The 124,335-nt window shown below is 47.2% G+C and overlaps 9 protein-coding genes, 2 long non-coding RNA genes and 1 pseudogene across 21 annotated transcripts; 3 read left to right on the top strand and 9 right to left on the bottom strand.

Annotated features, from left to right (window-relative positions):
* Positions 1–11,216: 11,216 nt before the first annotated feature.
* LOC120694050 (probable serine/threonine-protein kinase PBL24) lies at positions 11,217–19,596 on the bottom strand. Its single transcript, XM_039977228.1, has 3 exons — positions 18,372–19,596; positions 12,091–12,162; positions 11,217–11,494 (listed from the first exon to the last, which is right to left on the bottom strand). The coding sequence occupies exons 1-3, from the start codon at positions 19,558–19,560 to the stop codon at positions 11,217–11,219; spliced, it is 1,539 nt and encodes a 512-aa protein (XP_039833162.1). The 5' UTR covers positions 19,561–19,596.
* Positions 14,571–17,954, top strand: LOC120694044. 9 transcript variants are annotated; one of them, XR_005683311.1, is made up of 6 exons: positions 14,599–15,231; positions 15,486–15,665; positions 15,895–15,952; positions 16,835–16,944; positions 17,238–17,362; positions 17,456–17,954. It is a non-coding gene; the product is annotated as an uncharacterized LOC120694044 (long non-coding RNA). The 9 variants fall into 9 exon arrangements; XR_005683312.1 differs by having other exon boundaries at positions 14,571–15,647; XR_005683309.1 differs by having other exon boundaries at positions 14,571–15,665.
* Positions 19,597–45,288: 25,692 nt separating the features above from the next.
* On the bottom strand, positions 45,289–46,736 carry LOC120694040. Its single transcript, XR_005683303.1, has 3 exons — positions 46,626–46,736; positions 45,869–46,225; positions 45,289–45,473 (listed from the first exon to the last, which is right to left on the bottom strand). It is a non-coding gene; the product is annotated as an uncharacterized LOC120694040 (long non-coding RNA).
* A 1,512-nt stretch (positions 46,737–48,248) lies between these two features.
* LOC120694047 lies at positions 48,249–52,031 on the bottom strand. 3 transcript variants are annotated; one of them, XR_005683314.1, is made up of 3 exons: positions 50,988–51,028; positions 48,645–50,882; positions 48,249–48,562 (listed from the first exon to the last, which is right to left on the bottom strand). XR_005683314.1 is itself a non-coding variant. In XM_039977224.1 (3 exons), the coding sequence occupies exons 1-3, from the start codon at positions 51,751–51,753 to the stop codon at positions 50,047–50,049; spliced, it is 1,440 nt and encodes a 479-aa protein (XP_039833158.1). In that variant the 5' UTR covers positions 51,754–52,031; the 3' UTR covers positions 49,591–50,046. The 3 variants fall into 3 exon arrangements, 2 of the variants coding, with proteins under 2 accessions (XP_039833158.1, XP_039833159.1); XM_039977224.1 differs by lacking the exons at positions 48,249–48,562; positions 50,988–51,028 and adding an exon at positions 51,067–52,031 and having other exon boundaries at positions 49,591–50,499; positions 50,583–50,882; XM_039977225.1 differs by lacking the exons at positions 48,249–48,562; positions 50,988–51,028 and adding an exon at positions 51,067–52,025 and having other exon boundaries at positions 49,591–50,499.
* Positions 52,032–60,508: 8,477 nt separating this feature from the next.
* On the bottom strand, positions 60,509–62,466 carry LOC120694049. The gene is made up of 5 exons (XM_039977227.1): positions 62,171–62,466; positions 61,882–62,049; positions 61,614–61,803; positions 61,207–61,471; positions 60,509–61,121 (listed from the first exon to the last, which is right to left on the bottom strand). The coding sequence occupies exons 1-5, from the start codon at positions 62,213–62,215 to the stop codon at positions 60,509–60,511; spliced, it is 1,281 nt and encodes a 426-aa protein (XP_039833161.1). The 5' UTR covers positions 62,216–62,466.
* Positions 62,467–66,298: 3,832 nt separating this feature from the next.
* On the bottom strand, positions 66,299–69,849 carry LOC120694048 (fatty acid desaturase DES3-like). The gene is made up of 6 exons (XM_039977226.1): positions 69,305–69,849; positions 69,087–69,176; positions 68,451–68,517; positions 67,744–67,836; positions 67,243–67,650; positions 66,299–67,146 (listed from the first exon to the last, which is right to left on the bottom strand). The coding sequence occupies exons 1-6, from the start codon at positions 69,673–69,675 to the stop codon at positions 66,955–66,957; spliced, it is 1,221 nt and encodes a 406-aa protein (XP_039833160.1). The 5' UTR covers positions 69,676–69,849; the 3' UTR covers positions 66,299–66,954.
* A 13,513-nt stretch (positions 69,850–83,362) lies between these two features.
* LOC120694046 (protein trichome birefringence-like 28) lies at positions 83,363–87,534 on the top strand. The gene is made up of 4 exons (XM_039977222.1): positions 83,363–83,820; positions 83,998–84,369; positions 84,494–84,649; positions 86,769–87,534. Exons 1-4 carry the CDS (start codon positions 83,363–83,365, stop codon positions 87,175–87,177), a joined length of 1,395 nt encoding a protein of 464 aa, XP_039833156.1. The 3' UTR covers positions 87,178–87,534.
* A 5,188-nt stretch (positions 87,535–92,722) lies between these two features.
* Positions 92,723–103,446, top strand: LOC120694041 (clathrin heavy chain 1-like). Its single transcript, XM_039977219.1, has 29 exons — positions 92,723–92,864; positions 92,949–93,153; positions 93,880–93,968; positions 94,075–94,281; positions 94,491–94,589; positions 94,681–94,789; positions 94,976–95,055; positions 95,143–95,370; positions 95,452–95,517; positions 96,980–97,096; positions 97,510–97,707; positions 97,828–97,944; positions 98,046–98,105; positions 98,197–98,283; positions 98,394–98,477; positions 98,573–98,707; positions 98,785–98,847; positions 98,927–99,031; positions 99,132–99,244; positions 99,327–99,579; positions 99,670–99,806; positions 99,910–100,188; positions 100,289–101,291; positions 101,386–101,871; positions 101,970–102,140; positions 102,221–102,406; positions 102,530–102,652; positions 102,734–102,844; positions 102,936–103,446. The coding sequence occupies exons 1-29, from the start codon at positions 92,820–92,822 to the stop codon at positions 103,110–103,112; spliced, it is 5,133 nt and encodes a 1,710-aa protein (XP_039833153.1). The 5' UTR covers positions 92,723–92,819; the 3' UTR covers positions 103,113–103,446.
* A 790-nt stretch (positions 103,447–104,236) lies between these two features.
* On the bottom strand, positions 104,237–106,669 carry LOC120694043 (mRNA turnover protein 4 homolog). The gene is made up of 8 exons (XM_039977221.1): positions 106,519–106,669; positions 106,046–106,214; positions 105,737–105,827; positions 105,588–105,646; positions 105,433–105,493; positions 105,108–105,198; positions 104,952–105,028; positions 104,237–104,608 (listed from the first exon to the last, which is right to left on the bottom strand). The coding sequence occupies exons 1-8, from the start codon at positions 106,544–106,546 to the stop codon at positions 104,486–104,488; spliced, it is 699 nt and encodes a 232-aa protein (XP_039833155.1). The 5' UTR covers positions 106,547–106,669; the 3' UTR covers positions 104,237–104,485.
* Positions 106,670–107,133: 464 nt separating this feature from the next.
* Positions 107,134–108,916, bottom strand: LOC120694042 (probable phytol kinase 2, chloroplastic). Its single transcript, XM_039977220.1, has 5 exons — positions 108,642–108,916; positions 108,281–108,348; positions 107,947–108,197; positions 107,696–107,810; positions 107,134–107,606 (listed from the first exon to the last, which is right to left on the bottom strand). Exons 1-5 carry the CDS (start codon positions 108,756–108,758, stop codon positions 107,432–107,434), a joined length of 726 nt encoding a protein of 241 aa, XP_039833154.1. The 5' UTR covers positions 108,759–108,916; the 3' UTR covers positions 107,134–107,431.
* A 7,574-nt stretch (positions 108,917–116,490) lies between these two features.
* LOC120694039 (putative Myb family transcription factor At1g14600) lies at positions 116,491–118,396 on the bottom strand. Its single transcript, XM_039977218.1, has 5 exons — positions 117,810–118,396; positions 117,642–117,718; positions 117,445–117,481; positions 117,220–117,328; positions 116,491–117,105 (listed from the first exon to the last, which is right to left on the bottom strand). The coding sequence occupies exons 1-5, from the start codon at positions 118,114–118,116 to the stop codon at positions 116,700–116,702; spliced, it is 936 nt and encodes a 311-aa protein (XP_039833152.1). The 5' UTR covers positions 118,117–118,396; the 3' UTR covers positions 116,491–116,699.
* A 3,714-nt stretch (positions 118,397–122,110) lies between these two features.
* On the bottom strand, positions 122,111–124,327 carry LOC120694051 (annotated as a pseudogene).
* Between the last annotated feature and the right edge of the window lie 8 nt (positions 124,328–124,335).

Below are 124,335 nucleotides of genomic sequence, written 5' to 3'. Positions count from 1 at the left end.
TCGTCTTCGTATACCATAATTGGTAATTGTTTGGGTGAGAACGATAGAACGTGCATGCATCTTGCATATTCAAGTTGGTTGGTCGCTTTGTGGTTAATAATTGTGCAACCTTAAGACTGTAACGTTATAGCTAGCCGAGTTACCAACCTGTTGTTCAACCCAATCAGATGCGGTTTCAACTGAAGCAAACCATTTTGTTCTCTTGGTGAACCATATCGCGAAGGAACGATTCATGCTGTGTGTTCATATTAATTATGCACATTCTTTACTTGCATGGATTAGTCCCGATAGCGGAATGGCTAACCAAGGGATGGTGCTTTTGCAGATGGGCATAACAGCACTGCTAACCGTGGAAATGGGGGTCAAGGAGCACAGCCACCACCGTCTCCCTCCTTGACTCAGGCTATTGCGACTCTTATCGCCGATCGCAATGAGCAGACCGAATTGTTGAGGCAACTAGTGCAAAGCAATGCCGGCAGAGGTCGACAAGCACCACCAGCAGAAACTGACTACGTCGGTTTTCTTGCCACCCAACCTCCTCTGTTCCACAAGGCCGAAGATCCCCTTGAGGCAGATGCTTGGATTCGCACCATGGAGGACAAGTTTGGCATTCTTAATTGCACAGAAGTGGACAAGACTGCCTTTGCAGCGCAACAGCTGAGAGGCCCGGCAAAGATATGGTGGGTGGTCATTTAGCTATGCAACCAACAGAGAGACAGATTCCCTGGTCAGAATTTAGAGAGATTTTTAGGGCATATTATATTCCAGAAGGTTTCATAAAAGTGAAAGTGGAGGAGTTTCTAAATCTGAAACAAGAGAACAAATCGGTGATGGAGTATGCCACCATTTTCAATCATCTTGCACAATATGCTGCACATCACGTTGATACCGATGAAAAGAAGCAAGATTGTTTCAAGAAAGGGTTAAACACCGAGTTACTCATGCGTTTAGCAGTGAGAACATTTACCAGCTACAGTGACTTGGTCAGCAAAGCTATCCTCCAAGAAGATGCGATGCTGAAGCATGAAAAGGCGAAAAAGAGGAAGAAATCACTTATTGGGTCTCCTGGGAATATGGTGCAACGCCTACGCATGGGATCCACTAGCTTTTCCCAAACTCAATATCAACTACAACAGGGGATGCCTGAACATGTGGCTCCTTCACAGTTGGAGCAAAAGAAACCAGTATTGCAGCATGTTTTTCGCTCCCACTCTGATCCATGCAAGCATCACCTAGCCGAGGGTTGCCATCACTCGGGAAATATCTGTTACACTCCACCCAAGCCGAGAAAAGGCCCTAGCAATACAAATAAGAAAATAAGGCACCGTATATTAAGGATGGTTGTGTGAGTTACACCACTTGTGAGGACGTGCCAGAAGGGGAACACGTGATGGCAGATATATTTTCCCTCAATGATCATCCAATTAGGGTTCTATTCGACTCTGGTGCTTCGCATACATTTCTTAGCAAGGCTTGTGCAGATAGACACGGATTGAAAATTGAGTGCATGAATACTTCATATAAAATTCAATCCCCAGGTGGTCAAATAATCACAAACCAAATGGCAAGAATGGTACCAAACAACTTGGCTGGGAGAATCTTTCCGACCAATTTTATCATTCTCCCACATCAAGGGATTGATATCATATTGGGTATGAATTGGATGAAGGCGCATGGAGTTGTGTTGGATACTCAGGCGCATGCTGTTCATATCAATTCAAGTGCACATGGTTCTACGGGTGTTACTTTTGACCAAGTACAAGACACACAATCCGGCCATAAATAAATTGGAGGGTAAAAGCTTGGAGAACATACCTATAGTGTGCGATTATTCAGATGTCCTTCTAGAGGATTTACCTGGACTGCCACCTGATCGGGATGTTGAGTTTGTTATTGAACTCCAACTGGGTACATCACCTATCTCTAGAAGGCCATATCGGATGCCACCAAATGAATTGGCAGAACTGAAGGTACAATTGCAAGATCTACTAAATAAGGGTTTCATTCGTCCAAGCTCATCACCGTGGGGATGCCCAGCTTTATTTGTAAAAAAGAAAGACCAAACTTTGAGGTTATGTGTTGATTACCGGCCTCTAAATGCAGTTACCATCAAGAATAAATACCCATTGCCTCGCATTGACATTCTCTTTGATCAGTTAGCAGGAGCTAAGGTATTTTCTAAGATAGATCTTCGATCCGGTTATCACCAAATAAAGATCAGACCTCAAGACATTCCAAAGACTGCTTTCTCCACTCGCTATGGTTTATTCGAGTACCTAGTCATGTCTTTGGATTGACTAATGCTCCAGCTTATTTAATGTATCTTATGAATTCGGTTTTCATGCCTGAGTTGGACAAGTTTATTGTGGTATTCATTGATGACATCCTGATATACTCCAAGAATGAAGAAGAGCATGCCAAGCACCTTCATATTGTTCTTCAACGTCTACGAGAGCACAAGCTGTATGCAAAATTCAGCAAATGTGAATTTTGGCTTAAAGAAGTTCCTTTCTTAGGCCATGTCATATCTGCAGAGGGTATTTCAGTTGATCCAGGAAAAGTTCAAGATGTTAGATTGGGAGGCTCCAATATCAGTTAAGGAAATCTGCAGCATTCTAGGATTAGCTGGGTATTATCGTCGATTCATCCCAGAGTTCTCAAAAATTGCTAAGCCTATGACCGAGCTACTCAAGAAAGGTGTCAAGTTTCATTGGAATGACAAATGTGAAGAGGCTTTCCCATACTCTGAAAAAGCTTTTAACTTCTGCACCTATCCTGGCTCAACCCGATACGTCAAAACCATTTGACATATACTGTGATGCATCTGGTACTGGTATTGGTTGTGTCTTGATGCAGGAGAACCGAGTGATTGCATATGCGTCTAGGTCACTCAAACGCCACGAGGAAAACTACCCAACTCATGATTTGGAATTAGCTGTTGTAGTTCATGCTCTGAAGATATGGCGACATTATCTCTTGGGTAGTCCTTGTCGCATCTACACTGACCACAAGAGCCTAAAGTATCTTTTTACTCAACCTAATTTGAACATGCGCCAAAGGCGATGGTTGGAACTAATCAAGGATTATGAACTTGAAGTGCATTATCATCCTGGTAAAGCAAATGTAGTTGCAGATGCGCTAAGTCGCAAAGCTCATTGTCATTGCATCTCAGCTATACCATTAAGCGAGTCTCTTTGCTTTGAAATGGAAAAGCTGAACTTGAGCATTGTACCGCATGGCACACTGGCCCATCTAGAACTCACTCCTACTCTTCGTGATCTAAGCATCACCGCACAAAAGAAAGATAAAGGAATAAAGGAAATTCAGAGGAGATTATCAGAAGGAGATTCGAAAGTAAGTTGTTTCCACCAAGATAGTGAGAATGTGTTATGGTTTAAGAACCGATTAGTGGTGCCTAAGGATTTTGAGCTCAGAAAGCAAATTCTAGATGAAGCTACTTGGGAGCAAGAGGAATTTCTTAAAGCCAAGTATCCTGATTTCCTAAGCTCTATCAAGGTACTTTACACTTGAACCTTCTTGTCTTATATTTTCCGTTATGCTTGAATCTCGGGACGAGATTCCTTTAAGGGGGGAAGGCTGTAACACCTCAGTGTTAAATCGCGATGCTAATCATGTGCTTAAACCACTAATTATGGACTTAAGCTCATCGTTGGCGTTAATCGAGTTCGTGTGGTAAAACATTGTTTAGCCTCGTTCGATCTTGTTTTTCTCCTTAATCCAAGCTTCGAATCAATTTTCGCCCAAAAGCAAAGTTGTAGACCTTCTATCCCTCTACAACTTTTATTTTGGCCAAATTTCATGTTCCCATATGAAGTTTGGAGTTTTGGGTGGTCAAACTTTGCTTAAAATCATTTCAAACGAATTCAATTCGGTTACTGGGCTCGCCAGTGAAGCCGTACGCGCGCCCAAACCGCGGACCCCGCGTCGTCGCCGGTGACGCCACGCGTCGGCCGTCGGCGAACCTCGCCTGCCGTGCTCGCGCATCGTCCTTATCTCCACGAAAGCCGTGTCCATTTTCTCCTCCTCCCTTCTCCTTCGTCCTCGAGCCGTGCCGAGCAGAGCTGTGAGACCGCCGTCACCGTCCACGCCGGCATCCTCGCCGCTCCGCTTCGATTGCTCGCACCCAAGCCGTTTAAACCTCGCCTTCCACCTCCACCACCCCTCTCTGAGTCCGATTTCGCCGTTCCTCGGCCGGAATCACGCCCGCAGCACCGCCGGCCGCCATGCCGTCGCCGGAGCTCAGCCCCTTCCGTCAACTTCTCTCTCGGCCCTCCTTAGCATCGATTCGAGTGACACGGTGAGGTTCCTTGCCTTCTCCTCCTCCTTCCCGACCTTTTCCCCCCCGGAAACCGCGCCACCGCCGACGGCTCACCGTCGCGCCGCCGCGCGCGCGCCGCTGCGGGGCCGCCCTGCGTGGCGCCACGGGCCGTAGCCGCGCAACCCCGGGGCCGGTAGGACGCCATGGCCGCGAGCCAGCGCCGCAGCACCGCCGGCTAGCCCCGCCGGCGGGGAACGCCGTGCGCCGCCCCGCCTCGCCATAGCGCCGCCGGAAGCCTTTGCGCCGCCCCGCGTGCCCCTGTGCCCTGCCCCGCGCGCGCTCCGCTCCGCACGAGCCGCTCTGGCAGCGGTCCAGCCAGGCCGCATCGCCGGCCGGCCGCCGCCGCCTGCAGCGCCGCCGCACCGCCGCGCCAAGGCCGCGCGCCGGCCCTGGCGTGCGCGAGCAGCAAAGCAGGGAGAGCCCCCACCTCTCTCTCTTTATTTCACTGGCGGGTGGGGCCCGCGGTCAGGGAGAGGGGGAAAGTTAGGGTAGGTTTTGTTTTATTTATTATCTTTTGGCTGAAAACTTCAAGATTGTGTAGAAAATTGTAGAAAAACGAGAAAAATGCAAAATAAATTTTGTTAGGTTTGTAAAAATCAGGATCTTCAGAAGAAAAATACTTGTGCTTGGGAAATGTCACTTTTTCCCCTGCTAAAAATTCAGTTTGTGTTTAACCTAGATTATTTAATACCGGTTGTTCTATTGCTCTGAAAATTATGAAATTTATTCAGTAAATTACTTTTTGTAGTGTAGTTCACTGAAAAATTTCCATGGGTAAAAGCTTTATGTGTGTTGCAAATCCATTTATGCTCGATTTATTGTTGCTAGTAGCAAAGTAAATGTTTTCTTTTCTCAATAATAGTTTATAAATTTTTCTTGCATGTGTTTTCAATGTATTTTCATGCTAGTAAAGTTTTGTGATTTACTCATGTCGGTAAGTTGAGTTCCTGCGCGTGTTTCGCTCCTAGCCGCATTTTTTGTGTGCTGTCAAATAATCTTTCTTTCGGTGTGTTGTCATTTCATCTTGAGCACTTGTATCATTTCATTGCACCATTTTAAGTCTTGCATGGCATCTTTCCTTACGTGTAGACGTCGCGAGTGAAGCTGTCTACGAGTTGATCACTGAGCCGACCCAGGAGCCGCAAGCAGGAGAACCGCAGCCAGGAGAAGTCGTTGATCAAGCTCCCGAAGAAGTCACTAACCCTGCTGACTTGCAAGGCAAGCCCCGGTGCATAACCCTTATTTTTAATTACTTCATGTTCTATTAAAGTATTGTGCATTTACGTTCAAGGAATTGATTGGAACCATAGATGCATAATCTTGGCTACCCAGTGTCTCTACTAGTTCAGGTATCGCTAGTACTGCTATGCTTAAGTAAATTCGGTAGAAGTCGAGTGATTCCTGTCACTCGCGAGATATAGGTCTTGTTACTTATGAAAAAGTTGCTGGAGCATGAATCTTTGAGAAAAAGAAAGGAAAAATGGAGACCGGGCGGAGATGGATTGGTTATGGATATGGAAGTTATGGAAAGTAGGCCTCCGCCTGTGTCGATTGAGGATTGTACCGTTGTTGGCACTACTGATCGAGGATTGAACAATACTAACCGCATGCCGGGAGTAGGAGGTAGTCAAAACCGGTAAGCTCAATACCATATGTGCACCGGTAGGCGGACTTGATACTGTCTTCACCAGTGGAGCTAGTATACAAACTCATGGCTGACCCTTCGTTGGTATCGGTGGGGCTAGCAGTCCCGGGTCGCAGGGCAGTTCGCCTATTCGGTGTGCATATGTGAAGGGTTGGTGTGTATAGCCCGACGGGGCATATACGTGCCGTGCTGGTTAGGTCCACCTTGCAAGGTTAAATCGAATTGATTCGCCGTGACTCGCGGATATGAGAACCTTGATCTCTCTGTCACATCGTAGTAAAGAAGTGGAATAAGTTTGAACTGAGAAGGTTGGCTGTGGTAATCTGAAAAGATAATGTGATCAACCATGCATGCTCTAGATGTTGGTGCAAACCTAGTTGGTACCTGATAAATTTAAATTGAGCTAAAATACTGAAAGTAAGGATTCACTGTTAGTAGCTTTTTAGCAAAATAACTCCAGAGCCAAACAGCTTTGCATGTCTAGATAATGGGCTAAGTATACCCATAGTCGGGTAAGTCTTGCTGAGTATTAGAATACTCAGGCTTGTTGTTGCCATATATTTTAGCAGGTTACGTTCCGGAGGACTCCGAAGAGATCTGCGCCTCGTGGATCGGTCAACCACTTCCTCCGGGTTGGTCGGTCGAGTGGGTTCCGTCTTCTTCGTGAAGTTCGGGCAGGTGAGCCTCACATCAGTGGGCAAGGTGTGAAGCTCGTCTTTGTCTGCGACGTTGTTTATCGTACTGTATTTTGAAGCTTGTTTTAAACTCTAAATTGTTTTCTGCTATGTTGAACTCTGAAGTTTGATTTGTAAAGCTGACTTGTAAACGCTTGTTGTAGTTTAAGTTGGTGCTTCTGTTAAACTCATGTTGTAATTGGCTTTGATCGCTTTTGTTGCCGGTAATCATCTGTGCTCGTCTTTTGGCGAGAGTTCCTGTGTAATCGATCCTGGTTACAGCAGGCGGTCTGAGTGTACCAATTGAGTGCAGTAATTCTGGAATGAGTTTAAATGTTAATTATTGCACTTGATTGGTATTATTTGGGCTGTCCTGTGACACCAGGTGTTGGAAAATATCTCAAAGAGGAAGTGTCTTTCCTGCAGGGTGAGTACGGTCGCGAGATGGCGAGCGAAGCAGCGCCCGGGAACTTTCGGAGCGGTTGCGCTCTGTGGAGGCTGCGCGTGCTTCTGATACTGAGGAGTATCGTCGCAACCTTGTGGCCGTGGAGGCCCAGCTTGAGGGAGAACGGGCCCGTCGTGTCCGTGCAGAGGCCGACCTGACACGGTAGGAGGCGAGTTGCCAGGCGATGGAGAAGGCATTGGATGGTAATTTCCTTCGCCCCCCTTCCTTTTGGTTATATTCGCAGTACACCCTCATGGTGCTGTGATGCTTTCTTTCAGAGATGACTTCCCGGCACCAAGATCTGCGCCGTGAGTTTGATCGGCACCAGGACCTGCGGCGTGAATTCGACTAGCTGCAGTCTTCGGCCCAGGAGGTTTGCTCCTGCATCCGTGGCTCCCTGCCGTCGAGTCCTTTGCTGGATGAATTACGGCGGGTTCCTAGGGAACTGCTCACATTGACGGCCATAGCAGCTTACCACGGGGCTTCGACCGCATTGAGCGCCGTGGTGTTGCATCATCCGGAGCTGGATCTGGCGGGCCTTGAGGATGATCTCTCCGGCGGAAAGCCGTTTGAGGACGCTCTTGTAGTGGCCAGGAGACTAGAGCCCATCGCCGAGAGGGTGACGCAAGGTCTGACCTTCGAAGAGGTGAGGTCCATCCGGTGTGCGGAGCGGGAGCTGGAGGTTAGCGGCGGGAGTACTGGTGTTGTGGTAGACGCGTCGTCAATCGGCGATTCTACCGTTCCTTCCTCTAGTGTGGATCCACCGTTGGAAAAATGAGTGATGTATTAGTTTTTGTTTTCGTGCAGAATTGTTGGTGAGGAAAAAACATATTGCGCTTGGTGTTTAAAGTATAGCTCTATGTTTTTTTTAGAATAAGGTTCTGCTGACTGCTTTTCTGCTTGCTCGTGAATGTTTTTGGTCCTCTGCATTCCTTTCTTTTGGAACTGCGTGTAGACCGTAGGCTGCGACGTATAGCAGGAGCTGGCCCAGAGGCATCATTCGCTAGGCGCCGTAGATCGTTGCACGGATCTAATCGATTGGATAGTTCAGAAAAAAACATTTGAGTAGGATGAAAAAAAGCATGTGATGGCAGAACAAGTTATGTGTTGTGTGACGGGAAAAAAAGACGCGTCCGTGCTGCACGGTTTGCCCCAGTGAGGCCCCCGAGCACCTTGGCCTGAAAGTGTTCAGGGCAAGGGGTTGTAGAGGTGGGAAGCAACGAGAAGTAAGATGGTCGAAGACCATGGTCTGGCCCCCGAGCGCACCGAGCCAAATGTGTATGGGTCGGGGTGCTCCAACAAAATTAGGTGTGCTGTGAGCATGTAAGAAAAAGGTAATGACAGGTGTCTGGCCCCCCGAGTGATTCCGGGCAGTGAATGGTCGGATAGGGGGTCTGAGTGAGTGCACTGTGTTGTGCGGGGAGAAAAAATCGACAGGTGTCGGGCCCCCGAGTGCTCCGAGCCGGAAGTGGCCGGATCGGGGCACTTGGACTGAGCTGCTAGTGCTGCTTACAGGAAGAAGCGACGTAACTGTTCTATGTTCCAAGAATTGTTCAGAATGTTATCGTCGGAGTCTTTTAGCTTGTAGCTGCCTGGTCGTATCACCTCTACGATGTTGTAGGGTCCTTCCCATGGTGGTGAGAGCTTGTGCTTGTCCTTCATTGACATGACCCGTCGTAGCACCAGATCTTCAACCAGCAGCGTCCTCTCCCGTATGCGCCTCTCGTGGTACCTGCGTAGAGTTTGTTGGTAGCGACCCGATCGAAGGAGCGTAGTTAGCCTTGCTTCTTCCAAAACTTCCATCGTGTCCCTCTGAGCTTCGGTTGCCGTTGATGGGTCAAAGGCTTTGACTCTCGGCGCACCGTAGTCCAGGTCGGAGGGCAGCACGGCTTCGGAGCCATATGTTAGGAAGAAAAGCGTCAGCCCTGTGGATCGGTTGGGTGTGGTTCTCAAGCTCCAGAGCACTGCCAGCAATTCTTCCACCCAACGACCCGTGAACTTTTTGAGAATGTAAAAAATGCACGGTTTGAGCCCTTAGAGGATTAGGCCGTTAGCTCTTTCTACTTGCCCGTTCATGCGCGGGTGTCCGACCGATGCCCAATCGATTCGGATCCCGTATCCTTTCGCGAACTCTTAGAAGTAGTGACCTGTGAAATTTGTCCCGTTGTCAGTGATCATGGAGTTGGGCACTCCGAATCTGTACACAATGTCCAAGAAGAACTTGACTGCCTCCTTGGAGTCGATCATGGTTATCAGTTTTGCCTCTATCCATTTTGTGAACTTGTCAATTGCGACAAGTAGGTGGGTGAACCCTCCTGGTGCCTTTTTGAGTGGCCCGACCATGTCTAGGCCCCATACGGCGAACGGCCATGTTATGGGGATGGTCTAGAGTGCCTGGGCTGGTAGGTGGGCTTGCTTGGCGTAGAACTGGCAGCCTTTGCAAGCGCGGACAATGTCTTCTGCGTTGCGCAGGGCCGTTGGCCAGTAAAATCCCTGTTAGAAAGCCTTTCCGACCAAGGAGCGTGGAGCAGCGTGGTGTCCACAGATCCCAGCGTGTATCTCGAGAAGGAGCTCCTTGCCCTGGGTGATGGTGATGCACTTCATGAGAATGCCAGTCTCTGAGGGGCTGCGCTTGTAGAGGTCGCTGTTGATTACGGCGAACGTCTTGGCCCGTCGGGCGATGCGACGGGCTGCGTTGCGGTCCTCGGGGAGGACTTCGTGTAGGAGGTAAGCCAATAGGTCGGCTCTCCAGTCTGTGTTATCTGTCTGGCTCGGGTCGGCTTGTCCCGTAGCGAGACAGGTTGGGCCCCCGGGTGATTGGTCGGGGGCTGGGTCGGAGGAAGCGTGCTCTGCTTTCTGCGCATGCTCTGCTTCCTCTGTTTTTGCCTTGTCAGCGACCGGCTGCCTCTCACGCGCCGACGGCGCGTTCAGGTCGTTGACGAAGACACCGTCAGGTGCCGGCTTGCGCTCAGCAGCCATTTTTGCGAGAGCGTCCGCGTCAGGGTTCTGTTTCCGCGGGATGTGGTGGAGCTCTAGACCCCGGAATCGCCCTTCCAGCTTGCGGACTTCCTGGCAGTATGCGTCCATGAGTGGGTTCTCGCTGTTGGAGTTTTTCATGACCTGGTCGATTATCAGCTTGGAGTCGCCATAGACATACAGGCGGGTTGCCCCGATGTCGATGGCTATACGGAGGCCGCTGATGAGTGCTTCGTATTCTGCAATGTTGTTGGATGCAGGGAAATGTAGGCAGACTGCGTACTAGAATTTGCCTCCCTCTGGGGAGATCAGGACGATCCCGGCCCCCGCGCCGGGTCCCATGACCGACCCATCGAAGTAGAGAGTCTAGTACTCGTGAGAGATTTCTGGGGTCGGAGCTTGGGCTTCCGTCAACTCGGCGATGAAATCGGCCAGAGCCTGGGATTTTATCGCCGTGCGTGGCACGTACTTGACGTTGTAGCCCATGAGCTCGACTGCCCATTTAGAAATCCGTCCCACTGCGTCGCGATTGCGGACAACTTCTTCGAGTGGGAATGAGGTGACGACCGATACCTCATGCTCGGTGAAGTAGTGTTGGAGCTTCTTGGCAGCCATGATGACGGCATACAGAAGCTTTTGTGTCTGAGGGTACCTTGACTTGGTATCTGTCAGTACCTCACTGACAAAATACACGGGTCGTTGGACCTTCAAGGCGTGTCCTTGCTCTTCCCTTTCGACTACCAGCGCGGCGCTGACCATGTGGTTGGTAGCTGCCAGGTAAAGCAAAAGGGGTTCGCAAGGTTCCGGTGCCACGAGCACCGGTGGAGAAGACAAGAGAGCCTTGAGGCGGTCGAGGGCCGCCTGAGCCTCCTCTGTCCAGACAAAGGTGTCGGATTTCTTGAGGAGTTTGTATAGAGGCAGGCCTCGTTCTCCCAACCGAGCGATGAATTGGCTGAGCGCCGCCAAGCACCCCGTCAACCTCTGGACGCCCTTGACGCCGCGGATGGGTCCCATGCTAGTGATGGCCATAATTTTGTCGCAGTTGGCTTTGATGCCACGCTCAGACACCATGTATCCGAGTAGTTTGCCCTTAGGCATGCCAAACGTGCATTTCTCGGGATTCAACTTGATGTTGAATCATTTGAGATTTATGAACGTGGCGCTCAGGGTGGCGACCAGGTCGTCCACGCGTGGTGTTTTGACGACGATGCCGTCGACGTAGACCGCGACCGTTGCCCGAGGCGGGTCTGATCGGTCTGGGTCGATTGGCGGGTTGATCTGGTCGGAGAAGCAGGATTGCATGCATCGCTGGTATGTTGCTCCCGCATTTTTAAGACCGAAAGGCATCGATACGTAGTAGTATGAGCCGAACGGCGTGATGAAGGATGTCGCGAGCTGGTCAGATTCCTTCATCGCTATTTGGTCATAGCCCGAGTAAGCGTCTAGAAAGGATAAGATCTCGCACCCGAAGGTGGAGTCGATTATCTGATCTATTCTAGGCAAAGGGAAAGGGTCTTTGGGGCAAGCCTTGTTCAGGCTGGTGTAGTCAACACACATCCTCCATTGACCAGTTTTCTTTCTTACAAGGACTGGATTAGATAGCCAGTCGGAGTGGTAGACTTCTTTTATGAAGTCGGCAGCTGATAGCTTAGCTAACTCCTCTCCTATGGCCCTGCACCTCTCGTCGTCGAAGCGGCGCAGTCATTGCTGGACGGGCTTGGATCCCGGCAAAATACGCAGTCGTTGCTGGGCACGAGGCGGTGCCCTGTCGGCGGTGAAACGAGGGGCTCTCCGCCTGCTGGATGGCGGCGAGTTCCACCAAGTTCCTCACCTGGCGGTGAAGGTCCCTTTGGGCCGGGTCCTCCGGCTCTGGCAGCATCTGCAGGAGGATCACAGTCGCTGTAATGTTCTGGCCCGCACGGAACTCCTGCGGGAGCTGCATGCGCGCGTCGTTGATGATGTCGCGGTTGACCGCACGTGCGCATCGACGCGTGGAACTTGTGGGGTTCACCCCCTTTGACCCAGAGGGGGCCCGTGGAAGCTGTTCCACGGGCGGAGGTGCCTGTTAGCGAGGAAGGAGATCTTCGCCGTGGGCCTGCGCGTTGATGAGTGCGTGCTCGCACTGGTCCGGTGGGGTATGTGTCTGTTCGGACGGCACCACCCCTTGTGGCAGATCGCCGTCGGCCATGGCACACATGCGCGGCGGCGCAGATGTTCCCTCCAGGCGGTTGTCTCCTGTGCTAGAGGAATCGCTCAGGGGATCCTCGTAGCATAGGAGGTCGTGGACAGAGTCTGGGTAGCTCTCCGTCATGCCAACGAACCACGACGTGGGCTGGAAAGCCTGGGCAGCCTTGCGCGTCTCCCAAACGTAAACGCTCGCGGCATTGCGAAGGCCGAACGGGAGCCGCTCTGAGAACGAGCGGGGCGTCGGAAGAGGAAGCCCGCCCGCGAGCTGCCGAGAGACGTTGGCCAGAGACAAGAGGACCAAGTTGACGTCCTCGACAGTGGGGTTGGAGGCCATCATGAGCGCGATGCGGCGGAGCACCGCACGGGTTGGCTGCGATGGCCTGTGCTTCTTGGTGCGCCAGCGAAATGAACGCCGACGCCTCAGATTGCGAGGCTTGGAAGGAGGAGCCGGCTCCTCGGTGTCCGGCGGAGCGGCTTCCTCCTCATGGAGGTGTAGTGCACCGAGCCGGTCGGTGACGAACTCCAGGCTTCCAAACTGGAAGGTCTGGGAGGGCGGAAACGGTGGAGGTACCCGCAATCCATCGCGGGGTATTGCGGGGAACTCCAGTGAGCCGAAGCGGATCGTCTCGCCGTTGCCGGCCGCCGGAGCGGCGAATGGAGTGATCGAAACCATCCGATCGCCGAAGCAGTGAACGCACAAAGCGCTCCCCACGGACGGCGCCAAAATTGTCGCTGCGGGAAATGGGCGACTACAAAATTACTCGATTGCTTGAATGTTGTGCGCTTGATCGGATATGGTCTAGCACACAAAGACTTGAGGATTTAGACTGATTCATGCCTGAAATGTCCTACATCCAGTATGGAGGGTGGTGTTCTTGCTCTATTGCTCTCGAGCCCAGGTGCTCAAAGTTTAGAGGAGAGTTTACAAGCTAGTCTTGTAGTGTCGAACCCGTGGGAGTCCAACCCTTTCCTACGTGGGGGGCCTTCCCTTTTAAAGCCCAAGGTGGGGCCCCCATTTACAGTTATCTAGCGTTGTGCCTTTGCACCGCCGGGGCGCAAATCGTCCTTGTCAGTCGTCGGGGTCCACTCAGTCGGTCAGGAGTGGATGAGCTTGATCCTTGCAATCTTCTGGCGCAAGGGATGATCCTGGCGATTTCCTTGAGAGGTGTGTCCCCCTGGCGCTGTCCCATCTTGGCTCAGTCGGAGCGGCGCGGCCACCCGGTCGATCACTCGGGGGTCTCCTTCGGTCCTGTCCGCCAGAGCCTGGGTTTCTTACCTACGGGGCTATCTTACGTAGCTCTGCCACCAAACGGCGCGCCTGGTGAGGGGCGTCTTACCGAGGCCTGGCTGGAGGCGTCCGGTCACGGTCGCTGGCGTAATGGAGTGGTGTGCAGAGGCAACCATCATTACGGCGAGGGGAGGCAGCGTCTGTGGACGCCCCCTCCCGTTGTGTCTCGGGGCCCGCATGAGCGGCGCTATCCCCTTGTCAGGGAGGCCTGCTGGCTTGGCCCTTGGCGCAAGATAAGGAGAACTGGCGCCTTGGGTTTTGTGAGAAGGCCGCCTTGGCCGGCACTCCTGTCAGGGAGCGCGGCGTCCTTGGAGCGCATGTCTCGGGTCACCAGCCTGGCCTTGACTTAGGGCGCTAGGTCGGGGGACCGCCATGTGTCCGGGAGGTCGGGCTCCCGGACCCGTTCGCTTAGCAGCGAAGGCAGCTCCCTGCGCGGCCTAATGGGATGTCCTGTCCTTGGCCCAATGAGTCTGCTGGGCTTGGTTTTATACAAGTGGGGCTCGTCAAGGACTCCTAGTTTATTCCCCCGTCAACAAGTGAAGCTGTTTTGACAAACTCCTCTCTCATCCCATGAAACTCCCTCTTCTCTCTTCTTGCCATACCAGTAAAATTGATGATGTGACATAGATTTTAATGCCATGAAACTCTCTCTTCTTACCATATCAGCAAAATTGATGATGTGACATAGATTTTAATGCCATGAAACTCTTCATAAAATTCCCATTAAAATTGACCTGTCTCGACTTGGTTCACTTTATCACGTTGTTGTCATATTAGAACGCCTCAGCGTCATTTGGCCAATTAATTATAGGGCCAAAAAAACCAAAAGAAGTGAATACTCTCTTGATTATTTATAGGGAAAAAAGAAAACAAAACAGAAGCTTTGATGAGGATTTGAAGAGCCAAGCATTTTTCTTTGCTTTTTCTTTGTAGTAATCCCTAGCTTAGCTAGCTAGCGTGTGTATATATCTATCTCTACTACTAAAAAAGGCTAAGGGTCAAATTTTTTTTCGTTCGTCATCCCACCCCTTTCGTACGTCGCCCCCTCCCCTTCGTATCGCCCCCTCCCCGATTCTGAAGACCGGAAATCTCGGCCCCTTCCTCCACCTGCCGATCGTCCAGCCTCCGACTCCCTGCCCCCGCTCGCACGCAACCCCGCCGCGCCGCCTGCCCCCTCCGCCACCTCACTCCTCCGCCCACGCGTGCCCGCCTCCATCCCTCGCCGCCGCGCCACTCCCGCGCCGCTGCCTCCCCCGCCGCCGCGCTACTTGTGCACCCCCTCGCTCCCCACAACTGCGCAACTCCTCCGCCCTCGCTCCCCAGTCTCCTCCACCCCTATCGGTTGTGAGATCCGCTCCTATTGAAACCTAGGCGAGGGCCGGCGGATCCAGCAGTGGCCTCCTCTCCGACTCCTCCGCCGGCGCTCCCCCTTTTCTCCACCGCAAGCCGACGGTCACCGCAGCCGGCGTGCAGCGGCGCCTGGTGATCGGATCGGCCCGCTCCCGTTCCGGTGCGACGACGGACGCACGACGCCGCTCCCGGCGTGCAGCGGCGCCTGGTGAAGGAAGGGGTGTATGCGAGTGTGACGCCGCTGCAGGACAGAGCCAGGACAGGGGCCAGCACCTCCACATCGTCTACCCTGCCGCCCTCTCTTTGCACCTTGGAAATCTTCCATAGGTTCGTTCTCTTATGTCGTGCCAAGAGATTTTGAGGCTGGTTAGTTCAATCGATGTGATTCAATTCGTGCGTAGATGGGTTCAATTCGTGTGCAGATGAGTTGAGAGATCAGAGTAGATGCGTTCAATTCAATTCGTCGCATAGACCTGAAACTCTGAACCCTGATGGCCTGTTGTTAAGATAAGCAGTAGATGAGTTGCTATACCATCATTGATATCTCTTGGTTGTTGCTAACAAATTGTGACATCTTTTAGTTTATCATCAGGCCGCCACACTGTTGCGTACCACGGGGCGCCACCGTACCGTGCAGTTCCCATTGTCGTCAGTCGTCCCCGGCCTCACGTCGCCTTGCCGCCCCCGTCGCCCTACGAAGACCGTGGTAGCATCGTGATTGGCGGCGCTGTGCGCCTTCACAGGTCTCCTGCCTCCGTGTTGTACGGCCACCGTCACCCCCGTGTTCTTCAGCGACATTCTCTTTTAGCCACGCCCCATATATTGCATTCTCTTACAGCAGGCGCTTGGTTATTTATTTGATTATTCTTTTAGTGAGAGAGACATCATCCATCAACATAGATAGGAGGCATACTCCATTTATGTTTATTCTAAGAAAAATGATCTACTATGGTTCCTTACGTTTTTGCTAACCTCATTTCATATACTCAGGAACTCCTACGTTGGCAACATTTCCCTTTTCCATGACATGGAAGAGAAGCTCCGGCAGGTTGATTCATCTAATCGCTATCAGCCAGTAGTTTATTTCAGTAATAAATCTTACAATGATATGGCGTCAAGGTCTGAAATGGCGTCAAGGCCTTTCAGAAGAAGAGGATAGTGTAAACCATCATTCAATAACTGCTTATTAACATTCTTAATTGAGATAAATTAATATCACTCTCTAAGGACTGAAATAGAATTGATACGTTTGTTTCTACTGTTTAAGTATTCTTTAGAGATAGTTGTTGAAATTAGTGATGCGAAATTGCGAATATTGCTTTCTTATTTTGACATCATGACCCAAAATTCTCAAGTTTCAGAAAACAAAGTATGCTGACAGTTAGTACGCATCATACTTTGGAGACCATTTATTCTTATGCACTTTGTTAGTTCTGTTACAGCTTGAAGCACTAGGCATGAGATTGTTACACAGTTCTTGTCCTGGGATACTCATTCCTGTAATCCATGGATGATGTCATTGCACGGCCACAATGTTTTTTTATGTCAAACCATCAGACAGACGCAGATCCAGCAATTATCGCCTTGCTACTTGAAAAAAGCAATCCCAGGATTAGTGAAGACATAGTAAGGCTCTTTTTAGTATAAACTGTTGAGCTAATGAACTACATGACCCAGTCAAATCAGTTTAAATTTTCACCTGATTTAGGTTTATGTTGCAGGCGATATGGTTGTTACTGATCCGCTTTGCAAGACATTTAGCATAGGATGTTTTTTTATCTTCTCCCAGAAACTTTGTGATATGTGATAATGTTGTTTTCTGCTTGCTTTTCACTTCCATTAATTTTTCACTTAAGCATTTTTTTAACAACCTCATGCCTGGTGCTTCAAGTTGTAACAGAACTAACAAAGTGCATTTTTTCCCCATCAGGAACCTGATTTGCGTGTACTCAAAAAAGAATATGAATGATTGCTCTAAGCTAATTGAGATGGAGGAAATCGAACACTAGAACCTCTCAAGGAAATGGCCTTGCTTTTACGGTATCTTCCCTTTCAATAACATGTTAGTTTTAATCCTTTTTCCTATGAATATTAGCTATTAAGTCTCTCTGGCTCATGTGTTTAACCATATAACTTGACATAGTGAAATAAATTTATCTATCAAGTGTAAAGAACTATACACTTGTGCGCAAATTTACAAATGATATTTTTGTGACCAACAAACTTGTCATCCAATGCTTCTTCGGTGGGTATTACTTATTATGCTCAAATTGTTTATTCTTTTTTTAAATGATTGTATAGTTAATACTTTGTCTGCCACTTGCAAAAACAAGGGCAAGCGCCATTCGATTCATCCTCAGTGAATACCATGAGGAGGCTTCTGGAATATGCTGGCCTTCGTGGGCACATATATCCATTATCATTGCTGTGCTATGAGGTTATGCCTCCACTTCAGCAGGTAATATTACTTAATTAGTGCTCATCATACTAGCTTAGATAACTTTTTCTGTGGTACCTCTTTGAAATTTCCTTTTCTCTTCTGATTGAATAGGCCGCGAAAGAGATTGGTGAGCAAAGGCTGATATCCTTCCATGGAGTAGACTTATCAGTAACTAAAGAAATAAAGTATGGGGATATTACTGCTCATACCAAGAATGCTGATGAGGTTTGATGTGGTGGTCGTTGGTTGTGCCCACCAGCCAGGGTTTGAAACCTGGTATTTGCACCCAAAAAAAAAAAACTCGCTGTGCTCACTGGCTTGGACTGCTGTGTCGCCGGCCCAGGTTACGGTTGCTGGCCCAAGTTCGATTTGGCCCTTGTGAGCATGGCCAGGGTTCGGAGTTGTTTTCTCGACTGGAGTCATACGGTTCCTTCTTAATTGCAATGCCGTGGGGGTGGTTCCGGTCGAGTTATTTTATGTATGTATGTACACTATTTGTTAAGCAATCACTTAACATGGAAATGACTCTTATTATGGCAAGGGTATGAATAATTTCTTAACATGTATGTACACTATTTTTTTGCATCTACTCACACGGAAATTTTCTAAAGATTTTATGGAATAAGGTAATATCTGAAACTTGGTCATATGTCCAATGACATTATTCAATTGATCATCCTGGGAGATTTTTGGCGATCCTCTTTAGTTTTCTATTCATGCTTGCATTGTCACCTGATAATTGGGTAACTATGTGAATTATAAAAGTGTGCATTTATATCACTTAGATTGATTAAATCGAACATGCTAGGCTCTTTTGAATAATATGATTGATTGGAGTTGCTATTTGTTTTTGCCCGTTGTAACGCACGGGCACGAATCTAGTATATATGTAATTTCTTTTCTTACCGCGCGCGGCGCGCCCAATTCTTACATCTGGCATGCATGCACGATCGAATCGAAGATGCATGAATAAGCATGCATTAGCATGATGGAGGGTCAGAAGGTCGAAGAGAAGGATGATGATGATCAGTGGTAGTGGAGGCGGCGAGGAAGGAGAGTGTGATGGCGACGTCGGTCATGACGGGGCGCAGGGCGTGGTTTTCCTGCAAGCACATGGCCGCGACCCCCACCGCGTGCTTGAGCTCCGACGGCGGAGGCCCCTGCATGGCCATCACCAGGCGGGGGTCCACCAGCTCCTGAAACCTGCTGGGGTCGGCGAACATGGTGACCGCCCATCCCACGAGGCTCTGCTCGCCGTCCGGGCGGGTGGCATCGATGGCCCGGCGGCCGGTGATGAGCTCCAGCAGCAGCACGCCGAAGCTGTAGACGTCGGACTTGGCGCTGAGCTTGCCGGTGCGGAGGTACTCGGGGGCGCAGTAGCCGTAGGTGCCCATGACTCTAGAGTCTCTGGTGCTGCTGCCTGAGGATGACGATGCTGCCATCGGGAGCAGCCTTGCGAGGCCGAAGTCGGAGAGCTTTGGGGTGTAGTCGTGGGCGAGGAGGATGTTGGAGGACTTGAGGTCGCGGTAGATGACGGCCCTGTCGTGCAGGTACTCGAGCCCCCTGGCGGCGCCGTGCGCGACCCGCATCCTGGTGCGCCATGGCAGCATTGGCATGGACAGCCGCAGCAGGTGGTCCTCGAGGGATCCCAGGGCCATGTGCTCGTACACGAGCAGGCGCTGGTCGCCCTCGGCGCAATAGCCCAGCAGGCGCACCAGGTTGGGGTGGTGCAGCATGCTCAGCATCACCACCTCCACCACGAACTCGCTGTTGCCCTGCCCCCCGTTCCGGTCCAGCTGCTTCACCGCCACCACCCGCTGATCCTGCTCCCCCGGCATCGTCAGCCGGCCCTTGTACACGCGCCCGAACCCGCCCTCGCCGATCAACCTGTCCTGCCGGAAGTTGCCTGCGGCTTCGGCTAGTTCGCGGAACGAGAACGCCTGGGCCGCCGACACCACGGTCACGCCATGATCATCATCTACTTGATGATCAGGAGGCGACAATGGCAGCGGGGGGCAGTCGTCGTCCTCGTCGCGGTGCTTATTATTATTGGCGGTGGCGTCGACGACCGAGGAGGCGCATCGGATGATCCGGGCGGTGAAGCTGCTGCTCCTGTTCCTCCAGGTGGTGGAGGAGGAGGTCCTCCGCCCGCCGCTTCCGGCGTTCTCCTTCCTGTGGACCACGTCGTGGGGGAAGCGACGAAGCCAGCTCAACATTATTATTATTTTGTATCTTTGCTGGTCGGCAATAGAATTCGATGATCAATGCAATGGCCTGCTGCCTGATCGGATCGGGTTCTTGCTGTCTGATAGAATTAGTAACAAAGGAAGAAGACGGCGGCCGGCAATCTGCTATGCCGACCGTGGAATCGGCCGGAGAAGCAACCAAGGTGAGGAAGGATCGACTATCGATGGAGAGAGAGAGAGAGACGGCCGGCCCCACAGGCCCCAGCTGGGACGAGCGAGATAGAGGAGGCTTTGCTTTTTCAGGGAAGCTAAGGAAGGAGTTGTGAAGGGCAGGCATGCATGCCCACATGCCCTGGATGGGAATGGGATGGAGTTGTTTGCCTAGCTTGCTTTGCTTAATATAAACTGTCCATCGATCCAATCCACCCACGGTTTTGCATGCATGGTTTGGGTTGGCAGACAATGAAGTCATGCTGCAGGAAGCAACGATGATGCAGGAGTATTTATTTATGTGCTTGTAACACCAACCAAATTGCATTGCATTGCTCTCCAACGAATATGACGACGATCGAGTTTAAGACTTGGAATTAGGTTGGTCCATTATCATCTCTGGAACGGTGGCGGACTTAAACATGCACATTGGCCCCAGCCCGATTGCAATTAAAGCTCTTTTTTATTTAGTAGGCCGGCAAGACCGATAGGAATGAAATGGGCCTCATCATATCAGAAAATGTGCTCAAAATGCAAAACGGAAAGACAATGCAAGACCCGGAAATGCATGTCAAAGAGAAAGAAACAGACCGATCAGACCGCTTGAGCATACCGGTCAGACCGGTCTCTCCCGGCTATTGCCAATTTTGGTCTTCAACAAATGCCCCCCTGTTCTTTGGCAAAACTTGTGTGCCAAAAAACACTCCTCTAGACCAAAATTGACTAAGGGCGATGATTACTAATACATCGGCCATTTTTTGTGCTAAGGGCGATAAAAAATTATTGGCCATGACTTGCTTTATTTCAAGTTGATGATGAAATAATTTGCTTCGGCCTCCAAATTTTTTTTATGACTACTAGCTTTGTTGGTTTGACCTCTACTTGTTGCTCCATCGATTCTTGCTTGCGCATGCGTTGCAGCCTTCTCTTCTCGGTGTGAGATAAGCCTGAGGGACACCACCTCGGCTGTAAATATTTTGAATCTTGTTTCATGTTCTTCTCACCCTCCTTGCTGCAAACAAAATCCTTTCTGACCAAATTATTGCTAGCAATAATCGGTCTTTGTGTCGTACCATAATTTAGATATATAAGAGGATATTAAATAAAATAAGGCTGCATATGCATCCTACTATGATCCAAAGGCGTATAATAACCAATGTACGGCCATAACTATGGAGCAATCAGTCCTGAATATGGCATAGCAGCACAATTACCTTGAGATGGATGAGGATTCAATTGCTCGCAAGATCTTGATAATGACTTCTCATCCTTAGCTTCGCCTGGGTGTCTCCTTCATTCTTATATTTAGCCAAGAGCTCCTTGAAGCTCGGCCTTGTTTTGTTTATTGCTATGGAGGGATTTTCAGATCCACTGGACACATCGGTCTGACCGGTCTGGGTACCGGTCAGACCGTTTCTGGAACCGGTCAGACCGGTCGACTTGCTGTCAGCCTTTTTCTTCTTGCCTTACCCCCCAGCCGAACTTGATTTTTGTTCAGCCATATCATTTGAAATGTGTTCAACATCAGGGGCAATCTGATCAATATGCGACTACTAAACTACTCGATTGCTTGAAGGTTGTGTGCTTGATCGGATATGGTCTAGCACGCAAATACTCGAGGATTTAGACTGGTTCGGTCCTGAAATGCCCTACGTCCAGTATGGGGGATGGTGTTCTTGCTCTATTGCTCTCGAGTCCGGGTGCTCAAAGTTTAGAGGGGAGCTTACAAGCTAGTATCGTAGTGTCGAACCCGAGAGAGTCCAACCTCTTCCTACGTGGGGGGGCCTTCCCTTTTATAGCTCAAGGTGGGACCCCCTTTTATAGTTCTTCTAGCGCTGTGTTTTTGTGCTATCGGGGCACAAAATCTATCCTGTCAGTCGTCGGGGCCCACTCAGTCGGTTGAGAGTGGATGAGCTTGATCTTGGCAATCTTCTGTTTCAAGGAATGATCTTGGCGATCTCCTTGAGCGGTGTGTCCCCCTGGCGCTTGTCCCATCTGGCTCAGTTGGAGCGGCGCGACCCCCTGGTCAGTCGGTCGGGAGTCTCCATTGATCTTGTCTGCCGGAGCTTGGGTTCCTTGCCTGCGGGGCTATCTTACGTAGCTCTGCCACCAAACGGCGCGCCTGGTGAGGGGCGTCTTACCGAGGCCTGACCGGGGGCGTCCGGTCACGGTCGCTGGCGTAATGGAGTGGTGCGCAGTAGTAGCCATCATTACGACGAGAGGAGGCAGCGTCTGCGGAGGCTTCCTCCCGTTGTGTCGAGGGGCCCGCTCAAGCGGCGCTGTCCCCTTGTCAGAGGAGCCTGCTGGCTTGGCCCTTGGCACAAGATAAGGAGGGGCGACGCCTTGAGTCCTGCACAGAGGCTGTCTTGGCCGGCACGCCTGTCAGAGGGCGCGGCGCTCTTGGAGCGCACGTCTTTGGCCTCCAGCCCGTCCTTGACCCAGAGTGCTGGGTCGGGGAGCCGCCCCGCCACGTGTCCTGGAGGTCAGGCTCCTAGACCCGTTTGCTTAGCAGTGATGGCTGCTCCCTGCGAGGCTTGATGGGCCGTCATGTCCTTGGCCCAATAAGTCTACTGGGCTTGGTTTTATATAAGCGGGGCCTGTTAGGGACCCCTAGTTTGTTCCCCGTCAATAACCCTTTTATATTGCACCACATAATGTCTTTATGTTTTTTATTTAACATGAAAATCGAAATGATTATCACTTGTTGTATACATATATATACATGGTCTATATGCTGATATATCATGCATGTATACATTAAGTTAGTTCTTTTTTGTGCACATATAGATAATAACAAAAGTGAGAATTAGGTTATTTAGGAGTGTGTATATGCATATTTTGGGTGTTATTTTATAATAGCTAATATATATATATATATATATATATATATATATATATATATATATATATATATAGGGTATATTGGACTATTTTAATAATGGGAGAGGTGAGTGATTTAGAATAAGCTTAGATTGTTTTTATAACGACATAGTTGGGTAATTAGATGAAGATTTAGGGGCTACTTTTTAAATTGTTTATTGAAATGGTAGGAACGGATAATTAATTTATACAGAATTAGGTGTTACTTTAGACTATTTATTATAACGGCAAATATGGATAATTTTTAGGAAATGGAATAAATCCAACAGTAGTTGTTAATGATAATTAGAGTCTGCCAGATTGGCAGGCCGTGTGTTTTTATTTATTTTTCCGAGAATTTCTGACATTTGTCTTTCTTTTATCAGTTCTTGTGCGCATTGCAATGATTAAGGCTCCAAAAGAAACCTCAAATAGTTACACAGTAAGACAGGCGGCCTTGAGCCCGGCCTGATCGAGATTAGCTCGGTTAGTTGCGCCCTGATTGGTGAGAGTGGATGGGATGAGGTTAGAACCTGATCAGGGATTCAGGGCTTGAAAGTTCACACCCAATGCTTCAGGGTTCATTATTTTTGATATGCAATATAATATCTTCCTCCGGCCGGAGCTAGAATAATCACTGCTGGGAAGCATTGGTGTGAACTGAGCTCTGAGGCCCTTGGCCGCAGCCTGAACGAAGCCCTTGGCCCGCGTTCAGACAGCTCGGTCTAAGATATTGTTAGATAACCCAGGCTCGGCTATGATCCTAGCTTCTCTAGTTTGTTTTTTCAGTTAGCTGAATAAGAGCTCGTCCAGTTGAGCGCGTCATGTAACGGCCAGATGCATGCCTTGTTCGTGCAGTGGTCTTTTTTTTTTGTTCGTAGCCGTAGTGGGGGATCTTCTCGCGACTTTCTCGTCCGTGGCAATCGGCATGCTCTAACCGTGGGATGGCACGGCAGTAGTGGAGCGTGAAGATAGCAGGGTCGTGGCATCAAGCCACTGTAATCTTTCATATATATTCAGTAATTGAGTCATAAAACGTCGCGAAGTTGCGGCACCATTCTCCCTGTGTCTGTGTTGGCGTGCGTTCCAGGTGTTGGTGTGTGTTCTGGTGATCACCGGGGGCAAGGGGTTGCCGGACAGATATCACCGTCTGTGTCGGCACCTCAGCAGCACATCGCCATCGTTAGTACGATGACTAATAAAGTAATAATAATAAGCTCGACGTTATCACTCCCGTGTCATATATAATAAGCTCATCACATACTGTATATGGAGGCGTCGATCAATTAAGGACGATCCTTCACATGTACTATAATTATAAGATGACCAGTCTGTGAATAGCCCATCCACACCGTAGCCGTCCTTGAGATTCCGCTGATTGATCTCGCCGGCCGGACTAGTGTTATCTTTTCTCGCTCTTAGCCAGCATCAGTTAGTGACTGCATGCGTGCATTATTTATTTGCTTCATCACTGATCGAATCCGGTCCAGACATATGTGCACCGTACGTACTGTTGGATGCCTGCGTCAGATGGATCGAGTCCGATCAAGTGCAGGAACGAAGTACCATCGCGTCCCGGGGCACTGGGGCAGGGCTACTGTCATCTATCATAGCGATCACCGATCACAGGCTATCTGCCATGGGGCCTGTGTCCGTACGTCCTGGACCTCACCGCCACAGTGTTGACCGTCGTCGGCGAACTGTCCCCATGAACATTTGTCTCCTTAATTTATTTTCACCTCCAGGCAGATAGCTCTGTAGCATGGTCACCAGTACTACTTTATTTATTTAGTACTATATTCACTGCTTGTACGTACCATGCTTCCTTAACGTACGAGGCCATATATGTCCTCAGCTGAAACTACCAAGGGGGCCCTAAAATTGGCCAAGCAAAGCTACATATACACGTGTGTGTGTGTGTGTGGATATAAGGAAATGTGCGGTGCAAGAGAACACAATTTCGCGGCACAAGATTTCCATACCTTTGAATAATATCTGCGAACTCTTTGAGCTGGGCTTTATGATCATGTTTTCTTGGGTCAAGGAGGTAAACAGTTCCTTCTTTGGGAATGATCACGAAGCAAACAAAGTGGTCACTGCATCAGAATACAAAAGGAATTAGATAATTGGTACTACTTTGGAATCGTAAAAAGAAGACCGTGAAACTTACTCAAAGCAGTATGGAGCCATAATTGTTGAGTCCCAATTTCGTGTCAATCACATCTCCGATGTAGTCAGCCACCTTTTTGCACTTCTCAGACCACTTCTGTCTGTGCAGGTGTCCGGTCTTGGTAGGCTTTGCTTTTGAGATCAAATTTTGGCCTACAATGTTCAGCCTGTGATATATATATGGGGTTAAGGTATTTAGTGTTGTCCTTGTAAGTCTTCGCATCCTTGATCTGCATTCTGGAACATGATGTAGAATTTATTAGTATGCACGAGAAACAAAGATATTTCTTTAATTAGGCTTATGAAAGACACTTACAGAATCCACACTACTATTAGTTGGGTATCCATTCTTTCGAGACGGTACAGGGCGTGCATGTCACTGAAGTCAATAATGCATTTGGTGGGACCACCCAACTCTGGAATTTCCGCACCGATGGAAGCTTGAACACTATCAACTCCTCTTTGGCACGCCTCCATGTACCAAATGTGCCACCTCCTCATTTCCCAAGGGAGTTCATTCATTGAACTCTTTCCATGTGACAAATGGTTGTCCGAACTTGTAATTCTTGGGGATTGCATCATCAGCCCATTGAGGGTTCATCATATATAGCTGCTGTTCTGTCGCCTTAAAGAGGGGGTATTCATACAATGGACCCAGTTGCTTCGTGGTTGTTACGAATGAAAGAGAGAGTGAACTGTGTGTATTGGTAGAGGCCCTTTGGACTATATATATACAATACAAGAGGATACCCCCAAACCCTAGACTAGGTGCTATGACTATAATACCCTTAACACCCCCACTCAAATACAATGTGAATGCAATGACGTTGCATTTGGAGAGTGAACTAAGCACTAGACTAAAAAGAAACAAGAAAAAGATACATCCAAGTCTAAAATCTTGATATCGTCGAAGCGTGCAACTCTTGGAACATGTCGATGTAGAAAAGGATCTCCTCCACAAGAGGGTGTCGCCTTCACTACCGTACTTCAGCGAATAGCCCGAGTCTTCACAAACCAGTACGTCGACTCCTCAAACATGAGTCTTGCTTTGGAGACTTTGAATACGACAAGAACAGTGAGATGTGCCAAACCAGCCAAAGATAGAAAGTACCACCACAAGACGGCAAGTGGTGAGACAGGAAGGTGATGACGACAAATAGACGGCCATTGATCATGACGTGGAGCAAGACGGCTCCGAAAGAGACCAAGAGGGCATTGTCGCACCACAATAATGATGATGAGATTAGGTAAATCGACGGGACTCAGCTAACCATAAAACAAAGATGGCTGACTGACAACTTGAATATGTGGACACGCACGGCATCGATGAACTATATGTGAGCAATTGGACTTGGATTGACATGATGTAGATGCAGCAAAAGCAAAAGACACTCTAGCAGCAGACTTGGATGGACTCGACAGAAGCAAAGACAAACAAGGATACTAGCAGGCAGCAGCAATAGCAGCGATAAAAATGATGGAGGAAAAAAAAGAGCAGAGGAGGCCCTTAGCTGCTGTGATACGGCCCATAGCTGCAGCAAATTTATCCAAGCACAAACCACAGGCTGCAGAAGGCAGCGGAGGCCATGGAGAAGACGCACGAGCGAAGAGGAGCCAGGCGACCACGAGCCGCAGATGCACGGCTCCTCCCGACGGGCGGAGGACCACGGACGGCGACGAGGTGAGTGGACGGCGACTCCGCGACGGACGGGTGGATGACGGCAGCGACGAATCGAGGCAGCGCAGCAATGGGCGATGAAGAGCCGCTGAGGGGTGGACGGGCGGGCGACCGCATCGACGTCCGCGACGGGCGGTCGGGCCCGCGGATGGAAGTCTGCGACGGGCGCGCAGACAGCGCGTGCCGGACGCAGACAGCGCGGACAGGCGGCCGGCGGCTCCGCAATAGGCGGATCCGCGATGGCGGAGGCCGCCGCGTCGGGCAGACGGCCGGCTCCGCGACCGGCAGAGATAAGAATGACGGCGCGGACGGGGACGCGACGGACGGCGCCCGCGCGGATGAAGACCACCGGCGGAGATGACCGGATCTGCAACGGGCGGATGCGGCGGCGGAAGAGGAGGCTGCGGAGCCGGCCGCGACGGCGGCCGTAGATGGAGAGCCCCCCGCGGCGACAACGGCAGGGGAGACGACGGCCAGATCTGGCGCGAATGAGGACGAGGAAGGCTGGGCCTCGGGCCAGCCTACTAACCAGCTCATTTTGCTGGAGATCCCTCGTACACGGCCTCGGTGCTCCTTGTTGCCTAAGCCAACACTGAGTTCGTCCACCTCCCTATTCGGCGTGAACTCCCCAGACACCTCCTTCCGAACCACCTCTTGTATCTTTTCAACAGCCTCAGCGGTCTGTGGTTCTGGAAACACCATTTTTCCATCAACCACCTTCGGTTTCCTGCCCAGCACCCAGTTGCGAGTACGGTCGTTGCATCTGTCCAAGGGATGTGCTATCCCCTTTGCTCTCCTCTCTGCTTCCTCCTCCCTCCACTTAGGTGCCTTTCCAATGTATCCTCCCGTTCCGAGGTGATGTGGGTAAATGTTCTTCTTCGCCAGCTCAGAATATGCCTCATGCTTGTCTATGGCTTCTTCTGTGCGACAAATAGATCCCATTCCGCCTGTGAGATCCTTCCAAAAGTCTTGAATGGAGTCAGTCCCTTTTGCACATATTTTGTGTTCATTTCTGACTTCCAATTCCTCCAACACTTGCCCATTACGCTTAATGCATTCTTTTTAGCGATGTCCAATCTGTCTTGGGGGAAAATGATGCATCTCGAAAGATCTGCACATAGCCTATCCTTAAGGCTGTCCGAGACCTCAGGCCAGCTCAATGTGGTGAGAGGCACATGCTCCCTTACAAGGTACCCACAGGCTGTGCGGAATTTCGAGATTGACTCTTTTGGTCCAGTTGGCTCGCCTTTCCCGTTGACATCGTCAATTGTATATTGTCCATCGGGCATCTTGTTCCGCCCGTGCTCGCCTTTCCTCCTTTTTTCTCGATGGGTTGTTGCAACATGGCCCGGTTCTGGATGCACCTCTTCTACAATTGCACGCCAAGCTCTTCGTCTTCGTTTTCTCCTCTGGTTCTGGAAAGAGAGAATGGAATATATTAGTAACAATATTTCTACATATATCTCTTTATTATTGTGTGTGTGTGTGTGTGTATTACCACCTCTTCCGGCACAACATAATCATTGTCATGTTGTTCGGTGAGTTGTCGCTCAGTCGTTGCTACTTGCGGACATGGATCGCTTGGAGCATCGTACGACGTAGCCTCCGATTCGGAACCGTCACTGGCCGATGGTAGAGGTTGTGACGGGTCCCAAGCAGGTACCCCACCTTGGGCCGTGACATCTGCGTCCCCTGATTCGGTAGCCATAACGAAATCCATGTCCAGTTCACCCTCGGTCATAACACATTGTTCGTCCATCGCAATTAACTGAAAGCCAAAAATAAAATTGTGTTTTAGTAAGATCTATACCGTTTAAAGTCCCTTGTCATATATAATTTACCCCAAAAGATATCATCTTCAACGATAGAAAAATAAATTGGTGTCATATTAATTAGCACAATATCATCATTCACAACATTGATATGGAAGAGATCATAGCAGCAAGAAGTAATGACAGTAACTGCCCTCTTGTCTATAAAGATAATAAATTGCTAAACATACAATAAGGTATATTCCTACTGTCTTTCAGTTGTGTTGTTGGAAGCTGCATCGTTGTTAGAGAGTGGGGGAAAACAACAACATAGCCTTTTGTTAGGGGGAAAAAGGAAAAAAAACTCTTGTGATTGTTGGAATAGACGATGTTGCATATGGTAATTGTAATGTTTGGAAGTCACATACAACACAGCAAAACAGTTTTTGAAGGTTGACAGGTTTTAATTACTCTAGGCTTCGAGGCATGCAACTGTTTGTATTGAAACTTTAAAGCAGTGATTATAATCTGTAGAAGATTTTTTTTTCAATGTGCATGTAACAACTTCTGAAGTTGTAGAATCTCCAAGCAAGAAATAGCATATCTGAAAATCATTATGTCGGTACCCCAGGACTGGGGTACCCCTTCTTGCTGTATCCAGGCAAGGGCCTTGTAGTTATCCATGACTACGACCAAACAGCCGGACCCTTGTGGTCCGGAGTTCTGATCTCTCGGCAACGGTTCCGGGCCTGCCTCACGACTGGGAAAGATCCTGGAACGACGCGTGTCCCGGAAGAGGCGGGCAGCCCGAACAGCCGGGGCTCCGGACCTCCCGAGGGGTCCAGACCCCCGCGGAAGTCCCGGACCCCTCATGGAGTCCCGGACCCCCAGTATGGTAACCGGACCCCTCGCTAAGGGAAGAAGTCGACGCCATGCCTCGGGGTGGTCCGGAGCCGACACGTGTCTACAAGCACGGACACATGTACAAGGCCGCTTGGTCTCCATACTAAGCCTCACCCACCACTTCATTCATTACGACAGGGGAACGTTTGCATTGATGTAGCAGAAGCCGAGGCGATACTTTGACCAGGGACACTATTGATCGCGTATTACCAAGATAGTGGAGCTGCTGGCGCCGCCCACGCCGCGCCTGCCAAGTCTGCCATAACAGATGGATACGACGGCTCGGCTTCATCCATTATGACGCCTACATAATAGCCTCCACAGGCTACGCCGCAAGCTACGCTCCCCCAACGGACACCTTGGTGACGGGACAAGAGAAGACCACTGTAGCGCTAGCAGGGCATGGGAGCGTATCGGAGGAAAGATTCGTAACCACTGTACCCATCTAAATACTCTGTGCAGTATGCTGCGCAGTCACGTTGGGCCCACTTGTCGGGGGCCCAACGTCCTATGTATCCGCCCCCTTGGTCTATAAAACGGGGCGCCCGCTAGAAGGAAACTCAGGCTGGGTGAGAGCCAAGGCCCGGCAGATGATAGATTCAACAAAGATCAAAACTTCTCCCAGTGGACGTAGGGTATTACGCTCCGGCGGCCCGAACCACTCTAGATCGTGTGTTCTTGTGTGCTTATCTCAGAGCTAGATCAGCCCAACCGCCTAGTACCTTCCCGAGCACTCCCTCTCTGGGAATAGGCGGGTGCGTTCCGCCACCCGGCTGTGAGTACCCTAGAAATCCCACGACATTTGGCGCCGTCCGTGGGGAGGGATCAGGTGCTGGCTGGATCTTCAGGCTTCTGGGGCCGTGTTCATCCTCTGCAACGACGAACGAGAAGATGAAGAGAGGCATGGTGGCACCTACGCCGCATGTTACTACGCTGTGGCACCAGCGCCCTCGGTGCGATGGTGCACAGCAGCGGCGCCTGCTGTGCGTCGCCACTGCGACGCCTCAGAGCCGGCACGGTGGTGTGCGGGGGCGACGCCTGTTGCGTGCCGCCCCGCGCCATCCCAGTGTCGGCTCAAGGTTTTCTCTCAAGCAACGGCCATGCTTCCTCTCCGGCGGCATGGCGTCGGCTCAAGGCTTTCTCTCAACATGGAGCCCGGAGCCGACGGCCATCCCGGAGGAAGTTGGCCGTGTCGTCCTGCCGTCGCCAGCACCGGAGATTCGCCTCAGCGTAGCTTGGTGCTGCTGCAGACAAGGCCCCGCCGCCAGGCGCGGGGGCCCCTGGCGCTAGCACCAAGGACAAGCCGGCGAACGACCGCACCTCTCCGCGCTTCGCACCGGTCCTTCTGCTGCGCAAGGGCGTCTGGCTTCCATCGGCAGATGACGGCGGCGGCAGGGGGCCTCTCCCATTCAAAGCCAAAGAATTTGTCTCATGCTACCTAAGCATATGACAGCTCTTAGGCAAGGAGTGGCCCCCCGGGCTCCCGAGGTGATGCTGGATGATGCAGTTCAGGCACATCTAGAACGCCTTCGCCTCCGACGACTATGAAGAATTTAGGAGTGGCCGTGCCACCTCCAACCGGAGAAGAACACGCTGTATAGCATGCAGCCATAGGTTGCTCCTAAGGGAAAGAAAATTCCTCCTTTGTAATAGCGTGGCGCCTATGTGTGAGTCCAGAGCGGTCAAGGTCCGACCTTGTAAACCCGGCCTCTGGCCCTATCGCACAAACAGGCAAGCTACGGTCCGGAGCGGTAGAGGTCCGACCTCGTAATCCCGACCTCTGATGTATACCGTGACAACCACAATAATAAAGGAGATTTTCTTTCTCAGTTTTATCTAAGCACCACCATTGATTACATTTATTCGCCTTGGTTAAGCTATTCTTTCCACTGAAACGGAATCTTCCTATTATTGCTAACAATTCAAGATAAGTTGCTGGCTTGTGGCCAGGTGGAGACACCCCTTCAAGCTGGAAGGCAGCTCGAACCCCTAAGGACCTGGTCCGGAGAAGTAGTACCCGTATCCTGGGGTAGAGAAGCTCCGCGTAGCTTAGCCTGGTAATGTACCCTAAGTTTACGTACTTCACTACCCTGTTACAAGTACTCTAGTATCCGAGAACTGCTGTCTTTAAAGGTCCCGAGCTCCCTTCTAGTATAAGGCTTGGTTTCTCGCACCTTACTACTCAGATCCGGTGGTATATTTCATCGGATCGTCAGCAACGACCCAAGTCCACTCCGGTGGCCCGCTCTGGTGGAGACCGCTCGCCACGGTCGTCTCAAGTCCACTCCGGTGGCCCGCTCCGGCGGAGACCGCTTGCCACGGTCGCATCAAGTCCACTCCAGTGGCCCGCTCCGGCGGAGACCGCTCGCCACGGTCGCCTCAAGTCCACTCCGGTGGCCCGCTCCGGCGGAGACCGCTCGCCACGGTCGCCTCAAGTCCACTCCGGTGGCCCACTCCGGCGGAGACCGCTCGCCACGGTCGCCTCAAGTCCACTCCGGTGGCCCGCTCCGGCGGAGACCGCTCGCCACGGTCGCCTCAAGTCCACTCCGGTGGCCCGCTCCGGCGGAGACCGATTGCCACGGTCGCCTAGAGCCAGGTCCGGGAAGTGGTGCTTGCTCCCTGAGCGATCCGAGGTCAGTGTAGCCGCTTAGCTTGGTTCCGCACCCTAAGCCTACACCTTCGTCGCCCTGTGGAGAGCACTCTAGAGCCTGGACCTGGCAACCGGTGTACCGGCCTCAGGGGTCCGGAGCACCCGCTCTTTGTATGAACACACCAACGTAATCAAGTTGCGTAGAAACACATCACGATAGTGGCCCCACCCGCGGGTTCGTACCTCTCCCGAGGTGGGCCCGGGGGCCACTGTCGGTACCCCAGGACTGGGGTACCCCTTCTTGCTGTATCCAGGCAAGGGCCTTGTAGTTATCCATGACTACGACCAAACAGCCGGACCCCTGTGGTCCGGAGTCCTGATCTCTCGGCAACGGTTCCGGGCCTGCCTCACGACTAGGAAAGATCCTGGAACGACGCGTGTCCCGGAAGAGGCGGGCAGCCCGAACAGCCGGGGCTCCGGACCTCCCGAGGGGTCCGGACCCCCGCGGAAGTCCCGGACCCCTCATGGGGTCCCGGACCCCCAGTATGGTAACCGGACCCCTCGCTAAGGGAAGAAATCGACGCCATGCCTCGGGGTGGTCCGGAGCCGACACGTGTCTACAAGCACGGACACATGTACAAGGCCGCTTGGTCTCCATACTAAGCCTCACCCACCACTGCATTCATTACGACAGGGGAACGTCCGCATTGATGTAGCAGAAGCCGAGGCGATACTTTGACCAGGGGACACTATTGATCGCGTATTACCAAGATAGTGGAGCTGCTGGCGCCGCCCACGCCGCGCTTGCCAAGTCTGCCATAACAGATGGATACGATGGCTCGGCTTCACCCATTATGACGCCTACATAATAGCCTCCACAGGCTACGCCGCAAGCTACGCTCCCCCAACGGACACCTTGGTGACGGGACAAGAGAAGACCACTGTAGCGCTAGCAGGGCGTGGGAGCGTATCGGAGGAAAGATTCGTAACCACTGTACCCATCTAAATACTCTGCGCAGTATGCTGCGCAGTCACGTTGGGCCCACTTGTCGGGGCCCCAACGTCCTATGTATCCGCCCCCTTGGTCTATAAAAGGGGGCGCCCGCTAGAAGGAAACTCAGGCTGGGTGAGAGCCAAGGCCCGGCAGAGGATAGATTCAACAAAGATCAAAACTTCTCCCAATGGACGTAGGGTATTACGCTCCGGCGGCCCGAACCACTCTAGATCGTGTGTTCTTGTGTGCTTATCTCAGAGCTAGATCAGCACAACCGCCTAGTACCTTCCCGAGCACTCCCTCTCTGGGAATAGGCGGGTGCGTTCCGCCACCCGGCTGTGGGTACCCTAGAAATCCCACGACACATTTCCAAATAGCACTGCTTCCAGCTCCAACCAAATAGAACTGCTGGCATGCTGCATGTCAGTTTCTGAAGTTATCAGCCTGATCCTTAAGATGGAGCAATCGGTGCAACAGAGGATACTAATTTTTCTATGGCAGTGGTGTTCAGCAAGAAATAAAGCTAATGCAGGTACAAAAATGGCAACAGCCACTGAAATATGCACCTCTGTACCATACCATATTATGCGGTGGGATAACACTCAAAACAAAAACAAATCCACAACATCAATGCAGCTACCCAAGTGGCAGCCACCACATGATTTCCTCAAGCTAAATTGTGACGCCTCATTCCATCAAAACACCGGCAATGGAGGATGGGGATTTGTTGTCAGAAATGAAGATAAATATAGTTAGAGCCAAAACAAGCTTGGAGCCAATGAGTAATGGAAGCTTTTGGGGATCAGTTAGAAAGGAAGGAGCGGTCTCTTTGGCTCTGAAAGCCAGTAGCCGTTAGGAATATTTGTTCCTCTCTTTGGCTCTGAAAGCCACCTGCTGACCTGTTAGGAATTTTTGTTCCTCTTTGGCTCTAAAATGTTTTCAATCCAACATTTGAATGATCCAATCAAGAGAAGATCACCTCGATTTCATAAATTGGAACAACCCTATCGCTACTTTGTAGCAGGGATACCCACTCCTACTGCAGCAAAGCAAGACTCGCGTAGTCATCCATAACTACGCGGGCGGAGCAGCCGGGCCCTAGGGGTCCGGCTATTGCCTCACCGGGCCAACGGCCCCGGACCCGTTCCCCGCTCTGGGAACGGGTCCGGTGACGCCACGTGTCCCTAAGGAGGGGAAGCTCCGCGCCAACAGCCGAAGGCTCGGACTCCCCCATAGGGGTCCAGGACCTCCCCGCGTCTGCCCGGACCTCTCACACGCGTAGAACCAATATACCACCGGGGCGGGGTCCGGGGGCGCCACGTGTCCCGCAGGCGCAGGCGCGGGCGCGAGTCTTCCGCTGGAAGACTCGCCCACCCACCGCATTCAATGCGGGTGGTTGAGGCGTGCTCTGCCGCTGCGGCACGCGGGGCAGCTTTTGTCAGGCCTCACTGTAGACCGCATATTACCGAGGTACACGGTGCAGCCGCATCCGCGCAGAGCCCGTCTGCCGCATTAAATAGATACGATGGCACAGCATCTTTTCATCATATCACCTACGTTGCAAGCTACATGGCCGTTTGGCTACGCGGTAGGCTACGGCAAACTACGCCGCAAGCTACGCCCTGGCGCCGTTTCGACAAGACATGGCATGGCTATGCCGGACGGAAGATTCCCATGGGCAAATCAAGGAAATCCAGGAATAAGATCTATGTCGCCTGCAACACCATAATGTCTGTACAGTATGCTATATTATACAACATCATTGGGCCCACCTGTCGGGGACTCAACGGCCATGTACGCGCCTCCCTTGAGATATAAAAGGGAGGCGCTCGCTGCACACAAAAGTCTCTCTGGACTGGCTGGAGTCTCTCTGGACTAGTTGGAGACTCTGGGGACACTCTCACAACACAAGCTCGGATTCACTCCGAATAATCCCGTTCTCAACCTCTTGAGAGCACAAGCAATACACCACACAGTGGACGTAGGGTATTACGCTCCGACGACCCGAACTACTCTAAACCTGCTGTGTTCATCATGTTCTTGCATCTAGATTGGGCTAATCCTAGCTACCCCCGAGTACTCACCCTCTGGGTTTAGCCGGGTGCACTACGCCACCTGGCTGTGCGTTTGCACACCACGACATCTGGCGAGCCAGGTAGGGGCTTTTAGCTAGTTTTAGCTCATCTCTTGCTCATCTCCATGGTTCGGGTGGTTGAGCACTCCCACCATGATGACGACGTGGAGATGACGAAGGGTGTGGCATCATCCGCGCCACGCGCCTCTCGCCTTCCTGCGCCAGAGGCGACCGTACCCGTGGAGCAGCCACCGTCGGCAGCGGCGCGCGCTGCACGTTGTCGAGAGTCAGGGCGCCCGTCAAGGGCCCCCTCACAAGCTGCGAGCGGCGGAGCACTGGCGGCAGCTAGGGAGTTGCTCCGCAACCCTCCGGCTGCTGCAGCCTCACCAGACGTCCTGAGGCAGTGACGGGACGACGTTGACCGTCTCCTCCATCTGGCTCAAGCCTCCCCCAGTTCTGCAAGGACTGGGCAATGACCTCCGCCTGGCAATGCGGTGATACCCTACCACCAGCGCCAGGGTGGTGCGTCGGCGTCCGTGCGCTCCCCCACGGTGAGGGCTGCGCGAACAGAAGACCTGTGGGCGGAGCTCAACCGCAATCGTGCGGGTGAGGACACCCGCATCTCCATGGAAAGGGCGTGAGAATGCCGCCTCAACATCGAGGACCGCAACCTCAACGCCGACTTGGATGCAGCGGCACCCAAGCCTCCAGGAAATGCCCGGATACAGGCGGGCACCCCGGTGGCTAGGGTGGGTTGTGCTGCGCTGGCGGACCACCTCCGCGCGGTGGCATGGCTGTCCAAGTTCCGCCCGCACCTGCCGGAGAAGTACGACGGTACCACTAATCCATCGGAATTCCTACAGGTGTACGTTACCGCCATCACAGCAGTTGGTGGCAACGACGCTGTTATAGCGAGCTAGTTTTATGTAGCCTTGACTGGGCCAGCCCGGACTTGACTCATGAACCTCACTCCTGGGACGATTCAGTCCTGGGAGGAGCTCTGTGCGAGATTCACTGCGAACTTCGCCAATACGTACCAGCAGCATGGTGTGGAAGCCCACCTCCACGCCGTGAGGCCGAAGCCCGGAGAGACGATTCGGGCATTCATCTCGCGCTTCACCAAGGTACGGGGTACCATTCCTCGTATCTCTGACGCATCTATCATTACTACTTTCCGTCAGGGGGTACGTGATGAGAAGATGCTCGAGAAACTGGCGACGCATGAGGTGGAAGGCGTTACCACGCTTTTCTCCCTAGCTGACAAGTGTGCCGGGGCCGCTGAGGGCCGCGCATGGCACTCTGCCCCCCCCCCCCCCCCAAGACGGAGACGCCAAGGCTGGTGTCTCCGGAGCTACCGTCCAGAGCGGCGGCAAGAAAAAGAAGAACAAGAACCGGGGTCGCGGGGAGCCTCAAGCCGCCGGTCCAGTCGCTACAGCAACGGCACCAGCTGCTGCGGCAGCGGCTGGGGGCCAGAATGCGCATGGCAAGCGTCTGTACCCGCAAGGTGGCAACGGAGGTTCATGCCCAGTTCATCCCACCGCTCGCCACAGCGCCGCTGACTGCCGCGAGATCCAGAAACTCGCGAAGCGGGTCAGTGGGCGGAGTGAGCAGGCCTCCAAGGACGGCTCATCCCCTTCTCGCCAGAGGTCTGGCAAGGAGAAAGCCTCTGACAGTGAGGCTGCTACCGGGGAGAAGGAGCTGGGGTACCAATCCCCCGCTCGGGAGCTGAAGGGCGTTTACAGCCACGACAACTCCGACTCTGACAATGAGGAGCGCCGCAAGAAGCTGTACGTAATGTATGGCGGAAGCTGGGAGCTTGTCTCCCGGCGGGACGTGAAGACCCTTCGCCGAGAGGTCCTTTCGGCGAAGCCGGGGGTCCCGAAGGCGGCACCGCACCACAGGTGGAGGAACACCACCATCTCTTTCGGGCCATCTGACTGCCCGGAGAACATGGCCGGGGCTGGTGTACTACCTCTAGTCACCGCCCCTGTCATAGCCAACATCAGGCTCTATCACATCCTGATTGACGGAGGGGCTGACCTCAACGTCATCAGCTATGCAGCATTCAAGCAGCTGCAGATCCCGGAGTCCAAGCTGACTCCCTCTCGCCCATTCTCCGGAGTGGGCCCAGATCCGGTGTTCCCTCTGGGGAGCATCACTCTGCCGGTCACGTCCGGGACCGAGGAGAACTTCCGCACAGAGAGCGTCCAGTTCGATGTTGCGGAGGTGAACCTCCTGTTCAATGCCATCGTTGGCAGGCCGGCTCTCTACCGCTTCATGGCCATTGCCCATTACGGGTATTTGGTCCTGAAGATGCCTTCCCCTGCTGGTGTCCTCACCGTGCGGGGAGACCGCACCGCTGCTGTCGCCGCAGTTGAGAAACTTCATGCTCTGGCGGAAGAGGCTGCACGTTCCGAGGAGGACCCATCCACCTCGCGAGCCAAGGTGCCTGCCAGGGCACATAAGGTTCAACCGTCCGACCCGGACAATGTTCCCGTGAAGACCGTGCAGATCGGAGCTGACTCCTCCAGGACCACCTGCATCGCGGGAAACCTGGAGGAGAAATAGGAAGACGCGCTCATCACTTTCCTCCGGGCAAATGTGGACGTGTTCGCCTGGGAACCGTCACAGATGCCCGGGATCCCCAGGGAAGTGATCGAGCACCATCTGAGCATCTACCCCGATGCCACGCCGGTACGCCTGAAACCTCGGAAGCAGTCCGTGGAGCGGCAGAACTTCATCCGTGAAGAAGTCCGCAAGCTGCTACACGCTGGCTTCATCGAGGAGGTCCACCACCCCGAGTGGTTGGCCAACCCGGTCGTCGTCCCAAAGGCCAACGGGAAGCTTCGGATGTGCATCGACTACACCAGCCTCAACAAGGCATGTCCTAGAGACCCCTATCCTCTTCCACGTATCGATCAGATTGTGGACTCCACCTCCGGGTGTGATCTTTTGTCTTTCCTAGATGCATACTCTGGTTTCCACCAGATTCAGATGTCTAGAGAGGATAGGAAACATACTGCTTTTGTAACAGTGGATGGACTTTATTGCTATATTGTCATGCCATATGGTCTGCGGAATGCCTTACCCACGTTTGTGCGAGCTATGAACAAAAGTTTCTGTAATTTAATTAGAGATATAGTTGAGGTATATGTCGATGACATTGTAGTCAAGACTAAGGTAGTATCAACACTAGTTGAGGACCTATCCCTCGTCTGCGACCGACTGCGCGCCACGCGCACGAAGCTGAATCCCGAGAAGTGCGTTTTTGGCGTCTCAGCGGGAAGCTGCTGGGTTTCCTGGTCTCACATCGAGGCAAACCCAGCCAAGATCAAGGCGATCGAGGCGATGAGGCCTCCTGGCCGCATCAAGGACGTCCAGAAGCTTACTGGATCTCTGGCCGCTCTTAGCCGCTTCATTTCGAGGCTGGCTGAGAGGGCCCTCTCCTTCTTCAAGCTATTGAGGGGGTCTGGTCCATTCACTTGGACTGAAGAGGCTGAACAAGCCTTCCAGGAACTGAAGCAGCACCTCACCTCACCTCACTGCCAGTATTGGTGGCTCCAGAGCCAGGTGAGACGTTGTTTTTGTATCTTGCTGCATCTGCAGAGGTGGTCAGCATGGTGCTGGTGGCCGAGAGGACGGAGCAATCTCGCCAGGGAGACACCAGGGTCTCCCCGGCCAAGGATGGTGAGCCGGACCACGGACATGGGGGTCCGGCAACCACTCATCTGTCTGAAGGTACCCCGGACAAGGGGGTCCGGAGGAGTCTCGACCAGTGGGAACCCAGAACCGCTGGGGGCCCAAGGACCTGACGTGGTGGACAAGGGCGAGCTGGACCCAGTGGCCAGGGTCCGGACCATCCAGAAGCCAGTCTACTATGTCAGCGAAGTCTTCCACGAGATAAATGCCAGGTATCTTGAGACGCATAAGCTAATCTATGTCATACTTATTGCGTCCAGGAAATTGTGCAACTATTTTTAGGCACACAGAGTTGTCGTAGTGACCTCTTATCCGCTGAGAGCGATCCTGCACAACTCCAACGCCACGGGCAACATCACCAAGTGGGCAGCAGAGTTGGCTGAGTTCCAGCTGGACTTCCAGCCCCGCCAAGCAGTCAAAAGCCAAATCCTGGCTGATTTCATAACAGTATGGACTCCTTCCCCAAGCAATTTTGGGGGTCCGGACCTCAACGCCAGACCCCCAGAGCCGGAAGTCAAGACACCAGTCTTCACCGAGCCCCACTGGACACTCTTCTTCGACGGGTCCGTCCGCAAGCAGTGGGCTAGAGCTGGTGTGGTCCTCATCGACCCAAACGAAGATCAGCTGAAGTACATGGTGCACCTTGAGTTCAATGCCACCAACAACATGGCAGAGTACGAAGCTCTGATCTTTGGCCTGACAGAAGCCTTGTCTCTGGGGGTCCGGCAGCTCCTGGTGAAGGGAGATTCTCAGCTGATCATCAAGCAGGTCCAGGGGAATTGCAGCTGCAACAATCCCCAGCTCGCGGCATAACTCATTCACGTGAGGAAGCTCGAGAAGGACTTCGACGCCTTGGAACTGCAACATGTTCCCCGCGGATTCAACTCAGCAGCATATGATCTCTCCGCGAGAGCATCTACCTGGGCACTCGTGCCTGAGGGCATCTTCGAAAGATGGTTGCTGAGACCTACCGCCCAGCCTGCCGAACTGGGTGAAGGGGATCAAGCTAGCATCTCGAAGCTAGCGGTCCCGGCGGCATTCCATCCGTGGTGCCCGCCCAGGGTTGTGTGTGCTGTTGAGGATCCTGGAGACCTAATAGCGCCACTCCCACCTGCTCAGGGAGGTCCCGATGCATGGATCTCCGAGATCCGGGACTACCTGAAAGACAATATACTTTCTGATGACGATGTGTCCGCTGAGCGCATAGTACGATTGGCTAAACGCTATGCGGTGGTAGAAGGGGATCTCTACCGCCATGGCGCCAATGGTATCCTCATGCGGTGCATTTCCCAGGAAGAGGGCCGCGAGTTGCTCGCGGAGATCCATGGAGGCGAGTGTGGAAGTCATTCCTCATCTCGCACGCTTGTTGGTAAGGCCTTTCGGCATGGCTTTTACTGGCCAACAACACTCCAGGATGCAGCTGAGCTGGTAAGGTCCTGCAAAGCATGCCAGTTCCATGCAAAGCAAATACACACACCGGCTCAAGCTCTGCAAATGATCCCGCCCTCATGGCCATTTGTCGTATGGGGCGTGGATATCCTGGGGCCGTTCCCCCGGGCCATCGGTAGGTACCGGTTCCTCTACGTCACCATTGATAAATTCACAAAATGGCTGGAGGTTACCCCTGTGGTGAACATCACCAAAAAATCAGCAGTCGCATTCCTCAAGTCCATTGTGTGCAGATTTGGCGTCCCAAACCGCATCATCGCGGACAACGGGACCCAATTCAAAAGCAGACTCTTCCAAGAGTACTGCGAGGACATCGGCATCCAGCTATGCTTTGCGTCCGTGGCATATCCCTGCAGCAATGGACAGGTCGAGAGAACGAATGCAGAGGTCCTTAGGGGACTCAAGACCCGCACCTATAACTGCTTGAAAAAGCATAGTGCAAAATGGGTTGATGAGCTTCCGTGCGTGCTATGGGGCAACTGGACCACACCCAGCCGAGCCACCGGGGAGACCCTATTCTTCCTGGTCTACGGGGCTGAAGCATGCCTTCCCCCGGAAATTCACCTGGGCTCACCACGGATCCAGGCTTTTGATGAATCCATGCAAGAACAACTGCGGCGTGATGATGTGGACTTCGTTGACGAATGAAGGTGGCAAGCAGCAATCCGAAATGCACACTACAACCAGGCGCTCAGGCGTTATCATCAACGGTTCGTGCACAGTAGGGAGCTCCGGGCTGGGGACCTCATCCTAAGGCAGATCCTGAACCGAGCAGGGCTCCACAAACTCTCCCCCAGCTGGGAAGGTCCCTTCAAGGTTACAAAAGTATGCCGGCCCGAATGCGTTCGCCTTGCCACAGAAGAAGGGGTGCCGCTACCAAACCCATGGAACATAGAGCATATGCGTAAGGTTTACGCTTAGACAGAGCAGGAAATTAATTCTTCTTTTGTAATAAGATAGGATCAGCGTGCGGTCTAGAGCGGTGGGGGTCCGTCCTCGTAAACCCGGCCTCTGGCAACCATCGCACCATCAGCTAGCATTAACGCGCGGCCTAGAGCGGTAGAGGTCCGCCCTCATAAATCCGGCCTCTGGCATCCATTGCGCAAGCCATGTATATCAAGTTACAAAGGAAAGATTCGCTCCCAGTTCTGTCTTTGTGTCAAATTTTTATTTCGTATTTCGATTCTCGAGCTTTCCCCTTTCAAACCCCCGCGCGGACTTCCACTCTTGTCGCTACAGCTAAGATCTGTATTGAGTTGCCGGACTGCCGTACAGGTCCGGACCCCCTTGCTGCTGGGAGAGGGGTCTGGACCCCTAGGGACCTGCTCTAGAGAGAGGGTGCTTGTTTCCTGGGGTGGTCCGGAGTCATGTGTAGCCGCTTAGCTGGTTCCATACCCAAAGCCTACACGCTCCACCACCATGTAACGAGTGCTCTAGTACCCGGAACTGGATAATTAGGGGCCCGGACCTCATTCTAGCTCAAGGGTTGGTTTCCTAAGTCCTACACGGCAGGTCCAGCTCCATATCTCAAAGGATCGAGTATGACAGAATGGCCTCACCCACTGCTAGGGAGGGGTCCGGAACATCGGAGCCAGGTCCGGTAAAGTCGTGATTGTTTCCTGGACCGACGGTCGGAGGCGGGTCCCTCGCTCGGCATGACGAGGCGCTCGTTGGCTTCGGTGGTGGCGATCACCCACTCCTTGCGCCAATCCTCCAACTTCCCGCCAGTAAGCCTAGGGATGTAGGCCGTCTGCAGATCGTTCCTCGTCTGGAAGTAGTATGCCCCCACTTCATCCTTGCCCTTCCCAGACTTCACCAAGACGAAGAAGTGGCGGAAGAGAATGACGCAGGGCCACACCCCCACGAACATCTCGCATAGGTGGACGAAGATTGACGTCACGAGGATGGAGTGGGGCGTGAGATGCTGGAGCTGGAGGCCGAAATCCTCCAGCAGCAGCAGGAAGAATGAAGAAATCGGCAGCCCCACGCCGGTGGAAATGTGCGAAATAAACAACACAAATTCCCCGGCGCGCAAATCGCCGAGGGGAACCGAGCCTCCTTGAATTCCCCAGGCAGTCTCCTGTGGACTCCACCCAAGAAGGCGGCGCACCACATTCAGTTCCGCCTCGGTTTGGAAATGACGGGGACGAATGAGGGATGCCATCTTGCTGTGGAGGCGAGGAACAATCTGCGCAGAAGAGCAAGGGGCGAGGAGGCTCGAAGGCAAAGGGGCGCAAAGGTTGGGAAGGAAGAAGCCGAATGCGGAAAAGTAACCGCGGTATGCGGTTCGGCCCTATATGAAGCCTGATCCATCCGGCGCACCCCGGAATCGTCGCTGGAAGCCAAGCGACACTCACGCCTGGTGTTAGCCGCCCAGTCCATGACAAGGGGGCCCAGGCCCGCCTGTTAGGAGAGGCGGGTAACAAACGAAGGTGTGAAGAGGTGGGATACGAACCGTCATGCGTGCGTGGAGCGAGGCGGAAGCCGAACCGACGCGCCTGTACGAGCGCTGACAGGGTCAGACCTTTCGGGAACCGCGCTGGCGGAAAAGAATTCCATTTACCCCGGCGGCAATTGTGTCAAGAGACGTACGCGTGACTAGGCGCACCATTGTGCGTGGGGGCCTTGAGTCAGTGAGCCATTGCGTCGTGATGGGCCAGTAGGGAACCCGATGGACGGTCAAAGCCGGACAAGACTCCTGCAGCACGCACAGTCTAACGCTAGAGGCTTCAAGTTATGCAGAGCCATATCACAGTAGTGGCCCCACCTGCGGGTTCGTGGCCTTTCCCGAGGTGGGCCCGGGGGCCACTGTCGGTACCCTGTACCAGGGATACCCACTCCAACTGCAGCAAAGCAGAACTCGCGTAGTCATCCATAACTACGCCCTAAGGGGCGGAGCAGCCGGGCCCCAGGGGTCCGGCTCTTGCCTCACTGGGCCAACGGCCCCGGACCCGTTCCCTGCTCTGGGAACGGGTCCGGTGACGCCACGTGTCCCTGAGGAGGGGAAGCTCCGCGCCAACAGCCGAAGCCTCGGACCCCCCATAGGGGTCCGGGACCTCCCGCGTCCGCCCGGACCTGCCACGCCGGGGCGTGGTCCGAGGGCGCCACGTGTCCCGCAGGCGCAGGCGCGGGCGCGTCTTCCACTGGAAGACTCGCCCACCCACCGCATTCAATGCAGGTGGTTGAGGCGTGCTCTGCCGCTGCGGCACACGGGGCAGCTTTTGTCAGGCCTCACTGTAGACCGCATATTACCGAGGTACACAGTGCAGCCGCATGCGCCGCATCCGCGCAGAGCCCGTCTGCCGCATTAAATAGATACGATGGCATAGCATCTTTTCATCATATCACCTACGTCGCAAGCTACACGGCCGTTTGGTACGCGGCAGGCTACGGCAAACTACGCCGCAAGCTACGCCCTGGCGCCGTTTCGACAAGACAGGGCATGGCTATGCCGGACGGAAGATTCCCATAGGCAAAGCAAGAAAATCCAGGAATAAGATCTATGTCGCCTGCAACGCCATAATGTCTGTACAGTATGCTATATTATACAACATCGTTGGGTCCACCTGTCGGGGACTCAACGACCATGTACGCGCCTCCCTTGAGATATAAAAGGGAGGCGCTCGCTGCACACAAAAGTCTCTCTGGACTGGCTAGAGACTCTCTGGACTGGCTGGAGACTCTGGGGACACTCTCACAACACAAGCTCAGATTTACTCCGAACAATCCCGTTCTCAACCTCTTGAGAGCACAAGCAATACAATACACAGTGAACGTAGGGTATTATGCTCCGGCGGCCCGAACCACTCTAAACCTGCTGTGTTTATCGTGTTCTTGCATCTAGATTGGGCTAATCCTAACTACACCCGAGTACTCACCCTCTGGGTTTATGCGGGTGCACTACGCCACCCGGCTGTGGGTTTGCACACCACGACAAACCCCAACTATATAATGTACACAATGCAGTTTGCCAAGTAATACCTTTCCGTGCGGAGGGCTTCCGGTCATCCAGTAATACCTTTCCGTGCGGAGGGCTTCCGGTCATCCAGTGGGTTCAGGCGGCGCAGAAGGCAGGCCCGGACGCCGACGACGCCGACAAGGTAGCTGTGTAGACCCAGAGGACGGTCGGCGGCGGGGCGGCGACCCGGATGCGGAGTAGCAGGTCGTCAAAGGACCACCACCACGAGGGGACGGCCGAGGTCGGGACGCGCAGCTGGAGGAGGACCAACTGGTTATCGATGGGGACGAGCCGCCGTGCCGCGCGGAGGACCTACCGGCTGGAGGTTCCACCGCGCGAGGGGCCGTCCGGGTCGAGGCCGCGTAGCCGGAGCGGCGACTCGTCGAAGGGGAGAGCGGCGGAGGTCCGGCGCGCACACGGCGGCGGCGGAAATTTTCGGCAGCAGCCTGACGGTGTCCGGAAGAATTGCAGCACCAGGGACTTGGGCAAAATTTGAGCTCTAACGGACTTATAGGGCGCACCAACTACACGGGCGGGCATGTACATGTCGCCCGCCTGTGTAACTCACTAACAGGGGCGCCCTTGCTTATGAGATAAATAGATTGTTTCTTCCACTCGAACCGAAAGTCTCAGTTAGTTCGGTGGTCAAAGTCTCCCGTTCCGTACCCGGCCGCGCAGTTTCGAGCCCCGCTGCCTATTTTTTTTTTTTTTTGAAAAGCGAAGTGGCGAGCGGCCGGAACCTGTCGCTCTGGTTAATTCGAAGCCCACCGACAGAAAAGAAAAGGAACGATCATTGCTCCTTAAAAGACCAAAAATTAATGATAGTAGCTGTGTTCACCATTGAAAAGTTTTTTATTTCAAAATTTTAATTTACTGTAAGTTGTCAATGTATCGTGCTGGGTTTGATTGCAACCGTGGAACAAAAATTGATGATCAAATTAATTTCTACGCTAGCACCTAGCAGATCTAGGTTCGACTCCCCGTGCAAGCGAATTAAAGTCTGCATAATTAAAAAAACAAAAACATAGGATGGAGGTTTCTCCATCTGACTTCGGTCAAAAATAAAAATCAATTTCTACGCTTCGGCTGTGGTTCCGATCGTCGACCCTCATTTTACATGACATGCATGCTAGGGCAGTTACCATTGCAATACTTAGGTCTAGTTCGGGAGCAAGGTTAGGGGAACCCAGGGAGAGCAACCCCCCAAAGGGGATTTTGCCATATGTTCCTTTCCCTTGGGATCCTTCCCTTCTGGGGGTTTGCTTCCCTGTTTCCATTTGGAAACTAGAAAAAGGGGAATTTAGAAAATAATGAAATATCTCAAAAATTCAGGAAAATCAAGAGAGAAAAAAATAGAAAATATGAATAAGACGATATCTCATATATAATGGCCGATACCAGCATCATCACAAGATCATGAAAGATTAAAAAAAATGTCTCTTCAACAAATAGATATTTTATTATGAAATCAGACAATCATAATTCTCCATCTTTACATCCAAAATCTAACAAAATATGAGCATTCTACGTTGTGATCAGTTCGTGAACTACTTGACATTTTGTTTCTTCACACCCCCATTACCACAGGAAAGGTAAAAATTGGATGTATCTGCTGCATGACATGAAGCAAGGATCAGTACAAATTTGATAAGCCCATTACCATAGGAAAGTAAGGTGTACCAGTAGTAAAGGTGAGACAAGCATACAGTAGTAAACTATGGCGCTACAGGCATATCGTAGTAAAGGAGATATGGCAAAGGCAATCAGTACATAACTACATACTATATAAATTAGATCAAAAGGATTAATCTATGCATTGCGCTCTACAAGGAAACAAAATTAGCTCTGGATCAAATGCATCGTATAGAAAAATAGTAGTTGCTCTACTAGTAGTTGCTGCAGGACATGAAGCAAAAAAAAAGGCTAGATTTGATAACTAGCACAAGGTTAGTAGTTGCATATGCTCATGACGGATCAAAAAGAAAAATAGAAAGAATAATATACCTGAGAGGCAACAAATTGCCAACATGCTGAACTGCAGGCTTGGTAAATTCCCAATGAAGTATCTAGGATTCCCCATCAGTGACAAGAAACTTGAAACCTCTCATTTCAGCGAGCTGGTTGGAAAAATGATTGGATATAGGATAATTGCTCGACAAGGGATGAACAATCATTATCAGAACTCATGGAGGATAACTATCAGAACTTAGCCACAGAGAGACTAAATTAAATAGAGCAAGGGCTGATTCTGTAGCACCATACCATCAAATCAATGTGCTGGCTAACTGAATTATCACTCCATGGAACATGCCCCAGGCCCCAGCACCAAAAGCACTGCCGCCACCATGGCCAAAGCAAGGTCTGCCATCATTTTCAAGTATATATATAATATTATTTATTAGTAAAATAGTGCTAACTGTTTTAGGTCTAGAAAATATTACGCGGAGTATTTATTATTCTATTATGTCTTGCTTTTGATACAGTGAATTATTTCAAAATTAAAACAATATAGCATGATTTGTTCGATATTTACATTCTTGTCAAATTCAGTGATAAATGGCAGAATTTAAATCTACAGGACAATCACATAGTGTCAGACAGTAAGTTTTATGGTCCTAAGAAAAAGAACAACTAGGCAAAAAATGGCAGATTGTTGGCCATGATGAAATAGGAAACCCTCACATAACTAAAACTGTACACTAAAGTAGCTCATAGCTTATCAAACTGACACGGGAAATTGCAAAAATTAACCTACTCTCACCGATCACCGTCTTGTCTGCGTCGAGGAATGCTAAACCCTTCGCGGCGTCTACTGCAATGTTTAGTCGGGTTGACCAGGGCAGCACAATAGGAATCTCTGCAGAGATATCACAGAAAAATTCAGCAGGATCCTCACAACATGATCTCAGTTCTCAAGCTACAATGAATAATGTTTATTGTTTAGCATACATCATCTTCAGACATTCAGGCAGGATAGGTCTACCAGTATTGTTGCACCAGGATTTCAGGCAGGATAGCCATATAGAATTTTGATTTCTTTTACACATAGGTTACCTAGAACAACTGCTTGTATATATGAAACAATTTGGAGATGGATCCAGTCAATGCGTTGGGCGATTTCCTTATGACCAAGAACAGATCAATCAGTGATTGCCACTGATCTAGCAACTATATGTGACTTCACTAGCCTCTGACCTGTGAACTCTATCTCTATCCAGAGCAAGCTATAGTATGAATGCTCAGTTCCGCATGCGGCTGCTACAAGAACTACAAGAATTGGATCTTGGAGATCAGCAAGGACAGGATCTACAGGAACTCAATCAGGATGGGGGGTGGGGACTCACATGTGCCCAAGAAGAATATGATGTGGAGCCGGCCGAGCTGGAGGAGGCGCTACTGTAGATCGAGTTCTCCGAGGGGGTGGTGGTGTTGCAGCCGACGGGGAGACGAGCGGCGGAGGGGCGGCGGAGGTAGAGCAAGCGATGGGAGGGCAGAGGGGGGCGGCGCCCGGACGCGGAGGGGCGGCGGCGACGGCGGAGGCGGAGGGAGGCACCGCTTTTCCTCGCGACGCGTGCGAGCGACGGGGAAGCGACGCCCGGCCTCCGGAGGTCAGGAGGGTTGCCCCGTGGAAAATTGGTGGATAGGGTCAGATATACCCTTTCCGTGGGCTTCCAAATGGCGAGATGATTTGGCCCGTGGCCGATTTCCACGTGGGCTTCCAGCCCAGGGAAAAGGCCGGGTTCCTGGCGGGATTACGGGCTTCCAAACTAGCCCTTAGGGATTTCCAATTCCGTTCCACAGGATAGTGATGATTATATATTACAAAGTAGTTCCACAGGATAGTCTTGATTATTACAAAGTACGTGATACTACAGTTACACAAATACTGAATACATTCAAGTCCTAAGGAACAAACCAAAGGCCATCCAATCCCTCAGTTGCTCCATGTGCCCATTGTTGTTGATGTTAAAATATTGCATTGTCGTACATGTCCATTATGTGGTAGGACAACTGGATTGTAAATGTCTTCACGATCACACATAGGCCATGTTTGGATCCGACCCGTAAACCCGTAAACACAAAAAAAACATCACATCAAATGTTTCGACACATGACATGTATGGAGTACTAAATGAAGTCTATTTACAAAACTTTTTGTATGGATGTGTTGTAAATCGCGAGACGATTTTAAGGAGCCTACTTAATTCATGATTTGCAACAGTGATGCTACAGTAGCCATCCGCTAATTATTGATTAATCATGGATTAATTAGCATCATTAGATTCGTCTCGCGATTTACAACCCATCTGTGCAAAAAGTTTTATAAATAGACTTCATTTAGTACTTTAAATTAGTAAGATTCCTTTGGAAAAAAAATTGCAAGGGAACTAAACACGGCCATACTGAAGTCTGGATCATGAACATCATTATCTCTAATGAAATTATGTAGTGCCATGCATGCAACAATTATTTTGCTTTGCTTTGTTTGATGATAATTCCGGATGTCAAACAGTATCCTCCACTTGTTCTTTAAAACTCCAAATGACCGCTCTACCACATTTCTGAGCGAAGCATGATTTGTGTTAAATATTTCTTTCAAACCTCTTTCTTCCGGGTCTTCAGTGTACATTGCACTCCTGTAAGGTGCAAGATAACCCGGTTCGTTTTCATAGCCCAAGTCAACCAAGTAAAACTTCCCTGTATGAATTTTTTTTCGTAAGTGCGTTGGACAATTGAGCAATTAGGAGAGAAAAGGAGATATCAAATAGCTTCTCCATACCTAGAGGTGGATGTGGGAAAATGGCTCCATATTTTTTACGTGCATCTTTGAAGACCAAATAATCATGAGCCGAGCCAGGGCAACCCGCAGCAACAAATGTGAATCTCATATCAAAGTCACATATGGCCAAAACATTATGAGTCCTCCTCTGATTTTTATTTGTATATACTATAGCTTCATTCATTGGGACTGCTACTGGTATATGTGTCCCATCTATGGCTCCAATAGCATTGTTAAAGAAAGGGTAAAATCTTCTATCATATAGCTTTGGATGCATTATCTTAAATTCACGATCCTTTGGGTTAATGATATCACTTGCAAGCTTGTTCAAGCATTCCAACACTTTATTAAAAGTCCTGGTTATTGTCTCCATTGATCGATTAAAACAATTTTCAACTTGTCGAATTGGTTCAGGGGGACCAACAGTCCAAAAAACATCCCCAAAGCCTCCTTAGATGTCATATTCCTTGTTGACCGTAACCCATACACTCGCACTAGCAAGTCATGAAGTTTGTCAAACAGAGGGCGTCCCATTCTAAACATGTTGTAGCAATATAGATCGTTGTCTAATGTTCTCATGACCCATGATTGTCCACTTTCCGGAGCTAATCTGTAATAACAACTGCTTCTAAATGAGTCACAGTATTGCGTACCGATGGAATAAGCAACCTGACCAATTACGTTGCTCCACTTCTCTGCCTCCTTCATAATCTCCCTTCTCTGGCTAACAATGATGTGTTGTTGCTCACCTAGCTCATCCTCCTCTGCAATGAAGTTCGTAAGCACCTTCATGTCCTCGGCACATAGAAAATCCACCTTCGACATAGTAAAAAAAATAGTTGAATGTCAAATCGCAATTCAAAATAAATTCAACAGCTAATATCACATAAAAGAAGCATAATGGGGAATAGAAGTCTCACAACAAGACATAATCATCATACATATATGCAGCATAATGGGAAATAGAATTTGCACAAGACGACATAATCAACACAACAACAAGTAGCATTATGGGAAATACAAGTTTAACAACACATACACATGACAAATAAAGTTTCACGACCTAATGAGCACAAATACAAGTAGAACCACTGCAAACTAAGAGTTTCACAACAAAGCATAATGATCCCAACTGAAACTACACGTTTCACAACAAAGTTGCACTCAGCAGGTCTACATAGAATGTCCACATGAAGCGCTTTTGCTCTTTTCTTCTATTTTCTTCCTCAACCACGATAGTCTAGCTTCATTTGTTTTAATGGCCATGAAGAGGGTCCTGTAGCCTGCGCCCTGGATAAACAAATCGGATCCCATAAGGAACTCATCTGAAGTTTCCTCAACACCTGTATCCCTTATCAATTCCATGCAATATTCTATTTCTTGTCTAATCTCTGCCTTCTCATTAGCTGCCATCTCCTGTCTGGACTGTAGCATCTTCCCTTTGTGTACGCAAGATGGTGTTTTGACGTTCCAATATAAGCTGCCTTTGTGTCATGAACTCTGCATGCGCCCTATACTCCACAAACTCTCTTGTTTTCTCTGAACAAGTCTCCGCCTTCTCCATGAGGTCAATCACAGCTTTGACAATAGGACTCTTGGTTCTCTTCGAAGAACTATTGCCCGTTGCGCGAGAACTGGTCCCCCTTTTATGAGTGGAACTGGTAATGTGGTTGATCATCTGATTACCTCCTTCTACATCACCTGATTCGCCACCTCTTGCTTCCGAAGCTTGCATGTATGCATGTAAAGGGTTATATGACCTCGATCCATCTACTGGCAACCCAGAGAACATATCAATGAGCAACTGCATGTACGAAGGACTGCGGTGCTGAAATATCTGAAACTCTCGTTTCCCCTGCAATTCAAAAAAACACACAAGTTCAGTACTATATCATGCGTCCAATGCATTGAGCCCGAAGCATGTATAAACAAATTTACCGCCGTGATCCACCACCCAAACGGTGCTCTAATTTCTCCCAAAGGGCCGATGGTAGTGCCTGTATGATTTAGTGTTTTGCGCCAAAATACATACATGTCCTTGCATTTGGAATATCTTCGCCTCATTTGAGGCACTGAATGATAGTAGCCAACAAGTCTCTGGTAGTTCTCTATAAGATTATGAAACCCAACTCGAGACATTTCACCATTGGGGCAATTTTCAATCCTCATTTCCCTCAACCATAGATCACAAAAGTGGTAGATGTTCATTTTAGTCCAATGTGGCGTGTCAAACCGGTTCTATTACACAAGAAAGAATTAATAGGCCATTTGATTAGGCAAATATCAATTACTTACTCACATTGATACGAAATAGCACATTGTGTTATAAAAAACATTGCATACCAGTTTCAACAGACCACATTGGTGTACTTGTAATCAGTAAATAAGAAGTTTAGTAAGCAAACATTTCATTTTCGCTTACCAACTCGTCGTTGCCGTTGCCGTCTACTCCTGCATCTTCTTCTTCTGCTTCATCTTCATCATCTTCTTCTTCCACTTCATCTTCATAATCTTCTTCTTCACCTTCAGCAACTCCGTCCACTGCAGCCATGCTGGGTGGCCACATTGTACACCCGCCTCTCCAAATGTTCAACATGTTGTTGCCACGGGAGGTGTGTACACCAAGGGAACCGTACGAGGGGGCACAACAATGGCCGACTGGGCATGCTTGAGCTTGATTAATGGAACAGCTGACGCCTCCATCGCACTGCATAGGCCGCCCATAGCTGGCTCCGCCACGGCCGTGCAAGGCCGTAGGGGACGCGCCAAGGCATGCTCGAGCTTGAATGGAAGAGCCGATGCCTCCGACGGAGTGCATAGGCCGCTCATAGCTGGCTCCGCCATGACCGTGCAAGGCCGTAGGGTACGCGCCGCGGCCACGGCTGACGCCTCCTAGCAAGGCCATACACGACGGGTAGGAGCACGCTTGTCCGGCGCCACCGCTGACCGAAGTGTTGTTGCGCGAGCAGCTACGGTGGGCACCTCTGGCAGCACCCCTCTGCGCGGGAGCCCCGACGGCCTTGCCCGCAGTGACTCGACGGGGATGCTCGTCGACTGCGGCATGGGCCTGATGACAGATCTGCTCCACGGTGAGCTGCAGCGGCTCCATTCCCGCTGCAGGATGGCCCAAACCGGCGGCCGGAGCTGGCGACGAATTTGCCACCGAGAAAGCCTCGTCTTCTCAGCCGGCGGCCTCGGAACCTTCGGTCCGATGAAAGGTGGTACGGACATGGCCGGCCATGCTCAAGGATCCGGAACCTCGACCGGGGAGGGGGGGCGGCGCCGATGGCGGAAGCGGCGGCGGGGGCGTCGGTGTCGGGTGGCGAGAAGGGAGAGCAGAAATGCCAGGGTGGCGCCGTCGGCGGCGCGCGGGACGGAGCAGCGGGCGCGCTAGCTGGGATGGATAAGCTCGATGTGTGGTTCGGACAGCAGGTTCACTTTCACCACATTGTTTCAAGGGCGGGCTTCAATGCCGCCTGCCTGTGTTGCCAAAAAAAAATTGTGTCGGTGAGAATCGAACCAAGCACACCGAGTTAACGAACAGAGAGTTTCACCACTGGGGAGTCACCGGAGATTTGTTCTCAGTTGGAATAACTTCTTTTTATTCAAAACTTCACCTGAGCAAATTATTCCAGCCGCCATCTAACTACCTCGCCCGCTGAAGCGTTCCCTCAAAAGAGAAGACTTAAAAGTGATACATTATCAGTCCCAGAAAGCTGATAACACTTTTATTATATCAGATGGTACATCACCGTACACCTCTACGTGGAAGTAGGCAGTGAAGCGCCACTATCACGAGAATAACAACTAACACCCACACGACGATATTAACTACGAAGAGGGGGTCGTCAGAGTCTTGCGCCATACAGAACTCCTGCGGGTGACCCTAATCCACAGGCAAGGTTGGGTGCAGGACGGTACCCCTACTCAGCATCGTCAGGAACGAAGTCTGGATCTTCCTCTGTAAAAATTAAGAATGGGGTGAGTACAAACGTACTCAGCAAGTCCAACCACACCCACGGAGGGGGTATAAACAGAATATAATGCACAGGGTAAATCAAGGATAAGGCTAGGGTTTAATTTGCGGAAAGCGAATTTTTATGTAGGGGTTCATTTGAAAGAAAGGATTTTCAAAGCAAGTTTTCTTGTACCAAGTAACACGTAGTGTTAATCCACACATGATCCAAGTTTTAAGTTGCTACCGGACTCCTCATCCGCCGTAGCACACGGCGCAACTGCCGGACGCCCTTCCAAAACAACTCACGCCAACCCATCCATTCCCAGAAGAAACACTAGTTATGTGACCACACCGTAACTCGTCCAGTACCATGGGCACGGCTATTCGAATAGGTTTTAATTCTGCAGAGGTGTGCAACTTTACCCACAAGCGGGGTACCACAGCTCGAACACCGTAGTGTCGGTGTAGATCCCAACAAAGCCATTACCCACCTTAGCTAGACCTGACTAGCCATCACAGGATCCACCTAGGGGTCATTGACCTATCACAGAGGTTTTAACCGGGGCATAAGTCACACAGAGCTAATCCCTTCTCCTTGATCACCCGTTGCTCTCAGCTCTCCTGATGGCTATCAGACTAACTAGTGGGGTTTATGCTAAGCCGTTGCCCATACAACGGTCGAGTGGTTTGCACGATAGTGGAGTTAGGTGAGATGACACACCAACTCGGTCCTTAAATGTGACAAGATGGATATCGCCCTTCCTTGCTCTGCCACATAGGCACGAGCACACCCATCGGCAAATCACACAGAAATGCCATCCATCCCGTCTAAATTCATCTTTCGAAATTCCACTTTTCTCCCTTCCCACACACGCACACCTTTTCTTTATAAAACAAGTTGTATTGTGTATAAGATCCTAAGCGTTCTAGCAGCGATTAACGTCCAAACAAAACACATTCAGACATTAATCTAGGTGGTCAAGGAATGGTTATAACAAATCAAGGGGTGGCTATCCAATTGTGTTTTCAGCAGGCAAAACATATGCAATTTTGTAAAACAGGCCAATAGGTTGTGTTTATAAAAACTAGGACAAAACATGCATCAAAGGGCGGGATTGAACTTGCCGTCTTCAAATCCTTCCGGGAGGTCCTGATCGAAGTACTGTCCTTCGGGTTCGGGGTCGCGGAACTGGTCCTCGTTCGCTTGCTCACAGTACTGCTCGTCGACGGGTTCTCCCACGTTCACACCGTGATCTACAACGCATACAAACAAACACATAATCAGGAAAAAGAAATAAAAGTTTTATCGTTGAGCTCGAATTGGAAACAATTAAGATATGGAGATAGGAGAAATATTTTAGGGCGATTTCCTAATGGCATGGCCAAAACTATGTTAGGATTGGCGTGGTAAAGTTTTAGGTCGATCGGGGGTCGTTTGGCGCATGAAATGATAGGTTACAGAGAGGTTTAGGGATCGAGCGGGGGTCCAAGGGCCTTTTTCTAAATATTTTTGAGGGGCAAGGGCTTTGTTGTAATTTTTTAAAACATCGGGGCCACTTTGAAAAAGTGTAGGGGTATAATTGAAATTGTGCTTTTATGGTGGAAGGGTTTATTTGCAAATATAATAAAGGGCAGGGATTTATTTGCAAAAAGGTAAAAGAGTGGAAGGGCTCTTTATAGAATAGAGGAAAGGGAAGGGGGTTTTGGGCAAAATAGCCCTTCTTCAACCTCCCTCCCGTTCCTCTCCCGTGAAACAGAGGAGGGGGTGTCTGGGGCGCCGGCGGTGGCCGATTCCGTCGTCCCAGGGCACGGCGGCGGCCTGGAGGAGGGGAAAGAGAGAGAGGGTGACGAGGAGAACTGATTTCCACCTCTCGATTCGGGTGGTGGTGGCCTGGAGAGGCGGCGCCAAGGTGGAGGGCGGCGACCGGCTCTGACCGGCGCGACGGCGACGCTGCGGGGCTTGGCGGCGGCCAGGGCTAGGGGCAACGCGGAGAGGAGGCCGAGGGGGTTCCCATCCCCTACCCACCTCGAGCAGGAGCAGCATGTAGAGGCGCACCCACGGTGGACGGCGGAGGCGAGCAGAGCAGCTTGCGGCGGCAGCGCTCTGCGGCGGCGGCGCTCGGGGGCTTGGGGAGAGCTGCGCAGTGGTGGAGGTGGTTTGTGGTGGTGATGAGCGACGCGAGGGGCTTCTTACAGACCAAGGAAGGCGGTGGAGAGGGCGAGGCGGTGGTTGCGGCCGGCGAGCCTCGCGGGCGCCATTAATGGCGTTTGGGGCCAGCTCAGCGCTGCGCTGCTCGAGCGTCGAGGCGAGCAGTGGGGTGTGGTGGCGCATAGCGGGGATGAGACATCTCGGGCAGGTGTGAGCAGCAGCAGTGGCGAGCACAGGGGGGTGGCAGCGGCGGCGTGCGGCGTGCGCGCGCGTGCGCTGGCGCGCGGGCAGAGCCCGTGGCGGCGTTGTTGCTAGGCGACAGGCGGCGCGGCGAACGCACGTGGGTGCGGTGCTTGGCGTGCGTGGGCGGGGCCGGGAGCAGAGGCGAGTGGGATCGGGGCGGCCGGCGAGCGGCACGGCCACGCGGTGCGCGTGCGCGCGGCGGCGGCTTGCGCGGCGAGGGCAGAGGGCGGCAGCGGCGGTGCTCGCGCGCGTGTGTGTGCGCGGGCCGCGCGTGAGGTCGGCCGGGGGGGCGCGTGCAGGAACGGCATGCGGGCGTGGCCGGGCTTGGCGGGGTGCGCGGGCTGGGCAAGCGCGAGGGGGAGAGCGGCAGAGGGGGGAGGAAGGTGAGGGGGAGAGGAAAAAAAGGAGAAGGGGAAAAGAAAATGGAAAAAGAAAAGGAAAAATGGAAAATGAAAAAGAAAAAGGGGGGAGAGAGAGAGAGGAGAGACTCGCGCCGGCGCTGATCGCGGCGACGACCGCGGGGCCGGTCGGCCACGCTCAGCGGTCGCGTGCGCGCGCGGTCGAGGCCACAGGGAAAGGGGTCGGGGGGTTGGAAATCGGACGTTTGGAACAGAGAAAAATTTCGGAATTAGGGTTCAGGGTTTTAGGCGGATTTTGAGCTCAACGATGAAAAGTTTTTTGGAAAAATAATTTAGCGCGTGATTTAATTTTGTTAGATTTTCAGGATGTCACACCCGGCCCTGTAAATGTCCGCATTTATAAGGCGGCGTCTACCTCATCGTCTTTCTGCTCTCTGTTTCAGATCGACCAGCACCAAGAACAGAGGAAGCTCGCTCGATCTCTAATGCTGTTGTTGGGGCGTGGCTTGTGGGAGCAGACAAGGAAGGTGGGTGATGAGTCCAATGCCGCTGCATAATCTCACAGGCGGCCACCGGTGAGCGCATCAAAGGTGCAAGTTTGATAAAAAAAATCAGGTAAATGAATATGCTTTTTCAATGTGTATGTTTATTTGCGAGATTATATGTTCAAATAGTTTCTAACAAGATGTAGATCTTTAGACACTATAGTTGGATCTTGACCGACTTTTCAAGGTAGATGTTGGAAGGATTTTAGGATACATGCATCTAAATGAAGAAATGATTAAAACAAGTATCATATTTATTTCATGCTTATATGTTCATGCACATTTCATGCGTACATGTTCATGGATTAAAACAAATAGGGGTGAATATGTGTTGAAGTATGTATATAGAACGTGGAAATTGATATCTTGAGCTAAATATCATGCACATTTCATGCTTACATGTTCCTGCAAAATATGTAATTTGATTTACTTATGTGAAATGACCTGATTCAATCTTGAACAGTTATACTAACCAACAATGTGGCTGCCTATTTTTAGAAATATGGGCAAATGACCTGTGGTCAAATGGTTGCTAATTTATTGTCAACCTTGCCTTGTTGTTAGCTTGATGAAATGAATAAAATATGAGTGGTTGAACATTTATATGCATTGCTATTAGTTCAGAGTGAAGACATAATTTTCACTTGTGGTAGTAACAAGATAAAAGGCTTGCTATCATTATAAATATGGTCAAATCATTGTTGATGTCAGTACAATGAACATGTAAATTGAATTCCTTGGCCCAATGTGGTGGAAATTAGTTACATTGTATCGAATTTCGACTCCTTGTATTAACACTATATTATGTACTACATTTTATGTAACAGATGGATAGAGCATGGATGTACAACACATCAAGAATTGATCCAAGCTTCATCGCTCAAGTTTCTACTTTTATTGAGAATGCAAAGAAGAATGCGGATATGGAGAAAGCAACTGGAATACGATGTCCTTGCATCGATTGCAGGAATGAGAGTGTAGGAAAAGATCGATGACATCAGCGAACATTTGATTACTCGGGGTTTCGTAGAAAACTACACGACTTGGTTTCACCATGGTGAGGGTGGTGGTCATCGCGAAGAGGAAGTTGCTTATGAACATGAGGTTGGTAGTGGTGAGGAGAGTGGCGGATATGAGTTTTCTCATGCGTATGGTACACCACACATGAGTGAAGAGGCAACACAAGCAGAAGAAGAAGAAGATGTTCTGATGGCAGGCGGTGAGTTGGATGAAATGTTGCGTCACGTAGAACCGCAAGTGTTAGCTGCCAGTGCGAAAGGGATAGAAAATTTTGAGACAGTTAAAAAGGCAGCAAGGGAGCTTTTATATGAAGAATCCAAGGGTTGTGACAAAGAGTGCAACGTGTTACGTTCGGTCCTTGAACTCTTAAGGATAAAGGCTAGACATGGTTGGTCCGACGCTAGTTTTAATGACATGTTGGCTCTCCTAACGGACCTCCTACCAAGGCCTAATAAGTTGCCCGCCAACACATATCGGGCGAAGAAGGTGATTTGTCCTCTTACACTGGGAGTTCAAAAAATTCATGCATGCCCGAATCATTGCATCTTGTACAGAAAAGAGTTTGCATCCCTAGATAGGTGCCCAACATAGAAACATTAAAAAAAATCGCTAAAATGTGTTCATCTATTTATTGGAAACACACACTAGCTACTTTGGACAAAATCTTAAGTGCAAACATCTATAGAACCAATGAACCACACACTGCTACATTACTGAAAGTAGTTTCAGTTTTTAGCATGGTGCTAAAGGCACTCATCCGGCTTCAAATCTTGTGGCCCCAATTTACATGCGCACAACACAAGTGCTTATCCGGATGGAGAGGTACATGAATTTTGCCGTTGGCCTCAGATATGCAAGGGACATGCATGTATATCTGAGATTGGGAGTGATTTTGTTGAACCAAATTTATACTGTATATGGTATTTGGGATACATTTCCATCCAATCAATTTCTAGCATAATGAGATTGGGAGTGATTTCCACCAACCAGCAGCTACATGCAGGGCAACACATGCCAATAGTAAAGCCGGCGTTCCTCATTGGTCAAGAACCGCAAGCAACGGATGGAGCAAAGCAAGAACCCTAGCGCCCGAGAGAAGAGGGCAACGAAGACAAGGACAACTCGGCGAGAAGCCGGCGGAGAGCGTGGACGTTGGATGGAAATCGGTTGCCCCTCATTTTGTGCCGTTGCCTCCTCTCACATCACGTCTCGTAGTCGCACCCACCTCCCCCCCCCCCCCCGGGCGGCGGTTCCGGACCTACAAGGGTCAGTGGGCCAAGGACGGGGAAGAAAGGCCCGGTTTGGCCAATTTCAGGTCCAGATCTGACTTCCAAACCAGGCAGCGGAAGAGGCCACGTTCCGGGCCGTTCTAGGACAAAACCAACGAGGGGGAGTAGCATGAGTTTGCAGTATATTGATCTGTGTCCAGTGCAATGTTCATGCTTAACACATGAGTGTTTCTGGGACCATCTTAGTTCAATTGCAGAACAAACTGACGATGAAGGTGTCTGGGTGGCCCTAAACCTGAAGTGTGCACGTTCTTTCATCGGCATTAATTAAGAAGGAAGTTTCAAATTGCATGATCCTGGCATCTAGTTCTAGGTCTACTAAGGTTGCTAATTCTCCAGTACAGCAGTACACGGACATATAAGCTATGCAGCTAGCAACAATTAGTCTGGGACTAGAGAGTAGTTTCCTTCTTCTTACTGTCTTATGTGCAATGTGTTTAATTGGTCCTACTGACCGGGAAGAGGATAAAGGTTCTTAAGTCAATCTCTATGAATATAGAAATTTGACTGCAGCGTAAAATCCCCAAGCTGGCCCTAGGAGCTGGTTCCCGCCCAACCTAGAAACAGCCGATGAGCGGAACCGGAACGAGGCAGCAGTCTGATCTGAGTGGGCAGCGAAAGTTACCGGATGTTGGGGGCCAGGGCAGTGGAGTGGGAAAGTAGGAAAGATATGCAAAATCAGCACATTCGATTGGTATTCAAACAGCTAAGGATGTGCAAAACATAGCATTAGAAAGTAGGAAAGAGAAATACGATATTAATAGTTCAAGCAACTAATATTATGAAGATGAGATGCGAACTAGAATAAGCCTAAGCTAAACTTGTGGCCTAGCCAGTACTAGACAACAACTGTGAACTTAAAGTTACAATTTGATCATATAAGCGTACCTCTTCTCCCTGATCGCATCTTTTACAAAGATATCGAGTTTATTCCATTTTATAAGGAAATCAATATTAGTCTTCTTTTGTGTGGACGTCATTTCTTGCACACACACAGCCTTATGGACATGCCTGCCACAGTTTTTTCCAAATAGTCATGTTTCAAAATACCTTCAATTAAAGTATTATCATCTTCATTCAACTCTAGCCAATCATCTTTATGAACTTGGTGAGAAAGAATCCCGATATGTTGTATTTCTTGCACAGCTAAAAACAGATTGTCATGAGCTCTTTGTGCAGACCCAAAAGAGTAGGTGGATAGGATTTGCATGCCACCAGGATTATAATCCACAAGGCAATAGAATTTTATTTTGGGCACATATTCTCTGATTTTGCCAAGAGCAATCCTTGTAGCCACGTCAGGCAGACCCTTCACCGTCACCGAGACACATTTCTCCAGCTGTGGAAACTGTTTGCCAGTTAGATAATGGAAGGCAGTTTCCTTCTCTATCACAATGATACATTCGATGTCCTCCCCAACCTCTACAGATGTTACAAGACCAGCTTCACTTGGAATCAATGTTTAAAATAGCGGGCTAAAGCATTTAGCGGTTGGTGTTTGTATAGGCTAAGAAAGGCTATAGCGAGTTATAACCTAGCTAACCGATTTAGCAGTTGTGTAAATGCAATGTGTGGATAAATTGATGACTCTAATCAACTCTATACGGGAACTCAATTCTTTATTCATCGTAAATTAATATAACACAAGACCGTTGCACTCTTTATGTAGCTATCGTACCATGACACTACTAAACTACATGGCAACCATGCCATCTCCTACTTAAGACCTCTTATGATATGGTATGGCAAGAGGGGAGGGAAGCACCCCTATTTGTAGGACTCCATGGCTCATATGGTTTTGTCATGTGTTCATCTTCTACACACTTCTTTACAAAATATCTAACTTTAGAATTTTCCTCGTACTTATCTAACCATACAAGTATCTAATTTCTAGAGTATTCATATTTTACCATGAAGCATGGTAACCATGATTCAAGTATACTCTCTAATCTTCTAGAAGCTTCTCACAATTATACATTTCTACTTCAACACCATGCATAAATCTATGAGTAATTTTTCATATAAACATGAAATCAAGAAAATTTCATATACTGAAGTACTCCTGGGCTTCATTCTCTTGTTACAACATTGAAGAAATACTAAATTTTATAAATGACGAAGCTCAATATTAAACTAACAATAAATAGAAATTAGTTATATGATTTAGCTAGCTAAATAAACCTTAATTTAGCGGCTATAGCGGGATATAGCCGGCTATTAGCGGATTTAGCATTTCAAAGCTAAGAGATAAATATTTTAGCTTTTTCTTCTTTCAAAAGCTATAGCAAGCTATAGCGGTGGCTATAGCCGGATATTTAGAACCTTGCTTGGAATTTGAATTCCAGATGCGCCACCAAGATTCCCATCAACGATGAGCCCATCTTCAGTATACAGCTTGATGTCTCCCTTTAATGACCCTTTCGGTGCCGCTCTGAACTTGAGGGATTCCCGAGAAACTCGCAACATTATAGAAATTTCCAATAATGCTAAGGAGAACCTTCTCTGCAATTCCTTTTCTTTCAAATTTGGTTTGTCAACATCCTTTTTGCACATGTAGTGCAAAACGTTTTCCCTCAAACCACTGATATTGGAATCCTGCAGAATATTTGCAATAACATCCAGGATAACTTTCATCCTTCTACCTTTTGCTTCACCACATCTGGAACCACCGAAACTGGCGCGGCACAATTGGCCTAAAGCCTCATTAAAAACATAAGCTTCTTTTCCTTCTGTCCTCCTCTTTGCTGAGACGAAATATCCTCGTTTTTCAAACAGTGCTTGTGCTCTTTTCACCCTCCTCAGTGCCACCTCATGTAGGACCCCTTCAGCAATTACGAAGTCTTTCCTGAGTTTCTTCCTCTCCTTAATATCGATCCCGAACTTCTTTAAAGTTCGTAAAGTGTCGAACTCAGGGCTGCACCAATGCAGAAATAAATTCAGATGGCATGTGGTATACACATTCAATTCAATAAAATGTCAGCACGAAGAAAATGCAATACCTTGCATCATCCGGGTAGATAGATCCATCACTCAACTCAAACTCACTAATTGTGGCATGAGCGAAGAAACCAGAGATGTCATGGTAGAATGATTTATCCACATCATCAGACACATCAGACTCTAGTTCTGGATCAAAGTCGGGATCTTTTGGATCTTCGTAATCATCTTCTTCAGACAAGGACTCCTGCTCAGAATCATCATAATAATCATCTTCTTTTTCAGACAAGACATCTAGTTTTTCTTCATCTTCAGTGTAGTAATCATCTGAATATTTTCAGAGAACAAAAAAATTCAATTAGTATATAGTAGAAATCAAAATTATTGGAAGAGGTAAGACATACCCAAATCAAAGGGTCTAGGTGTCAAATTAGTATTAATCAAAATTATTGGAAGAGGTAAGACATACCAAAATCAAAGGGTCTAGGTGTCAAATCAGTATTTTTCTTGGAAGGCTTCTTCTTTATCAGCTTCCTAGGCACTGAAGTCCCTCCCCCCTTTGATATCAATCGTGGAGGTGTTTGAAACTCCGCTGGATCATAATCTATCAGGGTGAATGTACGATGTTCTGCATGTTTGCTCATGTGCTTATCTGATTCCTATAAGAGAATACAATATGTTAGCTCAATTCATCATCAGATTTTGGATTATAATGCATTAACATGCTCAAAACTTACACTGCGCAAAGAGAATTGTTCTTTACACATATCACACTTGAGGTCATGTTGATCTCTCATAGACGAAAATGTTCCCTCATGTGCGGTGATTTCATGATGATCAAAGATTTCGGTGACATCCCTCAATAGGATGCCACACTCATTACAAAAGAAAGATAACAGAATGTCCTGCATAGTCAAACCAACCGCAAAATATTTTCAGTTGCTTGAAAAGCAAGGTAACTTAAATCCATACCTTATTTTCAGTTGCTTGAAAAGCAAGGTAAAATATTACAACTTAAATCCATACCTTTTCTCCATCCCCTTTATCCTCCCCACCCGATGGCCCTGCCATCCCAAGCTGCCTCAAAGGACTGCACAAAATTAACACTGTAATAAATAAACAGAATAAAGGACTGCACAAAATTAACGCTGTAATAAATAAACAGAATACCAGGTTTAAAAGGGAAAAAACTTATACAAATTACACTAAGATCTAATTTCAGTTATCAGTATCAGCTTCTTAAAAGTTACTTAGAAAAGGAATCCATCTTTGAGTGGGGAAGCAAGAGCTGGGGCTGCTTAGTAACACAAGCCGATCTACACTGCAAGCCGGTCTGGACAGATTTTGATGCCTCCGCAGCCGTAAAAATCTATACTCTAATGCAGTGGCTGTAAAAATTCTCTCTCTCGCATATTTTTGCATTGTGGTTGTCTATTTCAACCAACTTTGAGTGGAAGGCAGGATCTCTTTAGATGCGGTGCATAGGGGATGCATGGAAGTTTTTTTTTGTTGCCATTAACTTCAAAATTTCAAAGAGAGAGATTCTAGGGTGGTTGTTACTTTCATGAAAGACGCCTCACGCGAGAAAGATTTCAGGGAGGAATTTATGGGTGCATTAGTTGAGTTGCTATCCATTTTGGTGGATTCGTATGCATTGATATCTGAAATTTATTTGCATGTGATTGATTCAAATTTTTACACTTTCATAGTGGGATACGCCTCAGAGTAATTAACATACAAACAAGGAATAATTATGCATAACACAAAGTAATTTGACTCAATATATTTTATAGACTACCGAGCAAGGAGTAATTAGTCATAGAAACTTGAAATGCATAGTCGTAGATGTTTGTGAATGTAAATAGAATTATGAAAAATTGTTTGTTGTTATACAAGGTTACTCCTCAAGTCTCTAAAATTTTATTCCTTGTGTATTTGACCAATTATTCCTTGGAAGGATTTTCTTTATTCTTTGTGAGTAATATTCAATTCTCAACAATCCACAAGAAGTAATTTTTTGGGGGTAAGTAATATTCATTTCTTTATTTTAAATTTATTTTTGCAAATCTGCAATGCCTTTAAGTAATTTTTAAAACTTAGAGTAGTGTTTTAACAAGGAATTGACCATAATAATCTTGTTTAACTTCAAAATTACTGATTGCACCACCAAACAAGAAGTAATATTTTGCCATACTAGATATAGTAATTTTCCATTTTATATGAGTACAGTTAGGAGTAATATTCCATAGTGCACACAAAGGAGTATGCATAGCATACAAAGGAGTAAACATAGTGCACACATGTGCTAAACATAGTGCACACAAAAGAAGTAAATTTCATTGGCAAGTTGAGTAATTATCATTTGAAATATTACTTATTGATAATTTGGAAATTCCATTGTCGTGTTCAAAATAACCATAATAAGATGGTGTAAAAATTGTGTGTATAAGGAGTAAATATCTTAGAAGCGTAGATAGAAGACTTAGTAGCATAGCATGGAGTAATAATTGATTGTTTGGAATATTAATAAGTGATAATAAAAAATCACAGAATCAAATATGGTGAAATCTGAATCCGCGCACAAGTAAACAACTGCATAAGTCTTGAATCCTCTACGAAAGCCAAATCATGTTCTTCGTACATAGTTGACCTTAGCACGGACAAAAACTAATATGGCAAGCAGTGATGCTAAAAATAAAAGAACAAAGCCTATCTAATTGCTCTTAGTCGTAGATGCACCCTCCGGGATCGAGCTAGAACCGAAAGCATCTCTTCCTTTTGCAGCTCCATCTTCCAATGGGAACTGATGATTTTGTCATTGTTGAGGCACAATCGGAAGGCTTCATAATCGGGAAGCACCTCTCCATCACCACTTCCCTTCTTCAACTAGGAACCTCATCACCATACTCCATGCTCAGCACATGCTGCTGTAGCGAAAATGGCCTCTCATGCCATATTTCAATATATTGTTTTGGCGATTGATGACACACACAACACTTGGACTAATATGATTGTTAAGATGATCATTCTCAGACTTTTAGGTTCAAGTGATGACAAAGAGAAGATAGGCAAAGTTAGGCCCGAAGGGCCGCCCCTACGGGGGTTGAGGGGGAGCCGCCCCTCGCGGGTCTCAGGGCAGCGCCCTGAAAGCTCTTCGATCGGTAGCACCGGAAGAACCGACGCATGAGCATCGGTGCATCCGATGGTTGTCGGAAGAACCGACGCCATGGTATTTTGGTGCAGAAGGGAATCGAAGCTAAGTCAGCTTATAGGCACCGGATGAACCGATGGTTCAAAAAGGGGCGTCGGTGCATTGGGCATACTATGTTCCAGAGACGATGTCAAGCGCCCAGGAGAAGATTCTTCAGCACCGGTTGAACCGGTGATGCATCGGAGCAAAGCACCGGTGTAATGACGTCAGCAAATAGTGCGTCAGAAGCTCAATGGCTACTTCGGGTCTGAGAGTGACCGGATGAACCGACGCTACCCCAGGCAGAGGCATCGGTTCATCCGATGATACGCAGATTTTCTGCTGACCGTTTGAGCAACAGCTACATGACTTGGTGGCCTATATATACGCCTCACCCCGGCCATTTGAAGCTTACTGGAGTTGCTGAACATCCCACACACACCAAAGAACATCTCCAAGCCATACAAGAGCATCAAGATCATATCCTTATCTTTTAGCACTAGCTTGTAAAGTGTGAGTGCTAGAATAGCTCTTAGTGAGTGAGATTGCAAGACCTTGAGCCTTTGTGCTGTGGTTCTCTAGTGAACCAAACAAGAGCTTGGTGCGCCGGCCTCCTTGGAGCTGCGAAGCTCGCCGGCAACGTCATCGACCCTCCGACTTGGTGTGGAGCGGCGACGACATCTTTGTGCGGGGGACGTGGAGACCCCATCCTTTGTGGAGAAGCTCCTTAGTGGAACCCGGGGCCAAGGTGACCGTGATTGTGTTCACGGAAAGGACTTGGTGGCCGAGTAGCAATACTCTTAGTGAGTGCTACAACAACGTGGATGTAGGTGTGCCTTTGTGGCTAACCGAACCACAGGATAAACACCCGCGTCAAGAGTTTGCTATCTCCTATCCCGCTCTTTAAGCTTCCGCATTTAATACTTGCAACCTTTGTGCCTTTATTTTCATAGAATAGTTTCTTGTTAGGAAAGTTTATAGGGTGCATAACTCTTTTGGGATAGGGGTTTCACACTAGAACAACCTAGTTGCACATCTAGATAACTTGAATTAGTTTAAGTTTTGTGTAAACTGGTTGGAGCCATATGTCAAGTTTTTTTATTAGTACCTAATTCACCCCCTCCCCCTCTTAGACTAGAGCACCCGATCACTTTCAGCTGGGCATGGGCCGAGAGCACGATGGCTAAAGTCCGGCCATCACCGTGCGCCGTGCACAGTCCCGCGAGGGACGTCATGCGGTGCCGGCCCGAAAAGAGTTCTCTGGGACGGCGCTGTGGAGTGTGCTGGTGCAGAGGTCAAGCACCTCAAGCGCGGCGAAGACGGTGAGATGCTACGGGGATGGGGCTGTCGATGGTTGATGACAATAATGGGTACAGTGGTCTCCGCAGAACGAGGGATCCTGATGGGATTTGCATATACAAAGGGATTCTAGACAGTTAAACCCCGTCAACAATTAATTCGGCCACCCATACGTGAAATCAAGACTCAGCCAGGTAGATATTTATGTCGTCAATTGATTTTAGCCAATTTATTGCATGCATTATCTCCTTATTGTGTGGTCCGGTTGGGCGCGATTTCGGGAGGGCGCGATTCCCGAGATTTGAACAGTCCCGTGGTGCTTAAATAGATTCTTGTTGTACCGTAAAAGGAAGACAGATTATTATAGGAACCTCTAATTAGCAATTGCACTGATTGCGTTTGGTGGTAATAATTATGGCCAGCGTGGGTTACGAAATTTACTCACCGGTGCTCGCCGGAGCGAGGCAATCGCCGCCAGGGCGTTGAATATTATTCAACACCATGTGTGTTAAATAAACTATATATATATATATAGTAAAGAAGGAAGCATGCAGGAGAAGCGTCGTCGAGCCAATGAAATGGTAAAATGAATTGTAAGCCATCTCCATGGAGTTGGGTTCCGAACAAATGATACAGAGATATGATGTAGCAGGCTCTCAATGCAATTTGATACACATAGATCGACTCATGTTTTTCAATTTGTGAGCCAGAGCTGGCAAATACAGGTTTCAGAGTGGGGGCATGCAATGCAACCCAGGGATACAAATATATTGTCTATTGTATAACAATGCTTAGCTACTCTAGTCGCCATCGGCGATGAAGAATCTGATGATCTGAGCCCAATAATCAACGAACAATACACATATATATGTGTGTATGATTGAATTAGATCGATCAGGATCCCATCCCTTGCTTGAATCAACGAACAATACACATATATATGTATTGACTATATATAATAACAATGCTTAGCTACCCAACCTGCTTGGTGGGTGATGATGAATATAAATGATCTCAAGAATCTGATGATCCGACCGATGAGCTAGATAGCCCAATAATCAACGAACAATACATGCATATATATGTGTGTGTGCGCTTGAATATAATTAGATCAGGATCCCATCCCTTGCTTGCTTGCTTGCTTGCTTTGCTGCTGAAATTATTTGACTAACTTTTCTATGCTACCTAAATCGATCTACCAGGATGTAATTATTAATTCCGTACGTATAAATCCTTGCCTTGTGCATGCTTAAACTTGAGGTCGTCGTAATATAATATTAATTTCCAGCTGCATGCAGATGGAACGAATCACTAGTTTTGCTTATGGCCGTTTTGGGTGTTGATCAAGCAAGGTGTGGTCAGTTTGGTAGTAGACGACATCCCCGTGGTCGCTGACAAAGTGATCCACTCTGAGACTCCTGAGGAGCACGCCAAAGAGGTGAAGTGGCAGCGGCCCTGCTGACTTTTGCGGCTCCCGGTAGTATCTGCCCAGCACCGGCCTCGCAGCCTTGGTCTGTTGATAAGTTGTTTTCAAATTTCCACAAATTTTATTTATATATATATAAAAAGTTCAAGAAGAAAAAGAAGAGTAGCTGCACTGCATGCTTACTGCTTCTACGAGATGGTAGTGCGGGATCTGCGGGAAGAGGTGGTGGATGACATGGGTGCCGATGTCGTGGTGGATGTTGTTGATCCAGCCGTAGTCCCGGTCCACGGTGGTGAGGCCCCCACGCAGGTAGCTCCACTCGTCGCCGCGGTACCAGGGGAGCTGCTGCTCGGGGCTGCCGTGGTGGTGCAGGTACGTCACCAGGTCAAGCCACATCACAAATACAAGGTATGGGACGCCGTAGAGCTTGAGCAGGTGGAGTGGTCCGAAGGCGCACGCCATGGCGAGCAGCGATGCGAGCATGACGCACCAGCAGGTGGTTGAGAGCATGACATCGGCCCGCTCCTTGGGGCTGAACAGGTCGCTGCTGGGAAGAAAGTGAGATCCATTCTTGCCGGGGCTCCTGTACCACTGGCAGCAGCAATATTGCATTGGGTTTCTTTCAATCAGTTACTAGCTAGTAATAACTTTATTTATTTCAGCACCCAGCAGACAGCAACATACTAGGTAGACGGGGAATGCGAGGAGCGGGAACGGGACGGTGAAGCGTAGCTTCTTGGTGCGTGGTTCAAGCTGCCGGTAAAGCTTCTCCGTGATCTGCAATGCATGCATGCTCATCAGCTCCATCACTCCAAATTAATTAATTATTAAATTATCAAACTAACATTATTATCAGCATCAAATATATTATATATAGACACACACACACACAGGCAGCAATTAGGTAGGCATGGACAATATATATAATTAAGTTATATAGAACCATGAACCTGCATATATATTATGCTATCTAATACGGTTTCAGAAACAGCTCAAAATTAAGCAGCTAGCTAGCATTGCGATATATGCATCCCAGACACTGACACACAGCAAAGACACGATGGCATCATGCATGCAGCGAGCATATATATATGGACCACATACCAACTAATTAATCTCTGCCTGATGCTATGCAAAATAAGCCTTTTTACTCAAGAAGAAAAGTGAGAGGGAGCCTGCAATGCCATGTGCAGAGTAGCTAGCTAGATCTGCATGCAGTCTGAAAACTGGTCGCCCCAATAAGAAAGCGAATAAAGCACAATCCATCGCGACATCCCAGACACTGACACAGCAAGGACGGATCAGACCAATTTAATTAATTATGCAAAATTACTGTGCTGAGATTACTATATATATTCGCCCCAAAAAGTAACAAAGAAATGATGACTGACCGGGTGCCATGACTCGTCCCTTTCAATGTGGCCGTGGTTCTGATGGTGCGTTCTGTGGCTGATCCTCCTGCATGCATGCCACCAACCAGTCAGTTTTTCCTTTGATGGTTTGCAGTGTAGTAGTGGATTTGCATTGCAGGATTATTATTACTACTAGCTAGTAGTAGGATACTCCGTATCACAGGATAGCTAGCTCGATCGCTAGTAACGACAAACGGAAATTAAATTGTTGCCACCTGGAGCTATTTTTTATGTGTGTGTGTGTGTGTTTTTACGATCCCTTTGAAATTAACAACTACCACTGGAGCTTTACAGCTAGCTAGATGCATGCTGCTCGCTGATCCACACACACACATGATGCATCAGCCAACAGAGAGTCAGAGAGATTCTCTGTGTAATAATATAACCAAGACTTCAAAATATCTTCTTCTTCTTCTCCTTTTTGAAAACTGGACCATGCATGCATGTGTGTCCAAGATACGAGTAGACACGGATCGGATCTCTTTGAAAAAGAAGAAAATAAAGATGGCAGCAGCATGTGTGCTACCTTTCCTTTTTGTCTATCTGCTTTTATATATCTTATTTCCTTCCTTGGTTCCTAGAAGGCTAGGCTAGAACGAAATGAAAGAGACATACCATCCATGGTAGGGGACGAGGATGAAGGAGTGGAGGAGATGCCCCACCGCGCTGTTGAGAGTCGCGCTGTCGGAGAAGCTCCCGTGACCACTGCATGCATGCAGCAAACACAAATCAAATAAATGTCATGTATGTCTTGATAAATAAGCAATTAATCTATTGGATGGATCCTACCATCCAACAAGAAGAAATTACAAAGCAGGCAGGCAAGCAATTACCAGTCGTGTCCGAGGACGAAGAGCGCCCAGAACATTGTCCCCTGCGCAGCCCAGTAGATCGGCCACAGCGCCCAGCTGTCCAGCGCCGCCGCCGCCGCGGCCAGCCCCGCCACCACGGCCACGTCCCTTGCCACGTAGGACAGCGACCGCAGGGGGCTCTTGCGCCAGCAGTGGGCCGGCACGGCGGCGCGGACGTCGCCGATGCGGAACGGAGGCGGCTTCCCGGCGTCGAAGAGGAAGCGGCTGTCCTCGGTGGCCTTGGCGGCCGCCTCCTCCTCCTGCTGCTGCTGATGCCTCATCCTTTTATTTTGCGGCTGCACCGGCGGCGTTGTTGTTGTCGTCGTCGTCGTCGTCTGCTGCTGCTGCTGCATTATTAATCGTCGACGGGCGGGCGGTGGCCGGAGCTGGAGGAGAAGAAGAATCTACGGATGGTGGGGAGCAATTGCTAGTTAGCAGAGAGGAGAGGGGGCCGGGGAGGGGAGACGAAAGCGGCGGGCACTCGGCAGATGGATGGATGTCTGCCTCTGCCTCTGCATGCATCTCATCTCATATATAGCCAGCCGGCCCAATCGCCTGCCCAATGCAAGCCCGGCCTCAACTACTTCTTGGACGTACGGCACTAAACATAGGAACGATATTCATCACATCAATCCAGAATCAAGTGGTTCTCAATTCTCATCACCATAAATAAAGTCGATTGACAATTAAAAAGGATCTTTTCTTTTTTGAGTGCGACAAACAAAAAGTATAAAAAAAAATCAAAACCTACGTGCACATGCACCATTAAAGTCCTGCAGAAGTACTAGCAAGAAAACTTAGGGCAGCTCCAGTGTTGATCCAGCACGTAACCAACCAAAGTATATGTTTGACTTGTTGGATCTTCAGAAATGGACGCAGCACTGGAGCTGCCCTTATCACTCCACAGCACGCAACGTGTAATGTAGTTGGGCTTATTTTCCTACTGGGAGAAATTAAAAAAGATACTGTACAAACAAATGCTCCGTGTTATATATCCGTGCAATGCAATGTAATGGGGTCAACACCAAGTGTTGCTGCACAAGTCATTTAACTGCATAAAAGTAACATGCATGGTTATTGCCTTCCTTTTTGCACGATCTTGATTGGTTATCGCCTTCCTTTTACGCCAACGGCAAAAAAAAAAACACGTGGCCCTCTCATCCATCATTCATTTGCCTCCCAAAATTTCCGTGTTCATGGGCGATTTTCTAGGGGTGCAAATATTTGTGCTAATATTTCAAATTGAGATCCCATTCTAAAGAAGTAGCATGAAAATTTTAAATAAAGAGGGTTGGAGGATGCACTACGAGTCACCAATTTGTACCCCTAGCAATCGTCTCTTACATTATTTAAGCCAACAATTTAGTCCTAATCTCCAATGTTTCCACGATCGACATGCACAGAAACAATCAAATTAAATGAGTGTTTCCTCCCTCTGCAAGTCCGAGTTTTATTTCCATCCAGCGTCATCCAAGAAATTTTATGAAGCTTGTAATCATGGATAATTCCTTCTACGATTAAGAATATAATCATGGATGATTCCTCCTACGAATGATTAAAGCTATTTTCTTCTACAATATTTATTTTAAATTTTAAAATTATCAATTCACTCACAATTATTTAATTTAAGCCTAATAAAAGATTGATTCAAATGGTGATTGGTTGAGTCGAATTCAAAGCTCCTACTTGATTGGTGAAATATATAGAGAGTTTCAAATTTAACACAAGACCCTCAAAATTTGTTAATTTGTTGACTGTTGTAAATATAAAGTTTTTGTTTACTATGCTTCTAAAATCATTGCATGTGGCACGTACTTCCTCACATACCTTGGTCACACCGTCTCCCGCCTAAAGCTCTCATTTGTCAGACTTTGGAGTTCGACGGGAATGGGGAAGACTCACTTTTCTTTCTTCTTTTTTTTTGCGTGGAAAAGAGCTTTACAGCTAGCTTGATGCATGCTGCTTTACACACACATGATGTCGTCTGTTTCCTTCTCTGTCGCGCCGATTTCTCTCCTCCTTGCCGCAGAATCAACTCCAATCACGACTCCTCTTTCATGTCTTTCTCCTTCTCTATCGCACGGAGTTCTTTTCTTCTTGCCGCGAAATCAACTCCAATCACGGCTCCTCTCTCATGTCTTTTTCCTTCCCCGCCACGGGTTTATTTTCATCTTGCCATAGAATCAACTCCAATCGCTGCTCAATGAGCTTGTCCTTGTGCATCTATTATAATTAGGATGCTCATGTGATAGATACACTTTAATTGTACTGTATGCAATTATTTTTCTTGAGTGCAACTGGAAGAATGGTACGGAAATTCTTATTTGCTACGTTGACTATTGATGAATCAACTTTTTTATTTACTATATATTTTAAATAGTGCGCGTGCTGCTAGTACATCTCCACTAGTATTAAAAAGACATTTAAGAAGTAGAGAGAGCGATAGACCAGCGCATCCACCTTAATTAATGCATCAAGGCTCATACTCCCTCCTCCGTCCCGCAAAGACTGTTCGTTTAGAAAATTTTAGACATATTACTAGTAATGAAAAATGATCATATTACTCCTAATTAACTATAGCGGTTGCGATTGAAGACCGTGTCATTTATTTGGTTTCCTAGATCTCAATAAATACAAATGCATTGGAGCCAGAAAAGTAATATCTACTTAAATATTTGATTGGCTCTATGCCCTTTGCAATGCAATTATTTCTTGGTATTTGATATTTCTTTAAATCGATGGACTTTACTACAATATAAACAAACACTCTTTGCGGGACGAAGGGAGTATCTACCAGATTCCACCATCAAAGTGCAATAGCACAAAAGAAGACATGCAGTAAGGCCAATCTAAGTGGGGTATGCCATCGCACAGTTACCAAGACTGGGAACTTGCATTGGTAATTGTACCTAAAGAGTATTATGGTGATGATACTCCTCTCATCTCACGAAACACCCTCTCATATCTTCTCATAAATAACTTTGCCATGTCAATAAATTTGCTGGTGTGGCGTGATATTTAATGCTTATGACCTCCTATAACAATCATTTTGAGATTAGTCTAAGAATTGCTACATATTATGTCCATGCATCTCAGATTCTCAGGCATTCATTGCCATAGCATATTTTTCGCTACATATATTGAAGTGCAGTAGTAATGTTATATAAAGATAAAAAAAAACCTTCAGTGTCCACGTTCCCCCTGGCTCAGCTGGCCAAGTCACACAAAAAAAACAGTTCTGTGATGTTTCTGCCCGTTTCGTCACAGAAAAAAAAATTGATGCTCCGCTTTAGGCGGGATAGGATCACTACTACAGAAATTTTTTCAGAGACGGTTGAAATTGATTTTCAGAGGCGGGCAGAGCCAACCACCTCTGAGCAAACGTCACTGTTAATGATGTATTTTCAAAGGCGGTTTTCTGCCCACCTCTATTAATAGAGTAAAAAACAAAAAAAATCCACAAGGCCCACCAACCCCATCAGGCCCGTCGAGCCAATCGGGCGCCACGGCCGCTGTCGACGCGCCCGCCCCGTCGCAGCGGCCCGCCACACAATCGCCATATCCTTGCGGCGGCTGCCACCCATGGCCGCCGGAGAGAGGGGGGAGGAGAGGGGGAGGGTCGCGAGGGAAGGAGGATCCCGAGCGCGGACCCCGCTGCTGCCACCGCTGCCAAGAGCGGTCCACCCGCGGCCGCCGCCACCGGGGCCCGCGAGCACCCCACCGTCGAGGGAGAGCTCGGCCGACTCAGAGAGAGGCCGGCCATCCCGAGCCCGCACGCCCGACCAGCGAGGGAGAGCTCGGCCGCCGCAGAGAGAGGCCGGCCACCTCGAGCCCACACAGCAGAGAGAGGGAGGGGAGGAGAGGAAGCGCTCGGCCGCCGCGCAGTTGGAAGAGGGGGGAGCGGGAGGAGAGTGAGAAGAGAGAGGGGGAGGGGGGAAAAATAAACCCTAACTGTGCATATATATACTTGGAGCCCTCCATTGGGCCGAGTCGAGGGCTTGAGCGGGCTGGGATTTTTAATTGAGGCTCATTATAAATAACCGCCTCTGTTAATCGATTTTGAGAGGCGGTTTCTCTAACCGTCTCAGTTAATAAAAGATGATCGTCTGGCATTAACTAAGGCTGTTATTTTCTATGCCCGCTTTATAGGGGTTTTCAGAATGCCTCTGTTAATGATTTTTTGTAGTAGTCGATTCATCATTAGAACATTTTTATGACGAATTTCCACTAGTGGCAGCAGCTTCAATCCCCATTCCCCATCCAATCCGGCGCACCCCCCCCCCCCCCTCTCCTGTTCATGCTTGTAGCAGCAATATATTGATCAGTGTTACTACTAGTTAGTTGATCTTGAAATTCTGATGATACTAGCTAGTTACCTGATGACGAAGAACCTCTCAAAGATGATCCCATACAGCAGTGCCGGAGCTAGTGCATTTCTACGTCTAGGGCCACTCAGACAAGCACTTAGACCACCCAAAATCCCAAACTATCCCTAAACCTGCAAGTCATGGGTTTGATTTGTTCAATTCAAGAAGAGAATATGGCTAATGGAATTAACAATTAGGGTTATCGGATTGCTAGATTGAGGAATGAAAACTGACCTGCTTCAGCTTGTGCATGCAGCCGGTCAGGCCTCCAGGCGCCTTTGTCTTGATGACTTCACCGGAGCAGGGGAGCTAGGAAGGTTGGGTCACCGGGAGGAGGGGAGCCGGGCCGCCGTGGTGAGATGGTTCTGCCTGGCGCAACCGAGGCACAGAGAAAGGCCACCGGCCTCTACGGTTGGCGTCGGCGAGGACGACTAGGCGAGCACGAGTAAGGAAGGTCGAGACCGAAGGCCGTCGAGCTCCTAGGCCTGCTGGGCGAGACGATGGTGGGCTGCGAGGAAACAGTTGGCCCTTTAGCCCATGACGACGGTGCTGCTGGGCTAAGTTCCTGGGCTATGGAAAAAATGAAGAGGGTATAAGAGATAGGTAGTAAAATTGAGTTTTTTTGGTTACTCTAACCAATTCGTATAGCACGCTACGGAACCCAAAACATCATATTCATATGTATGGCGTTGATATCTTTTGTGTATTTGTTATAAATTAAAACAGTATTAGTTGTAGTATGTGTGAACCATGCATATATACATGAAGAAAATTAATTAAAGAGATGAGGAAAGGGTAATTAAGAAGTAACCTGGCCGTTACTTGAAGGAATTGGCTTGGATGATATATGGATCAGATGTCGTCGCCATACATGAAAGCTGACTGCAGATAATATATAGGTAGGGCAGCATTGACGTCTCATCGCGTCCCTCCCACTACGGTTGGCAGAGGTGTCAATTGGTGATCCTTATGTGCACCTCCAACCCTTTCAGTTTAATGTTTTGTACTACTTTTTCAATTAAGTTAAAGAGGGTTGGAGGTGTACCCAAGGATCACCAATTAATATCCTTAATTGTTGATGTACGTGTCCATGCCACGATGGCAGCCGGTCGGATCCGATCGCAGTCCATCTGCTTACTCATGATGGCCAAGAGCTAGTGGTTCACTGAAGGTCCATACATTCTTCTAAGCGCTCAGCCTATCTGATAATTTGAAAAAGGAAAACAAGGAAAAAAAAACGGAAGAGCCGGACTTGTGTGAGCCCACTGGTAACTATAGGCCCACACCAGTCATACACGGATGGGCCCACCGACTCAACGCACAAACCCAGACACCTTAAGTTGTTCTTCTCTTTTCTTTTTTAGGAAAAATTCGTTGTTTTTCAAAGTTTTTTGTAAAAAAAGAGTTGTTTTTGAAAGTTAAAAAAGAGCAAGTAAGGATTACGAACTCTTAGGAATAACACTTAATTATGTACTGAGTCAAGGGTGGCAATGTATTAAATCTTTTTTCTGAAATAAAATTGTTGGCAGCCAAAATTGGCACTGCCGAAGGCTGATCGGTTGGTCCTGTGTAATCCTAATCAGGTTAGATCTGATTTGTAGAGTTCGTTTGTAACCCGATTTGGAAGGGGTACGTCCTCCCCGGCCTATAAATATAAAGGCCACAGCCGATTGAGGTCCTTCTACCCAATCGAATCAAAAATCAATTTACTTTTACTTTTTTTCTCAAATCCTTGTTTTTCCAACCTTTGTGCTATTCATTGCTCGTCTCTACGACGTTCAAGGGTGTCTTGGGTGGCCTGCCGACTCTAAAGAGAAGGCCGAGGTTGCTGATTGGAAAGTGCCTATTGTGACAAATTTAAAGGACCCTGGTCATGGTGCAGAGAGGAATATTCGGCGTTTGGCATTTAAATACGTTTTGATCGACGATGAGCTTTATCGTCGAATCGCCGAAGATGTACTTCTCAAGTGCTTAGATTTTGATCAGGCCCGTGTTGCTATGGGGGGAGTTCATGAAGGTATCTGTGGTACGTATCAATCGGCTTCTAAAATGAAGTAGTTGCTTAGGAGAGCCTATTTTTATTGGCCAACTATGATGGCGGATTGCTTCAGATATTATAAAGGGTGTGAAGAATGTCAGCGATTTGGTAATGTTCAGTTGATGCCTGCTGCGTTGTTACATCCTATTATCAAGCCATGGCCGTTCAGAGGTTGGGGGTTGGATTTCATTAGTCAGATTGATTCCCCTTCTTCAAAGGGACATCGCTTCGTGTTGGTTGCTACGGGTTATTTCACTAAGTGGACCGAAGCAGTTCCTTTGATGAATATGACACATTGGGAGGTAATTGAGTTTATTACAGAACATATTATTCATAGATTCGGCATTCCTCAAACTTTGACAACGAATCAAGGTTCATCTTTTATTTCAAAGGATGTACATGATTTTGTCGAATCTTACAAGATTAAGATACTCAATTCATCTCCATACTATGCTAAGGCCAATGGTCAGGCCGAGTCTAGTAATAAGATTTTGATAAAGCTCATCAAAAAGAAGATAGAAGAAAATCCCAGGAGGTGGCATGAGGTATTATCTGAGCCATTGTGGGCTCATCGTATATCTAGACATGGTGCTACTAAAGTTACTTCTTTTAAGCTTGTATATGGTCAAGAGGTCGTTTTGCCCGTTGAAGTGAATCTGGACGCTTATAGATTGGCTAGACAAAATGACATTACTGCTGTTGATTACTATGACTTGATGATGGACAATATTGATGAAGTAAGCGACAAGTGGTTGTAAGCTTTGAAGAAAATTGAGAAAGACAAGCTTCAGGTTGCTATAGCTTACAACAAGAAGGTAAGAGTCAAATCTTTTCAGGTTGGTGAGCTGGTACGGAAGACAATATTGCCTCTTGGGACGAAGAGCAACAAGTTCAGCAAGTGGTCGCCAAATTGGGAAGGACCATACAAGACTGTCAAGGTAATCTTCAGGAATTCTTATATGGTGGAAACGATGCAAGGAGAGCGTCTTCCAAGGGCTCTTAATGGAAGATACTTGAAGAAATTCTACCGCAGCGTGTGGCAAGACGCTTGAAAACGAAGACGGCCGGTACAGAGTATCGCCCTTAGTGGTATTTTTAACCTTGTATTTTTTGTGCAAATTTATGGACCTCTGGTACTAGCTTTTTGGCTTGCAAAGCTTACCAAAAAACAGGGGGGCATATGTTGGCAGCTAAAATTGGCACTGCCGAATGCCGACCGGTTTGACCGGTTCGGCTGACCGGTCAGACCGGTCTGGTCCTGTGTAATCCTAATCAGGTTAGATCTGATTTGTAGAGTCCGTTTGTAACCCGATTTGGAAGGGGTACGTCCTCCCCGGCCTATAAATATAAAGGTCACGGCCGATTGAGGTTCTTCTACCCAATCGAATAAAAAATCAATTTACTTTTACTTTTTTCCTCAAACCCTAGCTTTTTCAACATTTGTGTTGTTCTTTGCTCGTCTTTACGACATTCAAGGGCGTCTTGGGTGGCCTGTCAACTCCAAGACAACTCTGGATCTTCGAGCTCCGACGGGATCCCTCCTGAGCTTGAGGTTCTAGGTTTTGCGGGATTTTCTGCGCCCAACCGGTCTGACCGGTTGGCGCGACCGGTCTGACCGGTCGCCGATTTGTCTCGCTGGTGATTTGATCATTGCGATCCGCGCGTTCTAGCGCTTGTGTGTTGATCAGAACTGCGTCAACATACATTTTGGTGACTCCACTGGGGAGAGATCTGTATTCATCGGGCGCAATGGCCGATGAGAAGGTTGACCCCAAGGTAGATTCAACTCCCATTGATATCAAGTATGAAGACATACCTGAGGAGAGCCGCAAGCAATTCGAGACTGCATTCCAGAAGGAATAGAAGGAAGCCAAGAAGAGACTGATTGCATGCTTTGGGAAGACTCGGCAAGGCGTGTTTGAGACGGAGAAGTTCGTATGCCCACATTCGCACCACCGTCGCCGAACCCATCTACTACGGCTACAGCTACTGCTTCATCTACTTCCACTCCAAGCGAGGTAAGTTTTACCTTTGATTCCATTAATCAGTTTGCCGATGCCTTTTTAGGTAGATTTGAACAGTCCCAAAAGCTTACGCAAGATTTACTTTTGGACTTGAGTGTACAAAATAAGGGTAAGAAAACCATTAATGATTATTCCAATTTTACCCCTAATCCTAGTCTTTCGGCCGCACCAACAGAAAATTATCAGTATAGTATGCCGCCGAATTTCTTCGCGGGACAGACACCCCCGCCAGGCTCTGTTCGGCCGTCCAGGGCCGAACCGGTCAGATCGGTCGCTCCGACCGGTTAGACCGATGCCATGGTGCTCGATCTGCGTCACAGCCACAACTCTCGCCTCTTCCTACTTCGGCTGATTATAGCCTGAAGCAAGAATTGGCAGATTTTGTGCCGCCATATACTACGAAGTCATACGATGAACCTCCATTTCCTCCACCGTTGTCCAAAGATGTTTGGGATGATTGGCTTAATGCCAATCCGCAATATGTCGCACAAATGATGTCCACTACCGATCCTGCGACACATCGTTTTGGTCAAACATCTACCGGCAACTAGGAGGCCGATCTTGCTAGGATGAAGGAAGATCTGGCCAATATGCTTAAAGAAAAACTCGGCTTTATTGCGGGTAGGAGTCAGCTATATCATAGGCCGTATGTTGATGCTTTCGATTTAATTCATTACCCCACTGGTTGGCGTGCTCCCGATTTTGTCAAGTTTAGCGGTGATGATAACCGGTCCACTTGGGAGCATATTAGCCAATATATTGCTCAACTTGGAGAAGTCGGTTCTAGCAAGTCTTTGCGCGTTCGCATGTTTTTTCTTTGTCTTTGACTGGAACGGCTTTCTCTTGGTTTTCGTCGTTAGCCCCTAACTCGATTCGTTCTTGGGACGAGTTAGAGCAAAAGTATCACAATCATTTCTATAGTGGGGATAACGAAACTAAGTTGACGGATTTGACATCGGTTACAGGGTAGAGACGAATCTATCCATGAGTACTTTAAAAGGTTTAAAGATATTAAAAACTGATGCTTTAATTTGTCGCTTTCTGAAAAGGATTTGGTCGATTTGGCTCTTGCGGGTTTACGTTCTAGCTATAGAGAAAAGCTTGATGGTTCGAGTTTTTATTTTATAAATCAGCTTCAGGCAAGGGCTTTGAGCCAAGAAACAAAGTTTAACCGGTCTGACCGGTTGGCGCGACCGGTCGCTGGTTCTTCTCGCTAGTGATTTGATCTTTGTGATCCGCGCGTTCTAGCGCTTGTGTGTTGACAGAACTGCGTTAACAAAAATAACTCGAGTCGGCTACCATCGAATGAAGACTTGAAAAGTGAAAATTATATGATGGATATTTGAATTTGTAAACGTTCGGCTGCTGCAACTGCAAGCAAACACGATATAAATAAGATTTTGTTTAGTTCTCAAAATTTTTCGTGTGCTACAGTAACTTCGAACATTTGACCACTAATTAGGAATATTAAATGTGGATAACTGACAAAACTCATTCCATAACTCCCGGATGAAATCGCGAGATGAATGCAATGAATCTAATTATGTAATAATTAGACAATATCGTGTTACGCTAAACGACCTTTAATGATGGATTAATTAGGGTTAATAGATTTGTTTCACGATTTTCGATCCATCCATATAATTAGTTTTATAATTAGTCTTTGTTTAATACTCCTAATTAGTGTTATAAAAGTTTCCAAAAAAATTTGCTCAAAATATTTTGGGAACCCTTATCAAAATCTGTGGCCCATCTATCAACTTCTACCTAGTTGCAAACAAGCAGTAGACGATAAATTAAGTTAGGTGAGAGCAGACAACATAAATTAGGAGCTCATTTTCTTTATTTTATGCCAACTGCTCTATAAATAAAGCACGTGCTGATTAATAGAATCATGACTTTCTATGTAGGCATGTAGCTACCACACACCAATTGAGCTGCTATTTGAAGCAAGCCAACATGACACCTAGCTATTATTATTGTTCAATAATCCACTAGTGCCAAGGGAGGTTCAGAAGCAACCGGATCTGTATGAAATGTAACTGTATCACCACTTCATCGAAAATTAGAGGCCAGCCTCATTTTGTTTTGCTTGCCGCTCCAAGTTAGTGCCTAAAATAAAATGCAGCAAAATATAACAGGAATGTAGCAAAAGTTGTACTCCCTTCGTTCCAAATTGTACGTCGTTTTGGCAAATCTAGATATATAATTTTTGTTATATATCTATCTAGATTTGCTAAAACGACCTATAATTTGAAATGGATGGAGTAATATATTATACCACAACACTTAACTAGATCAATAAAATTTAACATTTTGTTTGTTCCTCATATGCTCTAGGAGTTTTTTTTTTTTGCCCTCTCGAGGGGGTTACTATACTTCAGTCTCCTGCGGATGTTGAGGTTCGTTGACCTGGAGGAAACGTTGTGGCCGTGCGCCGGTGAGTCGTGAGAAACTGAGAACGATGGCCACCACCACCAGACGAGAAATTTCGATATTTAGGACTCAGTTCGCATGCCTCACGCGATATGGGTCTCAGTTCGCAGGCCTTTTCAAATAAGGGATCGAGGCTGCCAAGTGTTCCAAAACAGAGGTTTTCTCTATTTTTTGAGTTTCTCAACATTTTGATAATTCTTTTCCATCTCTAGCCCTACTAAAAAGACAAAACTACCCTTGCCATGTGAGGAGCTGGATCAGATGTCCCCGTTCTGTTCGTCCGGTGCTCCACACGGCGCCCGTTCTTCCTCCCTCCCAACCCAGCGCCCTCATCTCGCTCCCCCTCCTCTCCGGCCACTGGCGGTGCCTGTCCAGACCCGCGCAGCACCACTCCCCTCCCTGCCTGCTAAGTACCTCGCGGGAAAAGTGAAAAAAAATCCTTTGATTATTGCTCCAGGGTAGCAGCAGCGGATATGGAATTATGGATGGAGACATGGAGAAAGTGGCGCAGCGGCAGGAGCATCGTCTGCCGGCTCCACCACTAGAGCGCGGCCTCCTGGTGCTCCCCGGGCAGCTCGTCGAACCGCCGCACGAACGGGCGCTGCCACGACAGGCAGCCGCGGCGAGCCCCGCCGCACCCGCAGCACAGCGCCAGCGTGCCGAGGCGCGTGCCCAGGAGCCACAGCACCGCGCGCACCAGTGCCAGCGCCTCGGGCAGGCACGCCCGCGCCATGAGCGGCGCCACCTTGCCGGGACCGGGGCGTCGGTGGCCGAGCCGCGGAGGAACGCCTCGGCCGCCTCCTCGCCGCCGCCGCAGGGCGTCCGCCCGCTCCGCCGCCGGCAGGGGCGGCACCAGCATGCCGCACAGGGCGGTGAGCGCGGCCATCTGAGCCGGGGAGAAGTTGTGGGCGTGCCGGCCCTTCCACGCCGCGACGCCGCTTCCACGCAGCAGAGGGTGGCCCTGCCTGCTTCGCTGCTGCTGCTCCTCGCCGGCTCTGGGAGGGTCTGGGCGGGCGCCGCCGGTGGCCGGAGAGGAGGGGCTGGGCGGGCGCCGCCGCTGGACGGAGAGCAGAGGCTGGGCGGGCGCCGGCCGGGAGTGAGACGAGGGAGGAAGACGGACGCTGCCCGGAGGATCGGAAGAACGGGAAAGAACGGAGACTACAATTGATTTGATCCAGCCGCTCACATGGTAAGGGTAGTTTTGTCTTTTCAATAGGGCTGGGGAAGGAAAAGAATTACCAAAATGTTGAGAAACTCGAAAAATGGAGAAAAATCTCTGTTTTGAAACACTTCGCAGCCTCGATCCCTTGTTTCGAAAGACCTGGGAACTGAGACCCATATCGCGTGAGGCGTGCAAACTTAGTCCTAAATATCGAAATTTCTCCCACCAGAGACCAGGGATCCAGATTCCGTGACTTGCGGTAGGCAAGTCACAACGTGACTGGCGGCCGAATCTCAACCCTCCATGATCTATCGAAAGGCTCACGAAGAACTCCCTGTTTTTTTACCTCCTCCCAGAGCGGGACGGCGCCCAAATCAGACGCGCGCGCGTGTCGCCGCCCATCTCGCGCTCGTCTCTCCCGCCTTCGACCACCACCGCGCCTGGCCGCCGGCCCGCCCCCCATCGCGGCGCTCGCAGCTCACTGCGCGCTGCGCGCGTTCAGAGTTCGCTAGAGGAGGCCGGCGCTGCACCGCACCCGGCCACCACCGCGCTGCTCCCGACCGCCGCCACCCCGCGAGGGAGGTCGGCCCTGCCGCGGCGCCTGGCCGCCGAGCGCCGGCTGTAGGAGGCCGCCGGGCCCATGGGCGAGGCAGCGAAGCCAGCAGAACCCGGCGTCCGACCCTGCCGCGGCGCCTGGCCGCCGAGCGCCGGCTGCAGGAGGCCGCCGGGCCCGTGGGCGAGGCAGCTAGGCCAGCAGAACCCGGCGTCGCCGCTACCGAACGGGAACGGGAACGGGAACGGCCCTCTGCGCTGCTCTCCGGCGAGCTTCTCTGCGCGCGGCCTCCTCCCTGGCGGGGCCTCCTCTGCGCGCAGCGATGGCCCCGCAGGTCCCTTCTCTCCGCTCGAGGCGCTAGCCAGCCGCGCCGCAATCCTGCCTCGGCAGCCCGCCACGGCACACCGTCCTTCTCCTTCGCATCGCCGGCCTCCTACCTCCCTCGCGGCCTCCTGCCTACCTCGCGGCGGCGGCCTTTCTTCCAGCTCGTGGCGGCTCTCAGCCCTCGCGGCCGGGCGGCAGCGACCTCCCTCGCGGCGTGGCGGCGGCCGGGTGCAGCGCGATCAATCGCCGGCGATTTGGGTTCCGTCCGTCCTGGGGAGGAGGTGAAAAAACAGGAATCCCTACGTGAGCCTTTGGATACATCGTGGAGGGTTGAGATCGGGCCGCCAGTCACGTGGTGACTTGCCTACCGCAAGTCACGGAATCTGGATCAAGAGACCAGACCACCCTACCCACCACCAGGGTTTTAAAATCCGACCGGACCAGCCTAACCGCCGCCCTCCGATACCGGTTTACCGGACCGGTTAGGCCGGTAACCGGTTGAATTCAAATCCAAATTCAAATAAATTCAAAAACTCACATGCAACCGGTTCCGACCGGTTTACCAGTCGGTTTTACCGGTTTACCGGTCGGTTTGACCGGTTTGAAATTCAAAAGCTCCCGTGCAACCGGTTTACCGGCCGGTTTGACCGGTTTGATCGGTGGGCCTTCATGGGCCGGCCCATTTTTTTTTCTTTTTCTTTTTTGATTTAACTTTAAATTCCCACAAACTATACTAAATGAATGAATTTTTGAGAAAATTTGACACCATTAGATTCATCACACCTTGAAGTATTTTTAGGAATTTTTTGGAAATTTTTCATTTTTTGAATTTAAATTTAAAATTTGAATTTTGGCCGATTGGGTACCGGCCGAAACCGAAACCGGACCGGACCGGACCGGTAACCGGTCAAACCGGACCGGTTCCCACCGGTTAGGTTAACCCTGCCCACCACACGCCACGCCAGACCGACGCCGACACTTCACCGCTTGCCGGCCCAACTGCTCAACGAAGAAGCAGGAGGGGAAGAAGCCTATACAAAATGGCTCTGAATCCGCGTTCGACGCCGCGGCCTTGACTTGGGTGGCGCGGCATCCCCTTCCCCAGCAGCACCAGCTCCAGCTCATCCGCCGCCGCCATGGCTAAGCCACCGCCTCCCACCTCCCCCTCCGATCCCCCGCTTCCCACCACCGCCGCCCCCAAGCCCCGCCCTTTCGGCCTCCTCTCCTCCTCCGCGCGCTCCCTCCTCGCCGCGGCGCGCCGCTCCCCCGTCACCACGCTCGTCGTCGCCTTCTTCCTCCTCGCCCTCTTCATGTACGGCGAGGACGTCCGCACCATCGCCGAGCTCTCCATCGACGACTACCTCTACCCCGACGCCGACTTGTACAATGTCTCGGGGCTTCCCCCGCTGCTGCTCCCCCCGCCCACCTGCGACCTCTCAGACGGCCGCTGGGTCTTCGACAACGTCTCGCTCCCGGCCTACAGGGAGAAGGAGTGCACCTTCCTCACCAAGCAGGTCACCTGCCTCGCCAACGGCAGACCCGACGATACATGGCAGTACTGGAAATGGCAACCCAACCAGTGCTCCCTCCCAACGTACGATTCTTCTTCCCTTCAGCTCCATTCTGCTCCCTCCGATCCAGATCTGCCACTTTAATTTCTTGCCTACTAAACTGTAAAGTAGTACTAATTGCGCTAAAGATTGCATCTTTGCTCTCCAATGCACTAGTATAGTAGCACTTATTTGGTTTGAGGGATCGATCAAATGCATAGGTTCGACGCTCGGAGATTCATGGAGACCATGCGCGGGAAGCGGCTCATGTTCGTGGGGGACTCGCTCAACCGCAACCAGTGGGAGTCGCTTGTGTGCCTGGTGCAGCCCATTCTGTCCAAGGGCAGGAAGAAGATCGTCAAGCGGGGCTCCCTCACCATCTTCCACGCCAAGGAGTACCGCGCCACGCTCGAGTTCTACTGGGCGCCCTTCCTCGTCGAGTCCAACTCCGACAACCCCAAGATCCACAGCATCGAGCACCGGATCATCAGGCCCGACCGTATCGAGGGCCACGCCAAGTACTGGAAGGACGTCGACTACCTCATCTTCAACACCTACATCTGGTGGATGAACACTGCTGACATGAAAGTCAGGTCACTACTCTCCATCACCCATTCCTTTCTGCTGGATGATTCCGGACTGGAAATGCACAGCTTCTCTGCATCTTTCTGCAATCAAGCGTTGGGATCATGTTCTGAGTATGTTGAATTTTTGCAGGAGACCAAATTCAAGGTATTGGTCACAGCACGACGAGGTTCCCAGGATTGAGGCATATGGACGAGTGTTCAAGACGTGGTCTGAATGGTTGAATAACAACATTGACCCTGCCCGCACGTCCATCTTCTTCATGACAATTTCCCCTCTTCACATCAGGTGAACAAAAGCTGCATTTATATTTCCTCTTTTTTTTCTTCTATGGTACAAACAATGGTGGTTCGCTGTGGATTTTGATTAGTTTAGGAGTGAACTGCAATGCAACCTTGAGCTTTTTGGACCACTGTTGGACCAATTGGACTCCATACATAGGCTTGATTGAAGTAGTTGTTAAGACCAAATTGCGTTCTACAGAAGCAATGTTCCTCTTTTCTAGTCTGCAGGGCACAACGTCATTGTCCACTCTACCAAACTCTGTGGTCAATGTTTGGAATTCAGCTGTTTGGTTAGTCCATGACCCACTAAGAAAAATGATGGCCTAACTTATTGGTCTTATAGTCCACATTTTTGCATGGATGTCAAAATCTTGATTTATTTCAGTTTCCTGAACTTTATTCACTACTCTCAAGTCTGAAGAAGATATCTCTCAGATTCTTTGTAAATGGCTAAATGCGAATCAGAAAGGGAGGGTACTGCAGACTTGGTACCATGAATCCATGATATATACATGTTAATAATCTTGAGAGTTGAGTCTTTGCAAAATTAAAGACTGATGGAATCTTAAGTTATATGCGTCTCACTCACTATATTTCAGGTGTTGTGTGATTCACATGATATATGGAATCTTAGGTTCATAAGTATGTGTAGACTGAAGTACACCAAAATTAGTATGTAGGGATGGCAGGGAGACTGTGTTAGGATCTCAACAAACTTCATAATTAGGTAGGGAAAAGGCACCATTAAAAGAGGACTGTTTCACATGTGGTGTGATGTGGGTTAGCTGAGATTTCTGTGTCATTTTTGCATCACAAGCAACATGAAAACTGGGATTCGACATGTAAACAACCTATGTTCAGAAAAAAAAAAGGAGCCCCACTGTTTCGGAATTGGCTTCTCTATTTGTCCTGCTTCCTGGTAGAGACTTAGACTGTACTACTTGTGAAGTGCTGGCGTGTTTTAGTGGTTAAAAAAGATAGATACCCCCCCCCAAAAAAAAAGGAAAAAGAGAGAAAGAAAGAAGGGGATTCTTATCCTAGTAAAACTGCTGGGCAGTAATGCCATTGTAAGTTGAACTTGTGACCTTGAAGTATTTGAATTTAGTTTGATATACATTAGGAGAATATCTACTTGAATGTTGCCTCCTAGTTGGGCTGAAAGAAAAATAAAATATAGTGATACATTTGGCGAAAATGAAATTATATTATTCACGGGACTCCTAATTCTCTATCATGCTCGCACTAAGGCTTAGACATAGTGGTTAGAGTAGTAAGTCAATAGAGGTGGCCTTTGACTTATCATCGATGCTGCCATCACCAATTAGATATGAATGCAATATTATATATGTCGCCTGCAGTGAGTTACATAACCGATTTCTTTCTTGTTGATACTCAATAATCCAGCCATTTTGCCAAATGCCTGAACATTTAGCCTCTCTTAGAATCTTTTACTCTTGATGAAGTTCGTTACATACTTGCATCTCCCATGTGGGTGTCAGCTACAATGAGGCTAATCAGTTGTTATCTTAATCAAGGATCAACGGCATATTTAAAATAGCATAGAAGTTCTCTATTACTGGTTGCAGTTAAATTGTGTTGGCCAGCTCTATCATCAGGTTTCAACTCTTGTGCATTGTTAGACTCGAACTAACTTATAATAGTGAGCGTCTTTGGAGCAAAGTAAAATATAGGCATCATGTGAGCCTTGAGTGCCTTGTAGCAAGTATTTTGCAAAAGTCAGTGTTGGTGTCTACAATACTAATGTTTCATAGGACTCTTACGCCATATGCTTCCACATGGGCATGTCCTAGACATGTAGGGGCCATTTGTTGCATCTTGTATGATGCACTTTGACTTTGTTTTTACACCTTGTATGACTATAGGATTCTTTGGCGCTGAATCATATTGATTTCTTGGAGTATTGGTTGATTTTATGCTGAGTACTCATGTACCAGATGAAAAAAATAGAAAAGGAACAAAATAAAAGCAATTGTGGTTAAATGGTGTCAGCATAAAACTAGCTTCAAATTTCTGTTGTTTTTGAGTTGCGAATTGTCACGATATTTCAGACATTTCTTTATGTGTTGGTCTTGCTAAAACTTGCTTCCTTCTTGTGAAAACAGCCCAAACAACTGGGGAAATCCTGAGGGGATCAGATGCGTAAAGGAGACCCTTCCGTATCAGAACTACAGCCAACCCCTGGACCTGTACCATGACATGCGGATGTTTGATCTGGTAGTAAAGGCGGCTGCCTCCATGGAGAAGGTTCCAGTCACAGTGATCAACATCACGAGGATGTCAGATTATCGGAAGGACGCCCACACATCGCTGTATTCTATCCGGCAAGGTAAGTTGCTGACACCAAAGCAGAAGGCAGACCCAGAGAAGTTTGCAGACTGCATTCATTGGTGCCTTCCCGGCGTGCCGGATGTGTGGAACCAGATACTTTACACGAGGATCCTTTCGAAATCATCTTGGCACTCTCATTATGTGGCTCCTCCCTTGCAGTCACTGCCTCCCCCTGCCCAATGAGAATCTTAGCAGGGGCCAGGGGCTTGTGGTTTTTACCATGGCATAGGAAAAATGTATGATTATTCATTCTTTTGTCTTTCTTTTTGGGTAGATTGAGTAAAGGTTAGAGCAAAAAGGAAATGGATGGCCTGATCACTGACGGCATGGCATGGCATGTAAAGTGTAAATGAGTTGTGAGTTAGCCAATTGAGCGAACAGCAGCGCTCATGTAGACAGTTGCCTTCTGAATATATATACACTAGTTTCCAGACAGAAATTAGCCATATGTAACCTGTTTCCTGTTGGATGACACGCAAGGTGCGTATAATATAGCAGTGCTTCTGATGCTTGAGAAGCATGTATACAGGAGAAAAATCATGTAAAATAATCTGTGTTTTTTTCTGAAGGAGTGTACATGAGCGTGTTTTAGGCACATTTCTGCTTAGAAGCTTCATCTCGGTTGTCCCAATACCAACAGATGCTACAGAAATCTCATTCATTTTGCATTGCCTGTTACGTTCTGAAAGAAAACTGTTGTGATGCTACGCAAAGACAACTTTAAATAAAATTATAAAGGGAAAATTCGATTCATGCCACCACAACTCCGTGAAATTGGGTTTCATGTTCAAAATCATGCCACTCAATGGCATGGATTTCAACATGAAATCCAATTTCAAGAAGTTGGATAGGCCTCATTTTGTTCTTGGGCCCCATGCAACTCGTGCGCATTATTACAGCGTCTTTTTCATTTTTATATTTTTGAAAAACATTTTTTACATAAATATATTTTCAATTTCACAATTTACAGTTTTGTACCCCTACCGCCCGGCAGGGGGCCTGCCGTCCGGCAGGGGGGCGGCAGGGACTTATATGTAAATAAAAAAAATTTATTTGCGCGGAGCCCCTTGGCGGGAGCCTGTCGCCACTCCACTGGGCGGCAGGGGGCCTGCCGCCCGGCAGGGGGGCGACAGGCTCTCCCTCCCCGCACAATGGGCCATTAGATGTGGTTTTAGATATTTTGGATACAAATAAAAAGCATTAGTAAAGTATATGAATATGAAAGCACAATGGGCCATTAGATGTGGTTTTAGATATTTTGGATACAAATAAAAAGCATTAGTAAAGTATATGAATACGAAAAGTATAAGTTAGCAATTCATACACATACGCAAATGAGAACGAAATAGGTGATGCATGAGAACGAAATAAGTATAACATGACGACATGTCCATAACAAAAATACGGAAACAGCTAGAAGCACCTCCTAACCACCCCGGCCATATCGACCTCTTTTACGCTGAGCGTGGACGTGGTCTGTAGAGTAGGTGTGCCGCTCTGGAGGCCCTACGTCTCTACCTGGACGTCCGGTGGCCATAGGTGTCTGGAAGATAGGATCGGCCTGCTGGTTAGGTGTAGAAAATAACCGACTCCAATCTTCGAAGTTCGCCTCAAAGGTATCCTGTGTGGGCCCTATACAGTAGCAATTAAGATATCTTAATCATCGTCTTATAAGTCATATATTTGAGTACATATTCATCATACGTACCTGGTGGTGGTGGATACGAATAATGACCCATATCAGGAAGCTGGTGGTGCGATCCTATAAACCGTTCAAATTATTTAAAATATTCATAGAAATAAGAAGCACATGATAAATTCGGGCTACAGATTAGGTATTTACCTTGCGTTCCTTCTGTTGTCGCCGTAGGGTAATACGAAGAAGGTCCAGCATCATATAACTGTTGTGATCCTATATGCAAATACAAAAGGAATTAGACTTCATACCACAATTAATTGAAATTAAGATATTGACTATATGTCTACCAAAAGGTCGTGGTGGTGCATGTGTTGGTTGAAATGACATCCCTGCAGCTGGTGCCATGGTACTAAACTGAGTCCCTCCGTGAGGTTGATAAGGTTGGTGTGCATCACCTGTATGGACTGAGAATTAATTGTTGGCTTCAAAGTACGAAGTTAGTAAGTTCCCTCACGTACCTGGATAATGCTGCTGAGACCAATAAGGTGCTTGGGAAGACTGCTGCTGTGTGGGACCACAAGGAAACGAGGTCGATGCTTGAGACGAACCGTACGAGTCATCGTACGATGTCCGGCTACCAAAGGCTTCAAGCATGGAATGAGCTCTTTGTGAAACTCGAGTCCAGACCGACTCTTGCTCATTCCTATCCATCATAGATCCCGCTCGAATCCGCATCAAATTCGCCCTGGCATCTACGTCCATCAACCTGCACATTTCAAACTGCAAGCAAGAAAAAGAAAGACATTAACACTGTAATCCAAAGTATTTGAAAAGCGATGATAACTTTGACTCACCGCCCCAGCTAATGCCTCATCCCTATGTCGTGCGTAGCCATCCTGTGCTGTCGTAACATGCGGTTGTGGTTGCATGTCAGCATATATCAAGCGGCAACGAGTCTGAGGCTGGTACCAGCTCAGGTACGCCCTGTACGAAGCCTCCGTGTGTGCAGGGGTCGCAAGCGCCACGTTCTCTTCTGCCTGGTCCCAGCCATCGACCCAAGGCTGCACCCTTGTCACCCACATGTTGGAGAAGGGTTGCCCAGTCCTCGATAAACTAAATATTGAAAACAATTTAGTCAAATATGATTAGTTAACTATAATGCATAGTCACTGAAATAGTATATGAATTGTTACCTGTGGTCATGGCGTTCGACCCGATCCAATGCTGACGGCACAGGATACAACTGCCTTTGACCGAACTGTCTCCTGACTCTGTCCGGGCAGTGAGCCTCAATGTAAACATCGTACACCAACGCTGTAGTTGTCATCCAAAAGGCCTGGTCCTGAAAGCAAACCGAAGATATCCCGATCGGTGCACGAGTGTTTATAGCTAACTCGGAGTAGGGCTCCCACACGACGTCTTCAGGTGTCAACCGATCAAACTCAGCCACAAATTCAGGATAGGCCCGATGAGACTATACGTGGGCCCACCTCTTCTGCCCGACCTATAGTAAGAAGACCAGCCTCACTCAACCTGAAAAATAGAACGATCAAAGGTAAGTACATTATGTACAAAACGTATACGAAACAAAAGTATTCTTAGAAACATAATCCGACGACATATCACCTGGGCACCCATCGTGGGTCAACAGGAATAAACTCCGCTGGTGGACGTGGACGCAGCACGTTAAGTTTCACGCGCTGAACCACTGCAAGGAAGGACCGGTGCGACGAGTCTATGACTCCGTCAAGTAGAGCTGGCGTATCTTCGGCCATACCTAACACAAAAAAATATAAGTTTTCTGCATTTTCTACAATTTTTTTTGCATTTTTCTACAATTTATCTTAAATTTTCATAAACTTTTCTAACATTTTCTTGCATTTCCTACAATTTTTACAATATATTTTTATAAATATATTTTTCTAACATTTTCTAAATTTTTCTGCATTTTCTACAATTTATCTGAATGTTTCATATACTTTTCTAACATTTTCTACAATTTCTGACTATTTCTCGAATTTTTTTCTCGTATTAAACAACTAATCAATATCACAAAATTTGTTGGTAAACCTAATAGGTTTTTCTAAAAACTAATCTTAATTCTACCTAAATTATATTAAAAACATTACCTAAATCGCTAAAATATCATTACTACTGCATACACTAATTATAGAATTAAACATACAAAAAATTTAGATCGAGAAAGTTGAGAAATATTTATTACCTGCGGTTAGGATCCAAAATCCGGCAGGGCTTCGCCATTACAACTCCCTCCCTCACCCCTCCTCTCTCCCTCCCGCTCTCTAGATGTCGTGGGAAGCAAATGAGGGGGAGGGGGGAGAGAAGCCTTTTATACAGTAGGGGGGAGCCTGCCGCCCGACAGGGAGGCGGCAGGCTCCCGCCAAGGGCCTCCGCGCAAATAATTTTTTTTATTTACATATAAGTCCCTGCCGCCCCCTGCCGGGCGGTAGGGGTACAAAACTGTAAATTGTGAAATTGGAAATATATTTCTGTAAAAAATATTTTTCAAAAATATAAAAATAAAAAAGACGCCATTATTACACACTAATCCGTGGGCTACAGCCCAGATCAGGCCCGTTTTTTTTTCAGTAGCCCAACTGGCCTCAGAAGTTAGTTGAGTCCACTATGGCCATGCTTTCTTGTTGTAGTTTTCCAAATACACCCTGCTTAAGTTAGGTATTCCAAATACACTTCTAATGGTTGTTACAAACAATTCAAAATCCAACCGGTCGCTTAAATACTTCTCATCTACAAAACAACATCAGACTAAACGCCTTAAAAATAATGATTAGTTAGTTTTGAACTAAATTATATATATTTGGACCATTAATCTCTTTTGTCTTAAAAAATATTGATAACTATCTCAATAACAAATTATTGATAATTCTACAGATTAAAAATATTGGTATAGTCTTATAACTTTCTCATGAATACCTTTTAGTTTTCACTAAAAGTGAGATAGGTATTATGATGACTCATGTTTATAGAAAGAAAAAATTTATTGCGAATTTCCAATCAAACATTCCCACTATTCTTATCCATACTAAGAATCGCATTACGATAATGTAACCTATTGTGTCTTATCTATCAATGACTATCATACTCGTATTAGCAAAGAAGGTAATTGCAATTTATTAACTAATTTCTAACCCTACAATACATGGATTATATAGTTAATTATAATAAAGAATATAAAAACTAATAACCACAATTGCTATTCACGGTTTTATATCATATTTTTTCCTTTTGCAATGCATGCATCAACATATAGTTACATCATATAATATAACGATAAATACTACTGACTAAGAACCCAACGGTCCAAGATGAAAAGAATATCATTTCTCTTTTACATTGTAGTAAATAAAGCAGACTATATGTTCTTATGAGCATGTTTCACCACGTCTACATATCCAGCTCGAACAACTCCTTAAGATTGGATTAAAAAAGAAATTAAGTTTCCTAATTTTTTTTCTGCCTAGCATTACATGCAACTATCAAAACCAGCGTTGGATCAAAAGCTTAAGTATGGATTTCTTGGAGGAGAAGCTCTAAAATAAAGCTCATAAAAGATGGAATGATCATGAGTGACAGATAGGAACAATAGAACCACACTGTGTTGGTAGTTTTTTTTCTTCTATCATGTATATCATGTATAATTTGTCCGTACTGTGCTTCCACGGTATACGTGAGTGAGGCTAACATGATTAAACTTCCAACATAACGTAGTGTTTTTTTTTTGAAAAGAACATGATCCAAATTAGTATGCAGATAATCACATGTTATGATTCAAAGGAAGCTGCCTCCCTCAACTATAGGAAGTTTTATTACGTGTGATAAAATTGAGCCTTGGTGGTGAAGGAAGAAGAGACTCATGACTATAAAGAGAGGAGGCAAATAGAGGAATGGTGAAGGTGTGATGAGGGAAAGTGCCGAGCACCGCCACCACATCCACATGGATGGATGCCACCAAGCTAAAAATAAAAAAATTCCCCTCCCCTTGCTGTCGTTGGCCTCCTTTTGTGTAGCGGCCTCGCTGGTTCCCGTCTTCGGGAAGCCCTCAGATCAGATCCGAGTGGAGGCTCCACCCGTCGCCGCCGCCGCCGCCGCCGCCTTCTTCCCCCAACCCCAGGAGTGAGAGATCTCGGCACCGCCGCCCGTCGCCATGGCGGCGGCCAACGCCCCCATCGCCATGCGCGAGGCACTCACGGTAACAGAACAACCCATCCTCTTCCTCCCTCGCAGATCTCCCAGCTTCGTCGCCTTCACTGATCCACTGACAATGGCCTCGCAGCTCACCAGCCTGGGCATCGCCCCGCAGTTCGTCACCTTCACCCATGTCACCATGGAGTCGGAGAAGTACATCTGCGTCCGCGAGACCTCCCCGCAGAACAGCGTCGTCATCATCGACATGGCCATGCCCATGCAGCCGCTCCGGCGCCCTATCACCGCCGACTCGGCGCTCATGAACCCTAATACCAGAATCCTCGCGCTCAAAGGTTTGCTACCTCCTTCCTCTACCTACCGATCTCTTAGATCTGCCCATTCGTTTCACTCCACCGCGCGGGATCTCATCTCATCATCCTAGTCAAGTCCTTGTTGAATAGTCGCCTCCTGGGATCTCTAAGAATTGGGCAGCGATCTCAGCTCCCACTACTTCCTTGTTAGCACAGCATCTGAATCTGCACTAGAGAGATCAAGTATTCGCTTAGGATCTTGCAATCTAGTGTGATCTGCATAATAACTACCTACTATGTTACTTTACCTTGCTGTTTATCCTCAACTTGTACAAGTCATGTAGAATGAGCAATGATCTGTTAACATTATGCTTGGCTGCTATAATTCTAGCCTGCCATACAAGCTATTCATATAAATATTATCACTGTGACGTCAAATTTCCTGTAGTTCAACATAGTGTAGAAATAGGTTTGAGAAGCTTTAGGGTTCTAGCACCCAAGTCTGTTTGAGGTTTCGGAGTTGCTGCTCACATTGGATCTATGAATTGTCTGCTGGCTTACTTGGCATTGCTTGTTTATATTATCTGAAAATGTTTTGTTAAATGAAGTGCTTGATTTAAAGTGTTGCTTTTGGTTCAGTTATTAGTTCCAACATGATGAATTGGGATTTTAGACATCTACTAGTATTTCAGCTACTATAGTTGCTTGCTATTTAATTTGATTACTTTGTAGTTTGTAATAACAGTAAACATTTACTAAATTTTTCAGCCCAAATACCTGGAACAACACAGGATCACCTTCAAATATTCAATATTGAGGCTAAGACTAAGATAAAGTCTCATCAGATGCCAGAGCAGGTACAGAAGCCTCTCTAATAATGTTACATCTATCCTCTCCCCCCCTAGATGCTCAGTGAGATGCTCTTGAGGTAATGCGTTATGTACCGTTACTTTTGAACTGCAGGTTGTGTTTTGGAAATGGATCACTCCCAAGTTGTTGGGTTTAGTAACACAAACATCAGTTTATCACTGGTCAATTGAAGGTGATTCTGAGCCCACCAAGATGTTTGATAGGACAGCTAATCTGGCAAACAACCAGATCATCAACTACCGATGTGACCCGGCTGAGAAGTGGCTTGTGCTTATTGGGATTGCACCTGGTGCCCCGGAGGTAGGCTATTATGGAAATTTGTTGCTAGTGACATCATTATAGACAGTTCATGTGTCAAATGAGATTAAACAACCTAATATCACTGTTGCCCTCTTGCCTGCTAATGTTTGTTCCAATCTTCTTATGATTCAAAACATTGTGTCTGTAAAACTGAGTCTTTTTGTTGTCTGTGCTTCTCATATTGGCGTGCCTCCTTTTCATGCAATCAGAGGCCACAGCTGGTGAAGGGAAATATGCAACTTTTTTCTGTTGATCAGCAGCGTAGCCAGGCACTTGAAGCCCATGCAGCATCTTTTGCAACATTTAAGGTATCAGTTAGTTACCCTAGTCTTCTATTCTTGTTTTATTTATTTCTAGTATTAGTAATTTACCAACCCCTATTTTATCTAACCTTTCTAGGTTGTTGGTAATGAGAACCCATCAACCCTTATTTGTTTCGCCTCGAAGACAACTAATGCTGGACAGATCACTTCAAAGTTGCATGTTATTGAATTGGGCGCCCAGCCAGGTTTGTATTTTAAGAAAAAATCTCAAATTGATTTTTTTTTCGTTCTGTTTAGTGCTACATTAAAATATCTAGCAGTGTGAACACTTATAGAGTTGCCTAATTCTCGCTCTCGTATTGCTTATTTTTTTCATTTGAAAGACATTTGAGCCCTTGTCACTGTTGTTCCTATTGATTGTTTGGTTATAGGGAAACCTGGCTTTTCTAAGAAACAAGCCGACCTCTTCTTCCCACCTGATTTCCAGGATGATTTTCCTGTAGCTATGCAGGTGAGCATCTACCCGTAACAATGTGCACTTTTTAGAACATCCCATGATGCATCTAAAATGTTTTTTATTTCATTTTTTTTGCTGCAGGTTTCACAAAAGTATGGGCTTATCTATGTAATTACAAAGCTTGGCCTTTTGTTTGTTTATGATTTGGAAACTGCAGCAGCAGTGTACAGAAATAGAATTAGTCCAGACCCTATATTCTTGACAGCAGAATCTTCCTCGACTGGTGGATTTTATGCCATCAACAGAAGAGGGCAGGTTTTACATGCCACAGTTAATGATGCAACTGTTGTGCCTTTTGTCAGTGGTCAAGTATGTACATCAACCTTCTGGACTTGTTTTCTTTTCCTGATGCATATGATACAATTTTCTTGACACTATTTTGGCATGCAGTTAAACAATCTTGAGCTAGCTGTGAATCTTGCCAAGAGAGCCAATCTTCCTGGTGCAGAGAACTTGGTAAGCTCGACCACACTATGATTGATATGGACGCTAACAGTACTTTCTTGGCCGTGATCTATGCTCTTTTTTTTTATGACTTGTACCAGTTTTATACTGGCTAGTGAGTCAATATCTATTTCTCCTGTAAACTACTGTTACTTGCTAGATCACAGACAGACAGGCTATCTCACCCTAGTTTAATAACCTGGGGAATCTTGTCAAAATGCTTACTTGATCACTTCTTAGCACACCTTTCATTCACATGTTAATTCATACATAGAAATGGCACATACTTCACTGTAGGATAATATGCATCGGCTGTTTTCCACAGCTTGTTTTGATAGGGTGCCCTGCCACCAAGGTTTTTAAGGCGTCGCCTAGTCATCCAGGCGGAAAAAAAAACCGTGGCGTCCAGGGCGCCAGTAAGCTCCCTCGTATGGCGTCTGGAATCGTCGCCTAGGCGGGCAAGTCGTCGATTTTCGTCAAGGCGGGCGCCGCGCGGCGAGGTGTGCGGCTGAAAACAGGCGCGTGGGAGGGCTGCGCGTGCGCGGGAATTGGCGGTGGCTGCGCGCGCGGGAGGAATCCGCGCCCCAAGACTTCCCGCCGCGCGCAGGTCATCTCCAGGGCCCGATTCAGAACGAGAGAGGAAACAGAGAGGGAAAGAGAGAGGGCGCATGTCGTCAGGGGCCGATTCAGATCGAGAGAGGAAACAGAGAGAGGGCGCAGGTCGTCCAGGGCCCAATTCAGATCGAGAGAGGAAACAGAGATGGAAAGAGAGAGGGCGCAGGCCGCCGGCACCTGGAATCCTCGGCGGCGGCGCTCTTCTCATCCAGCTGCGTCCGTCCCTTGCTCCAGTCCAGCGGCTCCTGCCCTATTCACGCTGGCCTTCCTCTGCTCGTAGGCTTCCTCTGCTCAGCCTTCCCATCCGCTGGCCTGCTCGTAGCACACTGGTACCTCTTCCTCTCCCGTCCTCTGCTCTGCTCTCTTAGGCATGCTTGGACTTTGGATATGCTCTGCTCTTGCTCTTCTGTGCTGCCTGAGGTAGGATACGAACACACTGTTGTGTGATGTTAGCTTCTCTGCTCTGCTCTATTATATATCATATCATGGCAGCTTTGTGTAAATTTGTGTTTGATTAGTTAGTATTAGGTTTGTTATTTTGCTGCTTCATTGTAAATTATGATGTGTATGGCGTCACCTCGCCGCGCGCCTAGTCGCCTAGGCGTCCTGAAGGGGGTGGGGCGCCGCAACTCCCCTTACCGCCTTAAAAACCATGCCTGCCACATCAATGTCTATTGCTTGTATTTTAGAGTTTTGCAATCAACTCTCTCAACTATTATCTTGCTGTCAGGCAAATATTGATGTTCTATACTGGTTGTTGAAGTTACAGACTCTGTAGTTAATTTTTCATTTCCACATTTCATTTGATGTGTCAAAAGATTGCATGAGTTTTATTGATGCTCCGAGTTTGTATTTGCAGGTTGTGCAAAGATTCCAGGAACTGTTTGCACAGACGAAATACAAGGAAGCAGCTGAGCTGGCCGCAGAATCTCCTCAAGGCCTCCTGAGAACACCTGAGACTGTTGCTAAGTTTCAGGTCAATTTCTAATTCTTTTGCCCCTAGAGCTATCATTGTTTAGTGCCTCTTTTTCTCTGGTTCCACCTTTGTACATTGTTAATGTGTGATACTGTGATGGTACCGTGCATGATATGCTAGTAGTAGAATTCTCTCTCTTAGAGCGGAGTCAGTAACATGAGGACTGCGCTAGAAAGTTGATAAGATCATGGGGCTTTGTTTGTTAAAATTGTTGAGCCTTGTGTACTGCAAAAGAGCAACTGTGGTTGTTGCTCATCATCTGAAGTATTGTTTGATATAAATCCAAAAAGTACTACAATTAAGTTTATCTCATGTGCTTTCCTTCTGTCAGGACTAATTTACACATGTACAATTAATCAGCTTACAGCGTAGGTTCCTTCGCTTAACTGTGTTGCTGTTGACATGCTTTGCAGAGTGTTCCTGTGCAAGCTGGGCAAACACCCCCACTGTTGCAGTACTTTGGTACATTGCTAACTCGTGGGAAGCTCAACGCCTTTGAGTCTCTTGAGCTATCTCGACTTGTCGTCAATCAGAACAAAAAGAACCTTCTGGATAATTGGTTGGCAGAAGACAAGCTAGAGTGCAGTGAAGAACTTGGAGATCTTGTCAAGGTAAGACGTGAGTTGTGCTGTTTTTATTGATTGCATGGGTTTTACCATGCCTCAACAAGTTGTGCCCACTGTCTTGTGTCTGGATTGTTCGCTAATTATTTCTTGTACCCTTTGATTTAGACTGTGGACAATGATCTTGCCCTAAAAATATACATAAAGGCTAGGGCAACCCCTAAAGTTGTTGCAGCTTTTGCTGAAAGGAGGGAGTTTGACAAGATTCTTATATACTCAAAGCAGGTTTGTTTTTTTTAGTTCTATTGAAGTCTTGTTTTCAGTTGTTACCTGCTATACCTGAGTTGAGCTTTGAATTTTGTTGTTGGCCTACAACTTGGTTCCAGGTTGGGTACACTCCAGATTATCTCTTCCTTCTCCAGACTATTTTGCGTACAGATCCACAGGTGACTGATTTGTTTAAGCAAAATTGGCCATTTATTAGACATTTGATATTTGGTTGTGGGCTTCATTCACGGTCTGTGTTCTGTTAACCAGGGAGCTGTGAACTTTGCTCTCATGATGTCACAAATGGAAGGTGGTTGTCCAGTAGATTATAATACTATTACTGATCTTTTCCTTCAGGTATCCACTGTATTCATATTTATCTGTTTTGTTGGCTATTAATGTCCCTTTTGGCTTTTTTAGTATTTGCTATGGAATTTGGTTGCATGCCTAAATCCTTCTGTTCACAGAGGAATATGATACGGGAGGCAACAGCTTTTTTGTTGGATGTTCTGAAACCAAACTTGCCAGAGCATGCTTTTCTTCAAACCAAGGTTAGCAGTTGTTTTTTCCCCTTTGGATATGAATAGTTGCCCCTGGATGTGGACATTATTCGTTACTCAGCAGCTTCTGTCTGAATGCACTGTAGGTTTTGGAGATAAACTTGGTGACATACCCAAATGTTGCTGATGCCATTCTTGCTAATGGCATGTTCAGTCATTACGACCGCCCTCGTATTGCTCAGCTGTGTGAAAAAGCAGGCTTGTACTTGCGTGCTCTCCAGGTCAGTTCCTCTGCATTGGTGCAGCTTATTTCTTCTCTTCGCTTCTGTTTAACTAATCTTATATTTTTGTGATGCAGCATTACTCAGAGCTACCTGATATCAAGCGTGTCATCGTCAATACCCATGCCATTGAGCCACAGGTTTGTAGAATTGTAGTGTCCAGTTATGTTGGATCATGTTCTTTTATTGTTTTGTCCACTTAACAACTTTCTTGCACAGGCACTCGTTGAGTTCTTTGGCACCCTGTCAAGAGAGTGGGCCTTGGAGTGCATGAAGGACCTTCTACTGGTCAATCTGAGGGGAAATCTTCAAATCGTTGTGCAGGTAATCCTGTTTAATTTCCTGTGACCTGTCCCCTTGCCCTACTGACATATCTTTTTCCTAACTATTCTAATTATTCTCAAAATCTTTGGCACCTCTGCAGGCTGCAAAAGAATACTCTGAGCAGCTAGGAGTTGATGCTTGCATAAAACTATTTGAGCAATTTAAATCTTACGAGGGCCTTTACTTTTTCTTGGGATCCTATTTGAGCTCCAGGTAGTTACTCCTAAACCCTGATATTTGACATTTGAACATCTTTCTCAAAACGCGACATGCCTGATATCTTTGCATGCAACAGCGAGGACCCAGATATCCATTTCAAATACATTGAAGCAGCTGCCAGGACTGGACAGATCAAAGAAGTGGAACGTGTAACCAGAGAGTCCAACTTCTATGATGCTGAGAAGACAAAGAACTTCTTGATGGAAGCAAAACTACCTGATGCCCGCCCACTGATTAATGTTTGTGACCGCTTTGGTTTTGTGCCAGATCTCACTCACTATCTGTACACGAACAACATGCTTCGGTATATCGAAGGCTATGTACAGAAAGTATGCACCCTTTTGAACCAAGTGTTATTTGGGTGTCATTCCTGGCAATATGTTGAACATGAGAATGACTTTCTTTTCTCTGGTTTCTAGGTGAATCCTGGGAATGCTCCCTTGGTAGTGGGCCAACTACTTGATGATGAGTGCCCTGAAGATTTTATTAAGGGTTTGATTCTCTCTGTTCGTTCCCTCCTTCCTGTTGAGCCACTGGTTGATGAATGCGAGAAGAGGTTTGTTTCTCATATTCCTCCTTCTGCATATTCAAATAATACACACCCTCCCTCTTTACCCCACTTTATACTGTTCTTATTTGCTTGATAATATGTGAACCAGGAACCGCCTACGTTTGCTCACTCAATTCTTGGAGCACTTAGTGAGCGAAGGTAGCCAAGATGTGCATGTCCACAATGCTCTTGGGAAAATAATCATTGACAGCAACAATAATCCCGAGCATTTCCTTACTACCAACCCATTTTATGACTCGCGTGTTGTGGGTAAATACTGTGAAAAGCGGGATCCTACACTTGCTGTTGTTGCTTACAGGCGTGGGCAGTGTGACGATGAACTTATTAACGTCACTAACAAAAACTCATTGTTCAAGCTGCAAGCCAGGTATGTAAATATTCTTGCTTTGACGCCTTGTGTTTGTTTGAAACCTTTATATCCATTGTGTGATGATTTTACATGTTCATTTTGTTATTTGAAATGTCAGATATGTTGTTGAGAGAATGGATGGTGATCTGTGGGATAAAGTTCTTCAGCCTGAGAATGAATATAGAAGGCAGCTCATTGACCAGGTGGTTTCGACTGCATTACCTGAGAGCAAGAGCCCAGAGCAAGTGTCTGCTGCTGTTAAGGCTTTCATGACTGCTGACCTTCCTCATGAATTGATTGAGCTTCTTGAAAAGATTGTTCTTCAGAATTCTGCGTTCAGTGGAAATTTCAATCTGCAGAACCTGCTCATCTTGACTGCAATCAAGGCGGACCCATCGAGAGTCATGGACTATGTGAACAGACTTGACAACTTTGATGGGCCTGCTGTTGGAGAAGTTGCTGTTGAAGCACAATTGTATGAAGAGGCTTTTGCTATATTCAAGAAGTTCAACTTAAATGTGCAGGCTGTCAATGTTCTCTTGGACAACATCCGAAGCATTGAAAGAGCTGAGGAGTTTGCTTTCCGTGTTGAAGAAGATGCTGTTTGGAGCCAGGTTGCCAAGGCCCAGTTACGTGAAGGTTTCGTCAGCGAAGCAATTGAGTCCTTCATCCGTGCAGATGATGCGGCACATTTCCTCGATGTCATCCGTGCTGCGGAGGTAGCCAATGTGTACAATGATTTGGTTAAGTATCTTCTGATGGTAAGGCAAAAGGCAAGGGAGCCCAAAGTTGATGGAGAACTCATCTTTGCATATGCTAAGATTGATAGACTCAGTGATATTGAAGAGTTCATTCTTATGCCAAATGTTGCCAACCTCCAAAATGTTGGTGATCGTTTGTATGATGAAGAGCTATATGAAGCTGCAAAGATCATCTATGCCTTCATCTCAAACTGGGCTAAGCTGGCTGTTACCCTGGTTAAGCTGAAGCAGTTCCAAGGTGCTGTGGATGCTGCTCGTAAGGCTAACAGCGCGAAAACATGGAAAGAGGTCTGCTTTGCTTGTGTTGATGCAGAGGAGTTCCGTCTTGCACAGATATGTGGTCTAAATATTATTGTCCAGGTAAAGAGAGCATACTTCATATTATTTCTTCTCTATGACAGGTTATAATACAAATATTCTATAATCTATTCCTTTCTGACATACTTTTTTTTAGGTTGATGACTTAGAAGAAGTGAGTGAATACTACCAGAATAGAGGATGCTTCAATGAACTTATTGCTCTCATGGAGAGTGGTCTTGGACTTGAACGTGCACACATGGGCATCTTCACAGAACTGGGAGTTCTGTATGCTAGATACCGATCTGAGAAGCTTATGGAGCACATCAAACTTTTCTCCACCCGTCTCAACATTCCTAAGCTTATCCGGGCTTGCGATGAACAGCAACACTGGAAAGAACTTACCTACCTGTACATTCAGTATGATGAATTTGACAATGCTGCCACCACTATCATGAACCACTCTCCAGATGCATGGGATCATATGCAGTTCAAGGATGTTTGTGTTAAAGTTGCAAATGTTGAACTGTATTACAAGGCAGTTCACTTCTATTTGCAAGAGCACCCTGATCTCATCAATGATATGCTAAATGTGCTTGCGCTCCGTTTGGATCATACCAGAGTTGTAGACATAATGCGCAAGGTTGGCATCTGAATGAATATTATTTTCCTTTGTGCACATTGAAATTCTGTTTCAAATTCCATCCCAAAAATCTAACTTTCCTATTGTTCTTTGAACAGGCTGGTCAGCTGCATATTGTGAAGCCTTATATGGTTGCAGTTCAGAGCAACAATGTCTCTGCTTTGAATGAAGCATTGAATGAGCTTTATGTTGAAGAGGAAGACTATGAGAGACTCCGGGAATCAGTTGACATGCACGATAACTTTGATCAGATAGGTCTTGCCCAGAAGGTAAAAAGTAACCAGATAATTGTGCAATCCTTCTTGTTTTTGCTTTTAATTTAATAACTTTGAGTTCATTTCATGAGCAGCTTGAGAAACATGAATTGCTTGAGATGAGGAGGATTGCTGCCTACATCTACAAAAAGGCTGGCAGATGGAAGCAATCCATTGCTCTATCAAAGAAAGACAACATGTACAAGGATTGCATGGAGACATGCTCGCAGTCTGGTGACCGCGAACTATCAGAGGACTTGCTTGTCTATTTCATCGAGCAGGTTTGCTTTAAACCCGTTCTATTGACTGCTGGATCTAGTGTTAAGCCTACAGCGAAAAGCCTAGTCATTTATCTGCTCTGCTTTGCATTCTGATTAGTAAACATATCCAATTATGTAATGCAGGAAAAGAAAGAATGCTTTGCATCTTGCCTCTTCATTTGTTACGACTTGATCCGGCCTGATGTTGCCCTTGAGCTTGCATGGATGAACAACATGGTGGACTTTGCCTTCCCATATCTCTTGCAGGTACCTTATTTTTGCCCATATCCTTGGTGATGTTTATTTACGTACAGTTTTCTGTGAGTAAAATCCCTGCTATGCATGTAGTTCATTCGTGAATACACCAGCAAGGTTGATGATTTAGTCAAGGACAAAATTGAGTCACAAAATGAGGAAAGAGCCAAAGAGAAGGAGGAGAAAGATCTTGTTGCCCAGCAGGTAAAGTAAAACGGCACTACCCTCATTTGTGTCTAACCAATCATTCAAGCTGTGAGATAGTTGGCATGACAAGTTACATTTCATTGTGCAGAACATGTATGCCCAGCTGCTTCCGCTTGCTTTGCCCGCTCCGCCGATGCCTGGCATGGGTGGACCTCCACCTCCGATGGGTGGAATGGGCATGCCTCCAATGGGTGGAATGGGTATGCCTCCGATGGGTCCTGGTCCGATGCCAGCATTTGGGATGCCACCAATGGGAAGCTACTAGGTTGGTTTTGCAGAGAGCATAGATGATGGTTGGGATTTTTCCAGTGTAAGCAGAAGCGGAACTTTTTCAGATTTGTAGATGATGACAGTTTGGAATTAATATTCTTTATGGTACCAGGAAATTTTGGCGAGTGAAATCTCTAGCCAGAGTTTGAGAAATGCCACCTGTTGCTATACCTTGAAATCGGATAGGATGAGGATGATTAGGTTGATTCTGTTGAAAGCTGGTACCATTTTGTAGTGTGATAAATATCGATCTGTAGACATTTTGGTTGTATATCTGATGGCCTCAGTGGCAGACAAAAAAAATGTATGTTATTTACAACTTTTACGCCCTTCCTAGTGCTACTGCTTGTAATTCTTTTTGAATAGTGGATACCTTCGACGCCCTACATATTGGCTTGTTGTGGAACATTGGTCATAACATTGGAGCAGTGTTGTTGAAGTTGCTGTTTGTCTTGGTTAACCATTAGCCATCCAGCCCCACTTGAACAGCACAATGCACGCCCAGACCCACAATTGTTATGCTAGCAATTTCCCTTATCTTTATTTCACACAGCAAGCTGTTAGCTATCTGCTTTCCTAAACTCGACAAGTTTGTAGTCGATGATAATGATGGCAGTTTCTGTGCACGAAATTGTGTCGGCAATATATTGAGTCTGCTGTGGCGACAAAATTTGATTGTCTGCATTTTTGTGAGGCGACTAATGCATGCTGACAATCAAGTATCGAAATGTAATGTGAAAGAGAATCATGTCTACTATTAGTGCACTTTCAAGCTTTTTTGTCCTAAGAGAATCATGTCTACTATTAGTGCTCTTTCAAGTTTTTTTTTTGCACTTCCAAGAGAATCATGTCTACTATTATCTGTTCCAAAATAAGTGCACTTTCCAGGGTTTTTTTTGGGTCCTAAGTCCATCTATCTTAAAACGTACTAGTCCTCAGAAGTAATACGTTTCTTGTGGAAGTAAGCAACGAGCTCCTTGGCAGTTAGAAGTAATACGTTTCCAGTGGAAGTATGCAACGAGCCAGTGCAATCACTCAACCACACGCAAAGCCAAGCGCTGCACATGTTTCACGAGATGCCAAACGCTTAACGAACGAACGACAAGCTCCCCAGCAACCGGATAAAGATTCAGCATTTTGCCATCGACCTACATTTAAGCACAAAACCCAAGTCACACACTGCACGGTCAGTAAGATCCACCTCTCAACTCCACATCTTGTTCATAAGATATACCAATCAGCTTACACCCTCCAACACTGCATCTTTCAAATTTCCAACATTCCGGGGTACATGGCCGCACACACAATACCAAAAACTGTCCCAACACAAGACAACAAGGCATCCTTGCAGAGGGGAACATAAAGATCTTAAGAGGAATCATCATCAGCTCCTAGGTGCGCCAAGCCTTCTTTGTACACTTCAAAGTCGTCACAAGACCAGCGGCACACAAGGTATAGCCGGAATGTTGCCATCTGTATCCCAAGCAAGCGCTGCGAGAGAGGAAACAAATGGGGCTCAGTGCAAACAGAGAGACAATCATACAGAAAAGGGGGGAAATGTTGGTTTCAGTGTAAAATGGACAGATGCACTTCCACAGTTACAATTGAGATGGTACGGGACTACTGGAGCACCCTAACAAAGAGCATTTCAGCAAGAACTGAGCTGCCAACCATGTCTTTATGGACACTCACCAGCCAAGGTATTTAATTTTGAGAAATGTGTGTAGAGTGTAATTATAGTGAAATTAAAAGATGGTCCTCTTAGTTCGATCAGCTTCATATTTAAATCAATTATGCAGGAAAGACTGCATAGTGTGCTCTATGCTGTTCTTACCAGAGTCTGTGCTGCTTCTGGTGAAAGGGGTTTTCCTTCCTCACACACTAAATGATCTGCAACTAACTCTACGACACCTGCAGCAACAATGTTGATTTTTTTAATAATTTTGCTTTGCAAGGTTAAGCATGTGTAAATGCAGGGTTGACTACAAACCTCTGTTCAAGCGAACTGGCAGTCCTTGCTTGCGTAGAAAAGGTTCCATTTCGTGTGTAAACTGTTCCAGAGGGCCTTCTTTAAGCTCCACCTGAGGCATTGTAAATTTTGTAAAACAAATTATACGAGAAACTAAAAATGGCATTGACATCAAGAAGAATAACACCTGAGACATCAAGAAGAATAAGTTTACTCTGTGTGTGTGTGTGTGTGTGTGTGTGTGTGATACTATATTATTATTAATACGTTAACACCAACAACCCAAACTTCCTAGCCTATCTGAAGAGCAAACTAGGGATACATGAAAAGCAAACCTAGAATATACCGTTTCTGTCGCAGTACTTCCTGTCCTTGCAAAATCATGCTCCTCGAAATCTCGAAACAGCCTGCAAGTACGATATACGATCATAATCAATCTTTATGCGAGCCAAAGCAATCGTAAAGAAAATGTAGTGAATGGCATTGAGATCCAGATATTACCTCTCAACATCATCCCTTGGAAGATTGGTAAAGAGCAGACCGGAATCACCTTGAAGGAACTAAACACAGCAAACTTACTTTGATCAAAAACTCATACCAGTGGTCTGGAATACAATGTCTACTGAATCCAGAAAAAAAGGACAACTCACCTTGGAAAGTTTGTGGAGGCCTGTTTTAGCTTCATCAGCAGGTGAACGCCCCAACGCTATCTGCATAACCTTCTTTCCAGCAAGAAATATCCTGGAAAAGAAAATGCAGCAGCTATAAACCTTAGGATTTTAAAGGCATGGCACCCTTGTATCAGGAGCAATGTGTTTCAGGGTTTGTGCACTATGTAGCAGCATAGCAAAGTTTGTTGGTATGAGTAAGCTGTGCAACATTGAATATTGCTTGGAAGAGAAAAAAAAACTTAAAATAAAATCAGTAAACAGAACAGAAGCAGAACTAGTGGTGGGTACCTGCTAGAGGATTTGAGCTGCTCCCTGAGATCCTTGAGCTTCTGATTCCTCATGTTATCAAAGGTGAAAACGTAGGCGCTGCTGTATTTCCCCACAGCATCTTTAATCTCGGCAACTACTTTGCCCTTGCGCTCTAAACCAGGCTTCTTCTTGGTCTTTGATAAGGTCACTGCGTGCAACCATCAGATATTTGGTGCGCATTAGCATAATTTACAAGAAACAGCTCTAGTTTAGTTTATTTTTGATGAGAAGAAGGTATCCTTGTCCGAAAGCTTAAATCTCTTCAGTCACGAATGCATACAGGCAACAGCAATTGGCGAGCCTAAAAAGCGAGAGAGATTCAAGCAAAGTTGCAGGAACTCCCCAGTTCATGTAGCATACTGAAGCCAGTACTAGTCCTAGTAGGAAGGCAACGAAGCGAGAGAGGTCAAGGGGCGGGATGGAGAGGAAGAGGTGAAAGGATGAAGGATCACCTGGGCGATTGCGCTTGGATTTCGGCATGGAGCTCCTGCTTCCTTGCGGCGGTCCTCTCCTCCCTCTGCTAGGGTTCCGGCTCGGCTATCTGTCCGGAGGCAAGTCAAGAAGGCCCTGGGCTCGGCTGCAGCCCATGGACTAAGTAGAGCCCACCCGACGAATTGATTCGACATCCTCAGCCTAATGGACCAAGTGTCTTTGCACTTTGGGCTGTAATCACCAAATATTAATTAAATGAATGAAATCCCGGTTTTCTCAAAAAAAAGAGAAGAAAACAAACTGCGAGATCGGACTTGCTATAATACAGTAACCAATTAGTAGGATTCTTTATCAGAAAGGCCTATTATTTCGGTTAGTTAGAGCATCGTGCAAATAACGTGAATGTTTTTGGTTCGAGACATGTAGGGGCCATTTTATTGTTCTTTTTGTTTTTGAAACCTTTTTTCTTTTTGCTAAGAAGAAATCTGAGAAAGTCTGCGCTGCCAAGACGAGCTGTTAACGCACCATTTTGCAGGACAATCACCAAAGTAAAATCAAATCCAGGTTTCTCAACGATCACAAACTCGTTGCAACCTCTGCTGCAATTTCCACCACCTTACGATCGAGCTTTGATCTTCAAAGGAATTAGAAAGTTATTCAATTTCCTTCTTTTTCTTCTTTCTTATTAATCATTTTCAAGCCACAAGAATGTTTGCTTACACAAAGACCACTGTCACGAAGAATCAGATACCGACATGACACGCATCAGGGGGATTCAATCAAGCAGCACTCCTCTCTCTATGCACTCTGCTTCTGGGCTGCGGCTACTTGCTGCTGCTGCTGCCTGCAAACACCATCTCAGAGATTGCTGAAATGATGCCGCTGCTGTCCTCGCTGCTCATGCAGCACAGGTATTTTGGCTCCAATGAAGTACTAGAAAACGAGGGCACCGACGAGCACAGATACAAGAGGAACCGTCAGGTTGTCGTCAAGGCGTGTGCTGATGGGCAGCGACTCAACTGCTGCAGCAAGGGATATGACACCAAAGGCACCAACCATAGCCCAGCTCTTGTCAACAAATCCGAAAATGTTCAAGTACCACATGTACCTGCCTCACATATATCTATCGCTGTTAGTTTCAGGTTTCAGTAAAAAGATATATATTGTCATATATATAGCTAGACTGATATTGCTTACAGCACTGATGCGTAGAAACCGGCCATGAACATTGCAATGCTGCCAGCATACGATTTCCCAGGGTTGTGAGGGAGCTTCACTTGTCCGAATCGTCTCCCAGATATGTCAGCAACACCTGATCACAAGGATATGATCAAAGAGGGACTTCAATTTGCCCCACAAAGATCGAGCAACCTCTTCTTATGTATGTCACTAACTACGTAATGAACAGGAACAACTACTTGTAATGGCAGCAAGAGCTATGCTAATACCATCTCCCGCACACAAATTGCAGATCACGGCGATTGAGATGGGGGATGTCCTCCAGAAGACTATTGTTGTCAGAGTTATAGCACACGCATAATACAGGGGGCCCTTGAGTAGTTCCCTGTAGTCCCCATGCCTGGTCATCGACTTAACCACGCCCTCATCTTTAACAACACCGAGCCCAATTACTGTCACCTTTATGATGTTGATTTCGATAATAAGCGGAGCAAGAAATGGGGCAAAGACATCATCTGAACTGCACGGGGCAAAAAGTTGTTGTTTTCAGGAAGGCAGATGGGGGCTACGGCTCCAACAACAAAGACCGACCTGATGAATTACCTGAACAAAGGCCACATGAGGAGATACACTAATCCAACAGTTATGTGCACCAGTTTCCTGCAAAGTTTCTAGAATAATGCCCGGCAAAAAGCCTAATCAATAATTCATCTCTCTTTTTTTGAAAAAAAAATGATAAGCTTAAGAATTACTATTAATTAATTGCAGATAAGGTTTCGAGTTTTCATGGTTCAGAATAGACTAGTAAAGCTGTTGTACTAGAGTTTGGTGGTTTATTTTGTGGTGAGGGTAGGAGCTCACTCTGGGCAGCTTCAATTCAAACGAATTGGAACCACAAGTTCACAACTCGAATCTGTTGCTAGCACAAGCAGTGGAAAAGCAAATTGCAGAGGACAGAGTTGACCTGTTCCAGCAGCGCGCGGTTGGCGACCTCCTCCCAGAAGCGGAGCACGACTGCCACGGCGAGTCCGGTGAGCACGGCGGCGCCGGCGTCGCGGACCAGCGGGCTCTCCGTCCACATGGTCCCCAATCAACTGTTGGTGTCTGTTTCTGCTGGAGCTGGACTGACCGGATGGATGCATCTGTTCCTCGCCTCGCCTGCCCGCAGCGACCTTTATCGTGGACTTGTCATGACCATAAAATAGGACAGTGTAGTTGAGGGTCTCTTCTCCTTCCTCCATCTCCCTTTCGTTATTTTTATTTTATTACATAAACAATGTTGATCAAATTGCACTATATTAGTATTACTGCTTGGTGCTCCATCACAAGCTGGACTGAGCAAGCCAACGTGTTGGGAAAACCATTATTTTTTACTAACAACTCTCTCTCCATTGATTCGGTGTGGTGTCCCGGAGCCATTTTACTAACAACTCTCTCTCCATGGATCAGTAAAAAAAATGAGTGCCGATTTTGGGAAATTGGAAATCTATTTACTACCTCTGTCTCAAAATATAACAACTTTTGACTTGATCAAAATCAAATCTTTTCATCTTTAACCAATAATATCTCTAAAATAATTATTTTTAAATAGAAAATGGTATAGGTTGTGATAGTTGGTTTCACTATAAATAAACTGATATCACTTTTATGTTATCAATCTTTATAGTCTTTTTTTTACCATCTACTATCAAAGTTTAAAAGACTTGATTCGAAGAAAATCTAAAAATAGTTATATTCCGGAATAGAGGTAATAATAGTATTTGATAAATGCTACGTGCACCCGAATACCCGATGGTGGAAACCATGTCGCTGACTTGGCAAGGCATGCATTTCAAAGCCAATAACTGCATTTGGCTTTTGCTTTGCCGATACTCTCTCTATTCATAGATGATAGTCTTTATTTCAAAATCTGAAAATTTCAATATTGATTGTCTTATTTGAGCCCACTCACCCATTAGGCCAGTCTCAGTGGGAGTGTCATCGACACAGTTACCAAGACAGAAAACTTGAGAACTGTGTCAGTGGAGTGTCATGGTGATGACACTCCTCTCACATGTCATGACACTCTCTCTTCTCTCTCCTCACACTATTGGTACATGCTAGCAAATTTAATGTCCATGACACTCCTATAATACTCCTACTGAGATTGGCCTTACCTCTCGGGTCCTACACCCATTAAATGCGTAGGAGTAAATTTGTGCCTTGGCAAACGATGCAACCGGCTGCATGCAGGAGGGGCATTAAAGAATATTTATTTTCATGAGGTTTAAGCATTAAAGATCGTATTTTTTCACTAGGTAAATAATGATAGGATAAGTAGGATTGATAAGTAACGTTTTTTTCTTTTGCCTTAGTCATTGTGCCCATCTCAAATAAGACTATCATTTGTGAATGGAGGTAGTATCTCCGTGAATGGAGGATGAAGCACATCTAGGCCCATAGATGCACATGGTAAGTTTTGGTGATTAATGACAACTGTATGCGACTAACGTATGTTTTGAAGGAAAAATCAATTATCATTTATGTCTCATATGAAATGTGAAAGGAGACCCCTCAGTTCAAACAATCATGCGTGACAAGAACTCATTTTTAAAGATTAAGAACCTTTCTAGTGTCGAGTGTTACAAGGAGATGGAGGACACTTGATTTAGTTAAGGTTTTATAGTTTTTAGTTCTTGACCGTACTATTAAGAGGGATTCTTGAGTTAGTAGCTCGATCCAAATCGAATTGGCCCTAGAAACCTTGCACACTCGCTCAAACTCAGGCCATGACAGCTCAAAACGTCAAGAAAACATTTGGAAGAACAATAACTCGAAGAAGGAATCAACTACAAGTCAATTCAGCAGAAAATCAGCAAAAAATAGTTGCACCGGTGAAACCGACGCCAGGGCGTCGGTGCAACAGAAGGGCATCGGATGCACCAATGCCTAGGTTCCGGCCTAATGCTGCCGTGCAAATGGAATAAAGTTGAAAATCTCTTCTACACCGGATAAACCGATGCAACTCCATCGGTGCATCCGAAGTTCATTTTAACTGTGCAGATGGAATCAAGTCTGAAACTCTTACTGCACCGATTTAACCGACGCCTTCAAGATAAGCATCGGTGCAAGCACTGTACTATTGACCAGAGACGATGTTTTGGTGAAATCAAAACTTCCTTCAGCACCGGTTTAACTAATGCCACATCGGAGCATGCATCGGTGCAATGACGCAAAACCTGCACACTGTGTCAGATTCCAACGGCTACTATTTGGGCACAGAGAGACCGGTTTAACCGACGCCTACCCACCAGTTTAACTGATGGTTCCGACTTTTTGTGCAGTGGACATGTAACGGCTATGCGGTCTTCTCCACCATATATAAGTTGACCCCCTGACTTATTTATGATGTCTTTGACGCATTGAATACCTGAGGCCACCCTAGAGAAGAGAAGAGAGTGCTTTGAGCCATGAGATGAAGATCTAGAGCTTGAATTTGATCCAAACTTGAAGAAAACAACCACTTCATGGGTAGCAAGTGTGCTTGAGCTTAGGGCCATCTTAGTGAGGATCAATTGAAGTCTTGAGAGCTTGTTACTCTTGGTGTTTGACGGCACCTAGACGGTCTTGGTGATCGGGAGGTTGTGACGGCCCAGGTTTTTAAATAGCCAATTCAGGGTTATTAGCACTAAATCATGCATCATTAAATAGGAAACCTTGAATTAATGCATGTGTATGCATTCATGTTTATGTGTATGTGTGTCTGTGTGCATTTGAAAACAGGAGAGAAAACTTAAATAATTTCTAAAATGATGCAAGTTTACATATGAAATTGCATTGGCATATCACTAACGTCATGATAAATCAAAGTCAAGATGAAGTCAAAGTGAGAAAATGAAATTTTGTACATGAAATGACGAGTTCTTCAAATCAAAGATTTTAAATGTTTAAAATATCTTTCAAATTGAAACAAACAGGTTTTAAAAATGAATTTTAAATCGTTGCTCAAATGAACTTTTGCCTAAAACCAAAGTTATAGAGTTTTAAATGGCGAACAACTTTCGTGTTCAAAGTTTTTCGAGTTGCTACACAAAAATGGAAGAAAAAGTTGATTTCCGAAGCATATACGACATTTTCAAATACATTCAAATTTCAATTTTTATGTTTCAAACCAGTGTTCAAATGAAAAAGTGCCTAAAACAAAAGTTCTAGATCTCGAAATTTTGAACAACTTTGGTATTCAATAGTTTTTCATTTGAGGCCAGGAAGAAGGAGAAAAACTGAATTTACAAACTGCATTTTGGAACTTCGACTTAATTACGAGACTGCCATCACCTCCATCTCCTCTGCTCGCGCCGCCGCAGCTTCTTGGCGTCCGCGTCCACGCGTCGCAGTGCCGCTGCCCTCTTCGCCGCTTAACCATTCGATGAAACCAAGTTCGTTTTCTCTTCTCCGTTTCGCCTCTTCCAGAGCCAAACTCCCTCCTCCCCGTCGCTCAGCGCACCGCCGGCGCCATTGCCGCCGGTCCTGCTCCGTGGAAGTTCCCTCTCCGGCCCTCCGCTACCGCAACCGCTCCCCCAGGAAGCTCTTCCTCCTCCCACTGATGCTCACCAGCTCGTTCCCCGCTCGCCCTCGCCGGCACAGAGCTCCCACCGCCGCCATGGTTGCCGCCGCCTCCTAGCTCGCCGTGGAGACCTCTCCTCCGCCCTTCCTCGCCCCCAAAAGACCCCGCAGACCGCTTCCCCATGGCCACGTGAACCTCCTAGGCCGGCCACCGCCGCTCCCCTTCGCCGGAGCGCCGCCGCCGTGCGTGGCTCCGCCGGAGCCGCTGCTCCGTGGCGCCACCTTCTCCGGCCGCTCCCAACCCTGTCCGAGCCCAGGGGCGGAGACAGGGGGGCGGGCAGGGGCCTGGCCCCCCTATCATTCCCAAATTTCCATTGTAAATTTAAATTTTGATTAAATTTTTATATAAATTTGTATGGTTGGCCCCCTCTAACAATGAAAAAATTGCCATCCTGGCTCCGTCCCTGTCCGAGCCCACCAGCAGGTTGCTCTCACCGCCCTCTTGCTCCTCCCCTGTTCCCCCTCGCCGCCGCCGGCCGGACTCGCCGAAATATGGCCGGCCGCCGCCTCCTCAGTTCCTGGCTCCAGCCAGGGGCATGTCTGTGAGTCCCCAATTCTTTCCAGGGGCCCAACTGCAAAGTTCTGTTTTCTTTTTCTTTTGTTTTCAAAAACAGCAAAATTGTAAAATTGATATAAATTTGTAGAAAAATTAGAAAAATGCAAACTAAACTGTTCTGAGTTCCTTGTGACTATATCTACAACTTTCGTTACATTCACTTTTTAGTTTGCTCAATAGTTTTTGCTCTATTTAAAATACAAAGAAAGTGTAGCTTTTATTATATCTCAAGTTACATGCATGATCTGTTGGCCATTTTTTATCAGTGTGTTACATGTTAGATGCGTAGCCTTGTGTAAAAGTTTCGTGGACATTTGACATGCCTAGCTATCAGTTTATTTAAATCTTGCTTTGTGTCTTGTTTAATTAGTTTTGTCTGTACATGTTATATAACTTGGTTTCATGAGCTCAAACTTTTACAGAATCTTTAAAGGGATGTTTAGTTACTGTACAAAAATTTTGAGAATTTTTAGATAGCTGGAACCAGTCCAGCTAACTAATAGTATGGATATTTACACTAAATCAAGAAAAATAGTTCCTTTGCATGGGAAAAAATCTGATATTTTTACCAGAGCTGTTATTTGAGTACTGTATCTTGCTGGAAAAATTTGAACCTCTGAAACTCAGTAGAACTATTTGTGGAAATTATTTTTGTTTACTGCAGTTATACTTGTACTACTTTTCATGCACTGTACAATGCTTGTTTAATTGTGAAAAATTTATGGCAAGCTCATCTTTAGGTAGACAACACTCAGTTAAAATTTAATTACTATTACTTGCACCATTTGACCTATACAATTTAACCTTTAGTTAGGAGAAACTTTATTGTTGAATTGCACATTGGCGGGCTAGTCTTTGTTAAGGTGCTGGTGTTGCATGACTTAGCAAGATTATGAAAACCACCCGTTCCTCTTGCGAACTAAATTGTGTTAAATTACTACTCTATAAATGACTACCCAAGAAATGTTAATTAAGAAGTTTCACATCCAAACTCACATCATGTTGGACCACAATTTTATCGTGAAGAAAAAATAATAACACCTAAATCGCTAAACAACTCGGAACTTTGCATTCATACATATGCATTGTTGCATTTCATTTAGGTACGATAGATGAACCACATGAAGGATGTGATGTTGGAGCCGAGCCAGAAGACGGTGAATGGTGGACATGTCTAGAAGATAGATGGATGGACCCCGATGTGCACGACCAAAGGAAGATGCTCACTGAGCAACTATCCTTTAACTAACACTGACCTAGTGTTAATCCCAGCCAAGTTCTGGGGCATCAATTCCAGTATTTTAAATGCTATACCAATTTATGTTCCTATTATGTATATGTGCACTTAAGTTTACAGGAGTTGTCTGGAACCTTAGTTGCATGATTCCTAGGTTCCCTCAGTTGATCTACTAGTATGTGTAGGTCATTAGTACCGCCATGCTAAATAGGACTCGGTAGAAGTCGAGTGATTTCCTGTCACCCGCGAGAGTTAGGACCTTTTGGATTATGGAAAAGTTATTGAGGATGAATCAATGTGGAAAGGAAATGGAGACCGGGCGGAGATGAGTTTGGCTAAGGATATGAATTGGATGGAAAGTACGTCTCCGCCTGTGTCAGTTGAGGACCGATCTGTTGTGGCAGTGTTGATCGAGGATTGAACAGTACTAATCACATGCCAGAAGTAGGAGGTAGTAGAAACCGGTAAGCTCAGTACCATATGCACACTGGTAGTATGAACTTGATACTGTCTTCCCAGTGGTGCTAGTGGGTAAACTCATGGTTGACCCTTTGTAGGTAACGGTGGGGCTAGCAGTCCCGAGTTGCACGGCAGTTCAGCTATTCGGTGTGCATATAGGAAACGTGTGTGTTAGGTCCACCTTGCAAGGTTTAAAATCGGATCGATTCGCCGTGACTCGCGGATATGAGAGCCTTGATCTCTTTGTCACATCGTAGTAAGAAATTGAAATGAGGATGGAATGATGATGCTATTCTTGGAGGATTAATTTGATATACTATGCTTGTTCTAGATATTCTTGCAAACCTAGTTAATACTTGCTACATTAAACTTGAGCTAAAATGGTGAAAGTAAGGACTCATTTTTAGATGCTTTTTGGCAAAACAAACTCTTCAAGCCAAAAGCCTTACATGTCTAGATAATGGGCTAAGTATACCCTTAGTCGGGTAAGCCTTGCTGAGTATTAGTATACTCAGCCTTGCTTGTGGCTTGTTTTTCAGGTGGTACATTTGAGGATATGGATGACGTCATGTACAGACTTCATCATGACGTCTTATTTCATCGTTAAACTATCGTTCGTTTTCCGTCACACTTGAACTCTGTATTTTCTTTTGTAAGATTCAAACCCGGTTTGTAATAATAATTCAGTTTCATACTCTGTTCTGTAAAATTTGTGGAATGTTGCATTCTCTGGACTGCTTTGTCGATCCTGTTTCAAGTGGTTTAATCGGGAATTTACCCGACAGCACTGCCGGATTACTCCGTTTTAAGTGCGTGTTAACCCTGATTGCTGTTTCGGTGATGGTTAGCACACTTAAGCCAGATTAATTTAGGAGGGGCTGCCACAAAGGTTCTTGGTGAGCTCTTGGAGTTTGTGGGAGTCCCAAGAAGTGAAGATTGTACACGGTGTGAAGCTCGCCTTTCCGGAGATGGAGGAAGAGCATTCTTAGTGGAGACTTACTTCTTCGTGGGGTAAGGGAGCGATACCCTTAGTGGGTGCTCCAACGTGGATTAGGAGGGAGCGACAACTCCTTCGTGGGGTAAGGGAGCGATACCCTTAGTGGGTGCTCCAACGTGGATTAGGAGGGAGCGGCAACTCCTCGATACCACAGGAAAAAATCATGTTGTCTCGTGTCCTTTGTATTTACATTCTAGCATTTCTCATTGTTTGTGCTTGATCTCGCTCTTGCTTGATTGCTCATTGTCTAGAAGTTTTTCATGCTAGTATGTTCTATTGACTAGGTTGCTTATTTGTTAGTGTGATCATCTCTAAGGAAAAAGAGCATGTTAGTGTGTTTACTGACCTAGGTTGATGATGCTAGTGTGCTCTAGTTGATAGGTTCCACCTTTGTAGATTGGGCAACAGTAGTGTTAGGTTAAGGACTTGATAGAAATTTGAAAAAGTCACAATTCAACCCTATGGGCCTCGATACTTTCAGAGGATTGATAAATGCTACCTGCACCCAAATAGCCGATGGTGGAATCCACGTGGCTGACTTGGCAAGGCATGCATTTCATAGCCGATAACTTCATCTTGGCTTTTGCTTTGCCGATAGGGTATCTCTCTAGTCAGTTGCTGGGTAGCTGATATACTACTTGGAGCTATAATTTTTATAATTATATTTTCTCGCACCTATTTTCATATTGTTTTGTAGAATAACTTTTTTTAAGAACGCTACTACACACATAAACCATTTGGGTACAACTTGATCTAACGGTCACATGTTATGCGTGTGCGTGCGCACATAATTATTAAAAATAAGTGTTCTCTTATTAAGGACACACATTACTTGAACTTGAACAACATTCGACCTATCGAAGTCCTTTGGCCGGTATGGTTAAAAGAGAACATCGAAATTAAAATAAATTCAGACGTAACCACTTACAAACATATATAGCTAAACTAAAAAATTCAACATATGTATAATATATGTCTAAGATATATATTTAATTATTTATATGCATACGTGTCTTCCTCTACATACATGGACAAGTACCACAAGATATCACTACATCGCACTAGATCATATGGTGAGATCAAGAGTACTTGTCCTTTGTTGGATGAGCTTTTCCTTTGTCCATACTGACACCTAGGACAATGCTGCCACTACTGGTCCTCGCTGGAGGAGCTAAGGTGATGAGAAGAAAGAAAGAGAGAGCCCAGTATCAGTAGCACTCTCTACTTCTTGATCTCTGTCGACATTCTCCTCGTCTTCTCTGCCCCAGCTAGAACGTGATCTCTTTATTCTCTTATCCCGCCGTGGCCCAATATCCAATGTGAGTTCGAGGTCAAGAGGATCATTGTTGTTCTCCTCATCGCGCAGCAGTCGTATTTGATTGTCCGTGGATCGATCATTTTGATATGATGAACACCCTTGAAGAATCGAAGCTCCAGTAACAGACTGAGCTCGTGTTCCAAGGAATGGGTCGGCTTCAGCTGCTGATGAGTAGTAGTAGGGTTTCGATCCAAGAACATGGTGACCATGAAGCCAGTATGGTTGGTGGAAATTGTTCCAATGAGGCCATGCACCAAACCTAGTTCATTGGTTACAAATCAATAATGAGAACAAGCTAATAGTTCTGGACTGAATTTAGTGTGGGTTTTGCTTGCAAGCGTTCCATGAGCAGCCAATGCAAGGATCCAACTACCTTGCTGACAATAGGGTAGCACCAGTCTGGCCGTGATGCAAGGAAAGATGGCCGTGGTTGTACACTTGTCCCCTCTCTTGCGACTGATGATCGTCTCTCCATGAAATCACTGCAAACGACACGAGTAATAAAAAAAATATCTACCAGGTCAGCAGAGTTATTTATACATGTATTAAGTATTAATAACAGAGACGAGATGTTTGTCCATGCATGAATTAGTCTTACCCTGTCCCGAGTCGTCAATCTTCTTGCTCCTATACATCTGAAAATCACCAAAAACCGAAAAAAGGCTGGAAGGTTGGGATATGAAACAAGTAGTAAAATTAGGTGCAGATGCAAGTCTATCCATTGGAGCACACATGTGCATAATGAAGAAAGGGTGGTGAACTGAAGAAGATCGATGTGCAGATAGATAGATATACTTGGAGGTGGCTCTTGACATGGCCTATGCTGAGCCCTTTAACGTTCATCAGCTGAAGAACGAGCTTGGGAGTTGCACCTACAACCAGACATGCATGAAACAGAAGATGTGATAAAGATTAAAGGACTGGCTGGGCATGAACCTATCGGAGTCGGAGGTGATCTCTTACGATGTTGGCCGCCGAGCCTGTCGACGGCGCGGAGGAAGCAGTGGTGCAGCTCCGGCGTCCAGCGGAGGCGAGGGTTCTTTGAGCGGACGTAGGGGCGCACCGACGATGGCGAGGCGGCGGTCTTCCGCCTGCTGCTGTCGCCGGCGCCGGCTTCATCCAGCTCCACCGTGCTGCTATTATTGCTGGTGCTCCCGTCGTGAGGATCATCGGCGGCAGCAGCAGCAGCAGCAGCATCCTCCGACGACTGCAGCTGATGATCCGTCGTTGCAGAGCTGTAGTACTCCAAGTCTTTGCTACTTCCCTCCATGAGCTGAGGTCGTCCAAGTAGCGGTGGATCTAACTAACTCTCAGAAGAAGCTAATAATAAGAGGGAAAAGAGACTCAGAGAGGGCCAGTAAAGGTGCGTGAGGTCATGGATCATTCTATCTATCCATCTGACTAATGTAACTAGCAGATACATATATGTCTGCATATGGGATGGGCGTGTGATCTGAGAGAGATGCATGACAGGTGATCGATCCATCTCATATTTATATAAATGGGTTTCTGAAAAAGAAGCTAGCTAGCCAGCTAGCTATCTCATCAAGAGAAGAAGTTGGGAAAAAGGTGACTACAATTAATCGATCCTACTAACTGACAACCTTGCTTGTAGAAAAAATAGTACTGAGTGGACTATAATCAGCAGTACGTTGCCCTAAAGTCTTTGGCTTCTGAATATTATTGGTCATGTCCAGTAGTAACTAATATTTTGGTCTGTAGCAGGCAGCTTTAGCTCTGCACGTCTCCATCGATCGCCTGCTGGTAGCAGGAGCAGTGTAGACGACTGACTAGAGGAGAGGCCGGAAGCGAGAATGAAGAAATATAATTCGGTTCGTGGGAATAATTGATTCAAGGATGCATGCATGACCGGAAAGTTTAGCTCATCTCGATAAGCCGATGGTAGGTGGTTTCAGAATGAAGAGTAGAGTGCCTTTTTAATAAAAAATTGGGATCTTTAGAAAAAATCGGTCATGCATGTCTACAGTATCCAAGTACGGTTCTTAATAAAAATTCGCCACTCTCGGGAACACATGCATGTGGTTAGACTCATTTTCTTTCAGTGGTAATATAATTTTGCTACCTTCGGTTCAAACAAAATTTTCATATTACCTTACAATTGTATGGCCAGACAACAACAACAACAGAAGCAGTACGTATGTACTTGAAAGATGCATGCCACTAGTAGATCGCCAATCATATTCATATGGATAAATGTACAGTGACTGCTAGTGTGTCTCCTATATATTAGCACTTATGGCACACGGGACACCTTAACTAAAATTTGGTTGAACGATGCATGTAAATTAATAAGCTCATGCCACTTTATCTTTTTGGTACGTCTTGTACACAATCAATTAATTCCTCTTTTGACCCTTGTTTCTACATATTTCCAAAATTCTTAAGAGAGCGATATCTCTACCACGCGCATCTAGTACCTTTTAACAGTGTACATGTTAGTTGTTGCCTGCTACTATTGATCATCATATCTCTCATAAATTTGTTTCCTTTCCTTCTTCTTTACCTTTTTTTATTGAATACGCAAAACATTTTCGCATCTTTATTGTTAAGGTAGAAGAAAGTAACCATACAAATGATGTGCTTTTTGAAAAATAAAATCATGACAACTTGGGATATATGATTGGGGTTACATGCATGCATGTGTATACGGCTCAGCTGTGTTGAATGATCAAATAATTATCGATCACACACACCAATCATGTGCAGTACAATTAAAGTGACATGCGCGACTATGGTGTCAGTTTAGAATTAGTCTTATGTATAAGCTACTTCAATTCGTTGGCTGTGGCTTCTTCTGCATGTAATGTCACCTCGTCCAAATATAATTCTGGCTAGACACGTGATCAGGGAACAAGAAACATCTTTGTCAGCGTGTTGATACATTCACTCAACCACTAATCCATTTGTCCAGCAAAATCATCCACCTGACCTGTGTGTGTTGCCTGCGTCAAAGCTTGGTGGCTGCCTCACCTGCACTTGCTGAAAAAAACTGCGATTGATCTGTACACAGAACCTGGATAGAAATGTCCCTTCTCCTTTGAAAATGGAAGGTGCCGCTCTGTTCTGTGGTGTCACAACATTGTTCACTACCCATGCAGTCCAATTAATTTCAGTTTGAAATCAACAACGCAAATGTTCCAGAATATATATTGATGAATGAAAACGATGGATCTATTAGTCTGCCTCCAAACAATAGTTCTCCTTGTCCAACAAATGTATGCACGTGACAAAGGGGCTACTCTGGAGTTCATATCGGTAAGACTAGTTAGACATCCACTATGCAACAGATTCATTATGATGACAATGGCTGAGCATTGCCCATTCATACCAACTTGGTGGCAGTCTGCCCGCGGATGGGCATTTAGCATCTGCATCTGCCGTTCCTACTTTTCTGCATCTGCACTATCTTAGCTTGGCAACAATGTTCGTTTCCGACTACTACTAGTCTATTAGCACAGATCTTTGTACAACACAATTTCATCAATTCTTGTCCAGAACATTCAGACCAGCATTCAAAACTAAAGCTCCCTATCTCTTATGATTTTTCTTTTCCCTTTTTGTGCTTTACAAGTCAAAACATTAAATCCACAACGTAGTACAAACAATTTCTCACTTACAGTGTCTGAGGGCCCTTTTGAGAGGGAGGCGGAGAGAGATGGCTAGATAAGCTCTTGCCACAAGTATTTGTGTTGATGAGAAGGTATTGCCAATGAAATTAGGGAAAATAACAGTTCCTTATAAACTCAGCCTACAGGGGGAAGACACCCCCGAGCATTGAAGAAGAAAAGACCTCTCACTCAGGCCGAGAAAACTATCGAACCCCTACCCACCCTTACACGGGGTGACATTACTCGTGTGAGTATGGGTCGGGACCTTCATTTGGTGCTTTGGCGTGGGGGCCGACGAGGGGATTTTTTTTAACCCCAGCCTGAAATTCGCTCCCACCATGAGTCAAACTTGAACCTGAGGAGTGCTACTGACTACTGAGGCCACCTAACCAATCCGACTAGGTATCCATTGGCATAACATTCCTTTATCATGATCAAACTATTTCAAGACGTGGCAGCAAAATAATGTGTTTCATTGGTAACTTCAGTGACTCTCTAGAGAAAGACAAGGGAAACATCTATGTGTAACAATTGGTTGGCACAACTACACCAATCTCTGCAAAACTCCGAAATTTCCAAAGATCACACTCAGTTTGTTGTCAAGATTTCCAGCAACAAAAAAAGCATGTGGCTGAACTCCTAGATCGTTGAGCGGCTTTAGAGGTATATCAAAGGTATCAGCAAATGCTGTCACCTGTCACTGCTATGTCACAAGATCATTTTCAGAGTTATTGAGGCCACAAATTCTCAATTCTGTTGTGACAGTGGTCCAACCAAGCGGCATATAAAAGACCTGTTACTAGGGATTCTAATTCCTTCCTACATGTTTATACGATCATAGGATCCATTCCAAAATCTGGTAAAAAAGACTTTGCTACATAATTTTTTGAGACACTAGAACTTCACATCAGGGGCAGATCCGCAGATAGTGTTTAGAGCACCTCATTAGCACCTAGCAGGTCCGAGCCCTCAAAAAAAAAAAAGCACCTACCAGGTCCGAATTCTCTCGGGAGCAATGTCAGGGTTGATCTCCTCACCTGCAAAGACGGGTTTTGGAGGTTTTCCTATGGTTTGAATTCTCACGGGAGCAAATTTTAGGGTTGGTGTTAAACGAAAATTTCCTCACTGCCAAAGATGGGTTTGGAGGGTTTTTCTATGGTGGGAGACGTGTTGGGGTGTGCGCTTGTTTCTACTCCAGCTAATAATTCTTCAGGTGTAGTAGCCGTGTAGTGTAACGCACAAGGGTCTAGTGTTAGTTTTCTAGCCTCGGTCAAATTTTGACAAACACACCAATCAGGACTTAATTGTTAGTTTTTAGCCTCTGTTTTCTTTTGAAAGAAATTTCTAGCCTCCGTCAAATTCTGAAAAAACATGCCAATCAGGTGTAGCTGGCGAGAGTTTTTTTTCTTCCAAAAAGCAGCCCTGTAAATTCCCTCTCACGAGGATTCGAACCCTAGCATGCTTGGTACTACCCAGTTGCTCTAACCACTAGGCTAGAGGCACTTTACTTACAAGTCACAACATCAAATCCGCAGCCCGGAACAAGTAATTTATCACTTAAGAGTGTGCAAGGTAGCTCTTGTCAAAAGGATAAAAAAATCAGAATAGTGGAGGGGGGAAATACAACTATTCATCTTGATGTGAACATATTGCCAATGAAATTAGGGTGAAGCAAAGTTTAACTGTATGCCCGGCTTTCCCTTATCATGGTCAAACTGTTTCAGGATGTGGCAGTAATTTATCTGGACAAGAGGAGAAACACTTGTTTAGAGCAAGTAAGAAAACAAAATAACGTACTTCATTCACAAATTCAGTGGCGCAGCTGTACAATGTCAAGGGCAAACCTCTATGCGAAACAATCTGGTTGGCAGGACTACACCAAATCCTGCAGAACTCCTGAACGTTTGTAGGAAGTCAGTAAGGGGAAATTTCCGTAGATCACACTCAGTTAATTTACCAAGATTTCCAGCACAGACAAATGGCATGGCCATGAATTCCTAGATCCCTGAGTGGCTTCAGAGGTATATCAAAGGAGAGGTCTGCAAATGCTGTCACTGCTATGTCACCACCAGGACCAATTAGCTCAGGACAACTGGAACTACCATTTTCAGAATTGTTGGGGTCACAGGTTCTGAATTCCCTTGCTTCCTAGTCCTCTTGTTTTGAAGCCTAAGAGTGACGATGGTCCACCCAAGCGGCATATAAGAGACCTGTTACCCTCCCAAGTAAAACCTTTCTGAAAGTGGTGAGACAGATCCTGTGGATCCCCTTTCCAATGGATGGATGACTCCTGCCGCAACTCCAGCATTTGAGAGCACTATTAAGCACACCCAGAGGCAACGCCACTCGAAGATCGAATTCCTGACAGTGAACCATGAAAAGAATGAATATGTTTCACCTCAAATCAGTTCAGTTATTAATAAGAAAAGTACTGATGTACAGTGCATTAGATTCTAGGAAATAGATGTGATGAAATCAGAAGTTTGAACAAGATGTTTTTTGTGCAATGAGAAAGGACTGGACAAAAGGAATCTACCATTTGGGTGCTTTAACAGAGCATAGAAATTTGAAAGTTTTTGGACCTTGGCCCGTGGTCAGATAACAAAATGTATATCCAAAGGGAGAAATGTAGACTGAGCATAGTTTGCATTGTTTGTATTGATCATGAAGTTGGCAGAGCTGGAGGCGCAAATACAATACAGATTATTGAAGAAAAAAGCAATAATAAGGGTTGTTCAGGATTCAATTAAAAGGTGTAGTGTGTAAACTCTAGTTTTCAAGGAAGGCAAAGGATATAGCACAAAAGAAGTCAAGATATACCTGTCTAAGAAACCGTGAGCATCTGCTCCCCGGTGCAAGACCTCCTACTTGAGAAGACGACAGAAAAAGCATATCCACGTGTAGGCCTTATGCTTGAGTCCCTTTGGTCAACCGTGTATGCATACTTAACAGAGGACAAAAGGCTATGCCCTAACTGTTCTTGTACAGAATTGGATGACCTGCGTGCTGGATCAGTTAATTTTCGCCATGTCAAATTGTAAGCAAGGGTTGTGGTTCATGGTGGAGAGCAAGCCAACAGAAACGCCCATCAGGTGTTCTTTGAGTGAGGACTTTAACCAGTCCTCGGACAGAAATGATATTCTAGCCACCAGCGGAGTTGGTATCGCTCCGATTCTAGGCATTCCACTCCAGCACTTAGTTCTGTTGTCTTATCTAATTCAAGGGCACCTGCTGCATCCCAGGTCTCACAGTATCCAAATAGGTTCTTCAACTTCAGTGAACCTTCAAGTGAACATGACCGAGTCTGCAAAAATGTTTACATGGCAAAAAATAGGTGAGACTTGAGAAAGCGTATTTGGGAACCAATTGGGGTCATCCAGCTGAAGGTTCACCAATCATCCAAGACATTGTGCCGATACTAGCATACACCAGCTATTATCAAAATTATGTAGCATGGGCCTTGTCTAATCATTCTGAAAGCAAGCGAATCAGCAAAATCCGCTTAATTGTATTGAGCAGCAGTCCTAAGATTGCACTGTCCATGAAAACACCATCTTTTAGTTCAAATTAGCTTAGATTCTGATTGAGGGTCTCTAAGCCGATGCAAGGGTTAAAGAATGCAAAGCCTAATGTAAGTAGGCGAAGAAAAGCAGTAAACTGGGTGCACTTGAATACCTTATGACCATGGATCAAGCAAGACAGTCATCAATTTTGTAAAAAAAAAAAAGGAGACTTTTTTGCTGGATGTGCACCTGGGTGGTGGCGAAGACGCCGAATTCAGCGGCAGCGCGGCCGCGGGCCTCTGCGACGTCAACAAGTACGACGACGCGCGCTGCCGGGGATCCCTGACGGAGCCGCGT

The sequence above is a fragment of the Panicum virgatum genome, unplaced genomic scaffold (assembly GCF_016808335.1).
Source record: "Panicum virgatum strain AP13 unplaced genomic scaffold, P.virgatum_v5 scaffold_2378, whole genome shotgun sequence".
Classification (NCBI taxonomy): domain Eukaryota; kingdom Viridiplantae; phylum Streptophyta; class Magnoliopsida; order Poales; family Poaceae; genus Panicum; species Panicum virgatum.
This window is presented reverse-complemented; position numbering and strand designations above follow the sequence as displayed.

What these genes read in the sequence shown, in the direction of transcription:
- LOC120694050 (XM_039977228.1), bottom strand. Translation starts at nt 19,560, where the DNA reads ATGTTGAGCTGGCTTCGTCGCTTCCCCCACGACGTGGTCCACAGGAAG. An exon ending in CGCCGCCTCCACTACCACTG is followed by an intron (nt 12,163 to 18,371) that starts ATCATCATCATC and finishes GCCCACGGCGAA; the next exon opens with GATCTCCTTCCTCGCTAACA. An exon ending in CCCCCTCTGGGTCAAAGGGG is followed by an intron (nt 11,495 to 12,090) that starts GTGAACCCCACA and finishes ATGACCAAATAG; the next exon opens with CGATGAAGGAATCTGACCAG.
- LOC120694047 (XM_039977224.1), bottom strand. Translation starts at nt 51,753, where the DNA reads ATGGAGCCGCTGCAGCTCACCGTGGAGCAGATCTGTCATCAGGCCCAT. An exon ending in GCAACGGCAACGACGAGTTG is followed by an intron (nt 50,883 to 51,066) that starts GTAAGCGAAAAT and finishes CTTGTGTAATAG; the next exon opens with AACCGGTTTGACACGCCACA. An exon ending in TTGGGTGGTGGATCACGGCG is followed by an intron (nt 50,500 to 50,582) that starts GTAAATTTGTTT and finishes TTTGAATTGCAG; the next exon opens with GGGAAACGAGAGTTTCAGAT.
- LOC120694049 (XM_039977227.1), bottom strand. Translation starts at nt 62,215, where the DNA reads ATGGCAGGGCCATCGGGTGGGGAGGATAAAGGGGATGGAGAAAAG. An exon ending in ATAAAGGGGATGGAGAAAAG is followed by an intron (nt 62,050 to 62,170) that starts GTATGGATTTAA and finishes TTGACTATGCAG; the next exon opens with GACATTCTGTTATCTTTCTT. An exon ending in AACAATTCTCTTTGCGCAGT is followed by an intron (nt 61,804 to 61,881) that starts GTAAGTTTTGAG and finishes ATTCTCTTATAG; the next exon opens with GAATCAGATAAGCACATGAG.
- LOC120694048 (XM_039977226.1), bottom strand. Translation starts at nt 69,675, where the DNA reads ATGCAGCAGCAGCAGCAGACGACGACGACGACGACAACAACAACGCCG. An exon ending in CTCGTCCCCTACCATGGATG is followed by an intron (nt 68,518 to 69,086) that starts GTATGTCTCTTT and finishes GCATGCATGCAG; the next exon opens with GAGGATCAGCCACAGAACGC. An exon ending in TCGCATTCCCCGTCTACCTA is followed by an intron (nt 67,651 to 67,743) that starts GTATGTTGCTGT and finishes TGCTGCTGCCAG; the next exon opens with TGGTACAGGAGCCCCGGCAA.
- LOC120694046 (XM_039977222.1), top strand. Translation starts at nt 83,363, where the DNA reads ATGGCTAAGCCACCGCCTCCCACCTCCCCCTCCGATCCCCCGCTTCCC. An exon ending in AACCAGTGCTCCCTCCCAAC is followed by an intron (nt 83,821 to 83,997) that starts GTACGATTCTTC and finishes TCAAATGCATAG; the next exon opens with GTTCGACGCTCGGAGATTCA. An exon ending in ATTTCCCCTCTTCACATCAG is followed by an intron (nt 84,650 to 86,768) that starts GTGAACAAAAGC and finishes TTGTGAAAACAG; the next exon opens with CCCAAACAACTGGGGAAATC.
- LOC120694041 (XM_039977219.1), top strand. Translation starts at nt 92,820, where the DNA reads ATGGCGGCGGCCAACGCCCCCATCGCCATGCGCGAGGCACTCACG. An exon ending in AGACTGTTGCTAAGTTTCAG is followed by an intron (nt 97,097 to 97,509) that starts GTCAATTTCTAA and finishes CATGCTTTGCAG; the next exon opens with AGTGTTCCTGTGCAAGCTGG. An exon ending in AAGATCTTGTTGCCCAGCAG is followed by an intron (nt 102,845 to 102,935) that starts GTAAAGTAAAAC and finishes TTCATTGTGCAG; the next exon opens with AACATGTATGCCCAGCTGCT.
- LOC120694043 (XM_039977221.1), bottom strand. Translation starts at nt 106,546, where the DNA reads ATGCCGAAATCCAAGCGCAATCGCCCAG. An exon ending in GAAGTACTGCGACAGAAACG is followed by an intron (nt 105,199 to 105,432) that starts GTATATTCTAGG and finishes ACAATGCCTCAG; the next exon opens with GTGGAGCTTAAAGAAGGCCC. An exon ending in CAGAAGCAGCACAGACTCTG is followed by an intron (nt 104,609 to 104,951) that starts GTAAGAACAGCA and finishes CCTCTCTCGCAG; the next exon opens with CGCTTGCTTGGGATACAGAT.
- LOC120694042 (XM_039977220.1), bottom strand. Translation starts at nt 108,758, where the DNA reads ATGTGGACGGAGAGCCCGCTGGTCCGCGACGCCGGCGCCGCCGTGCTC. An exon ending in ACCGCGCGCTGCTGGAACAG is followed by an intron (nt 108,349 to 108,641) that starts GTCAACTCTGTC and finishes GCATTATTCTAG; the next exon opens with AAACTTTGCAGGAAACTGGT. An exon ending in CTCATGTGGCCTTTGTTCAG is followed by an intron (nt 108,198 to 108,280) that starts GTAATTCATCAG and finishes TGCCCCGTGCAG; the next exon opens with TTCAGATGATGTCTTTGCCC.
- LOC120694039 (XM_039977218.1), bottom strand. Translation starts at nt 118,116, where the DNA reads ATGGAGGGAAGTAGCAAAGACTTGGAGTACTACAGCTCTGCAACGACG. An exon ending in CAGGCTCGGCGGCCAACATC is followed by an intron (nt 117,719 to 117,809) that starts GTAAGAGATCAC and finishes GTCTGGTTGTAG; the next exon opens with GTGCAACTCCCAAGCTCGTT. An exon ending in GCTACCCTATTGTCAGCAAG is followed by an intron (nt 117,106 to 117,219) that starts GTAGTTGGATCC and finishes CCAATGAACTAG; the next exon opens with GTTTGGTGCATGGCCTCATT.